This window comes from Oratosquilla oratoria, chromosome 5 (genome assembly GCF_046742065.1).
Source record: "Oratosquilla oratoria isolate Oo_2021 chromosome 5, ASM4674206v1, whole genome shotgun sequence".
Taxonomy (NCBI): Eukaryota; Metazoa; Arthropoda; class Malacostraca; order Stomatopoda; family Squillidae; genus Oratosquilla; species Oratosquilla oratoria.
In genome coordinates, this window is record NC_134781.1 from 55,892,617 (window position 1) to 56,036,795 (window position 144,179).

The 144,179-nt window shown below is 41.1% G+C and overlaps 3 protein-coding genes across 6 annotated transcripts in view; all 3 read left to right on the top strand.

Moving 5' to 3' along the window:
* The window catches only part of LOC143025503 (ubiquitin-conjugating enzyme E2 L3), a 39,124-nt gene extending 38,249 nt beyond the window's left edge, over window positions 1-875 (top strand). For both annotated transcript variants that reach the window (XM_076185268.1, XM_076185269.1), the window contains exon 5: window positions 1-875. This exon is cut by the window's left edge and continues 1,796 nt beyond it. The gene's annotated coding sequence lies outside the window, so the exon portion shown is untranslated.
* A 29,221-nt stretch (window positions 876-30,096) lies between these two features.
* LOC143025504 (uncharacterized) lies at window positions 30,097-97,912 on the top strand. 3 transcript variants are annotated; one of them, XM_076185270.1, is made up of 19 exons: window positions 30,097-30,361; window positions 37,236-37,361; window positions 39,641-39,814; window positions 54,191-54,346; window positions 54,725-54,790; window positions 55,129-55,302; window positions 57,557-58,613; window positions 59,874-60,012; window positions 74,344-74,699; window positions 75,166-75,312; window positions 77,738-77,995; window positions 81,732-83,355; window positions 83,772-83,998; window positions 84,528-84,763; window positions 85,474-85,630; window positions 90,487-90,596; window positions 92,624-92,749; window positions 93,048-93,249; window positions 96,593-97,912. In XM_076185270.1, exons 1-19 carry the CDS (start codon window positions 30,206-30,208, stop codon window positions 96,766-96,768), a joined length of 5,667 nt encoding a protein of 1,888 aa, XP_076041385.1. In that variant the 5' UTR covers window positions 30,097-30,205; the 3' UTR covers window positions 96,769-97,912. The 3 variants fall into 3 exon arrangements, with proteins under 3 accessions (XP_076041385.1, XP_076041386.1, XP_076041387.1); XM_076185271.1 differs by having other exon boundaries at window positions 90,538-90,596; XM_076185272.1 differs by lacking the exon at window positions 55,129-55,302.
* A 38,104-nt stretch (window positions 97,913-136,016) lies between these two features.
* LOC143025808 (uncharacterized) lies at window positions 136,017-137,584 on the top strand. Its single transcript, XM_076185818.1, has 3 exons — window positions 136,017-136,189; window positions 136,343-136,510; window positions 137,383-137,584. Exons 1-3 carry the CDS (start codon window positions 136,017-136,019, stop codon window positions 137,561-137,563), a joined length of 522 nt encoding a protein of 173 aa, XP_076041933.1. The 3' UTR covers window positions 137,564-137,584.
* The last annotated feature ends 6,595 nt before the right edge of the window (window positions 137,585-144,179 follow it).

A 144,179-nucleotide genomic window follows, 5' to 3' on the forward strand; every position in this document is an offset into this window, starting at 1 on the left:
AAAGCATACATTTTGGAGCTTTATTGCATCTGTATTTGTTCTTTACTTTTTTCATGTACGATGCTTTTCCCTCTGGCCCTTGGTATACTGTTTAGGTTTTTATTTTTGTGGAATTTGTATGAGTCCTATGGAAGACTATCTTTGCAGCAACTGAACAAGTTCTAATTGTTCACTCCCAGTAATGGTTATAATAATGTGATGCAGAGGAAGTTTGGACCTGCAATTTTTGCAAGTAGACATGCTATCATGTATAGGCTTGTATTCCCCCATATTGCTTTGCAATTGGTTAATACAAAAGCAAAAAAATTAACGAATAAAAAAAATAAATACACACAGACCATTCATTAGGTGCCAAGGTATTAACTTCATGCGATGCAAGATCTACTCATCCGTGAAGGAACTTCTTTGTTAGGTTTGTCTTTCAGAGTTACTGTTCTTCACATTTAACTGAAGTAGGCACCCTTATCATAGTACTTATTTTGATGGCAGAGGGCTCACACACATACTCCAGCACAAGATCATGCCCATCATTCACCATCTCGTAGGGGATGTAAGCAACTTCTGTGAACAGAACAGTGACAAATTTTACTACCATAAATTCATGGTTTATGTACATGCCTTAGTATGTCATGTAATTCTCAGGTTTTTGGCACCTAGGATTTGCGGAAGCTGGTTATACCAGCAATAATTTCAGATAATATGAAATGTATAGGAAATCAAGAATTTTAAGTGTCTAGCCTCCAGAAATTGGTGGCAGGAGACTTCATCTTAGCCAGAATACATAGATAAAATGAAGTAATGGTCCATGACCAATTTACACCTTGGTATTAACAAGTCTTGTTTGCTTTATAGGAAATACATCAGGTACAAGCCCATGTATAGTTTTATTCACACCTGTATAAGGAAGCAAGTAGATGTCTTGTAGGGGGTGAGGATGAAAAGTATCATTAGAAATATGTAACTAGGGGTGAAATCAAAGAGAAGACTATGAAGAGGTGATTGTGCTCATCACACTGTATTGAGCAAAAAATGGAATGTAGGGAAAGCAGAAAGGAGCCTAATTGTGTTAGTGATATGAATGCTTAAGAAATATGGTGGCTTGATAGTTAAAAATGGGAAGGTGAAGCAGAGAATGGGGTGTAAAAATAGGTGATGAGTAGGGTTGATGAATACTGGGATGCACAATGACAAACAAAAGTATGGAAAGGATGCAGAATGACAAGCAAAAAGAGTGGAAAACAGAGGTGGATGGAGTGAATATAAAGGGAAGGCTGGATGGGGTGAAGGAGGCCTTGGATACAAGGGGAATGTCTGCCAAGCAAGGAAAGGAGAGGGCACAAGATGGATGTGAGTGGATAGTGGATGAGAAACTTTAGTAGTCCTAAGGGATTCCTTGTCTACTCTGATAGAGTGGATGAGGGGGAAAGGTCACCATTAAATGAACCAATGAGGTAAATCAGCTTTGGCAACTGTAGAGGTGCTGTGTCTTCCTGCATTACCTCTGACCTGAGATAGGATGGCCAACAAGTGGGTGTGGAATAGCTGAAGGGTAAGTATATGTCCTGATTAGGCCACACCCACCCCACTTATAAGGAAGAAAGGTATATGTATGTACTCTGATTCTTAATATTTAAGTCATTTTCATTTCCACCCAAAATTTACCAGGCCCCCCCCCCCCCAACTTAAACAGGAGAGTTTTGAACACGACTTCAGGGGTGAGGTTTTTCCTACTTGTTATGTAACCCATTTTGAAGTCTTGTAGTCCTCTGTCTCATCCCCGGCCTATAAAGAAGCAAGCAGGATTTTGAAATGGAATTTGAAAAAAAATCAGTTGCTACTTGTGGTACCCCTGAGCTAAAATTCCTATCCTGGAGTTTATGCTGAGAGTGAGGTAGTGACTAAGACTAGCATTTATTATAAGTCACAGACAAACTTTTCTCCTAACAGTAACTTCATTCTTTCAAAAGTCTCCCACAGATGTTCATGATGGCATGAGCAAGGAGATGGTGATCTCTGGAAGCGTGTAGTCATAATCCATAGAGCAAATGGTGTAAGCCCAGTGGTCACCCTGTGGTAGAATTAGAGTATCACATCTTGGGAGTTCTATCCACTGCCCATCCCATATGGGGAGGAGGCTAGAAAAGGTGCCTTAAATTATAGCCTTTCTAAGCCCAACTTGGCTAGGGGTTCTCCAGCAAAATCACCCAAGTGCCTCATGAATAATGATAATAGCCAAACAACAACATCAGGAAAGAAGCAACACAGCCTTCCCAAAACCAAAGTCCCTCGGCCAAATTCCTGCCCTGCCCCACAACACTCCCCTGTGAACAGAAGCAAAGTGACACCCCCCCCCCCATTCAAGAACAATCTACAACGTTAATGCTGAAGCAATGACCTACCCTTCCTACAGAGGGTAATAATTGTTATCAAATCCATGAACTACAGTCAATGCCAGCAACCCCAATCTCATTAAGTATCATTAAAAAAACTCAACCACCAATTTGACCCATGCCAGGATAAAGTGGACTTTGACTTGGACTGTCTAAGAGTTTTGGTCCTAAAATCCACTAACAACAATCAAGTATTCCAATGAACCCCTCACTACACTGCCCAGTAAAACCTACACCAGACCCCATTGACACACATCCCAAACTGACCACTATATCGTACCAGCCCAAATAACAATGCACTCTGTCATACAGAGGAACTACCTTGGTTTTAACCCAAATTGGGAAAATGTGTATCCTTCTAACCAAACTATATACACTCTTGACAAATTAAACCAATACATAAAATATGTCTGACAGCAGTGCAAGTGTCCACAAGGATAGAACCAACACTAAACCACAGTCAATAGCAACCAACCAACCCACCCGAAAATTGTTAACAATCCATCTTTCCTCCAAAGAAACAAAACTAATCACCTCCATCACCTCCAGTAAATCTTCAGTAAATACTAATAACAAGAAGTAAGTGTTGTGTGATAAGTATAGTGATGTGTGTATATGAATGTAAGTGTATGTTGGACTGAGGGTGGTAGAAAGTGCTTGTTCTCAAGGGGGGATGGATGTTGCATGGTTGACTCCAGAACAAAGTACCAGATGGACTTCCCTCTCAAAGCCTGCATTCTAGTATAAAGGCAACTGCAAGTCACTGCCTGCTCTGTCATTCAACATCTATGTTCTGCAGAGTGGGAAAGGTTTTAGTCCTATATAATTATCTCATACTCAAAAGGTACCCTAGAAGTACTTTCCACCCATTGGTCTACAAAATTCATGCATTATCCAAATCATTATCCACTTGTGCATTTCAAATCCACATCCTTCTGCTGGGTATCACCTGGTGTATACAACTCTACGAAACAACTAAACCACTAACGAGTACAATAGTTAAAATTTGTGAGTCATCAAATATAGATGGACAAAAATCTGGAGAACAATATACTGAACCTGAGGCAATTTGGATTCAGACAGGGAAGATCATGTACCACTAATTTGATTTGTTTCTATTCAAAATTGATAGATATATTGTAAGAAAGGGATGGCTGGGCAGACTGTACCTTCCTGGACTTACAAAAGCCATTTGATAATATACCACACAGAAATTTGCTATATAAATTGGAAACAATAGGAGGCATACATGGAAAACTATTGAATTGGATGGAGTACTGCTCAGAGACAAATTCAAAATGGGAAGAAGTGAGTAGTGGCGTCCCACAGGGGTCAGTACTAGCTCCGATATGTTTGTTATATATGTGAATGACATGGACAAAAGTATTGAATATCACATGAACTTCTTTGCAGGTGATACAAAGTTATTAAAGAGAATAAGCTCCAAAATAGACTGCGAGTCATTACAGAGTGATCTGAACAAAGTCTCAGAGTGGAGCAAGAAATACAGTACATCGAACTTGGGAAAAGCAAGAATAGAATATCAGGATAGTATAAAAATGATGAAAAAGAAATAAAGTAAATTCTGAAAGGGTCCTAGGAGTAATCACCAAAGACATTCACCAGATAAACATATAAATAAGATAGTCAGAAACATACAATTTGTCGAGATCAATAAAGATGGCTTTTAAATACCTGGATAAGGAAAAAAAAAATATTACAAACACTGATAAGGCCAAAACTGGAATATGTAGTGATATGGTCACCCAGTACAAAAAGAATACAAGAAAATTGGAAAGAATGTAAAGAGCAACGACAAAGATGGCCCCAACACTTTCAAACTTGACATATGGACAAAGACGGGCCAAACTGAAATTGCTGATTGTAGAACAAAGAAGAGAACAAGGGGACCTACTAACAATCTACAGGATTATGAAAGGATAGAGAGGAGTTATTAAAGTAAGACAAAGGAAAAACAAGGGTAACATGCAATAAAACTCAAAAAAGGGCAGCTACAGAAGAAACCTGAAAAAGCACAGTTTTCCACACAGTGTGATAGATATAGGGAACAAATTGGACAAAAACATAGTGTGCGCAAACACCATACAAGAATTTAAGACCAAACTTGACCTTGCGAGAAACAAAAACAGGTCGCCACAAGCATAGCTCCCCTTCCCATAAAATACAACTAGGTAAATACACTGTACCAAATTTTGGATGATAAAATGCCAAAATATCAAATTCCTTTACAATATGATGCAAATAGTCTCAACCAAACCATAAGCATCCTCTACATATAAAAACTCTGACACAATAACCCTACTTTTAACAAACTACGTATCTCAAAACCAAGGGCTTTCCCCCTTATAAGGAGGGTAGCCAAAATCAAATGACATAGACCCACTCTCATCCACCACCCTTTCTTCCTTTTCATCTTAGCTCCTCATGGATGACAGGTCATCCCTGCATCCCACCCACTGCTTTGGGTGAGAAGTAATGTAGCAAGACACAGCATATCCACAGCAAGGCCACTTCACTTAATCTGAGACCCACCTTCTCTGTCCCCTCATGCAGAAAAAGAGATGGGGAGAAACCCCTTTGGACTGCATCAAAATATCATTCACACACAACCATTCCCTAACCCCCCATCCCCTTTCTTGCATGACAGTATCATTCATACACAGCCACTCTCCACTTACCCCTATCTCCTGCCTTCTCCCTTCCTTGTTCAACAGACATCCTCTTGCTCAATGCCCCTTTCACCCCATTTCATCCTTGGTCATCCCCTTAAGTACACTTTATCCATGTCTGTCTTCCACACCTCTTTTATTAATCTTTCTTCACTCATTCTTTCTATGTGTCCAAACCATCCCAATACTCTATCACCAACCATATCTGCCATTTCCTTTTCCATACCCACTCACTTCCTCACCTCGTTTCTCACTCTATCCAACCTTGTAACCCCTACCAAACTTCTCAGACATTTCATCTCAAACACATTTAAATTTTTCCTCTCTTAAATTCCATGTCTCTGTCCCATGCAGTGCTGTTGACACAATCATCCCTTCATATAATCTCATCTTTGCATCCATTTCCAGATGCCTATTTCTCATTACACTTAAACCCCCAAGGCAATTACTTGCTTCTCTCAATTTACAATTTAACTCCACCTCTACTCCTCCCTTTCCTGCCACATACAACCCTAAGTACCTAAAGCTATCCACTTCCTCCAACCTCTCTCCTTTAAGACTTACTTCTAATTTGCTGCTATCCTCTCCCCTTGTACATCTCATCATCTTACTTTTACCCAGATTTACCTTCAACTTTCTCCTATCACATACTTTTCTTCTGAATTCTGCTATTGACTTTCTTAATCCCCTCTCTGATTCTGCCACAAGTGCAGTATCATCAGCAAACAAAAACTCGCTCACCTCTCAGTTTTCTCCATTTCCTTGAACCACCTCCAGTCCTCTGCCCATTATCCCCACATTTTCCTCCCACACTACCCTTTTCATCCACACATTGAACAGCCATGGTGACATAACACATCCCTTACACAGTCCCACCTTTACCTCAAACCATTCACTCTCTCCATTTCAAGGGATTACAAAGGCAGAGCATGCCAACAGGAGACCTTTTGGTCCATATCTAGGTTGGATGTGAAAAAAATCATACATACATACATATACCAAGGCTTTTTTCCCCTTCCAAGGGAGGTAGCCAAAAAGGGAAAGGCATAAAAACACTCCCACCCATTTCATCCCTAAATACACTCCACACCCCTCCCACCCTTCCTCTCATCTGAGCACCTCCTGGATGACGGGTCATCCCTGCACCCTGCCCACCGCCCTGGGTCAGAAGCAGTGTCGCAAGACACAGTACATCCACAGCGAGGCCGCTTCATTTAATCGGCGACCCCCCCCTCCGTCCCCCTTTGCATATAAGGCGAGGACGGGGAGAAATCCCTTCGGGCTGCGTCAAAATTTACTCACACATACTACCCCACCCCCCACTTCCCCGCCCATTCCTCCTCATGCAGTCACAACATCATCCATATACAACCATTCTCCACTCACCTCTGTCTTCCGTCCTCTCCCTTCCTTCCTCAACAGACATTCCCCTCTTCCCCAAAGCCCCCTTCACCCCATCCATCCACCTCATCCTAGGACATCCCCTCATGTTCACTCCCTCCACATCTGCCTTCCATACCTCTTTTACTAGTCTTTCTTCACTCATTCTTTCCATGTGTCCAAACCATCCTAATATTCTTTCATCAACCCTATCTCCCAAATCATAATAATGATAAATAAATAAATGAATAAATAAACAATATAATAATGTAAATAATAAAGAAAATACATATATAAATGCATAGGTATAGTTAAATAATAAACAGGTAAATAGTAAATAATAATTCAAATATAACTAATGATAAATGAGAATCAAGCAAATAATAATAGACAAATGAAAACAAAACAATTAATATAAGATAAATGATAGTCATTACAGCATCTTGCTTAGGTGTTTATCTAAATGATTCTTAAAGCTTTGAACTGAACTACATTGCACTGCCTCTACATGGTTGGTGAAGTTGTTTCTACCCACTTCCAAATTAAATATATTTCTGGACAGTTTGAGACCAGTTTCTTGTCTGATTCTCATGCAGTGTGAAAATTTTGTCACTTGATGTTGTCAATTTTCTTTAGAATTTTAAAGACCTGTATCAAGTCACCTCTGAGTCTACAATTTTTTAAGGAAAACAGATTCATATGTTGTAGTCAATTTTTGTATGATTCATTTTTTATATTTGGAATCAGTTTTGTGGCTCGCCTTTGTACTTTTTCCAATCTGTCAATGTCTTTAATGAGATTCAGTGACCATACAGAAACAGCATATTCCAAATGTGGACAAACTAACTATATAGCTTATTAATGAGTGATGAGCTTTTGAAGTCAAAAGATTGTGCAATCAGTCCTAGAATCTTATTTGCTTTCTCAGAGGCTGAAATACACTGCTTTGATGATTTCAGATTGTTACTGATAATTATGTTGAGATCCTTTTCACTATGCACTTTTGTTAACAAATTTCCAAATAACTTGTAATCATACTGTTATTTTTACCTATGTGCATTACCTTGCATTTACTTGTGTTAAATTTCATTAGCCACTTTTCAGACTTGCTGTAGTTTATCTAAATCTTCTTGAATATCTAATTGGTTTAAGTGATCATTTGCCATTCTACACAGTTTTGTATCATCAACAAATTTAACACAGGCTCCACTTCTCTTGTAAACACTCTTGACTGCCCTTAGCAGCTTTACCCCGATCCCATATAACTGCTAAACCTCCCACAGTGCCTTCCTGTCTACCCTGTGGGTTTAGGAAAGGTGTGGGTTGCATGAATCAGATTTTTCTTGTAAGCCATATGTGAGAAATCTTTAGCAAAAGGTAAGGATGTTTTCTCTGCTTTTATGGATTTGGAAAATGCTTACAACAGGGTAGACAGGAATGCACCTTTAACCATTTTGGTACTATGACACCTACAAAAGCATCATGAGGTGCAAGTGGGTACACAAAGATACCGGCATTGGCTTCTTGATTATATGTTTTTTGTAGTTGTACATGAGTTACCTCTGCATCCTGTGAACTGGTTTGATAAAATTTTCTGTTTATTATTACTCAGAATAAAAGAGTGAATAATACAGCAGTTACTATATTTTGCAATCCAAGTAGTGTGATGAATTGTACATAAAGCAGCCGATGCTGTGCATGAAAATTTGACTCATACTGAAGTGGTTAACAAACAAAAACAATATATAAACTACAAAACAATGCATGGTGACAGAGCATCAAGATAAAAGCTCAAAAATTATTGGCCACAATGATAAATCATTTGTTTCTCTTAATATTTTTTTGGTGACAAATCATGTTACTGAGGAAGGATATAAATGCTTTGGAAAACATATGAAGATGAGCCACCAAAACTGTTCCAGAATTGAGAGATTTATCCTACAAAGAAGGATCACAAAAAATAAACTTAACTTTAGATGGCCCGGAAGGAGAAACAAAGGCTATCAAATAGACTTTTAAAACCATAAAGGGGTAGGAAAATGTAGATACTACAATCTTTTCCCAAGAACACACCATTAAAGTAAAAGTAAATGAGCATAAGATTAAAATTTCAAACAAAAATTAAAATGATAGGGAGCTTTTCCTTCCTCAAAGAGTGGTCAACTCTTGGAATGAATTACCAAATTCTGTAGTAGACTCAACCACAGTAAATTAACTTAAAAATAAATATAAGTTAGAATTAAATATACCAAGATGAAATATTAAAGCTGAGACCAGACTTAGAGGGCACATAAGCACCCATACGTGCAATCTTGCAAAATTATATAGGCAAGTTAATATTATCCCTGTGAATTGTCTTTCAATTTTTTCAAAAGATTAATTTACCAATTAGCAGTTTATTGTCATCTTTTCTAATTTTGACTCATTTCCAATGGTTTGCATATTTCTACATTTATGGTTCCATTCATATATCCTCTTATGTCTTACTGAAAATTCATACAATTAATTTCGTTGTTCACTCTTCATATGTGCACCTGTGATTCACCATGGTCTTGGATTATGTGTTGGACTCATGATGAGAACTCAAAGCTCTTAAATAACCAATCTATGGGTAATGCTGTGACCTTGTACACACACACACACACACACTTTCAGCGAATGGACGGCTTGGACGAACGCTCTGAAGAAAACTGAAGTCTGTGGATACCACCGCACAGCGAAGTGCCTTCTTGTATTTGCCGGGGGCGGGGAAATTGCTCGTGAGGCAGTAGGTAAGTAGGAAAAGAGGAGAAGGGGAGGGATTACTGAGGGAAATGGAAGGAAATGAGGAGGGAGTAGACTTTGACCAGCCAGACGGGCGTAAGGTAAACATGAAACGACCACCGGATGACGAAATGTCAAATAAAAATGTAAAGATTAGAAGTATAGAGAGGAGAAATACAGTAGAAAGTGACGAGAATATGTTCCAGGGATTTAAAGAGGGTGGGGGGGACACAACCCCCCCCCCGACTGATAAGACGAGAGGAGAGAGTTGATAAGGTGATCGGGGCCTTGGAGCGTAAGTTTGGTAAGGTCGACTCCATCTTCCAGCGAATGGAAAGATGGGAACAACTAGAGAAGGCTAACAGAAACTTAACTGAAGAAATAGAGGACCTAAACAGACAGTTAGGAAATGTAAAGGAGGAGAATGAGAAATTGAAGAAGAATAGTAATGAAAACAGTGAGAAAATAGCTACAGAAGCTAAAAATTGGAGAATAACTCAAGAAGGGAATAAGGTTTCATTCACTGACATAGTCAAACAGCAATTGAAAGAACATAATGAAGACTCAGTTATTAAAGTGATGAGACAGAAGGAGAATATAGTAAGAGAATTAGCTGACAAAAAGAAATGTATAATTATATTAGGAATGGAAGAGAAACATAACCCAGATAGAACCGCAAGAATCAAGGAGGAAAATGAAAGGGTAAGCAGTTTATTAAAATTAGTCCAGGAAGATGAACCAGAAATTATAAAGGAAATTGAGGAAAAATTCAGACTCGGAAAATATAGTACAGATAAGACCAGACCAATTAAGATTAAATTCAGGTCACAAACAACGGCAGAGAAAATTCTATCCAAGACAGGGAAACTAGCAACAAATGATCAATATAAAAAGGTATGGATAAAAAGAGAAATGAATAAGGAGGAAAGAGAGGCAGAAAAGCAGAAAAGAATTGAAGCTAAGGCAAAAAACGAGGAAAGAACGGAGTCAGAGAAAGAGAGATTCTATTGGAGAGTAGTGAACATGAAAATAAAGCAGTTCGACATACTAAAGAAAAACATAAGGGAAACAGAGAACACAATGGAAGTGGCAGAAAACTAAGAGTGTCTTACACAAATATAGATGGATTGATAACAGGATTGAATGAACTGAATGATTATTTGAAAGAAAAAGAACCGGACATAATGGGAATTGTAGAAACAAAATTAAAAGGCCCACTACCACCCAACAGTGTAGGACATGATACATACAATTATTGGATTAGAAACAGAGAGAAAAAACAAGGGGGTGGAGTTATGTTCCTGACAAAGAAGGATATAAACGTGAAAGGTGTCATATATGGAAAGAATACAGTAGAGATGATTATGATAGAAGTGGAAGACCGAGATAAGAAGAGCAGAAAATTTGTGATCAATTATGTGCCTCCGAAAACAGCCTCATGGGAGGAGAGTGAACATAAAAGTATGTTAGAGGACACAAAGATAGCATTAACTAAAATAATGGAAGACGGAGGAAGAATAGTTATGATGGGCGACTTTAATTGCAAAGAAATCTGCTGGGAAGAAATGACAGTAAAGAGTGGTGATGACTCATGGGGAAATGCTCTACTTGAGATGATTACTGACCATTCAATGACACAATGGATACAAGAGAACACTAGGTATAGAAATGAAGAAGAACCATCGAGGCTAGACTTAATAATTACATCTGAACCTAGAATAGTGGACAAGATTGAATATAAAACACCAATAGGTAAAAGTGACCACATATTGATTGAACTGGAACTTAATGAAGAAAAATATATGAAAAGAAATGAACAATATAGAAAAGGAAGAATGATGTATGAAAAAACAAACTTTGATAAAATAAGAGAATTCTTCCAACAAGAAAACTGGGAAGAAATATACAAAGAAGAAACAACAGTGGAAGAGAAATGGAATATTTTGACAAAAATTTACAAAAAAGGAGTGGAAAAGTATGTCCCAAGACAAAAACAAGAAAAAGAATATGTAAAATGCTGGTACAACAAAAGTTGTAGGTAGTTAAAAGACAAAAGAGACAAAGCCTGGACCAGATGGAAAAAAGACAGAAGACCTGAAAAATGGAAAATATATACTGGTTATAGAAATGAATATGTACAAAAGTGCAGAGAGGAAAAAAGAAAATATGAAAAAGATGTTATAGAAAAGTGTAAAGATCAACCAAAACTATTCTACAGATTTGTAAACAATAAACTGAAAAACAAACAAGACTTAGAGAAATTAAGACAAGGAGGAGTTGAATACACTGAGGAAATGGAAATGGCAGAAATTATGAACAAACATTTTAAATCAGTGTTTACAAGGGAAAATATACAACCTGAAGAGATTGAGTGGAAGGAAAAAGTCCCCCCTATGGAAGAAATAGAAGTAACAAAAAATGAAATATTGACACACTTGGGTAATTTTGATGTCAGAAAATCGCATGGGCCAGATGAAATAGCAAACTGGATTCTGAAAGAATGCAGGAATGAACTGGCAGACAAAATACATAGCATAATAAGCAGTTCCTTAAAAGAAGGAAAAGTTCCAGAAGATTGGAAAAAAGCAAATATAGTACCTATATATAAAGGAGGAAATAAAGAAGAACCTACCAACTATAGACCAGTCTCTCTAACAAGTACAATAGCAAAAATATGTGAAAGAATTATCAAAAGTAGATGGGTAAAATACTTGGAAAAAAACAACGTACTAAATCCAAGGCAATTTGGATTCAGACAAGGACGATCATGCGTCACCAATTTAATATGTTTCTATTCAAGGCTAATAGATATAATACAAGAAAGAGATGGATGGGCTGATTGTGCATTTCTAGACCTAAAAAAAGCTTTTGACAAAGTACCACATAAGAAGTTGCTTAAGAAATTAGAATATGAAGGAGGAATACAAGGTAAATTGCTAAATTGGATGGAAGACTTTTTGCAAGAAAGAAAAATGAGAGTAGTGATAAGAGATCAGCACTCAAAATGGAATGAAGTAATAAGCGGTGTCCCGCAGGGAACAGTTCTGGCCCCAATAATGTTTGCTATATATATTAATGATATGGATGAAGGAATTGAAAGCTATATGAGCTTCTTTGCAGATGATGCAAAATTACTGAAAAGAGTGAAAACTGAAGAAGATTGTGAATCACTACAGAGAGATCTAAATAAAGTACAAGAATGGAGTAGGAAGTGGGAGATGGAGTTCAATACAAAAAAGTGTAGTATAATGGAATTTGGAAAAAGCAAAAACAGAATAACAGGATCATATAATTTGGGAGAAGAAGGAATAAAAAAAGTAGAAAATGAGAAGGACCTGGGAGTCATTGTTATGAATAATATGTCACCTGAGAAACATATAAATAAGATTTTTGGAGAAACTTATAATTTAATAAGAACAATCAAAGTGGCATTTACATACCTGGATGAAGAAATGGTGAGGAAAATCCTAATCACCCTGATAAGACCAAGATTGGAATATGCAGCAACGATATGGTCACCAAGTACAAAAAAATGTATAAAAAAACTTGAAAGAATACAAAGAGCAATTACAAAACTGGCACCAACACTCTCAAAACTATCATATGAAGAGAGACTACAAAAACTTAAACTACAGACACTAGAGCAAAGAAGAGAGAGAGGAGATTTGATAGCTATTTACAGAATCATGAAAGGCATAGAAATTACTGATAGAGAGAATCTGATAAAATGGGATGACAGAAATACAAGAGGACACGGAAAGAAAATAAAAAAAGACAGCTATAGAAGAGATTTTAAAAAGAACAGCTTTCCTCACAGAGCAATAGACAGTTGGAACAAGTTAGATGAGAAAGTGGTGTGTGCAAAAACAATACATGAATTTAAAAATAGTTTAGATAAAATGAGATATGAAGACGGGACCCCACGAGCATAGCTCCCCTTCCCGTAAAATACAATTAGGTAAATACACATCGGTCGGGGTGGCAGCAAAGTCTGAACTCCGCTGATATCTTCAAATTTTGAGGATCACAATGACCAGGAAGTACCTGTGTTGTATTAATAGGAAGGGAAAAGCTCGTGGTGTAGTGGGAAGGTGAAGAATAGGAGAAGGGGAGGGATTACTGAGGAAAATGGAAAGAAATGAGGAAGAGGAAGATAAGCCCCAGGAAGTCAGACGGCATGTCAGCAAAAGACAGCCTGACGATAGTGGTGAAGTTGATGTGATTAGTAAAAATGTAAAAATTAGAAATATAGATAAGAGCAGCACAATGGAAGGTAAAGAATACTATTTCCATGGATTTAATGAGGGAGGAAATGACAACCTCCCCCGACTAGTAAATCTAGAGGAGAAATTAAAAGAAATGAATGAAAATTAGGAAGGTAAGTTTAACCAAATAAAGTTGATTACTCAAAGAGTTGATAAACTGGAAGAACTAAAGAAGGAGAATCAAAACCTAACTAAAGAAATAGTAGAATTAAAAAGACAGTTAAGAGAAGTAAAGGATGAGAATGAGGAATTGAAGAGGAGTAATAAAGAGAATAAAGAGTCCATAGCAAAAGAGGTAAGTACATACATACATATACCAAGGCTTTTTCCCCCTTACAAGGGAGGTAGCCAAAAAGGAAAGGCATAAAATCATTCCCACCCATTCCATCCCTGAATACACTCCACACCCCTCCACCCTCCCTCTTATCTTAGCACCTCCCGGATAACGGGTCATCCCTGCACCCTGTCCACTGCCCTGGGTCAGAAGCAGTGTCGCAAGACACAGCACATCCACAGCAAGGCCGCTTCATTAAATCGGCGACCCCCTTCTCTCCGTCCCCCCATGCATAAAAGGAGAAGACGGGGAGAAATCCCTTAGGGCTGCATCAAATTTTGCTCACACATACTACCTCACCCCCCATCCACCCGCCCATTCCACCTCATGCATCACAACATCATCCATATACAACCATTCGCCATTCACCCCTGTCTTCTGTCCTGTCCCGTCCTTCCTCAACAGACATTCCCCTCTTCACCAAAGCCCCCTTCACCCCATCCATCCACCTCATCCTAGGACGTCCCCTCATGTTCACTCCTTCCACATCTGCCTTCCATACCTCTTTTACTAGTCTTCCTTCACTCATCTTTTCCATGTGTCCAAACCATCCTAATACTCTTTCATCAACCCTATCTCCCAACTCCCTTTCCACCCCCGTTCTCCTCCTCACCTCCTCATTTCTCAAGCTATCTAGCCTAGTAACCCCCATCATACTTCAGACACCTCATCTCAAACACATTCAAACTCCTTCTCTTCCTCTCTTATGTTCCATATTTCTGCCCCATACAGTGCTGTTGGCACAATCACTCCTTCATACAGTCTCCTCTTAGCATCCAATCCCAAATGTATTCCTCATTACACTCTTCAATCCACCAAGGCATTTACTCGCTTCTCTCAACCTACATTCTACCTCCACCTTCACTCCACCTTTTCCTGCCACATTTACACCCAAGTACCTAAAACTATCCACTTCCTCTAGTTGCTCTCCCTTAATGCTCACTTCCAGTCTGCTGCCACTTTCACCCTTGTACATCTCATCACCTTACTTTTACCCACATTTATCTTTAGCTTTCTTCTATCACATACTCTCCCAAACTCTGTCACCAACTTCCTCAATCCCTCCTCCGATCCTGCCACAAGCGCAGTGTCGTCCGCAAACAACAGCTGGCTCACCTCCCACTTTTCTCCATTTTCTTTAACCATCTCCAATCCCTGACCCGCTATCCTTGCATTTACCTCTCGCACTACCCCATCCATGTATAAGTTGAACAGCCAGGGCGACATAACCCATCCTTGACGAAGTCCCACCTTTACCTCGAACCACTCACTCTCTCCATTTCTAATCCTGACACAAGCTCTACTACTCTCATAAAAACTCTTGGCAGCTCCTAGAAGCTTTCCTCCTATCCCATATATCTGCATAACCTCCCACAGTGCCTTTCTGTCTATCCTAAGGGAGAGGGTGGGGGAATATCAGATCATTTTTTGGTGGAAGGTAAGTTGAGAGTGGAGGATAGATGGAGAAAGAGAAAAGGGACAAAAGGTAGGGAGGTGCTTAGAGTGAACTCTTTAAATGAAAAGGAGGAGTAGTACAAGAAGAAGCTGAAGGAGGAGTGGGAGGGAGTGAAGGATCTTAGTGTGGAGGAAGAATGGGGATGGTTCAAGGAGAGAGTCACAAAGTGTGCAAGAATGGTCTGTGGAACAAGAAGGACAGGAGGAAATAGAAGGAAGGGTAGTGAATGGTGGGATGAGGAAACAAAGAAGGTTATAGAAGAGAAGAAGCAAGCTTTCACAGATTGGTTACAAAATAGGACGAGGGAGAAGTAAAGCAAAAGGTAAAGGAGGCAAAGAGGAGAGCAGATGTGAAGTGGGGTAAGAGTATGACAGAAAATTTTGAAAGTAATAAAAAGATGTTTTGGAAAGAAATTAAGAGAGGAAGAGGAGGCGAATCAAGTAGAGAAGAAAAGGTAAAAGGTGCAGATGGAGAGATGATAATGGAAGAGAAGGCAGTAAGGGGAAGATGGGCAGAATATTTTAGGGAGTTGCTAAATGTGAAGAAGGATAGGGAGGGAAAGATAGTTGCAGTGGGAAATGCTAAGAAAATGACCGTAAGGAGTGAGGAAAATGGAGGTGAAATAAGGAAGGATGAAGTGAAGGCAGTTGTTAAGATGATGAAAGCAGGTAAGGCACCTGGTCTGGATGGATGCCATGCAGAATGTCTAAAAAAAGGAGGGACAGTGATGGTGGACTGGCTGATGAGGTTATTTAATGTTTGCTGGAGAGAGGGTAGAGTGCCGGAGGACTGGAGGAGTGCCTGTATAGTTCCACTTTACAAGGGAAAAGGGGACAAGTGTGAATGTAGTAGTTTCAGAGAGATTAGCTTGTTAAGTGTGGTTGGGAAGGCTTATAGGAGGATCTTGATTGAGAGGATTAGGAGAGGAACAGAGGGAGTAATTGGTGAGGAACAGTGTGGATTTAGGACAGGTAGAGGTTGTGTAGATCAGATCTTTGTGGTAAGACAAATATGTGAGAAAGCTATAGGAAAGGGGAAGGATGTTTTTGGGGCTTTTATGGATCTGGAAAAGAGGTAAGTGATTGGAGAAAGTACAAGAGAACAATAAAATGGAATTTAGAGGCATAATGGAACAGCAGATGAAAGAACAAACTAAGGACACAGTTATTAAAGTGATGAGGGGTAAGGAGAATATAGTAAGAGACTTAGCGGATAAAAAGAAATGTATAATTATATTAGGGATGGAAGAGAAATACATTACTAAATAGGACTACAAGAATAAAGGAAGAAAAGTAAAAAGTAAAGAAGATATTAGAAGTAGTTCAAGAAGATGAACCAGAAACAGGGAAAGAAATAGAAGAAATTTATAGATTAGAGAAATACAATAGAGATAAGACCAGACCAGTTAAGGATAAATTCAGGTCACAAACAACAGCAGAGAATATCTTAGCAAACACAGGGAAACTAGCAGACAGTGATCGATACAAACAGGTATGGATAAAAAGAGAAATGAATAAAGAGGAAAAAACAAAAAGACTAGAAGCTAAGGAAAAAACGAGAAAAGAACAGAGTCAGAAAAAGATCAATTCTATTGGAGAGTAGTGAATATGAAAATGAAGAAATGGTTCATAGCAGAGAAAAACAGAGAGGAAACAGAAAACACAATGGAAGTAGCAGAAAATTGTCTTACACAAATATAAATGGCTTAATAACAGGCTTGAACGAACTGAATGATTACCTGAAGGAAAAAGAACCGGACATAATGGGAATTGTAGAGACAAAACTGAAAGGTCCACTACCACCCAACAGTATAGGACATGGTGCATATAATTATTGGATTAGAAACAGAGAGGGGTGGAGTTATGTTCCTGACTAAGGATATAAATGTGAGGAATGTCACATATGGAAAGAATAGAGATGATTACGATGGAAGTGGAGGGCAAGGATGGGAAGAGCAGGAAGTTTGTAGTAAATTATGTGCCTCCTAAAACGGCTTTGTGGGAGGAGAAAGAACACAAAAATATGTTAGAAGATACAAGGATAACACTAAATAAGATAATGGAAGACGGAGGAAGAATAGTTATAATGGGTGACTTTAATTGTAAAGAAATATGCTGGGAAGAGATGACAGTGAAGGGTGGAGATGACCTATGGGAAAATGTACTACTTGATATGATTATAGAATATACAATGTCGCAATGGATACAAGATTGGACCTAATAATCACATCAGAACCTGAAAGTGTGGACAAGATTGAATATAAGACACCAATAAGTAAAAGTGACCACATACTGGTTGAATTAGAACTAAATGAGGAAAAATACATGAGAAAAACGAACAATATAGAAAGGAAAGATTGTTGTATGAAAAAACAAATTTTGATAAAATAAGAGAATTCTTTCAAAAAGCTGACTGGGAAAAAAATACACAAAGAGGAAACAACAGAAGAGAAATGGAATATTTTGACAAAAATTTATAAAGGAGTGGAAAAGTATGTTCCAAGATAAAAGCAAGAAAAAGAGTATGTACAACAAAAGATGTAGGCTAAGGAGTTAAAAGACAAAAGGGATAAAGCTTGGATAAAATGGAAAAAAGACAAAATACCTGAAAAATGGAAAATATATACTAGTTATTGTAGGATATGTACGATATGTTGAGCCGACATATCGGCAACGCGCAAGCCGTACTCGGCGCTGCCGCGCATGATCGCTAATCTTAGTACCGGAATTACCGGTAAACAACAATGCCGTTACCGGAATTACCGGTATTTTACCGGTTAAAGACTCGTGAGGTAGTAGTCGCCTTTATGACTTAAATCTCTAAACAAATTTCATCCTACTATGGTGTGTAGTCACAACCCCATTGCATAGTCTGTATATTTAAATAACGTCAAAATTTCGATAGCCAGTTCTATTTTGTTTACGATATTGTGTTTATGGAGATATCTGGCAACTCTTCCCACCAATCGGAAGCAAGCTATGATTCTAAACAGTAAACACATGATATTGAATTTTATAGATATCAGTGCGTTATCAAAGTTAGAGGTAGAAGCATGCCGCCTATCCACAGTATCCAGCCTCCCAGTTCAACTGTCTCTCCTGAAAAATCAATGTTTTTGTCCTTTAATAAGCTATATGTCTGGTTCTATTTTACATATTATTTTGATTGTTATGTCATTGTAAAGGGAAAAAGTCATACTTTAATTGGTGCTACTATAGTATGCTATCTACCGCGCAAGTGAGTGAATGGAGGGCGTCTGAGGGTGGGTGTGGTGTATAAACTTTTGTCCGCCTCTGCATGCATGGGTTCATGTTTGGAGGGTGCATGTGGGAGTGGGAGTTTTGTTAATACACACACATACACATAATGAGCTTTGACTAATTTGTAATAAATGTTTTCTTAAAAACTAACCTAAACTGACTAATTTGTAATAGATGTTTTCCTAAAAACTGTTTTAATGCTCCCTTGTTTTAATACTTATTTCATACAAATTAGCCCAGCATGTGATCCAAAGACCAAGGTGAATACTCGAGGATATATTAAATTTCATTGTCAGCAAAAAAAAATTTTTTCCTCAATTATCTTTTCATACAAATTAGTTCATATTCTTATTTAGAAACAGAAGCATATTGGCATTTTCATCACTTAAGCATATATATATATATATATATATATATATATATATATATATATATATATATATATACATATATATACATATGTGTATATACATACATATATATATATATATACATATATATATATACATATATATATATATATATACATATATGAGTCTTCGTTTGGCGACACGCGGAATTTTTCGATGAAACTTTCACAATTAATATAATTTTGTATGCTGATCACAGAAATAACATTAATTCTATTGAGAAATTAACAAAAATGCCGAAAAAAACGGTTTTAATGGTAAAAAAATTACCGAGACCTTAGCGGTACATACTTGCTTAATGGTAAAAGTTTAACCGGTAAAATTAGCGGTACAGTACCGTCACTCAGTACCACCAAGCCGAGACGTGCTTACCGCTCTCTGAGTGTTATGGTATAGCTTATCGGTTAACGGAGCCTTAACGGTAGTAGAATTTTTGCCGGTAAGCTACCGTCAAGGTTGTTACCGATAAAACCCGTAACTACCGGTAGCTGCCCACCACTACCGTCAGTACCGTCACTCAGTACCACCAAGCCGAGACGTGCTTACCGCTCTCCGAGTGTTATGGTATAGCTTATCGGTTAACGGAGCCTTAACGGTAGCAGAATTTTTGCCGGTAAGCTACCGTTAAGGTTGTTACTGATAAAACCGGTAACTTTACCGGTAGCTGCCCACCACTACCCAGTACACCGTAGACCATGTTATAATAAAGTCTATTATACATGGCGCAGTGATAGATCAAACCTACGCTACCCACCATGGCTGGACGTGCACGACTACCCACCCATACCCCCATATCTACCCACAGGAGAATGTTGGGTAGATCACAGACGCCGACAGCACTCGAGCAGGCTCACCGGCTGCTCCTGGTGCAAACCGACGCCATCGTCTCCCTACAGCAGCAGCTGGCAGCGCGCCCTGCTCAAACCACACCAGCCTCACGGCCGGCAGCCCCTGAGAAGTGCGACATGAACATGTCCACAGCAGCGTTCCAGTCGTGGAGACGTTCGATGCAGTGCTGGCTGGACCTGAATGGGTGGGCACCGACGGAGGCCGTCCTGTACATCCGCCTCCATTGCACACCTCCTCTGCAACGCTCCTTGGATGCCAGGTTCACCGCAGCCGAGTGGCAGGCACTGACCGTTAAGGAAGCCTTGGACTCGATCAGTGGCATCACCCTCCAGGCGAACAACCAGGCAGCCGACTGGTGCAGGTTCTTCACCGCTCGCCAGGAACTCAACTAGTCCATAAGTGACTACTTTACTCGGTCTGCTCAGTGTGCGGCGGATTGCGAATTTAAGTGCCCCCATTGTGACAGTAGCTTGTCTGAGTACATGCTGCTCCGTAAGCTAGTGAGTGGTTTGTAGAGTGTTGGGTTAAAGGAGGAGGTGTTTCGCAAGTGTGATTCGTTTAAGGATACAGATTCCTTGCGTAAGTTTTGTGTGGCGTTCGAGGCGGCTCACAAGGACGCCGCTCCCCCAGGTCAGGACGGTAATTTTGGACGGGAGACGCTAACGCCAACGGCGGCGATGACTCAGCTGCCAGGATCTCCAGCCTCAGGTCGCTGGGACCCGCCCGCCACCACACAAGCCCCGCTGTGGCAACTGTGGGGGCAAACACAAGCCAGGGAAAGGCATGTGTCCTGCGGAGACGCTGACATGGTACGGGTGCGGCAAGACCGGTCATCTACGTCGCCTGTGTAGGAAGAGTAAAAAAGCAGCTGCGACGGAGGAGGGGGAAGCCTCCGGTATAGTAATTGCAGCCGAAGGGAAAGCCCAGAGCCAGCCGTGTATCTGGGTGACCGTCAGCGAGACACAGAAGGAGAAGACATCGGCCAGGATCCGAGTGGTACCGGACACAGGAGCCCAGGTGTGCGTTGCGGGACCAGGCCTGCTAGCCGCCCTGGGCGTTGATACGACATCGCTAGTGAGCCGGGGCAGCCTGCGTGACGTGGCGAATGTGAGCCTGAAACCCATGGGCGCAGTCACCTGTCGCATGCAACATGGCAGCAGGTTCACGACGCAAGAGGTCTTCGTCGTGAAGACAGCCTCCCGGTGCTACATTTCCTTACAGGCCTATAAGGATCTGGGTTTGGTACACCCTGACTTCCCGCACCAGCCCGCAGTTGCAGCATCGGCTGCCACCGAGTCAACTGACGGCGCGCTGCCGCCGCCGCGGCCTACCTCAGTCCCGTTCACCTCACTAGAAGAAAACGTGCCACAGCTAGAGAACTGGCTTCTCCGCCATTTTTCTGGGTCAACGTTCAACACTGACAGGAGCCCTCTGCCAGTAATGGAAGGTGAGCCACATGTCATCCACCTACTCCCGGACGTCAAGCCCTACGCCTGCCATACACCGGCTTCGGTGCTGAAACACTGGGAGGCGGTGGTGAAGAAGCAGCTGGACGAGGACGTGAGGAAGGGGATCTTGGAGCCGGTACCAGTTGAAGAGGCAACAGAATGGTGCGGAAGGATGGTGGTGGTCGCAAAGAAGTCGGGCCAACCGAGACGCACCATCGACTACCAGAAACTCAATGCTGCCTGCAGGAGAGAGACCCACCACACTCCTACACCGTTTGACATGGTATCTGGCATCCCACGCCACACCTACAAGACTACAGCAGATGCTCACTGGGTCTTCCATCAGGTAGAGCTGCAGGAAGCCAGCAGAAGGCTCACTACCTTCATCACACCTTGGGGCAGGTATAGGTACTGTCGAACCCCCATGGGCCACTGTGCTGCTCCGGATGCCTATACCAGAAGGTACGACGACGCCATCGCTGGGATCCCAAGAAAATTCAAGTGTGTGGACGATACCCTGCTGTACGACGCCAGCGTGGAAGACGCCTTCTGGCACACGTATGATTTTCTGGAGACGTGTGCCATGAAAGGTGTGACCCTGAAACCAGAAAAATTCAGGTTTTGTAGGAGACAGGTGGACTTTGTGGGCTTTCATGTAGGCTGGGACGCCTACAAGCCCACAGAAGAAAGACTGGCCGCCATCAGGAACTTTGACATGCCTGCCGAACCATCTATAACAGACATACGCTCCTGGCATGGGTTCGTCAACCAGCTGGCACCTTCCCTAGCCACCGCACCAGTCATGGAGCCATTCCGGGAGTTACTATGGAGACCACAGGGGAGGAAAGTCTACTGGGACGTAAACCTACAGGAAAAGTTCCGGCAAGCCAAAGAAGTAGTCTGCAAGCTCGCCAAAGAGGGCCTAACATATTACAAGGACAGACCTACGGTGGTAGTGACGGACTGGAGCAAGGTGGGCATTGGCTTTGTTATTCTAAAGCAATACTGTCCCTGCCCCCTGAGAGAGGCTCCCTTCTGCTGCAAGAGCGGGTGGCGCTTGCCGCTGTGTGGCAGCCGTCACCTAACACCCGCGGAGGCAGGTTACGCACCGGTGGAGGGCGAAGCTCTGGCTGTCGCATGGTGCCTCCGTAAAGCTCGCCTTTTCCTGCTTGGATGACCCGATCTCCTCATAATCACCGACCACCGTCCGCTAGTGAAGCTCCTGGGTGACAGAGAGCTGAAAGACGTGGTGAACCCGAGACTGTTTGCCCTGACGGAGAAAACGCTGCAGTATAGGTTCCAGATCGAGTACCTCCTAGGTAAGCGCAACTCTGCAGCCGATTTCTTGTCTCGTTACCCGGCGCTCTGTGCACCACCGGACGTCATAGATGAAGAGCTGGCCAACGACATGGAAGCTGCTGTGGCGGCCGCAACAGTGGCGGTGCTCGACAGCGATGACCAAATAGCACTGGATAACTCAGCAGTGGTGCAGGCCGCCGCCGATGACCCAGACTATCAGCTACTCATCGCTAAAGTGACAGCAGGAGATTGGCACCCACAACGGGCTCAAGAGCTGACCTGCCTGCGCCAGTTCTATGGAGTCAGGGACAGGCTGGCGGTATCGCAAGGGCTGGTGACATACACCTACCAACAAGGAGCGGTCCGTTTAGTGGTACCTGCAGCATTGAGACACCGTGTGGCAGCAAACCTCCACGCAAGCCATCAAGGTTTAGACGGGATGCTACGAAGGGCGAGACAGGCTGTGTACTGGCCTGGCATGGAGGGTGACCTACAGCACCACAGAGAAACCTGTGCCAGCTGTAATACGCACTCACCCTCGCAAGCTGCCGAACTCCTCACCCTGACACCCCCACCCCAGTACCCATTCCAACACACCGTGGCAGACCTGTTCGAGCTCGACGGACGAGTATATTTAGCGTACGCAGACAAGCTCACGGGCTGGCTGGAAAGCGCACTTGACCAGCGGAGCTACATCAAGCAAGCTCTCGTCAATACTTCGACAGTACTTCCATCGGTGGGGCGCACCAGAGTCAATCTCGACAGACGGTAGAACCAACCTAACCAGCGAGGAGATGCGCAACTTCTTTGGGAAATGGGGAGTGAAGGGAAGAGTCGCCTCTGCCCACTTCCCACAGTCGAACGGGCGTGCAGAGGCGGCAGTCAAGTCTGCCAAGAGGCTACTTCGCGACAACACAGGCGTCGGAGGGAGCCTCGACACCGACAGAGCAGCGATGGCGTTACTGCAGTATTTAAACACACCTCTACGCGGGGTGAACAAGTCACCAGCGCAGCTGGCCATGGGCAGGCAGCTGCGGGACGGTGTTCCAGTCCACAGGCAACACTACAAATTGGACATCCACTGGCGACACGCCCTCCGGACAAGGGAGCGTGAGGCAGTACGGCAACAGGAAGCATGGGCTGAGAATCAAGGCACACCCAGATTGCTGCCCCCATTAACGCTTGGTTTACCTACCCTTCCCGTATCTTCTTGGAATTACAGATACGATCTTGAGTTTCCTTCACTTTATTGGTTAATCTTAAGGAGAGTTCACTACACTTTTCTACACACCTTTGCACAGAGTTTCCAGTATAGCATTATATATCGTCTTACACAGAGTTTGCAGTACACTATTATACAGACCGACCCTCTTGGAGCTGGGCGCCGGGTTTTTGTTGCCGGAAGTGCCTAACTCAGCAAATTTTTGAGGTGCGTTTTATCTTTTTGTTTAATAATTCCACCTTGAAAGTCCGTCGCCCCACATGGCTGGGGCAACCCACTAGTTACCTACTATATTTTTTGTACAAGTCGTAATATATACATATCCAGGGGGGTGGCTCGTTAATATGTAATGTTTCCGTGTGTTATGTGGGTCGTGTCTAATGGCATCCATTATGTGTGTGTGTTCGTGAGTCCGTGTGTGGGCGCCCGGGGAGGTGCGCTCGGCTGCTAAAATGCAGACTCAGCGATTTGAGCGGATATGGTAGGCGCCAGAGAGTCTGGTTGGTGATTGTGACATCGTTCACAATGCGTGGGAAATGGTGGTGATGTAGGTGGTGTATACATCAGTACCCGTGTGTTTGTGCAAGACCAGTTCACGAAGCTGTGGGACAGACGAGGCGTGGTCAGTGAAATACTGCCGCATCGTAAATATACAGTCAAACTCGAGGGAAGTGGACGACTGACGCTGCGCAACCGCAGGCATCTGCGAGCCGTAAGAGGCTCATCTCAACTCACAACACGGACAAATCCAAGCTCTCTTTCTCCACCAACACCTCGACTCGACACACAACAAGAGACGTTGGATCGCCCACGGCTTCGTGTCAAACAACCGGCATGGATGGCAGATTTTATTACCACACCCTCACATTAGATATATGCGTGTATACATGTGTTTGTATACACATATGTGGGTATTCGTGTGTGTAAGCGTACATGTGTTGGTATTTACGTATGCATTTTGTACAACTACAGTGTTTTTCCCCTTGGTTCATCTTATATTGTTTGGTCAATAATAAGGTGGAGTAAAACACTGCACTAAACTTCCATTGTAATTGTACGTGGAAAGTACAATCTACGTCTTCACTCACTCTCACCAAAGTCAAGCAATGACCTCATACGCACCCTAAGAAAGCTCAACTCACTCTGCGTGCGTGACTAAGCGCTGGGTAGCCTGTTCCAAAACAGTTGCTAAATCTAATTTATACAATTATAATTATTCACTCGCACACAGAAATTTACATTCATACCCTTTCAGTTACATGACAACTTAAATTTGATAGTAATAATGATCTATATCCCATTTATTCAACTTTTGCATTACAGATAAATTGATAATTACTTAAGATGTACCAATGGCAATTTGTAAGTTCTCGAACATTCACGCTGACACGCATGTACATACACACATACAGAATTCTAACTACGCATTTAACTGAATCTACTTGTAGCATAATGCTAGCAACTTAGAGTACAATACTTATACCCTGTAAGATACCGTGATTAAATTTACGTTCCTTTATGTTTATATTCATGAGTTTGTTCCTGCAGTCAGATACTACACTGTCCATATATTATGAATACCATGTACATGTATTATCTTGGGGGGAGATGTAGGATATGTACGATATGTTGGGCCGACATATCGGCAACGCGTAAGCCGTACTCGGCGCTGCCGCACATGATCGAGCCCAGTACACTGTAAACCATGTTATAAAAAAGTCTATTATACAGTTATAGAAATGAATATGTACAAGTATGCAGCGAAGAAAAGAGAAAATACGAAAAAGATGTCATAGAAAAATGTAAAGATCAACCAAAACTATTTTACAGACTTGTAAACAACAAACTGAAAAACAAACAAGAATTAGAGAAACTACAAGGAGGAGTTGAATACACAGAGGAAATAGAAATGGCAGAAATTATGAACAAGCATTTTAAATCGGTGTTTACAAGGGAGAACATACAACTTAGAGATATCGAATGGGAGGAGAAAGTCCCCCTATGAAAAAGATAGAATTATCAAGGAATGAAATAATGAAACACTTGAGTAATCTTGATGTCAGAAAATTGCATGGTCCAGATGAAATGGCAAACTGGATTTTGAGAGAACAGGTATGAACTAACGGACAAAATACATAGTCTAATAAATAGTTCATTGAAAGAAGGAAAAGTTCCAGAAGATTGGAAAAGAGCAAATATAGTACCAATATATAAAAGGGGAAACAAGGAAGACCCTACTAACTATAGACTGGTCTCTCTTACAAGTATGGATAGCTAAAATTTGTGAAAGAATGATCAAAAGTAGATGGGTAAGACACAAGGCATTTTGAAATTTAGACAAAGACGATCATGCGTCACAAACTTAATGTGTTTCTATTCAAGGCTAATAGATGTAATACAAGAGATGGATGGGCTGATTGTGCATTTCTAGACCTGAAAAAATCATTTGATAGGTGCCACATATGAAGTTGCTTTAGAAATTAGAAACTGCAGGAGGAATACAGGCCAAACTACTGAAGTGGATGGAAGACTTCTTGCATGAAAGAAAAATGAGAGTGGTGATAAGAGACAAATGCTCTAATTGGGATGAAGTGATAAGTGGTGTTCCACAAGGAACAGTTCTGGCCTCAATAATGTTTGCTATATATATTAATGATATGCATGAAGGAATTGAAAGTTATATGAGCTTCTTCACAGATGATGCAAAATTTTGAAAAAAATGAATACTGTAGAAGATTGTGGGTCACTCCAGAGTGATCTCAATAAAGCATGGGAATGGAGTAGGAAGTGGTAGATGGAATTCAACATTAAGAAGTGTAGTATAATGGAATTTGGAAGAAGCAAAATAAGAATAGTGGGATCATATAAATTGGAAGAAGAAATAAAAAAAGTAGAAAATGAGAAGGACCTGGGAGTCATTATTATGAATAATATGTCCCCTGAGAAACGTATAAACAAAATTTTTGGAGAAACTTTAATTTAATAAGAACAATCAAAGTGGCATTTACATACCTAGACAAAGAAATGGTGAAGAAAATACTAGTCACTTTGATAAGACCAAGATTGGAATATGCAGTGACGACATGGTCACCAAGTACAAAAAAATGTATAGAAAAAATTGAAAGAATACAAAGAGCAATTACAAAATTGGCACCAACACTCTCAGAATTATCATATGAAGAGAGACTAGCAAAACTTGAGCTACAGACATCAGAGCAAAGAAGAGAGAGAGAGGAGACTCGATAACTATTTATAGAATCATGAAAGGCATAGAGACTATTGATAGAGAGGATCTAATAAAATGGGATGATAGAAATACAAGAGGACACGGAAAGAAAATCAAGACATTTATAGAAGAGACCTGAAAAAGAACAGCTTTCCCCACAGAGTAATAGACATTTGGAACAAGTTAGATGAGAAAGTGGCAAGTGCAAAAACAATACATGAATTTAAAAACAGTCTAGATAAAATGAGATATGAAGACGGGACACCACGAGCATAGCTCCCCTTCCCGTAAAATACAACTAGGTAAATGCACCTGTGTCTGTCGATGATTCACCATGGTCTTAGATTATGTGTTGGACTCATGAATGACAGCTATTTCCCTTCTTGAAGAGAGCTCAGAGCTCATATATGACCGATCTATGGGTAATGATATGACCTTACATGCACACACACACCCAATTCTCCATCCACAACAGTTGGAGTAACAATTCACAGCACAGAGATACTGAAATTATTTCAGCCCTGGGCGGGATTCAAACCGGGACTGCCGTAGTGGTAGCCAGGAACTCTAACCACTACGCCACGAGGTGTGTGTTTGTGTGTATTTATCTAACTGTTCAGTTTTTAGTAACCATCTATACTATAAACATGTAAAGTTGGAGTTTTGATCAATCTCCCTCCTACAGTTGCAGTTTTGGGAGTCATCTGAAACTTGGTATGCTTGTGCTCATAGTAAATGTTGGTCTTGATTCCATTGTATTACAATTACAGTGTAACTTAACTTTATACACTAGTAACCTATTAGACTCTGATGATGCTAGTGACCCTGGGGTTAGCCACATTTTCTCTCTTTTTTTTTTTCAAGATAAGTCTACTGGATTTGGGGTGCATCTTGGATGCTCATGGCCTATGTATGCCAAAAAGATGGTACTTCAGAAATGAGGTGTGGAAGGCAGAGGTGAAGGAAAACTTGAGGGAACGACCAAGGATGAGATGGATGGATGAGATGAAAGGGGCATTGAGCAAGAAGGGAATGTCTGTTGAGCAAGGAATGGAGCAGGCAGATAGGGGTGAGTGGAGAATGGCTCCTTCCCCAAGGAAGAGAGTGGATGGGAGTGGTTATGTATGGATGATATTTTACTGCAGCCTGAAGGTATATCGTCCATCTTCTGTTTTTCTGCATGAAGGAAAGGAGAGTGGCTTTGTTGCATTGCTTCTGACCCAGGATAGTGGGCAGGATACAGGGATGACCCATTATCCACGAGGAGCTAAGATGAAGGAGAAGAAAGGGTGGTGGATGGGAGTGGGTATATGCCTTTTGACTTAGCTACCTCCATTGCAAGAGAGGTAGCAAGCCCTTGGTACTATATAGATAGACAGACTTTCGAAAAAAAAAATCCTTACATGTGGGAAGGAGATTTGTTAATCAACATAAAGAACATCATATCAACTTAATAACAACTCCTTTGTAGAAAACCCACGAATGCTGTAGCCTCGCTGATTATGTATCTAGTCGATCTTCTCAGTATCACCACTGAAACGCAGCATGCAAATGAACTTGCGTCTCGGGAAGGTTATTTTGTTCCATTTATGACGGCATTGTTTACTTGGTGATAAACAAAACCCGTCTCCCATTACTATAATGCACTGACCATCCATCCAGCCCTAGGGATCTAGGGCCTGCGAGACAAGCCTGATTTTCCAGTGCTGCTATGTGTCATGACGATAGCGGAATATTATGATACCCAGCAAGTTATGCATGTCAACAGCTATTGAGTAGGCGTAGTGAACTTAGTTGTATTTTTGGATGGTCATTTTACTGTAATATGTTAAAACAGATTCTTGTTATGAAGTTATTATTCAGGTTATTTTATCGATGATTTGTTAATTATATAGTTTTATACGTACTTTTTAGGATTGCCTAGCCATGGTTCACTTTGACGATTGTGCCATTAAAACAATTTTGATTTACATAGCATGTCCTTTGAATGCCTATATTTTGTAATAGCCTTATGCTAATTTATTTTTTTAGTAAATTATAATTTGTTTAATGTAAATCGATAATTTATATTCTAATCGCTGTCATCCCTTTGCACATCTGGAAAGGATATACACTAATCATTTACATTCTCTTCACAATTTTATGGATATCGACTTATGTAATAATATTTATGATGTTTTTTTAATTGTTTTACTTTTCTTTTAAGCACATTTTCTGGCAATATAGGAAAAGTGTATGTTAAATAATCTAACCTAGCGAATTTCTGCTCGACCATTTCAACCCATACAAGATGCTAAGGGGTCTCACTAAACGCCGACCAAAGTCGACCAACGCCGACCAAAGCCGACCAAAACCACACAATTATGGTTTTTTATCAAATGCATAATTTATATATAAAAATAGCATATGGTTGCATTATTTGACCTATTTTCTTTAAAATGTGTGATTTCAATTTAAAATGATCAAAGAGAAGTTACGTTTTTATCCTCTGCAAAATTACCAACCGGCAACAAACGCCGACCAAACCAAAACAATGACGGCTTTTGCTCAAATGACAAAAACGTAACTTCTCATTGATGATTTTACATGGAAGTCACACATTTTAAAGAAAATAGGTCAAATAATGCAACCATATGCTATTTTTTATATATAAATTATGCATTTAGGCAAAAACCGTCATTGTGTGGTTTTGGTTGACGTTGCCGTTAGTCGGCGGTTGGTAATTTTGCAGAGGATAAAAACGTAACTTCTCTTTGATGATTTTACATGGAAATCACACATTTTAAAGAAAATAGGTCAAATAATGCAACCATATGCTAATTTTCATTTAAAATTATACATTTGAGCAAAAGCCGTCATTGTTTGGGTTTGGTCGGCGTTGGTTGCCGGTTGGTAATTTTGCAGAGGATAAAAACGTAACTTCTCTTTGATCATTTTATTAAATGGAAATCACACATTTTAAAGAAAATAGGTCAAATAATGCAACCATATGCTATTTTTTTATATATAAGTTATGCATTGGAGCAAAAACCGTCATTGTGTGGTTTTGGTCGGCTTTGGTCGACTTTGGTCGGCGTTTAGTCAGACCGGATGCTAAGCAAGCTTCGCTGTTTCGGGCTTTCGTTCAGTTTGTGAGGTGGTAAGCGAAAGGGTAGAAAGATGGACAGGTAGCAAAGAAGATTGTATCTCGGTTGTAATTATTATTTTGCAAGGATGTCGGCTGAAGAAGCTGCCGAGGAGTATAGGTCCTCCTTGGCAGACCTAACAACAAATCTCAAGCCTTTAATAACGATGTTAACAATTTTGGCAGACGAAAATAAGGTTCATGCGCCTGTCATAGTGAGAGTGATCGAGCAACATTTAGAGCAAGTAAGTGTGGAAGGTTACCATATTGATGTTTTCTTGTTTCTTTGTAACTGGATATAGTAAGAAGAAATTAGATTAACATTTGAAGTTATTATTTATTGACTTAAGTGGTAGTATTGTGGATTTTGATAGTTCAGCGTTGCTTTCGTGCCGTGGCGTAACGTAACCAATGGAACGTAGAGGAAGGTATAAGTAATATTTACGTTGTTGATTGTAAACATACGTGTATATTATATTTTCGGTTTGCTTGTACTTTATTTGCTTTGCCAAAAGTGCAATAGGTGCAGTCTTCGATGTGCAAGGGCATTGCGTAGACAAATCTGATTTTCGTAATACAGCAGTTATTAACAAGGATGCTAATGTTGGTACATGTATATCGAAATGATAAGCTAGACGGTTTTTTTTTCTCTAAATCTAAATCTGTAAATGGTAGACCGCGTTAAAATTATCTGTACCAACCCTTATGGTAATCAATTGACAAATGGAAAAAACAACAACAAAAAAGGAAGAATTTGATGGCTTAGTTTTCGTATATCTTAGACTAATAGAAATTATTTTTTGAGGAAACTAGATGTTTTGATAAATATCTTGTTAACTTAGTCTGTCTAAAACTTACACCATACTGGATTTTTTTATGAATACCTAAATTTAATAAAAAAAAGTTCGCCTATTTGTATTGCAAAAAAAATACCAATAATAGTTTTATCATGAACCACTTCAGTACGACTCAAATTCTCGTGTGCATACTACTCTCGTAAAATATAAAGTCGCTGCTGTTTTCTTGCTTGGTGAAATTACGAGGTCATTCCTCACAGCCATAGTGATCTACCGCTGCTGCCAGTCCTGTTGTCCCTCCTCACAAGGGCTGGTTGTCTGGTATTACTCTGAGCAATAATAAACATAGAAAACTTGATCAGACCAGTTCACTGAATCCGTAGGTAACTCGTGTACAGCTGCACAGAAAACTATCGTTAGTAAATCACGCTAATCATTTTGACACAAAACAACGAAACAATTTGAGACAAGTTGAAGTCTCCATCGGAAATAAGATTATCATGTCATAGTGAATCCATATGAACTCTGGAACTATTATTCGATTCATATTCATTCAGAAGGAATTCGAACAATTCGAACCCCAGAAATACCAACCCTTCGGTGTCATAAGGTTATGTTCATTCGCGAATGTTTCGACACCCTTACTAACGATAGTTTTCTGTGTAGCTGTACAAGAAAACTTGATCAAACCAAAACTAATTAAAATAGTAAGTGATCCCATACAACACTTATTTCACCAGTATGTTGTGCAAATTTCAAATTACTTTTCCACAGTTTTTTTCAGAATTGTCAAAGATTTGATTATTAGCATAACCAATGTCGGTAATACAGTAGTAGTAGTAATATGAGGCCCCAGTACCCCGTCTAGGAGACTTTTGGTCGGTGTTTATTTTTGCCCATGATTCATAATGATATTGTTTCTTTGGTGTAAGTTTGATTTCATCCACTTCCAAGATTTTTCACTTGCAAATGAGCTATTTTTAGTTTACTTACTTAATTTACTTGATCCAGTTGGGTGGATTTATCATCCCACCAGTCCAACATGTAGTGTATGCCTACAGTTTTCCTCAGTCTTTACTAAGGAGTTTTGCCTGTCTGGATGACCATGAACGTCTTCCAATTTGGCTTGGGATTGATCCAGCTGGTGTATGAATGAGTCCACTGAGCAACCCATTTTACCTCTGAACTCTCTGGGGTTGCTGTTGAAATATCTGGCAGCTCTATCTGAAGCTGTTATGTTGTAGTGTTCCAGCTCTGCCACACTGTACAATGTTAACAATGCAGCTTCTGCCAATGCATTCAGACACCTGTGACATGACAGGCTTTGTCAGATTTGGCAATTTTTCTTCCATTATTTTTCATAAGTATAGTATGATCATGATGTACCTATCCAGTGTTCTCTCCAAAGAGTAAAGATTTGGGAATTTAGCAACCTACTTCATCATACAGTCTTGGGAATCATGAAAATTGATTGAGGCTTGAATGGTGCATCAATATGAATTGTTCATACTTTGAACATGCACAATACTGGTCCTGTCTGTCCAGTGTCTCAAAATAGAATCCATGCTGTACCATGTTTTTGGGCACATGTACTTGTTCAAAACCAATGTTGTGAGGTACAGAGGCTGCATCATCCTTCAAGGGACCTCAGTGGAGATCCACATCAATAATGGACAGAATAACTTTACACATTCAAAAGAGTGTACAACAGAATCAACATCTTGTATGCCCAAGGTGCTTTGAGTAGGTGTGGGTTATTGTCAAATGGTGATTTTAGTGTTGCCGTGGGCTTGTCAGTGCATCTTTAAGAAGTTTACCAAATTACTTTAGAATGATTAGCAATTTAGTATAAATTACAAATATAGATATAATCGTAATTTGTATTTAACCCAAACTTGTGTTTACAGTGGTTGTGGCTGTACACAATTGTTTGTTTACATTAGTCCAGCATCAACTGACAGACCTTTATTTCAACAGCCTGTGCCTTCGATTTGTTGATTAATATGTATAGTTTGATTTACCTCATAATGCTATTTTAGTATTATATTTTATATAATTAAAATTAATTGCTATAGATGAAATTTAGGTTCAATGTATGAATGCTGTGTTGTGCTTATGGGTTTTAAGGGACTGTAGGGCGCGAAAACACGAAAAATTCTGGAAAATTAACGAATTTTAGATAAACATTTCAAAAGATTCTCTATGATGGTGGTAACACTTTGGCCAAATATTACAGCTCAATTCCGTTTCTTTTCTTATATATAAAATAAAATAGATAAATTTTTGGCAACCTCTGGCAACCCCATTGCATGAAAAAACATTCTGTATATTGAAATAAAGTCAAAATTTTGATACCCAGTTCTGTTTTGTTTACTATAATTAATATATATGGAGATATCTGGCAACTTGCCCAACACTAATCGTCAATCACCACAAGGATCTCAGTATCTCTTCAAAGCTAAAGGAGAAAGGATGTCGCCCTGTCGCATATCTGTTAGCCTACCAGTCATGCATGCGATCATATTATCTTTTATTCTACCAACAGGTATTCAAAAGATTCTCTATGATGGTTGTAACACTTCGTCCAAATATTACAGCTCAATTCCGTTTCTGTTCTTATATATAAAATAAAATAGATAAATTATTGGCGACATCTGGCAACCCCATTGCATGAAAAAACATTCTGTATATTGAAATAAAGTCAAACTTTCGATAGCCAGTTCAATTTTGTTTAAAGTTGTAAACGGAAACGTAAGAAAATAGACAATGTCACGAGTGAGTACGCGGCCGGAGGATTTTAAATGCTGGTGCACTCCTTTAAACTTTTTTGTCCGATTTCATTCATTCTTTCGAATTTGTAAAGAGAAAGAGTAATTCTTTAATTGGATTAGTAAAAAATAAAGGAAACTGTAACTTAATTTTTTTTCTAATTTATCATAGCAGATTTTCACTGAAGTTTCTACTATTCAAAATAAATAAATAATAAAAAAATAAAAGAGTAGGAAAAAATCTAATTTAATGAAGTTCCCAAGACTAATCTTTCATTTCCTACATAGTAGGCTGATTACTTATGCCTATGGATACTTCAATGATTACAGATACTATCATAAAAAAAATTAACCACGTAATATATACATGTTACTAAAACAATTTAGTATGCAATAATACTCTTTCCGATAGAGTAAATATACATAAGTTCACCAAAGAAATTGAACAACTTTTATGACACGTTCACCTATAAGCACTTCCCACAGTCCCTTAAAGGTACAGTCAGGTCATGATAACGTTTATTATTATTGCATATAATATTAGTTTAACTACAAATGTTCAGAATTTTTATATACACAATTTTACACACTTGGAAGCTACTAATGTATAACTGATGATGCTAGTGAGTCTTTTCAAAATAGCTCTGCTGGATTTAGTGCATCTTGGATGCTCATGGCCCATGTATATGTGAAAATATGCATGTGGGAAGTTGGGTCAGTTTTGGCAGTTATGTATACAGGGAATTTAGAAATAAAACAAACATTATGTTGTAGGTTTTGATATGATGTTAATGACTGATACTTCTTTTCCGTTGCATAACAATGGTCTCACCACCAAACCCACCCCTTTCCAGACTGATAAGGTAGAGGGACATGGATGGCATGCATAAGACGATACACATTAGGGGTGCCTATACTATGCACAAAATTATAATAAAATCTATAATACATGCCACACATAGACAAACATTTGTACTTGCTATACATTCACTGGTGTCTGCTTCCACCTACTGTCTTTACCAGTGATTTCTGCCCCTTATGCACAGAAGCTGTTACAATGTTCTTGCTCTTTTTGACATTGAATCCATTTTTCAACCATGATTTTCATAGTCTAATAAAGTTGTACCTAGTGGGTTTGCAAGGTCTAGAACATTTTTCTCTGGTTGCATCACGGTTCATCTCTGCTTTGACTTAACATCTATCCTTCTGTTATCTTGCTATTCAGTCTCCTTTACAGCATTATGATAACTCTTGTGCAAAATTGTCCCCTTTGACCTTGTCCATTATCCTGGGAAAGGGAGAGGAGTGTAGTCCCTGTGTGGAGTACTTTGATTATTTGTTCATGGTTGACCTTCCAAGTGGCCAACATACCTTTGCTGGTGTTTTGGTGGCAATTGCCAATCCATTGATAGGTGAATATCTGCCCTCCTTGACAAGTCAGAAAGGCTGTATATTCAATGGTGGAAAGGCAGTTGACATCTGCAATATCATTACATGGTTGCTGGAGGTGAGTCCATGATCTGTGGGTTGTATGCAGTGCTATCTGCTGTTTGAAAAAATGTCTCATTGTCCCTGTTTGGAAGGGGAAAAGGAACCAACAGAACTGCAACAACTGCAGTATTACATTGCTCAGTGTGCTAGGCAAGGTGCTTGCCTGTCTGTGACCAGGCCAGTTCTGGGTTGGTACCATGTTAATGACAGATGATGTCCAAAGTACAGGCATGCTAGTGTGGTTCATGTCTGGTGTGGGAAGGTATTCTCTGTGGGACTTTCATCTGGGGATTGTTGGGGTATTGAGTTTGGTGGTCTTTCTTGAAGGCCCTGTTTAGTTATCATGATGTGAATGCATTTCTTTGGATGTTAGGTTGCAGTAGATGTTTGAATAGGATGGTACTGGTTTTTGTTGTGTTTTGTTGATGGTGCTTGTAAGATGTGTGAAGGGTGTGTTTAAAGGTTTTAGTGTAGTATTGTGTTCCTGTCATTTTCATGTGATGTTCTATTAGGATGATTGGTATTACTTCAGAAGTGCACATGGTTCCTCTCTGAATTAGATATTAATTTTGTAAATTAAAATGCATCAAGTTAATATCTGATTTTCTTGGTGAAAATCAATAACAAGTGTTGTAAAAGCATACACTAGCTATAACTTAGACATCAGCAAGGTTTGAGATGCCATGGTTGTTTTTGTTTGTTGACAACAGGATGCCATGATTGCTTTTGTAACAACAAAAGAGTTGCTAAAAGTGTACACCAGCTAGGACTTGGACATCAGTGAGGTTTGAAATGCCATGATTATTTTTGTTTGTCTACAATAGGATGGATGGGAGAGGACAGAAGATAGGGGTGAATGGAGAAGGTGTTGTGTATGGATGATGCTGTGATGCATGATGGGGTGGTGGATAAAGAAGTATGTATGAAAAATGAATTGATGCAGCCCAAAGGGATGTCTCCCCGTCTTCTCCTTTTCTGCATGAGGGAATGGAGAGGGGGGGGGTTGCTGAATTAATGAAGCAGCCTTGCTGTGGATGTGCTGTGTCTTGTGACACTACTTCTGACCCAGGGCAATGGACAGGATGCAGGGATGACTCATCATCCAGGAGATGCCAAGATAATGGGTGGGAGTGGTTTCTATGCCTTTTTCTTTTTGGCTACCTCCTGTGTAAGGGGGAAAAAGAGCCTTTGGTAAATGCATGTACAACAGACATGGTGTATTGACACTTGCTGACATCTAGGTGTATTGCTTTAAGCATTTTTTTCTTCCATTCACTAAAATGTATATTACGTTGTGCAGGTGCCCTATAGGGGTGGTTTTGGTGAATGTTATAACTCTTAGTGGACCATTCTGCAGTGTTCCAGTTGTTTGTTCAATTGGTTGATTGTTGGGAACTGTGTTGTGAAGGAATATTATTCTAGGGTGGTTCTTATGGACTTTACATAAGGTTATTAGCTTCTTTCCAAAATTGTCAATAAGTTTGTTTTCTTGTTGATTTCTGCTGTCAGGGCCTTGATATGTGGGCTGAATGTTGTACGAGTATCAAATGTTTGACCCAGAATTTTTGTGTTTCTTTCAAGTGGGATGGTTTGGCAATCTTAATTTATCTTGGGTTAGTTTTGATGTATGGTTGTCCAGATTGAGCAGTGCTACTGTTGATTTCAGGGGTAATGCTTTCATTCTGTTGTTTCTGAGCCATTGTTCCAGTGTCAAACCAAAGATTGTCCTGCAAGGTTCAGACTAGGCATGTTACCACCATAATTCTTGAATATCATGTGGTATGTTCTCATGATACTTCACACAAAGTTTTCTGATTGTATAGTATAGGTTGACTTTGTGTGATGGTTGGTTATACATGCAATGCTAGGATTTTAATTTGTGGGTAATCCACACCAGAAATTTGAAAATTTTGTGGGGATTTTTCTGAGAAAATGTCTTGGAAGCCAAAGAAATAGAACATTTTGGATCTTCACTGGATGATGCTACCATATAGAGGAGACATTTGTGCATCTAGCAGAGATGTACATTATATAAATAATTGATTTTTTTCTTTTTCTTTCAGGCACCTACTAACCATAAACTTCCTGTGTTGTACCTGATTGACTCCATTGTTAAGAATGTTGGAGGAGACTATGTTAGGCTGTTTGGCCAAAACTTGGTGCACACATTTAAAGGAGTGTTTGAGAAGGTATGTAAAAATAGCATTAGTACTTTGTTCATGGGCAGAACAGTATCAATTGACATGTGTTGCAGAGAAAATAGATATTTTTTTATTATTAGACATTATAGTAAGTAGTTACTATCATGGATTATGTGTCATCCTTGTATCTTCCCCACTGCCCTGGGTCAGAAGAAGGATGACCTATCATCCATGAGGAGCTAAGCTGATAGCCCCCTGGAGGAAAGGATGGCGGGTGGGAGTGGGTATATGCCCTTTGACTTGGCTACCTCCTATGTAAGGGGGGAAAAAATTTTTTTTTTTTTTTTTTTTTTTTTTTTTGAGAAACTGTCTTGCTCTCAAAGAGGTATTCATTGGCATATTGTCATGCTGAAACCACCATTCCACTTTGCCACAGGTCGGTATGTTTCTATCTCACTGCGTCTCGCAAATGTTTCAGAACTGCCAAGTAAACAGTCTGGTTAACAGTTTGAACAGGAGAAAAGGTTAACAGTTTGAACAGGAGAAAAGGTTAACAGTTTGAACAGGAGAAACAAATTCTTTGTAGACGATTCCTCTCGCATTGAAGAAACCAATCCGCATTGTCTTGACATTGGAATTCACTTGATGCACTTTTTTTGGGTCATGGTGTCGTTGGATGCTTCTATTGACAGCTGCTTAGTTTCTTGGTTGTAGCTGTAGCGCTAGTTTTCATCACCAATGATGACCCCTGAAAAAAGTTACGAATCAACTGCTAACTCTTGTTTCAGTTCTTGGTACACATTCATTTGTGACTGTTTTTGATGATCCGTGAGCAAGTGAGGCACCATTTTTGCTGCAACTCTTTTCATCCCCAATTCCTTTGTCAGAATTCATTGGCAGTAGTTCCAGGACACCAGTTAAATCAACAAGTTTGTCAGTTGTTGGGTGACAGTCCTCCAACATCACTTCATGATCTTTTCATCGTACTGGAAGGTTGACGGTTGTCCTGAATGAGATTGGTCTTCCAGCAACACTTGACCATTCCTAAAGCATGCACTTGTAAGCTTGTGTTTTGCTCATGGCAACATCTTTGTAAGCTGTTTGAAGCAAAGCTATTTTGGCTGCCATTTTTCCAGCAAAAACCAGAATTTCACAGTAGCATGCTACTCCTTCCTTTCATCCATTGTAAAAATAGATGAAATGGCACGAAACATTTCAAAACAATGGCAAACCAATGGCTATACATCTTCCCATGATGAACCCAGTGAACAGACTGATGCCTAACAGTTGTCTCATGCAGCATCAAGTGGCAGAAGCCTGAACTATTACGGGTTTGTCCCCTATGGACCAGAACCTTGCATCATTTTGCCTATGGTAGAGAAAATCTCTAATCATGGAGAAATTATGCTACTTTAATATATTACAAGTGTCCCTACATTATGCTGTTACACCCCTTCTCAGTGCTGTCCTGTATCATTTATTTGAGACTATATCTACATATTCACCTTCCCCTGTAGTACTTTGGGGGGGAAAAAGAATACTGCCAGTCTTTCCATTGAGGCCATAAAAGTTACTAAAATGGGGTGAAGTGTGGGCCTAGGCATCCTATTCTCTGTACCCCCAAAGAGACCGTTCCTGCGATAAGTCAAGATAGATAGTAATTAAATAGTACTTATTGCTTCAATTTTTACCATGGTTGGCAGTGGTCCTTAGGGCCCTCCCAAAAATCTTTATTGGAAGATGTATTGGACTATCTCTTGTATTAGTGTGGGACTGTTTCTGTTACCAGCTTATGTTAGTTGTAGTTGTACAGTTGCTGGTTGTCAGCTCTCCATATATGAAGAAATGGAAGAAATACAAAATTGATAGACTGGGTCCTATTTAAGTGCCTACATTATTATATGGAGGTTAGGGTGACATGTAGGATCATTTGTCCCTAAAAGATATAGTTTGTTGGTTCTTTTGCAAAAGAATTGGGTGGCATTACCATTGGTACCAGCCACTGGTGATTGTGCAAGATAGACATTGGAGAGGTAAGGAAGTTGATGAGGTAAAAAAATTTAGCAGTAGAGAGATGGCTCTATTTGTCATTCTCTCAGGACTATGTGCAGATATCCTTTGTTGGTCTCTCCTTTCCACACTTACACAACACAGGTTTCAGCTCAGTTTCTTCCTAGAGGAATGTGTGGGGAGGCCCAAGGCAGCAGTTGCTATTAGAACTTTTATACCTGCATATAGTGTTTGTTTACAAAAGAAACAGTGTGGTAGGAAATGTTTTCATGGCATAGTTTTTATAGTCAATTACGATATATTCCTTTTTTCCACAGGTGGATGAAAGAACGCGAAAAAAGTTGTATGAATTGCGACTAACGTGGTCTGAAGTTTTCCCCAAATCACGGTTATATTATTTGGATGTGAAGACCCAGGTCTTGGATCCAGCATGGCCCATTACAGCACCACAACCAACATCTAACATTCACATAAATCCCACCAAAATAAGGGTAAGTGTAATCTTTGTTAGTGTTGAGGTCTTAACTTTCCAAAATCTTAAGTAGCAGGTGGTGGATAGAGAGTAAATGGAGCTAAGATAAGAGGGAAAGCAAATGGATAAAGGGTGGGTGCGTGCATTGGCTGGCCACCTCCCTTTTAATGGAGAACGGGCCTTTTGGCATATGTATGTATGTTGTCAACTTACATACATAAGTTGGATAAGGTCACAACATGCATTGGCTGTCCACATCCCTCATAATGGGGAAAGGGCCTTTTTGGCATATGTATGCCTCTCCCTTTGAGAATGTTTTAAAGGATGTGAAGTAGTAGATTTTTCTGCTTGCAAAATAATTAAACATGTTTTAAAAATTGTATTTAATGTCCCTATTGCACAATGTTCTAAGGGGAGAGAGTGGGGAAATGTCAGATCAATTTTTGGTGGAAGGTAAGTTGAGAGTGGAGGATAGATGGAGAAAAGAAAAGGACAAAAGGTGGGGAGGTGCTTAGAATGAACTGCTTAAATGAGAAAGAAAAGGAGTACAAGAAGCTGAGAGGAGTGGGAAGGAGTGAAGGATATAGTAGAACTAAGAGTGGAGGAGGAATGGGAATGGTTCTAGGAGGGAGTCACAAGGCGTGCAAAGATGGTGTGTGGAACAAGGAGGAAATAGGAGGAAGGGTAGTGGGTGGTGGGATGAGGAAGCAAAGAAAGTTGTAGAAGAGAAGAAGGATGAGGGAATCATATGAGAGATACAAAGAAAAGTAAAGCATAAGATAAAGGAGGCAAAGAGGAAAGAAGATGTGAAATAGAGTAATAGTATGACAAAATAAGTAATTAAAAGATGTTTTGGAAAGAAATTGAGAGGAAGAGGGGTGTGCGGGATGGCAAATGATCACTTAAATCAATTAGATATTCAAGAAGATTTAGAAAAATTACAGCAATGGTCTGAAAAGTGGCTAATGAAATTTAACACAAGTGAATTCAAGGTTATGCACATAAGTAAAAATAACAGTAAGCACGATTACGAGTTATTTGGAAATTCGTTGACAAAAGTGGATAGTGAGAAGGATCTAGGGGTAATTATCAGTAACGATCTCAAATCATCTAAGTAGTGTATTTCAGCCTCTCAGAAAGTAAATAATATTCTAGATTCACACAATCTTTTGACTTCAAAAGCTCGTCTCTCATTAACAAGCTATATAAATCGTTAGTGTGTCCACATTTGGAATATGCTGTTTCTGTATGGCCACCAAATCTCATTAATGACATTGACAGATTGGAAAAAGTACAAAGGAGAGCCACAAAACTGATCCCATCATACATACATACATATACCAAGGCTTTTCCCCCTTACAAGGGAGGTAGCCAAAAAGGAAAAGGCATAAAACCATTCCCACCCATTCCATCCCTGAATACATTCCACACCCCTCCACCCTCCCTCATATCTTAGCACCTCCTGGATGACGGGTTATCCCTGCACCTTGTCCACTGCCCTGGGTCAGAAGCAGTGTCGCAAGACACAGCACATCCACAGCACGGCTGCTTCATTAAATCGGCGACCCCCCTCACCGTCCCCCCATGCATAAAAGGAGAAGACGGGGGAGAAATCCCTTCGGGCTGCGTCAAATTTTGCTCACACATACTACCTCACCCCCCATCCCCTTTACCATTCCACCTCATGCATCACAACATCCTCCATATTCAACCATTCTCCATTCACCCCTGTCATCTGTCCTCTCCCGTCCTTCCTCAAAAGACATTCCCCTCTTCCCCAAAGCCCCCTTCACTCAATCCATCCACCTCATCCTAGGACGTCCCCTCATGTTCACTCCCTCCACATCTGCCTTCCATACCTCTTTTACTAGTCTTTCTTCACTCATTCTTTCCATGTGTCTAGGACAACCATCCTAATACTCTTTCATCAACCCTATCTCCCAACTCCCTTTCCACCCGTTCTCCTCCTCATCTCCTCATTTCTCAAGCTATCTAGCCTAGTAACCCCCATCATACTTCTCAGACACCTCATTTCAAACACATTTAAACTCCTGCTCTCTTCCTCCCTTATGTTCTATGTTTCTGCCCCATCATACTTCTCAGACACCTCATTTCAAACACATTTAAACTCCTTCTCTCTTCCTCCCTTATGTTCCATGTTTCTGCCCCATACAGTGCTGTTGGCACAATCACTCCTTCATACAGTCTCCTTTTAGCATCCATTCCCAAATGTATATTCCTCATTACAATTATTAATCCACGCTTCTCTCAATCTACATTCTACCTCCACCTTCACTCCACCTTTTCCTGACACATTTGCACCCAAGTATCTAAAACTATCCACTTCCTCCAGTCACTCTCCCTTAACCACTTCACTACGGGACTTAAATCTCGCGGGCAGCAGCCAATGCCAGCCGTACGATGTGTCGTAATAATACTCGCATCATAAAATATAGTCACCGCTTATATCGATCGTTCTCTCTTTCACCCGCGAATTTTGAAAACCACAGAGAATGGGATTCGGGGCACATTTGGGAGAATGTAAAAACACAGGGGCGACTACAATAAATATAATCAAGACGCTGATATGGCAGCGTCGCGAATCCACTTGCTCCTCACGACGCCTACGTGTGCGGCACCGTATAGAAGGGGTTAATGCTCACTTCCAGTCTACTGCCACTTTCACCCCTTGTACATCTCATCACCTTACTTTTACCCACATTTATCTTTAGCTTTCTTCTATCACATACTCTCCCAAACTCTGTCAACAACTTCCTCAATCCCTCCTCCAATCCTGCCACAAGCACAGTGTTGTCCGCAAACAATAGCTGGCTCACCTCCCATTTTTCTCCATTTTCTTTAACCATCTCCAATCCCTGACCCACTACCCTTGCATTTACCTCTCTTACTACCCCATCCATGTATAAGTTGAACAGCCAGGGCGACATAACGCATCCTTGACGAAGTTCCACCTTTACCATGAACCACTCACTCTCTCCATTTCAAATCCTGACACAAGCTCTACTACTCTCATAAAAACTCTTGACAGCTCCCAGAAGCTTTCCTACTATCCCGTATATCTGCATAACCTCCCACAGTGCCTTTCTGTCTACCCTATCGTAAGCCTTTTCCAGATCCATAAAAGCCCAAAAAAACATCCTTCCCCTTTCCTATAGCTTTCTCACATATCTGTCTTACCACAAAGATCTGATCTACACAACCTCTACCTGTCCTAAATCCACACTGTTCCTCACCAATTACTCCCTCTGTTCCTCTCCTAATCTTCTCAATCAAGATCCTCCCATAAGCCTTCCCAACTACACTTAACAAGCTAATCCCTCTGAAACTACTACATTCACACTTGTCCCCTTTTCCCTTGTAAAGAGGAACTATACAGGCAGTCCTTCGGCACTCTACCCTCTCTCCAGCAAACATTAAATAACCTCACCAGCCAATCCACCATCACTGTACCTCCCTTTTTCAGACATTCTGCATGGCATCCATCCAGACCAGGTGCCTTACCTGCTTTCATCATCTTAACAACTGCCTTCACTTCATCCTTCCTTATTTCTCCTCCGTTTTCCTCACACATCACACTCATTTTCTTAGCATTTCCCATTGCAGCTATCTTTCCCTCCCTATCCTTCTTCACATTTAGCAACTCCCTAAAATATTCTGCCCATCTTCCCCTTACTGCCTTCTCTTCCATTATCATCTCTCCATCTGCACCTTTTACCTTTTCTTCTCTACTTGATTCACCTCCTCTTCCTCTCTTAATTTCTTTCCAAAACATCTTTTTATTACTTTCAAAATTTTCTGTCATACTCATACCCCATTTCACATCTGCTCTCCTCTTTGCCTCCTTTACCTTTTGCTTTACTTCTCTTTTCTTTTCTTTGTACCTCTCGTATGACTCCCTCGTCCTATTTTGTAACCAATCTGAAAGCTCGCTTCTTCTCTTCTACAACCTTCTTTGTTTCCCCATCCCACCATTCACTACCCTTCCTTCTATTTCCTCCTGTCCTTCTTGTTCCACACACCATCCTTGCACACTTTATGACTCCCTCCTTGAACCATCCCCATTCCTCCTCCACACCTAGCACTACTCTATCCTTCACTCCCTCCCACTCCTCCTTCAGCTTCTTTTCGTACTTTCTCCTTTTCCTTTTCATTCAAAGAGTTCACTCTAAGAACCTCCCTACCTTTTGTCCCTTTCCTCTTTCTCCATCTATCCTGTACTCTCAACTTACCTTCCACCAAAAAATGAACTGATATTCCCCCACCCTCTCCCCTTAGCACATGTACATCCTTAACTCTTTCTATCATAATCCTATTTACCACTACATAATCCATTAATGCTTTATCTACCACCCTTCCCTCCACCACCCTCTCCCACGTGTATTTATGCTTTTTGATTCCAAATATCAAAACTAAATCATACGAAAATTGACTAAAACATATGAATCTGTTTTCCCTAAAAGAGGGTAGACTCGGAGGTGACTTGATACAGGGATTTAAGATTCTAAAGGGGATTGACATCAAAAGTGACAAAATTCTTACACTGAATGAGAATCCGACGAGAAATAATGGTCTCAAAATGTCAGGAAATAGATTTAATTTGGAAGTGGGTAGAAACAACTTTGCCAACCATGTAGTTAATGAATGGAATAAATGTCCTGCAGAGGCAGTGCAGTGTAATTCAGTTCGAAGCTTTAAGATATGTTTAGATAAACATTTAAGCAAGATGCTGTAATGACTGCCATTTATTATGTATTATTGGATTATTTGTTTATTGAATATTTGCTTGATTTCCATTTATTATTTATTTGTCAGTTGATTATTATTTACTATTTACCTGTTTGTTTATCATTTAACTATACCTATGTATTATTTATTTTATTTATTATTATTATTACAATTTTTATTTTATTTTATCAATTTTTTTATCATTTATGTATTTTTTTCGCATCTGACCTAGTTATGGACCAAAAGGTCTCCTGTCAGCATGCTCCGCCTTTGTAATCCTTTGTAATCAAGTAGAGAAGAAAAGGTGCAGATGGAGATATGATCATGGAAGAGAAAGCAGTAAGAGGAAGATGGGCAGAATATTTTAGGGAGTTGCTAAATGTGAAAGATGATAGGGAGGGAAAGATAGTTGCAGTGGGAAGCGCTAAGAAAATGACAGTGATGAGTGAGGAAATGGAGGAGAAACAAGGAAAGATGAAGTGAAGGTATTTGTTAAGATGATGAGAGCAGGTAAGGCAACTGGGTTGGACGGATGTCATGCAGAATGTCTGAAAAAATGCTCTCTCTCTCTCTCTCTCTCTCTCTCTCTCTCTCTCTCTCTCTCTCTCTCTCTCTCTCTCTCTCTCTCTCTCTCTCTCTCTCTCTCTCTCTCTCTCTCTCTCTCTCTCTCTCTCTCTCTCTCTCTCTCTCTCTCTCTCTCTCTCTCTCTCTCTCTCTCTCTCTCTCTCTCTCTCTCTCTCTCTCTCTCTCTCTCTCTCTCTCTCTCTCTCTCTCTCTCTCTCTCTCTCTCTCTCTCTCTCTCTCTCTCTCTCTCTCTCTCTCTCTCTCTCTCCTCTCTCTCTCTCTCTCTCTCTCTCTCTCTCTCTCTCTCTCTCTCTCTCTCTCTCTCTCTCTCTCTCTTCTCTCTCTCTCTCTCTCTCTCTCTCTCTCTCTCATCAACTCAAAATTATGTAAAACCAACAAATCTTGCTTATTTTGATTCAAAAACGTTTTGTAGAACATCTGTAGACTTTCTTTCGCACCTCACAGGTTGAACAAGGTCATATTTTACAGGGAAGGTTCATTAGAATTTCAGAGAGTGAAGGGATTTTACATTTATGATGTTTCAAATCAATGTACAGTCATCCATAATAGTCTGACACTTTCGGAAAATGTGTTTATAAATAGTTTGTGGATTTTTTTGGCAAATATCTCTGCTATGTGGTAAATTTATTTTTTAGGTATCTTTTTTTATAATTTCATGGGGAATATGTGATTGTGGTATTTATTGTTGTTTTGGTGCATGTTTTAGTAAGCATCCATCACACCATTATTGCTAGGCCACATTTTGTATCGTGCATTTATTACGAAAATTGACAGTGTGAAGTTGCCAATTCTATACATCTCAGTATGTACTAAATAGTACCTGCCTAACTGAAGGATTTGGTTGTTAAGTGTAGTTGGGAAGGTTTGTGGCAAAGTGTGCAAAGATGGCATCTTATTGGAACAAAGGGGATAGGAGGGAATAGAAGGAAGGGTAGTGAGTGGTGGGGTGATGCAAAGTAGGATGAGAGAAACATATGAGAGGCACAAAGGAAAAACGGGAGAGGCAAAACAAGATAAGTAGGTAAAGATGAGAGTTGATGTAAGGCAGGGGAGTAGTATGACAATTTTGAAAGTAATAAAAAGATATTTTAGAAGGAAGTTAAGAGGAAGGGTGAGGTGAATCAAGTAGAGAAAAAAGGTAAAAGGTGCAGATGGAGAGATACAAGAGGTGGTGGTAAGGGGAGGTTGGGCAATGTATTTAAGGAAGCTGCTAAATGGAGGGGGATAGAGAGGGAGGGTTGGTAATAGGGATGTGCTAAGAAAATGACTGGATGAAGAAAATGGAGGATGATTAAGAAAAGATGGGGTGCAAGTATTTATTGAAATGTGGGAGCAGTTAAGTTAGATGGGTGTCATGTGGAGTGTGAAGATCAGTAATAGTGATCTGGCTAGTAAGGTTGTTTAATGTGTCAAAGGGGGGTGTAGAGGGCTGGAGAAGTGCCTGTATAGTTCCATTTTACAAGGAAAAAGGGGTAAATGTGAGTAGTTTCAGAGGGCAGTTTGTTGAGTGTAGTTGAGAAAGCTTATGGAAGGGTTTTGATTGAGAGGATTAGGAGAGGAAGAGAGTAAATGGTGAGGAGCAGTGTGGGTTTAGGAAAGGTAGGGGTTATGTGAACCAGATTTATATATATATACATACATACATATACCAAGGCTTTTTCCCCCTTACAAGAGGGGTAGCCAAAAAGAAAAAGGCATAAAAACATTCCCACCCATTCCATCCCTGAATACACTCCACACCCCTTCACCCTGCACCTTGTCCACTGCCCTGGGTCAGAAGCAGTGTCGCAAGACACAGCACATCCACAGCAATGCTGCTTCATTAGATCGGCGACCCCCCCTCTCCGTCCCCCCATTGCATAAAATGAGAGGACGGGGAGAAATCCCTTCGGGCTGCGTCAAATTTTGCTCACACATACTACCTCACCCTCCATCCCTCTGCCCATTCCACCTCATGCAATCACATCATCATCCATATACTACCATTCTCCATTCACCCCTGTCTTCTGTCCTCTCCCATCCTTCCTCAACAGACATTCCCCTCTTCCCCAAAGCCCCCTTCACCCCATCCATCCACCTCATCCTAGGATGTCCCCTCATGTTCACTCCTTCCACATCTGCCTTCCACACCTCTTTTACTAGTCTTTCTTCACTCATTCTTTCCATGTGTCCAAACCATCCTAATATTTTTTCATCAACCCTATCTCCCAACTCCTTTTCCACCCCTGTTCTCCTTACCTCCCCATTTCTCAAGCTATCTAGCCTAGTAACCCGCATCATACTTCTCAAACACCTCATCTCAAACACATTCAAACTCCTCCTCTCTTCTTCTCTTATGTTCCATGTTTCTGCCCCATACAGTGCTGTTGGCACAATCACTCCTTCACACAGTCTCCTCTTAGAATTCATTCCCAAATGTATATTCCTCATTACGCTCTTTAATCCACCTTGGCATTTACTCGCTTCTCTCAATCTACATTCTACCTCCACTTTCACTCCACCTGTCCCTGCCACATTTGCACCCAAGTATCTAAAACTATCCACTTCCTCCAGTCGCTCTCCCTTAATCACTTCCAGTCTACTGCCACTTTCACCCCTTGTACATCTCATCACCTTACTTTTACCCACATTTATCTTTAGCTTTCTTCTATCACATACTCTCCCAAACTCTGCCACCAACTTCCTCAATCCCTCCTCTGATCCTGCCACAAGCGCAGTATCATCCGCAAACAATAGCTGGCTCACCTCCCACTTTTCTCCATTTTCTTTAACCATCTCCAATCCCTTGCCCACTACCCTTGCATTTACCTCTCGCACCACCCCATCCATATAAGTTAAACAGCCAGGGCGACATAACGCATCCTTGACGAAGTCCCACCTTTACATCGAATATATATATATATATATATTTATATATGTGTGTGTGAGGTTTTGCAAATATATGGGATTGGGGGAGAGCTGTTGAGGACAGTTAAGAGTAGTAGTCTGTGAGTGGTTTGAGGTGAAGGTGGGAGTGTATCAGAGATATGTCATGTCTCCCTGGCTCTTCAGTGTGTACAGGGATGGGATGGTGTGGGGCATAAAGGCGAGGATAATGGGCAGAAAAGTGGAGGGTGAGCAAATTGTTTGTTGACAACACTGCGCTTATGGCAAGGTCAGGGGGATTGAAGGAGTTAGTGGTAGAGTTTGGGAAGGTATGCAATAGAAGAAAGCTGAAGAATGTGGGTAAAACCAAGTTGATCAAATGTACAAAGGGAGAGGATAACAGTAATTTGAAAGTAAGCTTAAAGGAGAGGGGCTGGAGGAAGTGGATGGATTTAGGTATTTGGGGTTGCATGTGGCAGGAAAGGGAGGAGTGGAGGTAGAGGTAAATTGTAGATTAAGAGAAGCATTAAATGCCTTTGGGGTGGATTTAAAAGTGTTAAGAAAAATAGGCTTCTTGTATTGGATGCAAAGAGGACATAGTATGAAGGGGTGATTGTGTTGTTGGCTATATATTGGGTAGACATCTTTTTGTTACTTTCAAAATTTTCTGTCATACTCTTACCCCATTTCACATGTGGTCTCCTATTTGCCTCCTTTATCTTATGCTTTACTTCTCTTCTCTTTTATTTGTACCTCTCATTACCAATATTTTACTTGAAATTTTATTTTGAAGATACTATATCTGGCAAAAGTGAGATAACTCATCTTCCCTTTTTTATTTGACTTTCCCAACTGTGGAGTCAAAAGTAAAAGTAGATTACACATTTATTTTATGTTATTTTATTTTACAATTGGTAATTTGGAATTCCCAGTACAGTATATGGGAAACATGGTGGTCGAGGAAGCATGTTTTGTTCCAACATATGTCAACATCAGCATTGTAAATCCTCCTCCTCACTTGAGAGAGAATAGCCATCGTCAGTGAGCTTGCACTCTCATCTGATATATCAAAGTTCTAATATCTAATTGAAGCTTCATATTCACTCTTATCTTCTGAGTTCGACATCTGGGCATAATTTATATATACAGTAAAAGCTCTTGTATCCGGCACCAATGGGGCCGAAGACGTACCGGATACGGGAAAGGATATTAAAAAAATAATTTATTTACATTGTTCTTTTACTTATTAAAAGATCTTAATTCGCTTTAATAATAAACACATCCACATATGTATATATTGTAAATTCTATCAGTATAGAGTAAATCCAATCAATATACATCAGTTATAATCATCACAGCATTACCAGTTATCTAATTCATCATCTGATAATTTTACGACGGAGTTGTGAATGGCCGCGTTCAGTGTTGGTGACTGAGAGGGTGCATTCACCTCTACACTCGAGTTTTCTTTCACTAAACTTTTTATACCAACTTTCATAGAACATATGATGTCTCTGCTTAGAAGTTTTTCCTATTTGTTTGTGCACTGTTCTGCAAATTTCACAAACACTGCTAGACCCTTCGCTGCATCCTTCCACGACACTTTCATCTCAGGGTCGTCTTCTTCACTATCTGCCTCTGTCGTTTTCGCGTGTTCATCGGGAAGTGATTGTAAAATTTCATCATCACTAAGTGAGAATGTTGCTGCTCGGTCACTGTCCATATCTACACACACTTGTATCGCTTCGTCACTAATGCAAAGTTAAACGCAACAACCCATCTTTCAATTCTTTCACCACCGATTCTTTCTTGCCGATGGAAAACCCTCAAATTTCTTATTCCCTTCCTGATCTTCAAACATTATTTGCGGATATGATTTTCTCTAACATCGCATTAGAGTTTGTTGTTTTTCATCCTCCCAAGCTAGCGATTCCATAAAAATAGCATCTTTAACATTAAGCCCACGTTGGAATTCAGAAATGCTACCGTCCTCAAAATAAACTAGTTTGCGCATAGAACTTTTCCGATAATTATTTTTAAAGTTTTGAATCACTCCTTCATCCATGGGCTGGATCACACTTGTTACGTTCGGCGGTAAATACACAATAAAAATGTTTCCATTGCTCAGTTCCTCAGCTTTACTGTTGTCGAGTAGGAGAATAAATTTGCTGTCCTCTAGAAGTCTTTTCTTTTTTTGATTTTCTTTCACTGATGGGACAAACACATGCTTGAGCCAGTTCATGGGTTATTTTGTGCGTGATAATCCACTGGCAAGTATATTAGATTTTTAAAACAACGTGTCTTCCGGTATTTTCCAACGACACACAATTTGACTTTATGGGTCCCTGCCATGTTCGTACACAGTAACACCGTCAGTCTATCCTTTTTTGTTTGAATCTTTTGGTGGTTTCCTCTGCTTCACTGGCTAGTGTAGATGTCGGTAGACAGCAGTAGAACAGGCCGGTCTTGTCAACGTTGTAGATCTGTTCCGATTGCAGATCGTCCTCGGCAACCAATTTTGCAAACCTATGACGGAAAGGAGGAAAAAAAAAATGGATATATATATATATACAGGTAAACGTCGACTTACGATGGCATTAGGTTTCGATAGAGCCATCGTAAGACGATTTCATCGTAAGTCGATCCCCAATTTGTGTATCACTGTTCCGTGGTCACTGTACCTAGCCTACCTGTATATTAACCACCAGAGATACTGAATATAGCCTATTAAACATGTACAGTAGTTTATTTAATTATTTTTATCCTTTTTACCATATTCAAACACTATAATATGTATTTTCAGTACGGAACTTAAATCTCGCGGGCAGCAGCAAATGCCAGCCATACGACGTGACGTATTAATACTCGCATCATAAAATATAGTCACCGCTTATATCGATCGTTCTCTCTTTCACCCGCGAATTTTGAAAACCACAGAGAATGGGATTCAATGCACATTTGAGAGAATGTAAAAACACAGGGGCGACTACAATAAATATAATCAAGACGCCGATATGGCAGCGTCGCGAATCCACTTGCTCCTCATGACGCCTACGTGTGCGGCACCATATGGAAGGGGTTAAATTATCATATCGTCGTCGTCATCGTAAAGTCGAACAATCGTAAGTCGCGACCATCGTAAGTCGACGTTTACCTGTATATATATATATATATATATATATATATATATATATATATATGGACTATGCATCCGTGTATGCGAGAAATAAATTGAGATATGAGATGCGAATCTTTACCATGTAGGCACAGGTTAATTAACGTACCTGTCTATAAACTCCTCTGCAAAAGGTGAATCAGCAGATTTTGCTTCCCCAAACACATCAAGACGACGTATTCTATGGCGATTCTTGAATCTTTTAAGTCATCCATCTGAGAACTGGCACGATTCTCCAATTGACATCTTTTCAGCAAAATCTTTGGCTTTTTCTTGCAGCGTTGGGCCTAATATAGCTACACCTTCAGACTTTTTAAGACAAAACCACTCGTACAACACTTTGTCCAGCATTTCCACACGTTTATGTTGTAGCGTGTGGCGATTTTCTGCAGCTTCAGGCGTGTCACTCAACTTCGCAAACTCTTAGTTTTTTGGATTGGGCCTTGATATCGTAAATGGTAGACGACCCAATGCCGTATTCTTCCTTTAGTATTTTTCTATTTTCGCCTTTCTTCAATCTTCTACATATATCCACCTTCTGCTTAAGTGAAAGCACCACACTTTCCTCTTCTCAACTTTGGGTATGATAAAATAGAGTTGGCTAACATGTGCACGGAGGTGGCTAACACGTGGCGGGAGAAGTGAATGGGACTGAGAAGCCCTGGTGGCGGCGAGAGCAACTACAACCACGCGCAGGGATTTTAATCACAATTTTTCGATTTTCGTGAAAAATATGCCGGTTATTTGAAGTGCCGGATACAAGAAGCCCGGATACCAGGGCTTTTACTGTATATATATATGCAAAATCACCACAGGAGAAGGGAAACCTGTAGACAGTAAGTACTTTCAGAAGATGTAATACACGAAAGTACTTACTCTACAAGTTTCCCTTCTCCTGTGGTTATTTTGCATTTTGTATCACAGTGATGTGGAAAGGGAGCTGGGAGATAGGCTTGATGAAAGGGTATTGGGATGGTTTGGACACATGGAAAGAATGAATGAAGAAAGATCAGTAAAAGAAGTGTGGAATGCAGAGGTGGAAGGAGTGAACATGAGGGGATGTCCTAGGATGAGATGGATGGATGGGGTGAAAGGGGCATTACAAAAGAGGAATGTCTGTGGAGGAAGGATGGGAGAGGACAAGATAGGGGTGAATGGAGAAGGGTTGTGTATGGATGATGCTGTGATGCATGAGGGGGAGTGGGTAAGGGATGGGGGAGGAGGAAGTATGTATGAGAAAAAAATTGATGCAGCCCAAAGGGATTTCTCACCATCTTCTCTTTTTCTGCATGATGGGGACAGGGAGAGGGGGTTGCCGAATTTATGAAGCAGCCTTGCTGTGGCTGTGTCTTGTGACACTGCATCTGACCCAGGGCAGTGGACAGGATGCAGGGATGACCCGTCATCCAGGAGTTGCCAAGTTAAGAGGGAGGGAGGAAGGTGGAGGGGAGTGGAATATATAGGAAATGGAATGGGTGGGAGTGGTTTCTATGCCTTTTTGGCTACCCCCCGTGTAAGGGGGGAAAGGCTTTGGTATATGTATGTATATATATATATAAAATGAGTGAGTGTGTGTGCTCAAAAGTAACAAGTCTGCATCATTTGACTGATACCTTATCACTAACAAATGTATCCTGAGGCAGAAGATACACAGCTACCAGATGCACAATTCATCGAGTACTCATTGGTGGCTGGGAAGGGCCCTAATTCAATGATTATACTTGTGTGAGCCTGTCCTTAAAACATTATGTTTGGACGAAAAATTGGGTGAAGATGAGTTTACTTGTCTGCCAAGTAAGGGATTAAGTGAAGCAGCCTTGCTGTGGATGTACTCTCTTGCTACATTGCTTCTGACCCAGAGTAGTTAGTGGGATACGGGGATGACCCATGATCCATGAGGTGCTAATATGAGAGGGAGGAAAGGGTGGTGGAGGGGAGTGGCTATATGCCCTTTTGACTGAACCTCACTTATGAGGGGGGCAAAGCTCTTGGTGTGTGTGTGTGTATATATATATATATATATATATATATATATATATATATATATATACATACATATACCAAAGGCTTTTCCCCCCTTACATGGGGGGGTAGCCAAAAAGAAAAAGGCATAGAAATCACTCCCACCCATTTCATTTCCCATATATTCCACTCCCCTCCACCCTCCCCTCCCTCCTATCTTGGCGCCTCCTGGATGACGGGTTGTCCCTGCATCCTGTCCACTGCCCTGGGTCAGAATATGTATATATTAACTGCTCATAATGCCCTCCTGTAGCCCCCTACTACCCCGAAGGGATGGTACTGCCCACTGGTCTAAAGCAATGCAGCAAGATATAACAGTGCCCAAGAGACTAGGCTGGTTTACCCCCACTGCTTCATTTACATGTTTAATAGATAAGATGAGGAGAAAGTGCCTTTAGGCAAATTTATTTTCCTTTCACAGCCATCCAGATTTGGCATCTATGTCATGCCCTTACTTTTTCTTACCCAACAGCCATTCTCCTTTTACCTGGGGCCACCTTCACCCCTTCCTTTCATCTCATTCTCAGTCTTCCCCTCCAGTTCACTTCATTCACCTCTGATTTCCATGCTCTTTTTGCTAGTCTTCCTTCACTCATCCTTTCCACATGCCCCCCAAACCCTCCTGGTATGTTCTTCAATCCTTCATGGACCTATCATATGCTTTCATTGTTCTACCATGCAACTAGCCCTCATATACACTTTTCTTCCACTGCTCTTGCCTCTTCATCCTGCCATTTGCTGCCCTTTTCCATCGCCACCCCCTACACTTCTCGCAGCTTCTGGTGTTCTTTATCATTTTCCTTTTCATTCACTTTAGTTGATTTATGTAGTAGACAAAAGAACAACCCTTTGAACCAGAATCAAGAACTAATCTGTAAATGAAGTATACAAACTAAAATGAATTATATGAAAAAATCTAAATAAATAAACAAGTCCCACTCAAAAAAAAGATAGCAACAAATCTTCAAGTAAGAGTAAACGTGTTCATTTTTTCCTTTTTAGACAAAGAAAAGTGCCCCTCCAACACCCAGTACATCAGCATCAAGCTCTACTGCCGTACCCCCTAACTTGGATGAGATGGAATTCCTACGCCGTCACCAACAGTTGCTTGAGTTAGAAAAGAAAAAAGTGGCCTTACAACTCCTACAGCTGGAAAAGGTACTATTTATTTAATGAATATGGTTCCTAGCTTGGCCTGAGTAACCTTGAGACAATGACTGTAATAAAGTCCAATTTTGTGTGAAAATATTTAGGGTGCATGGTGTCAGTTAGGGGACTGGATCAGGAGTTTTACCTCCCAAATCATTCTGGAATTTGCATATTATCAGGATATGTAATACTTTGACGTGAAATATGAACGGGTTTGAAATGTATTTAGATGGGTTCCTTCTCAGGTCTTTTCATGAATGAAATTTTGTGTACAAGTCAAGGTCTTCTTCATCAAGGGAGTAAATCAGAATTAGTCTATAATTATATATATTGTGATTTATTTTTACATTATTTTAACACATCCTTTCCATTTCATAACAACCCAAGCTTGATACCAAATCGGAAATTAAACCTGAGGTCAAGCCTGATGTAAAGCAAGAAACAAAGGCAAGGGTAAGTGTAGAGAGCTTTTAGTCTGCTTGATAATTTTGTTTTCAGAGTCTCAAATGTAGAATTGAAAAGAGTATAGACATGTGATAGTTCTTTTACTATGTTACAATTGTTCTATGCCATTTTATTCAGGATTAAGTCATTCGATAAATGAGGTTCTTCCCTCTTAATAGCCAGATTCTGTGATTTGAAAGTTGTACTTGTCAGTAGTGGTAAAGTAAATAGGTAGTCCTTCAGAGTCAAGTATAAAGGAGGAAATTGGGGTATAAATGTGAAGGGGGATCTGCCAATGATTCCTTGTTGCAACTAATCCCATTTCCCCGTTCTGCTGCTGCCAATAGCCTACTGCCACCACTACCACCACCACCACTACCACTGCCACCACCATCTCTACTCCAACCTCATCAACATCCTCCCCCTCTTCCTTTTTGGACCCCAGTGTTTCAAGTGAGCGGAGGGCGGCTTTCCTCAGTTCCTACAAGATTGAGAAAAAGAAGAAGCCCAAACCCTCTCAGGTTAAGCTTTTGCCCTTTGTGTTCCACTGCACTAATGTTGCTTTGCTCAGTGGTCCACCTGCTGTATTAGTTGATTTATTTATACTAATTTTTTTTTTATATTTATTTATTTTTTTTTTTTTATATATATTTCTGACTTCTTGCTCAAGGCTTTTACAAGTAGATATGACAAACACTAAGATGTGCTAGAATGCTGTAGACTTAGCAAGGGAACATGGTCTCCAAATACTTTTCAAATGACGAGGGAACATGGTCTCCAAATGCTTTTCAATTGGGCAAAACTTTCTTCACTTGTAACTCAAATAACTTTGTGGTGGCAGATATTCATGAATTGCTTGCAGTGAGGGTTCTATCTCTGTAGTTCATTAGATGAGCCTAGTGCACATGTGTGGGATATGGTGGATATCAAGAAAGGTTAGCACAGTTAACCCGCTTACTACCGAGGATGTGCTGCAGATATGAATAGAGTAGCCTGGCACCAGCCAAAGTGAAATAGTGACCACCTAACAGAAGGGATCACTCAAGATAGGCTGGAAATTTGACCATGAAGGTGGTGCCATGGAAATGAATGGAAATCGCCTAATGGCAGGTAGAAAAGGAAAAAGTGTCATCCGGTATGTAAGGGGTTAACAGAATTGAAAGCAAGAAGGATGCCATGCAGAGTGCAAATGGCATGCTCCCAGTGGTCCTCTGTAGGTCCTTGGCCCGACCTGCTGGACCTTTGTTAACTAATTGTATGGGTTCTATAGAATGGTGGTGGTGGATGTTCCTAATTGCATACCCTGCGTGGTTTTTTAGCAAAAGATATACCTCATAGAATGTATTACGAGTAGATTGTGACAATCTATGCCATTAAAAAGACAGGATAGTTTTACTTCAACCCTTGAATTGTTACCTAACCTGCTGTTGGCATTGAACAGTGTCAATGTGTGCCTGCATGCATTCTGGAGTAAAGTAGTGCTGTTGTGGGTGGTGGATAGTTATAAAAAAAATGTACTATCATAGTATTGTACATGTACCTCAGTGCACTTCACAAATTATTACTGTTTGTGCACACACACACACACACACATATATATATATATATATATTCACGAAGAACCCACAGTCGGAATAAAAGGAAACTTTGAAGAAAGTATAACTTCTATATTTTGGCTAATAGCTATAGCCCTCTTCAGGAAAGTACAGCTTAACTATAACCTGTACTTTCCTGAAGAGGGCTGTAGCTATTAGCCGAAATATAGAAGTTATACTTTCTTCTAAGTTTCCTTTTATTCCAACTGTGGGTTCTTCGTGATTATTATTTACAAATGTTCTACTACATTTTGTCTAAGTGTGTGTGTGTGTGTGTGTATGTGCGTATATATATATATATATATTTTTTTTTATGTCGGTTGAAGAACTAACGAGATCATTGTAATAGATATTAGTTATCATTGGATTTCTACATAATAGAGGTTATGCCTTTGTCCTCTGAAATTTTGCTATCAATATAGGTTGAAAATCAAATTCATGAATACTAAGAATGTAGAAACACTGAGGTGGGGAGGGTTTAAGAGTGGGATGGGATGGGTGTGGGGTGAGTGCTTGCTTTTGACTATTAACTGTCCCAAATTTTGTTTAAAAAAGTCATAACCCCATGTGAAGTATTCCAAGCTGGCCACCCTACTTAATAAGTAAGTTAATAATAATGCACAAATCATTGAAGCCTTGAAAGGTATATTTCTTAAAAGTGATGGGAGGTCAGTGTTTTCCATTTGTGATGCTTAAAAATTTTCCATCAGGAATTCTTCATTTTATGAATAACGCTGGGTACAACTTTCTGTGGTGGGGTAGAACGACAAAATTTTGGGTCTTCCTAAGATGGGGCTTTACTTCCTCTATAGTAGGACTTTGCTAGTGAAATTGTCAGGCAAGTCATGCTTCTTTCAGTGTTCATAAGAGTAGGTTAACTATTTTAGATTTCTGTTTACACATTGTTAAATGAAGAGTTGTCACAAATTATGAGTGCCATTATTAAGTAGGAATCAGATGATACCCTTTCATTAAGACCTTGGATCTTATATATATATATATATATATATATATATATATATATATATATATATATATATAATTGTATACTCACTTGTATTATGACTTGCTTGTTTAATATTTGTAACCCTGCTCTTCATCTTCTTACTCATATTTTTCTTTATCATAAAATGAAGATAATTTTTTATCTAAAAATTAATGTAATTTACACCATTTACAGGGAAATATACATGTAGATCCTCGTCGTGTTCCACAAGTTCTTCCCAAAGTGATTGGGAACACTTCCTCCAGGGACCCTAGAATAGCTGGTGCAGTTAGCTCTGCCCCCTCACTTCTGCCTCCTCCACCTTCTACTCTTCCACCACACCATGTTGCACCGGTGCCATCTTCCCCCAAAGTTGTTCTTGAAGGAACACCTGCCAGTGTCAAATCCCAAGATGTCATCAAAGAGGAAGAAGATGAAGAGAGTCTTGCAGCAGCAGTGCGCAGCAGCTCACGGGAAAGGGCAAAGGCTGATTCCAAGGAAGTTAGTGAAAAGGAAAAGAATGAAAAAGAAAAGGTTAAGGACATGAAAAGAATCAAGAAAGAAAGTAAAGAGAAAGAAATTTTGTCTCTTTCAAAGGCAAAGGACGCAAAGAAGGATATCGGTAGCAATATTAGTGGAAGTCACATTAGTAGCTTGAGGTCGTCAAAGTCAAGTCATAGAGAAAAGGAGAAAAATAAGATTAAAGAAAAGGAGAAGGCAAGGAGAGAGAAAGAGAAGAAGGAGAGGGAGGAAAAGAAGAAGGAGAAGTATTCAAGCTCTAGTTCGAGTTTACTGAAGAAGCCTTCACCTAATAGCAAAATGTATGATCCACTGCTGACACCACTTCTGGCGGCAGCAGCATCAACATTTAGAAACAAGGAAAAGAAAAACAGGGAACATATACGTCCGAGGGACAGTACCCTGGATGATGAGAAGCAGCAGCAACAACAGCAGCAGCAGCAACCTCAGCAGCCTCCACCACATCAGCCACCGTTGCAGCCACCACCACATCAGCCACCGTTGCAGCCACCACCACATCAGCCACCATTGCAGCCACCACCACCTCAACAGCCACAGGGAACTGGAATTCTCCCGTTGCCTACAGCACCAGTAGTGGTAACAACAGCAGTATTGGCTACAACCAGCACTGTTACATCAGGATCTTCCCAAGGCAAGGATGAAACAGATTCTGATGACAGTGATCACTATATGGGTAATCTGCCCCAACCATCTGTGATACCAAATAAGAGGGGTGAGTACAGAGCCCAGTCTGGCTCCAGTGGTCATTGTTTCAGTGTCCATTTTAGTGTTTATTGTGATGCAAGAACTACAGGGGTGTATTGTCAGCTGGCGTATCTTGTGCTGAGTGGAGTTCAAAGGAAAAGCATTGTAAATTTCCTAGATTGTGGACTTTGGACTGTGCTTAGAATGCATTTCATTTTGTTTTTCATTCAGAATCTCATCTTTTACATTACATTGTTTATATTGTCATGTTTTTTTCAAAGTTATTGTAAGACCATGATTAAGGTTAACAATTTCAAGCAATATATTTGTTCTGTAAACTTTTTAATAAATCGTTTATTGAATAAACTTTGCAGATCATTGGTTTTATAAACAAAATTTGTATGGATTTATGCACAGGAGTTGCCAAAGTTGTAAGAGAACTTTAGGCATAGGGTGTGTTCTTATTTATTTATCCTTTCATATGTTGCCTATTGTAAAATGGATGTATGGGTGTGGCCATAACCATTTTACCATCAGAATGCAATGAGGTTGAACTTTTAGTAGGAGCAAAATAAGAATATTCAAAGATGAGAAAAGGAATCACTTGATTATATAAGCAGCACAGAAACCTGGAGGGATGTTGAATCTTTTTTTTTTTTTTTTTTTTTTTCTGGACCAGATATGATTCATCAACAATGAATAGATAAGAAATATCTGTGAGCAGCAGTCTTCTCAGTGGGAAAAAAAATAAATGTGCTGATAACAATAAAGAATGCTTTAAAGTGAAGATAGAAATACCATGTCATTAGAAAAGATGATAGGTAATTATTATGATTGCAAGTTGGCATACGAATTGATACCCTCTCATTTATCTTTATCTAAAGGTTTCTCAAATGTTGACATAGTGATGCTACATTGCATGAAAATGACATTCTTCATACCTAACCCAAGAAGGTTATAGGGTACCAAAAATGCTGATACCTGTAATACTTTGTTGATATCCCAAGTGCATACAGCATATTGTTTTGTGTTGACATGGAATTGTTTATTATTAAATGAGCCTTTTTGATGTTTATATTGTGCAATATATATATACATTGTATATATATATGTAATATACATATCTTGTACAATTTTGTTATAACCTTTGTTATAAGAGGCAAGGATCTGATATGGTTGTGGGAACTAGAAACTACATTATATTCATTGGTTTCATAATGTGACAGTCAATACTTCATATATCATATCCTTGCCTCTTCTTTGGTCTAATAAATTGATTCATTTACAGCAACACCACCTTCAGACAACTCTCGCATACTAACTGCAGATGTAGACCTACGACAGCTTGGGGCAGCAGCTACCAAGAGGCCTGCAGAGGCTAATGACAATGTGGCCCCAGTTCCCAAGAAGGAGCGCCGAGTTGATGAGTAAGTAACAATATCTTAAGGAGGTGTGTGTGTGGGCAAGTTGGTGTAATAGCATTATAATTATACATGTACAGTAGTGCATAGTGCAACAGTGTCCTATTCTTGAATTACAAGAATTTGTATCACTAATGTCCTCTCTTCAATAATCCTACCCAGTGATATTTGTCAGGACTGTAATCTTAGAGAATAGAGGGCACATTTTTTCACTAAATTGTACAACAAACCATAACAGAAAAACCCTTGCTCTTCATTTCCTTCTTATATGTTCATTTCACTCTTTCATGGTTAAATTATAACATAACTGCACCACGAAACTTCCCCACTCTGTCTATCTTTACTTTTCTGCCTTTCTAGTTGTTTCATGTAACCATAAATAGTTAGGGTGGATGTTGAATATAGAATAAATGTCTGAGGGTAATAGGCAATGTCATGGAAGATTGTCTGAGGCTGAAGACTGTACAAGTGAGTGATTGTGCTCATGGCACTGTGAGGAGCAGGGTCTTGGAGTTTAAGGTGGGGAGAGAGGAAGAGCTTATATGTGTTTAGGAAGTGTGGCAAGGCCTGCAAACATGAGTGGAGAAAGATGGTAGTCTTTCTTCTCTTGTTCTTTCCATATGTCCAAAAATCCTGAGCCTCACTTTTGATACTCGCATGACTTTCAACCCACACATCAAAAACTCGACAGTGAAAATCAACAGTCGGAAACTTGAGTCAGTCTTCAAATGTTTAAGAACCACACTTGATTACATTTTCACAATATGGTTCTCATCAATCAGGAAAACATTTACCTATTTACCAAGACCTTTTACCCCCATATAAGTAAGGTAGCCAAGTCAAGGACATGTACCTACTTCTGCCCATTCCACTCCCGTCCACCACCCTTTCCCTCCTCTCATCTTAGCTCCTCGTGGATGAGGGATCCTCCATGTATCCTGCCCACTAAGAAAATGACAGGGTGCACCAAATCCACCCCAGGAAAATATCTGCCCTCATGGAAGGTAGCATGATAGGTACATTCAGGAGCCTCATTACATTACACAGGCACAACCAACTAAAAAAAAACCACACACACATGTAGTATACTATTCAATCATCTGTAACAAAATTTCACCTTCACCACATGACGTCCATACAGCAATACAACTTGGATCATGAGATGAGCAAAACCCTTTCCTACATTAGTCCCAAAGAAAACTCTTTCAAGAGAAACAAGAACCACACTGTCATGACCAAGGTCATTGTCCAGCATCAGGACATTAGTAGAGAATAGGTCTGGCCAGACATAAATACCCCAGATACAGTCATCACACACAAGACACTGAGTACCTGGTTTTACACAGCCTTGCTCTAGCCATACTCAAACAACAGCACATTATTTCTTGAGTGACTCATCAGGCTTTTCCCCCTTTGTAATAGAGGTCAGTCAAGGCATGCACCCACCCCAACCCCTCCTGTCTTTCACCTGTTAACTTCTGCACAAGATTCCATTCCATTCAGGAGGACCAATAACTGACCACAGTGTGCTGGAAAAAAGACTGACATTGGTATATGACTGTTTCCTGCTTAGTGTTTCCATTGCTACATATTGAGCATCATTCAGTATGCCTTCTTGAATTATTCTTCCTGGACTCTCTTCAACCAAGAAATATCGTGACTTAATAGACTACTCATTGTCAAAGGTTAATCTAACTCCGTCACAGAAAAAGACAAAAGAAATTACTTGTACTGTAACATAATATGAACAAATTCTTTGACAGTATATTACAAAAATCAAATGACATCAGCTTACCAAATAGATGGACACATCCTCAAGGATAGGCATGCAAAATACTACCTGAATTAACTCGCAAAACAAGTTATTGCAAATTTAAAAAAGAAAAAAATATTATCTTGGAAAATAACATAAGGAAATCTGACACAAACCAATGTGATTTATTAGTGTTCATACCCAGGAGAAGGTTGCAAACTTTTGACTATCTTAATTTTGTGTAGCAGGGTAGCATGTATAAGCACGTGATACATGCACAACAAAGCTTGTACAAAACAAGACTTGGTGGGAAACATAGATTTAAACTTTGTACATACATACAAGGGAAAAGGGACAAGTGTGTGTGTAGTAGTAGTTTCAGAGGGATCAGTTTATAGAGTCTAGTTGGGAAGGTTTATGTGAGGGCTTTGTCTGAGAGGATTAGGAAGGGTAATTGGTGAGGAACAGTGGGTTTAGGACAGGTAAGGGTTGTGTAGGTAAGGCACATGTGACAAAGCTTTAGGAAAATATAAGGATGTATTTTCGGCCTTTGTATCTGGAAAAGGCTTATGACAGGGTAGATGGGAAGGCACTGTGGGATGTATTGCAGATATATGGGATAGGAGGAAAGCTGTTAAGAGCAGTCAAGAGTTTTTAAGAGAGTAGTAGAGCTTGTGTTGGATTTACAAATGGAGAGAGCGAGTGGTTTGAGGTAATGGTGGGACTTTACCAGGGATGTGTTATGTCGCCTTGGCTGTTCAATTTATACAATGATGGAGCAGTGCAAGGGTAATGGGCCAGGGATTGGAGATGGATAAAGAACATGGAGAAAAATGGGAGACAGGCCTGTTGTTGTTTGCAGAATCCGAAGAAGAATTAAGGAAGTTAATGACAAAGTTTGGGAAGTTGTGCGAAAGAAGGAAGTTGAGGATGAATATGAGTTAAAATGATCAGATGTACAAGGGGAGAGGATGGCAGCAGATTGGAAGTGAGTATAGGAAGAGAGGCTGGGGGAAGTGCATTGCTTTAGATACTTGGCAGATTAAAAAGTGTAATGAGAAATGGACATTTGGGAATGTATGCTAAGAGGAGATTGTATGAAGGAGTGATTGTGCCAACAGCACTGCATGTGGCAGAACCATGGAACATAAGAGAGGAAGAGTTTAAATGTAAATGCCTGAGAAGTATGATAGGGGTTACTAGTCTGGATAGAGTGAGAAACAAGGTGAGGAGAAGGGCAGGAATGGAAAGAGATTTGGGGGATAAGTTTGATTATTGGGATGGTTTGGACACATGGAAAGAATGAGTGAAGAAAGATTAATAAAAGATATGAGGAAGGCAGAGGTGGAGAGAGTGAACATGAAGAAGCGACCAAGGATGAGATGGATGGATGGGGGTAAAAGGGGCATTGGGAAAGAGGGAAATGTCTGTTGAGAATGGAATTGAGAAGACAGAATATAGTGGTGAGTGGAGAATGGTTATGTATGGATGATGCTGCGATGCATGGAAGGGAGTGGGTGGTGGATGGGGGGGTGAGGAAGTATGTGTGAATGATGTTTTGGCACAGCCTGAAGGGATGTCTCCATCTTCTCTTTCTGCACGAGGGTACAGATGGTGGGGGGGGGGAGGGTTCCTGTATTAATTGAAGTGGGCTTGCTGTGTTTTGCTACATTGCTTCTGACCCAAGGCAGGAACAAGATGGGATGACCTGTCATCCAGGAGGAGTCCAGAAAAGAGGAAGGGAGTGAAGTGTAAGGGGGGGGGGGGGGAGCCGTTGGTATATGTATGTACGTACGAAAATGTATTCGTGCCAAGGGCATGTTCCCCCTTACATGGGAAGTAGCCAAACACATAAGACATATTCCACTCCCACCCATTTCATCCCCACCCACTCCACTCCCACTCACCACCCTACCTCCCTCTATCCCTCTTTTCTTGGCTCCTCTTGGATGATGGGTCATCCCTGCATCTTGCCCATTGCCCTGGGTTGTAACAGTCATAAACTGCACATCTTTGAGAAGATCAGCTTCTCATTACAAGCCCCCACTCGTATATAGGCCAACACATTATTCACACTTGCGATATAAGGCATCGCCTGCAAGTACCACTCCACGGAGCCCCATTCACACATGCCCAGGATATCTGACCCATCCCACAGTATGCCAGCATATATGCAGTCTAGTGTCCTAACCTACTAAACAGTGAAACTAGTTGCAGCACTAGCCTTTGTTCTGTATGAGCATTTATACTAACCTGATGATGGTTGTAATCTTCAACCAAAAGCATGTTTTATATCATCAATAGTATTTTCTCAGCAATATATGATGATCTTCAGCAGCCTTGCGTGTTCCTCCTGTCCATCCATGAATTAGTCGAAGCAGAACCAGCACTGCTTCAGAGGAAACTTACTGCCTGTTTAATAATGTATATCTTCCTTTCTGTGTAATGAAGTGGAAATGTGCAAGATAGGACTAGACACAGTTGTCTCCCTTCTGTTTTCCAATGAAGATGTAGAAAATGGATTAAAGAAACTGACAAATCTTATGTAGAATGCCCAGACAAGATATCAATCATCCATGTAAAACGTCTAGACCCCAAAAGTACTAAAAGCCATGACAGGTCCAATTTAGCACTCGCTGAAGCAAGTAAGATTCCAACAATGTGGAAAATAGCATATATAATCCCAATCTAAAAGCCATACAACCAACTTGAAAAATACGCTATAGGTCAATCTCGCTACTATCAACCATATTCAAACTGGTAGTTCATAATCTGATTTTCAATTTATCTTGAGGTGGGAGCTTTTGGACCCAGCTGTGGAGGTGAGATAAAGTGGACAAGGAACAGTGGGGATGAGAAAGTGGGTGCGTTTTGATTTAGCTACTTCCTTTTTAAGGATGAGGACTTGGTATATATGTACTAGAATTCCTTTTTCCCTTATAAGGGAGGTAGCCTAATCAAAGTATTCCCCCAAAGCACCCATTCAACACCCATCCAAACCAGGTCTGCCTCTCCCATTTTGTTACCTCATGGATGAAAGTTACTTGTCCCTCACTGCATTGTCAGATCTACCACTGTTTATCACTGTGGTAACTTTGAACTGAGCGATGTGGCATGGGACAGGGTGCTGAGATGAAAGGTGGTGACAAATAAGTATTGGGTGGGTGTGCAGTTTATCTTGGTCATTTCCCTTGTAAAGGGGGAAAAGCTTTTTGGTATGTATTTCTTACTATATACCAAGGGATTTTACCTCCTTACAAGGAAGGTAGCCAGATCAAAAGGTATATACCTACTCCCATCCATCACCCTTTCCTCCCTCTCATCTTAGCTCCTCATGGATGATGGGTCATCCCTGTATACCACCCACTGCCTTGGGTCAGAACCATTGCAGCAAGACGCAGCTCCCCCGGGCTGTGTCAAATTTTTTTTCGTACCTAACCATTCCCTATCCCCCCTTCCTAGCACCACAGTATCTATACACAGCCATTCTCCACTTGCCCCTGTCTCCTGCCTTTTCCTTTCCCTGCACAACGGATATTCTCCTCTTGCTGAATGCCCCTTTCACCTCGTCCATCAATCTCATCCTCAGTCATCCCTTCAGGTTCACCCAATCCACCTTTGCCCTCTGCACCTCTTTTGTTAATCTTTCTTCACTCATTCTATGCATCCAAACTATTCCAATACTTTTTCATGTGCCCTATCTGGCATCTTTTCCACCCCTGCTTTCCTCCTCACCTTGTTTCTCACTCTGTCCAACCTTGTAACTTCTACCGTACTTCTCACACATTTCATCTCAAATACATTTAAACTTGTCCTCTCTGCCTCTCTTAAATTCCAAGTCCCCCCCCATAGAGTGCTGTCAACACAATCAATCCTTCATGTAATCTTTGAATCCATTCCCAAATGCCTACTCTCATATCTTTAATCCCCCAAGGCATTTACAGTACAATTTACTTCCACTTGTACTCCTCCCCTTCCTGCCATACATATACCAAAGACTTTTTTCCCTCTTACAAGGGAGGTAGCCAAAAAATAAATGCATAAAAACCACTCCCACCCATTTCATCCCCAACATACTCCACTTCCCTCCACCCTCCCTCCCTCTTATCTTGGCACCTCCTGGATGACAGGTCATCCCTGCATCATGCCCACTGCCCTGAGTCAGAAGCAATGTCGCAAGAAACAGAACTTCCACAGCAAGGCCACTTCATTAAATCGGCGACCTCCCCTCTCCATCCCCTCATGCAGAAATGGAGAAGATGGGGAGATCCTTCAGGCTGCATTAATATATTCCTCACACATACTCTCTCACTCCCCATACCCCACCCACTCCACCTCATGCATCACAGCATCATCCATACACAACTATTCTCCATTTACCCCTATCTTCTGTCCTCTCCTGTCCTTCCTCAATGGATGTTCCCCTCTTTCCCAAAGCCCCTTTCACCCCATCCATCCATATCATCCTAGGTCGCCCCCTCATGTTCACTCCTTCCATCTCTGCCTTCCACACCTCTTTTACTAGTCACTCATTCTTTCCATGTGTCCAAACCATCCTAATACTCTTTCATCCACCCTATCTCCCAACTTTCCACCCCCATTCTCCTCACCACCTCTATCAAGTCGAGTAACCCTTATCATACTTCTCAGGCACCTCATCTCAAACACATTCAAACTCCACTCTTCTTCTTTTATGTTCCATGTTTCTGCCCCATACAGTGCTGTTGGCACAATCACTCCTTCACTATGTATTTACCCACATGAAAATACCAAAACTCTTAGTCCTGTCTTGTACTCTCCAGTTATCATACCTAGCTTCAAATTCGTGTATGTATTGTGGAGTGTGGTCACCGATTAAGTGAAGCAGCCTTGCTGTGTCTTGCTGCATTGCTTCTGACCCAGGCAGTGGGCAGGAGTCAGGGAGGGGTAGTGAATGGAAGTGTAGTATGTGTGGATGAAATGGGTGGGAGTGGATTTATGCCTTTGACCTGGCTACCTTCCTTATAAGGAGAAAAAACCTTGGTATATAGATGTAATGTGAGTTGTTTGAATGTGTTCCTTTGGCTGTAGGATATGTAAAAAAAAAATTATTTATTTACTTATGTTTATTTGCCAAATTTGCAGTTACTTTAGCAAAGTAATATGAAACCTGCTTATTTATTAGGAAGAGACCAGGCACCCATCACTGGAAATCTTGCCATGCCAGCTATAAAAGAGAAAAATATATTAATCAAAGGTAACTTTGAGTCTTCTCAAGAAATTTATAGAAAGGTGTTATATAAATTTTATATCTTGTCAGATACAGAACTTTAATGAAAAAAGAGTGTTTTTTAAATTTGTGAGATTTTCGATTGGAAAATTTGACTGCAATGTTTAAGGTTACTTAATAACACTGCTGGATGACCAGGTCTCATGTGCTATAATTTGTTTCAGTAGGAGGAAGTCCCCAAACCATGAGATCAAGTTTGGGTAAGGCTTATTAAGAACATAGAGGATTGTAATGACTTAGCTCATAATGAAGTTGTCTAACATTTCATTAGTGTCTATATATTAATTACATTTCTCTCGTACATTTAACTGATTTTATGTAGTCACTCATTCAAAAACATGTTTATTCTCTTCCTTTCTCTTGCTCTTCACCACCCTGACTGTTTTAGGCATTCTCCCCTTTTTAATTGCTGTTTTGGTGACCTGAATGGATAATAAATCAGAATAGTTTACATACTTATACCAAAGGCTTTTTCACCCTTTATAAGGGAGGTAGCCAAAAAACAAAGGTGTAAAAACCATTCCTACCCATTCCATCCCTAACATACTCCAGTCCTCTCCACCCCCTTCCCTCCCTCTTATCTTGGCAACTCGTGGATGACGGGTCATCCCTGCTTCTCGCCCACTGCCCTGGTTAAGAAACAGTGTTGCAAGGCCACTTAATAAAATTTGTGACCCCCTCTCTCCATCCCCTCATGGAGAAAAGGAGAAGACAAGCAGAGATCCCTTTGGGCTGCGTCAATTTATTTTTCACACATACTCTATCACCCCTCATCTCCTACCCACTCCACCTCATGCATCACAGCATCATCCATACACAACCATTCTCCATTCACCCCTATCTTCTCTCCTCTCCCATCCTTCCTCAACAGACATTCCCCACTTTCCCAATGCCCCTTTTACCCCATCCATCCATCTCATCCCAGATCACCCTCACATGTCCACTCCTTCCACCTCTGCCTACCACGCCTCTTTTACTAGTCTTTCTTCTCGCATTCTTTCCATGTGTCCAAACCATCCCAATATTCTTTCATCGACCTTATCTCCCAACTCCCTTTCCACCCCCCTTCTCCTCTGTAAGTGTGCAACAGAAATGCAGGGGGATGTTTTGAGTCTTTATTAATCAGTGGGTTATGCGTACAGAGGTGAGTCACAATAGGAGAGCTACATGCTCACAGGAAGACGGACAGTTCTAGACTAAAATGGGGGTGACATCGTACTCCCTGCATAGAAGGAAAACGATGTCACGTTGTATTACGCATGTATCAATCAACAAGGGCCTTGTGCCCGTAACAGAGAGTCCTTCTACTGGAAAGCATCTGGGGATCGAGCACGCCACAACACTGGTGCAAACTTACGGTGCCCTGCTCATGTCGAATGCCAAGGCATCTTGTAGCATTATACCACATCCTCCACCCCTCATCTCAAACGCATTCAATCTCTTCCTCTCTTATGTTCCATGTTTCTGCCCCGTACTGTGCTGTTGGCACAATCATTCCTTCATACAATCTCCTCTTAGCATCCATTCCCAAATGTCTATTTCTCATTAACTTTTTAATCCCCCAAGTCATTTACTTGCCTCTCTTAGTCTACATTGTACCTCCACCACCAATTTCTCCCCTTGTACATCTCATCACATTACTTTTACCCACATTTATCTTCAACTTCCTTCTTTTGCACACCTTCCCAAATTCTGTTACTAACTTCCTCAGTCCCTTCTCTAATCCTGATACAAGCACAGTGTCATCAGCAAACAACAACTGGCTTATCTTCCACTTTTCTCCATTTTCTTTAACCATCTCCAATCCATGACCCACTACCCTTGCATTTGCCATTCCCACCACCCCATCCATGTATAAATTGAACAGCCAGGGTGACATAAGACATCCCTGATGAAGTCCCACATTTACCTCAAACCTCTTGCTCTCTTCATTTCTAATCCAAACTCATGCTACTACTCTCGTAAAAACGCTTGACTGCTCTTAACAGCTTTCCTCCTATCCCATATATTTGCAATACCTCCCACAGTGCCCTCATTTCTACCCTGTCATAAGCCTTTTCTAGATCCATAAAAGCCCAAAAAACATCCTTACCTTTTCCTATAGCTTTCTCACATATCTGTCTTACCACAAAAATCTGATCCACACAACCCCTACCTGTCCTGAACCCACACTGTTCCTCACCAATTACTCTCCTTTGTTCCTCTCCAAATTCTCTCAATCAAAACCCTTCCATAAGCCTTCCCAACTACACTTAACACTACACTTTCTTCTCTACTTGATTCACCGCCTCTTCTGCTATTAATTTCTTTCCAAAACATTTTTTTATTACTTTCAAAATTTTCTTTCATACTCATACCCCATTTCACATCTGCTCTCCTCTTTGGCTCCTTTATCTTATGCTTTACTTCTCTTTTGTTTTTGTACCTCTCATATGATTCCCTCATTCTATTTTGTAACCAATCTGTGAAAGCTCTTCTTCTCTTCTATGACCTTGTTTGCTTCCTCATCCCACCACTCACTACCCTTCCTTCTATTTCCTCCTGTCCTCCTTGTTCCACACATCATCTTTGCACACCTTGTGACTACCTCCTTGAACCATCCCCATTCCTCCTCCACTCCTAGTTTTACTCTATCCTTCACTCCTTCCCACTCTTCTCACAGCTTCTTCTTGTACTCCTTCTCCTTTTCTTTCTCATTTAAAGAGTTTACTATAACCACTTCCCTACCTTTTGTCCTTTTCCTCTTTCTCCATCTATCCTCCACTCTCAACTTACCTTCCAAAATATTATCTGATATTCTCCCAGTCTTTCCCCTTAGAACATGTACATCCTTAACTCTTCCTACTATACTTCTGGTTACCACTATACATGTACCAAAGAAAAAGGCATAGAAACCACTCCCACCCATTCCATTTCTTATATATTCCACTCCCCTCCACCCTCCTCCCTCCCTCTTATATTGGCACCTCCTAGATGACGGGTCATCCCTGCATCCTGTCCTCTGCCCTGGGTCAGAAGCAGTGTTGCAAGACACAGCACGGCCGCTTCATAAATTCGGTGACCCCCCCAACCCTCTCTGTCCCCCCGTTCAGAAAAGGAGAAGACGAGGAGAAATCCCTTCAGGCTGCGTCAATTTTTTTTCTCGTACATGTTTCCTCACCCCTCATGCATCACAGCATCATCTATACACAATCCCTCTCCATTCACCCCTATCTTCTGTCCTCTCCTGTCCTTCCTCAACAGACATTCCTCTCTTTTGTAATGCCCCTTTCACCCCATCCATCCATCTCCTCCTAGGACACCCCCTCTTCCTTCCACACTTTTTACTTATCTTTCTTCTGGAAATTGGTATGTTATAACGCATTTGTAAAAGTTCACTATAAACCCACTATCGGAGAAATAATAACGGAAAGTACAGGGAAACTGTATATTTCGACTACTATCTGTAGTCCTCTTCAGCAGAATGCTTACATGAAGTTAAGGTACAAGTATATATGAGGAAATGAGGGGTACATAGAAGTGCCCATTTTCCTCATCCCCTTCTATGTACCCCTCATTTCCTCATATATACTTGTACCTTAACTTCATGTAAGCATTCTGCTGAAGAGGACTACAGATAGTAGTCGAAATATACAGTTTCCCTGTACTTTCCGTTATTATTTCTCCGATAGTGGGTTTATAGTGAACTTATCTTTCTTCGTTCATTCTTTCCATGTGTTCAAACCATCCTAATACTCTTTCATCAACCCTATCTTCCAGTTCCCTTTCCACCCCTGTTCTCCTCCTCACCTCCTCATTTCTCACTCTATCCAGCCTAGTAACCCTATCATACTTCTCAGACATTTCATCTCAAACACATTCAAACTCCTTCTCTCTTCCTTTCTCATGTTCCATGTTTCTGGCGCAATCACTCCTTCATATAACCTCCTTAGCATCCATTCCCAGATGTCTATTTCTCATTACACTTTTCAATCCACCAAGGCATTTACTCACTTCTCTCAATCTACATTCTACCTTTATCCCCATTCCTCCCTTTCCTGACACATTTGCACCCAAGTATCTAAAACTATCCACTTCCTCCAGTCTTTCACCCTTAATGCTAACTTCCAGTCTGCTGTCACTCTCTCCCCTTGTCCATCTCATCACCTTACATTTGCCCACATTTATCTACAGCTTTCTTCTTTCACACACCTTCTCAAACTGTCACTAACTTTCTCTGATCCTGCTACAAGCACAGTGTCATCAGCAAACAACAACTGGCTCACCTCCCACTTTTCTCTATTTTCTTTAATCATCTCCAACCCTTGACCCACTACCCTTGCATTCACCTCTCGCACCACCCCATCCATTTAAAGATTGAACAGCCAGGGTGACATAACCATATTATATTGTTACTGAAATTACACACATACCAGAGCATACACAATAGATATTGCCACACCACAACATGTTTTCGGCCCAGACGATGTTACAAGTTCTCCTGTCTACAAGGCAACCCCTACCCGTTACTCCATTTCTCAACCCTATAATAAAGTATTCCACAGCTCCTTAGCAGCTAACAGGTTGTTTCTTCCAAGTACTATAACATTTGTGTAATATATAAACTTAGATATCATTTAATATTTTAAATGTCTTTACTGAATGCTGCTATAATGAAGACATACATTGATAAACTACAAAGCTGAAAAACACTGGCACGTTGGTACACAGGCATACCAACATTTTCTGAGTCATTTGAACAATGTGTCAGAGTTTGGCATTTACTTAAATCCATTTCCCTCCGATTTCTTACCAATACTTTTTTGAGTGACTGTACATGCAATTACATCACATGTAAGTTACATCAATTAAATCTGCAACTGAAATAAAGATCAATGGAAGATTACTTGGGATTATGTAGAGATTAAACTTGGTATTATCAGATGAAATTAAACATACATACAGGGCCCTCACATTGGGGGGGCGGGGGGCATATCTCCCTGAGGCGGCACATTTAGGGGGCCAGCAATTCTAGTCTGGACATCCTGCCCACAAGGCTGACAAGTAATTATAATGAAAAAAGGTCAGAGGAGCCCTAAATATTTTAACATAATATACGAATTTTGCATTAGAGCAACAGAATGTGAAATACAGGGTGCTTACGGTAATTGTTTCACACAAAAACGTTACAATTTGATTGAAAATGCATTTATTGCAAAAAAGAAAACAGACTGTATCAGCGCACTTTTGGTGCCCCACTACTCAATGAATCGACCCTTCGCATCAGTGATGTCCTCAACACTCAAAACCTGGCACAGTCCTTCATGACCTCCTTGGAGAGATCGGTGAAGACGACCTTGATCCAACTGATCAGATCATCCTTACTTTTGCATAGGGTGTGGTTAGTATCTCATTCAACTGAGCCCCATACAAAATAGTCCATAGGGTTGAGGTCAGGTGAGTTAGGGGCCACAGCTCAGGGGCAATGAAATCAAAGAAATTGTCAGGGAGCCATTTCTGAGATTTTCTAGAGGTGTGACATGGTGCAGAGTCCTGTTGTCGCGTGTAGGGTCTACCAGCAGCTTCCTCCACAAATCATGGCTTCATCCAGGAGGTGCTAAGATAAGAGGGAGGGTGGAGGGGTGTGGAGTGTATTCAGGGATGGAATGGGTGGGAATGATTTTATACCTTTTCCTTTTTGGCTACCTCCCTTGTAAGGGGGAAAAAGCCTTGGTATATGTATGTATAAGGGTCTGTAGGACATTGATGTAGACTTCAGTGCTCACCCTGAGTCCTTGGGGGTAAGAAGAATGGGGGCATAACTTGGCCCTCGCTGAAGAGGTAGCTAAAGTCAAAAGGCATAATTCCACTACTACCCATTTTGTCCCCAGCCATTCCATTCCCATGCACCACCCCTCCCTCCATCTCATCTAAACATAAAAATATATTTAATTTTTTTAACTTGGCACACAGCACTATACCTAGTACACCATGAAATAGACCTGATGAATTCCACTTGTTAATATAGTTATTTAATATTGATTGCCTTTTTGAGTTTCCTGTGATATGGTTTTAATTCATGGAGTATGTTTACAAGTTGAACAAATACAAGTTGTGTCATCCTGGACAGGCATGATATTCTTCCGATTTTTTTCTTTTCCTGACAATGATCTCGATTTTTTTGTCATTAATTCCCAATTGTAATAAATGATCCTGTTAAAAAAAAAAAAAAAAAAATGGTCGAATAATTTTTGGTTGATGTGAAATTTTGGGGGATTTTTATGTCGGCTGTACCTGTGTGTAAGCTGTTTATTTTGTGCTGACCTGCAAGTGATTTGTTTTATGTAGCATTGCGTGGTGTGGTGCGCACATCTATGTATAGCAAGGTGATGACTGGGGTAGATTTTATTTTGGCCAAGTTATATCGATAGCAATATCAACGGAACCGCTTGCATGCGTTTGTTTACTAGCGATTCGGCCCAGGGACTCAGCCTAGGCCCGCAGCACCATGACCCCCACTAGGGGCTCTGCCCCTGGACCCCCGACCAATGTAGATTATTTTTTGGTTACCCACTATCATGCCTGCCTGGAGGAAGTTTTCAATGGATATACGAGTAGTTCATATGTTAATCTTTTTGCAGTGGTAACAACCTTTCAGAGGAGGAAAATACAAAAGGGAGATTGTTCCTTTTGGTTTAGGTATTTGTATATATACTATGGTGATGCCTTTACAGATCTGGTTCAGGGAGGTGATTTTATTCAGGACAGGACCTTATGGTCAACTGGTTAAGGTTTCTTTATTGCATTTAGTAGATTTTGTACAATTATTGAGCTAGCACCAAAAATTAATTTCTCTAAGGTAGTTTAGTAAACTTTGTATGAACCCTGTCTAGATTTGCATTTGTAGAAGATGTAGCCTATCATTGCATGGAATAAATGTTGTATGAAGGATTAGTTGTACCCAAAGCATTCTGTGGAGCACTTGTATTTTGAGTGAAACTGAAAAGAAAAGTGAATGTGATTGAGAAATATATCAGGTGTTGCACGAATGGATAGATTGAGAAATTTGGAGGGGAGGCTGAGAATGGAGGTGAAGCATTGTCAAATAAGATAAGACAAAAAGTTCTGAAGTGGTTTGGAAAAGGAGTAAAGGAAGACTAACAAAAAGAGAGTGGAAAGCAAAAGCAGATTGAATAAACTTGAGAAAGACCAAGAATGAGGTGTATGGATAGGGTGAAGGATGATTTGGATGCATGCAAAATGTCGGAGCATGTCAAAGATTGTAGTCAGTACTGGGGTAGTAAGTCACTGATGTGATTTTTCATTTCCCTTTCAGTCTCTTTGGAACTGAAGATGTGGATCTCAGACAAATGGCACCTCCTCCAGGAGCCCTCCCAGCAGCCTTCCAGGGACCAGACCAAGACCTTCGTAATGCAACCAGAAACCAACTGCCTTCAAGAGACCCAAGAAATAATAGCCAAGGTGGTGCCCCAGAGGCACCCCCCACTGATCCTCGCTTGGAAACTGTTGCCAACAATGGAGACATACCAGCAGGTATTGGTAGTCCCATGGTTCTCATGGAAGTCAGAGGTAACAAGGGCAACTACAACAGTCCTAATGCAGCATCTTGGGCAAACTTTAGGAAGATGAATCCAGAATTTGAGGCTTACCAACGACAAGCAAGCACTTCAGGTAAGAGGAAATGGTTTCCTCCCAAGAGTTTATAATTTTTTCTTTCTTTTTTTCATTATTCTTCCAGGAGACCTGTGAACCTTAAGAAGCTGGCTACAGCCACTTGTTCAGCCCGTGAGTCACTTAACAGTGATAGCCCACTTACTCATTTAAATATTTTCATAATACTTAGAATTAGGCTGCCAACCAACTTCAATTACCTCAAATGCATTCACCCCACAGAGCACATCATGTTACAGTGCCCTGCATTCACTTTTACCAGAAAGCAACACAAAATCATTTCATTAACTAATTTGTGGGCTGAACTGGTAGGCATGTCTGGTTTCCTGGGGAGTTGCATGTCTCCAAGAGTGAACCAGGGCAACAAACTGGTTATATTTCTCAAATTATTCATTGTCTTCATTGCATATATTTTATTTAAAGAAAAATTTCTTCAATCATCATTAACTGGATTTGTGATTTGTAGATAATGAAAGAAACATGGAAATGGAAGAGGAAGAAAACCGTTCTATGTATGAAGGTGTTCCTCGAAACTACAGAGGACGAGGTCAGGAATTTTATGGGCGTGGAAGAGGAAGAGGTTTCTTCCCATTTGGGACCAGACACTATGGGGGTAAGTAACTATAGTGTCATCATATTCATTTATAGTTAGACATGAACTTGGTTTGTTTATATATATATACTTTGATATTGCATTCAAGGGCACATCCAGCAGGTTTTCTGGTTGCCCAGAACTCCTCTCCTACCCAGATCTAGTTCATTCAATAACACTCAAACCTTAGAGCAGAGTTAGAATTTGAAGGAGGCATATATGTATAGTTGTGATTATGGGGATGGATAGAAATGTGCTTGTGAGGCAGAATGGTAGTGTAAAGAGCTGGCAGAAAAGGTTAATCAAAGAGTACTGGGAGAGTTTGGGCATATAGAAAGAATGAGTGAAGAAAGATTAGCAAAAGGTTGTAGAAGGCAGGAGTGGATGAAGTGAACTTGAGGGAAAGACCAAGAATGAGATGAGGTGAAATGGGCCTTGAGTAAAGGGGAGTGTATGTTGAACAGGGAAGGGAAAGAGCTAGAGTTGGAGTTAGTTTGCCCACAGTGGTTGGAGAGTGGTTGTGAATGGATGAGAAATTAACATAGCATGAAGTGTTTTCCTCTTGTCTGCTATGTAAATTTGGGAGTGGATGAGGGGGGAGGATCACTGTGTAATGAAGCACAGTAGTGCTTCTGTCCTGAGCACTGGGCAGGGGACAGGAATAGCCTTTATTGATGAGGATTAGAGATGAGGAGGACAACAAATGGTGGGGGATGGGTGAATGGTGGGTACATGCTTTGGCTGGCCAGTCCCCTTACCAGTGGAAAAGGTCTTTTACATACATACATACACCAATGCTTTTTCCCCTGTACAAGGGAAGTAGCCGAAAAACTAAAGCGTAAAAACTACTCCCACCCATTCCATCCCCAACATACTCCACTCCTCTCCATCCTTTTCCCTCCCTCTTATCATGGCAACTCCTGGATAACTGGTCATCCCTGCATCTTGCCCACTGCCCTGGGTCAGAAGCAGTGACACAAGACACAGCAGATCCACAGAAAGCCCGCTTCATTAAATTGGCAGAAAGGGAGAAGACTCGGGAAAATCCCTTTGGGCTGTCAATTTCTCGCACATACTCCCTCACCCTCCACCCCCCACCAACTCCCCTCATGCACCACAGCATTATTCAATCACCCCTATCCTCTGTCCTCTCTTGTCCTTCCTCAACAGACATTCCCCTCTTTTCCAATGCCCCTTTTAACCCATCCATCCATCTCATCCTTGGTTGCCCCCCTCGTGTTCACTCCTTCCACCTCTGCCTTCCACACCTCATTTACTAGTCTTTCTTCACACATTCTTTCCATGTGTCCAAACCATCCCAATACTCCTTCATCAACCCTCTCTTTCAACTCTTTCCATTCACTCCAACCTAGTAACCCCTATCATACTTCTCAGGTTATCATCTCAAACACATTCAAACTCCTCTCTTCCTCTCTTATGTTCCATGTTTCTGCCCCATACAGTGCTGTCAGCACAGTCACTCCTTTATACGATCTCCTCTTAGTATCCATTCCCAAATGTCTATTTCTCATTACACTTTTCAATCCCCCAAGTCATTTACTCGCTTCTCTCAATCTACATTCTTCCTCCACCATACCCCCCTTTCCTGCCACATTTGCACCCAAGTATCTAAAACTATCCACTTCCTCCAGTCTCTCTGAATTAATACTTACTTCCAGTCTACTGCCACTTTCTCCCCTTGTACATCTCATCACATTACTTTTACCCACATTTATCTTCAACTTCCTTCTGTAGCACACATTCCCAAGCTGTCACTAACTTCCTCAATCCCTCCTCTGATCTTGCTACAAGCGCAGTGTTGTCAGCAAACAACAGCTGGCTTATCTCCAACTTTTCTCCATTTTCTTTAACCTTCTCCAATTCCTGACCCATTACCCTTGTATTTACCTCTTGCACCATCCCATCCATGTATAAATTGAATAGCCAGGGTTACATAAGACATCCCAGATGAAATCCCACCTTTAACCTCAAACCACTCACTCTCTCCATTTCTAATGTTAACACAAGCTCTACTACTCACGTAAAAACTCTTGACTGTTCTTAAAAGATTTTCTCCTATCCCATATATCTGCAACACCTCCCACAGTGCCTTCTTGTCAACCCTGTCATAAGCCTTTTCCAGATCCATAAAAGCCCACCACAGGGTTAGGTGAAAAAAGGAGATGAATATTCAGAGAAATGGTACAGGACAGTAACAAGGGGTGGAGGGAAAGCCACAGTATAATAAAGTATCATAATTTCTCTATGAACAGAGATTTCCTCTATCACAGACAAAATCATGTGTGGCTCTAGTCTGTAGGGGTGTTCCATATAGACCCTAAAGTATCAGCTGCATGCTACTTAGCCACAATAACATCCAGCCAATACCCCAGATGGGGAAGGGAATATATAATTATGTATTTATCTTATCACCCCCATATCACAGATGGAAGACGGCGACTGTATGATGATGATGAAGGAAGTGGTTCCCCTATCCATACTGAAGGAAGCAAGAAATATCAAGTGATTTTGGAGCAGGCAGAGGACCAGATGAAGCGAGGAGAAATCAGCAGCTCTCAATACAAGGATATGCTGGAGAAAATGATGCACAAGGCAGAGCAGGAGAAGATTAAGGAAGTCAGAGCCAAGGAAAGACATGCACTCCACCCAGATGCTCGATCTGTACCCAAAGAAGGCCTCATGGGTAAGTAATCCTACCTCTAACGACAGTTCAAAGAAGAATATGATATAATGGAAGATCCCACTTTTTTTTTTTTTTTTTTTTTTTTTTTTTTTTTTTTTTTTTTTTTTTTTTTTTTTTTTTTTTTTTTTTTTTTTTTTTTTTTTTTTTTTGTTGTTGTTGTTGTTGTTGTTGTAACAAGCCGCGGGCTTCGCCGGGGACTTGCTGCGCAAACAGCGGCCTTCGGCCGCAGTGCTCCATGCTCTGATCCCACGATAGGGATCCCGTGTTGGGGTTCCGCCCCGAGGCCGAGGCCGAACCCAAGGGACATTTTTTCCTGGTCAGTCCAAGAGAACATGGCGACCACTGAGGACTTGCGACCACTAAGGACTTGCGACCACTGAGGATTTGCAACCACTGAGGATTTGCAACCACTGAGGACTTGCGACCACTAAGGACTTGCGACCACTGAGGATTTGCAACCACTGAGGATTTGCAACCACTGAGGACTTGCGACCACTAAGGACTTGCGACCACTAAGGACTTGCGACCTTGGAGGACTTGTTACCTTGGAGGACTTGTTACCTTGGAGGACTTGTTACCTTGGAGGACTTGTTACCTTGGAGGACTTGTTACCTTGGAGGACTTGTTACCTTGGAGGATTTGTTTCCTTGGAGGACTTGTTACCTTGGAGGACTTGTTACCTTGGAGGACTTGTTACCTTGGAGGACTTGTTACCTTGGAGGACTTGTTACCTTGGAGGACTTGTTACCTTGGAGGACTTGTTACCTTGGAGGACTTGTTACCTTGGAGGACTTGTTACCTTGGAGGACTTGTTACCTTGGAGGACTTGTTACCTTGGAGGACTTGTTACCTTGGAGGACTTGTTACCTTGGAGGACTTGTTACCTTGGAGGACTTGTTACCTTGGAGGACTTGTTACCTTGGAGGACTTGTTACCTTGGAGGACTTGTTACCTTGGAGGACTTATTATCTTGGAGGATGTATTACCTGGGAGGATTGACAACCTCGTAGGACTTGCAACTTCAGAGGACTTGCACCCTCATAGGACTTACAACCTCGGAGGACTTGCAGCCTCGAAGGGCTTACAACTTCGGAGGACTTGCACCCTCGGAGGACTTGTACCCTCGGAGAACTTACAGCCTCGAAAGGCTTACTGCCTCGGAGGACTTACAGACCCCCCTCTCCAAGACATGTAACATTTTTAAAATGTGTCGCCTTTGAAATGGTTTAATTTAATTTATTATTAGTAACGATGATCGCCCATGGCTCAACGATGATCGTCCACTGCTCAATGATGATCGTCCACTGCTTAACGATGATCGTCCATGGCTCAACGATGATCGTTCTTGACTCAACGATGATCGTCCATGGCTCAACGATGATCGTCCATGGCTCAACGATGATCGTCCATTGCTCAACGATGATCGTTCACGGCTCAACGATCATCATCCACGGCTCAACGATGATCGTCCACAGCCCAACGATGATCGTCCACGGCCCAACAATGATCGTCCACGGCCCAACGATGATCGTCCACGGCCCAACGATGATCGTCCACGGCTCAACGATGATGGTCCATGGCCTAACGATGATGGTCCATGGCCTAACGATGATGGTCCATGGCCTAACGATGATGGTCCATGGCCTAACGATGATGGTCCATGGCCTAACGATGATCATCCACGGCTCAACGATGATCGTCCACAGCTCAACTATGATTGTCCACGGCTCAACGATGATCATTCTTGACTCAACAACGCCCATGGCCTAACGATGATCATCCACGGCTCAACAATGATGGTCCATGGCCTAACGATGATCATCCACGGCTCAACGATGATCATCCACGGCTCATCGATGATCGTCCATTGCTCAACGATGATCGTTCACGGCTCAACGATAATCAACCACGGCTCAATGATGATCATCCACGGCCCAACGATGATCGTCCACGGCTCAACGATGATCATTCTTGACTCAACGATGATCGTCCACGGCTCAACAATGATCGTTCTTGACCTTGACTGAACCAAGATCATCCACGGCTCAACGATGATCATCCACGGCTCAACGATGATCGTACACGGCTCAACAATGATCGTCCATGGCATGTAACATTTTTTAAATGTGTCACTTTTGAAATGGTTTAATTTTGTATATATATATACGCCGTGGGTGCCTTGGCCTTCTTTAATTCTTGAGTTATTTCTTCTTTCTCCTTCTTCAATTCTTCTTTTTCTTGGAAAGTCCTTTCCCAAACCTTAAGGGGGACCGACACATCTGATTCCGATTCGTCGACGACATAGTCGTAATCAGGCAGGATCATTGCCGTTGCGGCTTCTTCACTTATATTGTAAGCTGAAGCAGGAATCTCAACGGATCCCAATTCAGGTTCCTCTTCTGGAATTACCTGCTTGCTGTCGATACCTTCCAATAAAGACTCTCCCTCCCTAATGGATGGCATGTCCGAAAAAAAAATTCTTTATATACCACGTTTGTTGGATTTTTCACCACACATTCACCATTGACCTTATGGTAACCTCGGAAGATAATTAATGAGTCCCAATTTGTAACCCTTGAACATGCCACATAGGGCTGTCCATGCGCAAAACAATCGGACGAATCCAACAATAACACACATTTGTCGAAAGTTTGACCTTGCGACTTATTAATTGTCATAGCAAAACTTAATTTGAAGGGAAATTGTCTCATTTTCCAAGTGCAAGTTGAGCGAAGTAATCGGTGGGAAGCTCCTATGGCTTGGGAACTTGAAGATCTTCCAAGAGTACACATAATTTTTGTTATTTCGTAACATATTGTTGAACCCCAATATTTTCCTATGGAATCTCTTAATTGTGGCTATTACTGAGTTTTTGAGTGAGGCGTAAAGTTGTTAAAAAACTGTTTTTCCTTGAGTTTGCAGTTTTTTATATAATCATTGTATTTCTGATCGATGTAATACTTTTGGTATTCCTCGTGACAGCTTTTACCAACACTCTTAGTAAAATTCTTGTATCCAGTAAAATCTTGTTTCATAAACTTTTCCGATTCTTCCTCTTTAATTTCTTCGTCATGACCACCTCTCTTAGTAAAATTCTTGTATCCTGCAAAATAATGTTTCATAAACTTTTCCGATTCTTCCTCTTTAATTTCTTCGTCGAAATCTATTATGAGATCGTACTCATGAATATTGTTGAACCCCATTATTTTCCTATGGAATCTCTTAATTGTGGATGTTACTGAGGTTTTTTGAGTGAGGCGCAAAGTTGGGGAAACTTATTTTTGTGCTTCCTGCCCTTCGCTCGCGGCCAATCAATCGTCTCCGTTGCCGTGACGTCAGTGTTCTCGTCCAATCAGTCGTCTCCATTGCCGTGACGTCACCACTCTCGACCAATCAGTTATCTCCGTTGCCATGACGTCACCAGTCTCTCAGCCAATCAGCATCCTTACACAATGAGACATTTTTGCCGGATTTTGGAAGGTGGTCATAAAAACGCCAGGAAATTTTCAAAACTGAAAAACTTTATTTTTTTATGTATATAGATGTTGATGTTCATGTCTCCCCCAACCCCTTCCCTTTTACACTTTAGTAGATATTCATACTGACTCTAACATATGATGCTTATACTCAGATGGAAGAACAAATCAGCAGGAGACTTCTTTCTATAATGATCATTTCCATGGGTGGGATTTCTTAGATTTCACATGAATAATGAATAACTTCTTTGCTTTTCCAGGACCTAGTGTTGATCCCAGACAGGGACGGGATCCAAGAGGAATGATGAAACGAAGAGGAAGAGGAATGCCCCTTCAGGGACCACCTCCTGATATAGGAAGCGGTAGGGGAGGTCCTGGTGCTATGCCTCCTGGTGGTCCCACCCCTGCTAATGCCGAAATGGAATCCTGGAATGAAAACGCAAAGTGGAATCGAAGCAGAGGAAAGTTCTCGGGACGGCCACCTCCCATGCGTGGGGGAAGGGGTCGGTTAAGAGGTAGTCTTATGATGGGTTCAGACCAGGGAATGGGAAGAAATTGGGAAGAGCGTTGGGAGGATGAATGGACAGGAGAACCTGATTTGCCTTTTGTAACAGAAGAAAAGCTCCGCAGTGTCAGTAGGGAGTCTGAAACCAAGACAATAGACATAGATGGTGTACCAAGAGAAATCCGAACATATGGAGAGAAAGCAATTATTTTAATGGATTGGGATGATCCTAGAATATTGACTTTTAAAGAAGGTAGTTGCAATATTGTATTTGATGATGGTGAATTTGTGTTACCAATTTGTGTTGGTGATGATTACAAAGAGTTTACATTTAATGGGGAGACTCATAGAGTCAAGCTTGGTGTGCCAACCAAAGAGCTGTTCCTCAATGGACAAGGTTACCAGGTTTTCTTTAACGGCAAACCCATCTCAGTATATTTGTCTGGAAAAATGTGTAGAGTTAGACTTGATGGAAAGCCACCCACGGTTAACATTGGTGAAGTTAAAAATACTGAATACCTAGCTGGTAGAATTACTTTGTGTGTTCATGCCCAGAAATTTGTTTCATTATATTTAGATGCAAAATCTCAGAGGTTTAATGTAGATGGTAAACCATTTATCATCAAATTTGTAGATGCCCTTAAAGCTGTAACCATCAATGGGGTCAGATTTCGTGTGGAATATGACGGTTTGCCAATCAGTATAAGCGTTCGAGGACACAGAAGATTCTTGCGCTTCACTGCTCTCCCTCAGGGGATTATACCTGGCCAGGTTCTAATCAGGGGTATGGATGGAGAGCCTCCTACCTCTCTGAGTCATCCTTCTCAGGAGCCTCAGGACAGGCAGTCAATACCACTGCCCCAGGTTGGAGGGCTGGAACCTGCTGGTGGACTGGGTAATGGCCAACACCAAGGCATCCCCTTCACTCTCTTGCCTGTTCCCGAAACCCACAGCCTTTTACCCAGTCAGCCACAACCTCAGCCTCAGTCCCTTCCATCAGATCCCCAGCTTTCATGTGTACCTGTATTTGACCCTACCAAGGCTCCACCTCCTGTAATAGGAAATGTGGGTGTAAGTGCCATGGTCACACAGGATGGTTCCTATTCCACGTCTGGCACTGGGGCCATGCCTGGCATCAGTAGTGAAGGAGGGGCTCAGCCAGTGCCTCCTTCAGTAACCCCGTCCATTCCTGCAAGTTTTGATGTCAACTCATTGCTCAAAAAACTGGAGCAGCATGGCTTCATTGGGAAGAAGCAGCCAACCAAAAAAGAGAAGGAAGAGGAAGAGAGGAAAAAGAAGGAAGAAGAGGAAGAAAAGAGGAAAGAGGAAGAGGATAAGATTCCTATAGAGCTCATGTTTACATCTGAGAACCTGAAAAGGTTTGTAGTCATTGTGTCTATTTTTGCCATAACTCGTAAGGAAAAGTGACCCTTTCACACACACAAAGTCCCTTACTCCCAATAAAGATGTTGACCTAGCTGCACCCATCCCACATCTGTCAGGCCTCTGTGCCTCGCTGCATTGCTCTTGACATGAACAGTGTGGTGGGGGACAGGGATGACCCTCCATCATAGAGGTACTAAGATGGGAGGGACATTCAGTGGACTTTTGTGTTTGAAGGGGGCTTTGTAATTTGACTGCTAAACATGCTTATAAGGAGAAAGGACCTTTTGTGTGTGTGTGTGTGATTTTAGTTGAATACATACATATACAAAGGAGGTAGAATATGCTTATGTAATTTATAACTAGCATCACATGTATTTGTAACTATCACAATTTTCTGATTTTTCCTCAGACGTCGTCAATACCTAATAGATGGGCTATACAGAGGTATGCAGTGTTCATCTTGTGGTCTTCGGTATCCTCCAGAGCAGACTCTTCAATATTCAGATCATCTGGATTGGCACTTCCGGCAGAACCACAAACAAAGAGAATCTACCAAGAAGGCCAACACTCGCAAATTTTACCTCACTATTGCTGACTGGCTGCAGTATGAGGAGATTGAAGACATTGAAGAGAGAGGTAATAATGATCGTTTGGTTTAATGTTGCAAACTCCCCCTATCAATAGGCTAGGAGAGTGCCCCTTACAGGATTATGATAATAATTGTTGTTATTGCAGTGATTTTTGTTGAGTATAAATAGTGACCGTGACCCTCAATGGGTGACAAACAGTCTTTAACTCCTCCCATGTATTTCACTGGGAAAGAATTTTGGGTGATTATGTCATAGGACAAAACATTAAAACTCTTCAAAATGTTTTCTGAAATTAGGCACCATCCCAGCCCCTTCTGAGAGGGGGAGTTCATGATGTTAAATCAAATCATTACTATTGATATTATGATTGTCTTTATATACCAAAGTTATTATTGTAAAAACAATATTGTTGTCATTAGTGTTGGTAAAATCAGTAACAACTGCTTCATACTAGGAAAGGATTCTCTCTTTTTCCATTTTCCCATATCATCTTCCAATTTTTTACATGGAATATAATAGTTCCAACAGTTTCCTGAAGTGAAACAAAATATGAATAATATTTGCATCTCCAACAGTTCCAAGCATGTTTGAGTCTGAGGCTGCAGAGGACCTCATGGATACGTCAGTTCTGCATGACGAAGAACCACCAAGTGAACCAGACAAGGGAGAGCCTGAACTTAGTTGTTGTCCAGTATGTCGGGAGAGCTTTACCCGCTTCTTCCATCAGGAGACAGAGGAGTGGCACCTCAGGAATGCTGTTAGGAAGGAAGGGTACAATTACCATCCTAGTTGTCATCAAGACCTTGTGAAGGTAACCTGTTGTCTCATGTTATTTGTTCATGTTGTAGCTCAGAATGATGAGAAAGAATGTAGGCAGAGGATATTTTCCTTAAAAAAAAAAAAAAAAAAAAAAAAAAAAAAAAATGGTGGCCTAGGCAGTGCATGTACCCATCCACACCCACCACCCATTTTGAGTGAAGAAATACTAGTAAAAAGTGTGGAAGGCAGAAATGGATGAAGTGAATTTGTTTGGGAGATGGTGTGTGTTTGTGTGTGTGTGTTAGAGAAAGAGATTTTATATGATTACTTTTTGTTGCTATATTGGACTGACCAATGAGAGCTACCTGCTTGTGATGGTCCTACTTGTTTTTTGAAACCCATCAACCCACTCCAGATTGGGCCCAAGATTTCTATCAAATTCAACTGTATTTCTTACACTTTCCACACATGGAGAGCTGACAACTGTCAACTGCTCCACTCCTATTACTCTCAGCCAGGGACACACACAATTCCACACCAAAACATCACAGTCCAAAGTTTTCTCCCAGAGAGATCTGTGGGATGGCTTGGTGACTGTTGCTAGCCACTGTGGGGCTGAATCCTTTGCATTCAGTGAAACTTGAGGCTACTTCCCTCATACAGGAGACGAATCCTGTTGGTATATAAATAGAAACCATATGCAACAGTTGTTATTGATGCTATATGGTTCAACTTTTTTTTTTTCTCTCTCTTGTTTGGTAGGGACAGAAAGAAGCAAAGAATGCAGAGAAAGAAGACACTACAGAAAAGGAAGAAGATGACGAAGTTATTGTGGAGGAAGCACCAGAGACGCAACCTATTGAAGAAATTGTTGTTACTCTTCCAGATGATGACTCCCCAATGGATTCTCAGCCCTCAGGTGATCAAATCTTTCAGTTTTACCTGGGGACTTCAGGTGTATGAAGGGGTCACAGGAGGTGCTTTCTTATGCATGGTTCAGTTGGAGTCGTTTTGTTATTTTCACTAAAGCAGAACACGTATTATTTGCATTATATTTCCTATGAATTTGCCAATTCCCATACAAATTAGTGCATGCACAATTTTATTGATGACTTGTCTTTCTTGTCTTAATTTTGCTGCACATTTGTCTTTTTTATCTGCAAATTCTTGTAATTCTACAAACCCCCCCCCCCACCACCACCACCACCAAAAAAAAAAAAAAAATCCACTTTAAAATCTGCTACATACAAATTCTGGGCAAGATAAGGTTAACACTGTCGACCTAGCTGAAACTGCAACTTACCTGATGGTAAAGAGGTGTTGATCATTTAGAATTAGGCTTTGTCTCAACCCCTGCCCATAATTGTGTGCCCTTATCTGCTTTTCATTCCCTACTTAAACCATATGAAAATTGCATCTTGTTTCTCTCCCAACAATGCTCATCCCCAATGTATTCCTTTCATGGAAAAAGTCCTATTGATTTAAACATTCATTCCCAACTCATTCTGTCACCCTTGCATATTCATACATACATATACCAAAGGCTTTTTCCCCCTACACAGGGGGCCAAAAAGAAAAAGGCATAGAAACCACTCTCACCCATCACATTTCCTATATATTCCACATATTCATACTTATTTAATATCCCAATCATGAGCTCTTGGTTTACCCTTTGCTCTCATTCCTGGTCTGTCTATCTATCTATTACAGTATCATCTATACACAGCCATTCTCCATTCATTCCTGTTACAAACAGTGAATGAATTCTCAAAGAGCATTTCTGTTGAGAGAGAAAATGGGGCCCCACTGAAAATAATTATAAATTTTATTTATTTGTTTAATTAATAATTATTTTAATATGTCTATATTGAAATAATTAATTATGAATTAAATAAACTTTAATTGTTTTCATACATATACCAGTAAGGGGCTCATTTTCTATCTCACAACAGAAATACCCTTCAAGGATTCATTCATTGCCCCATCACTGCATGAGGGGAGGGAGAGGGGGGATTACCAATTTAATGAAGCAACCTTGCTATGGATGTGCTGTGTCTTGCAACACTGCTTCTGACCCAGGGCAGTGAACGAGATGCAGGAGGTTCCAAGATAAGATAAAAGGGATGGAGGGGGATGAATGGGAGTGGAGTATGTGGGGATGGAATGGGCGAGATTGGATCTTATGCCTTTGTTTTTTGGCTACATATACCAAAGGGGATAGCCAAAAAGAAAAAGGCATAGAAACCACTCCCACCCATTCCATTCCCTACATATTCCACTCCCCTCCACCCTCCTCCCTCCCTCTCATCTTGGCACCTCCTGGATGACAGGTCATTCCTGTCCATTGCCTTGGGTCAGAGGCAGTGTCACAAGACAAAGCACATCCACAGCAAGGCCGCTTCATAAATTCAGCGACCCTCCCTCTCCATCCCCTCATGCAGAAAAGGAGAAGACAGGGAGAAATCCCTTTGGGCTGCATCAATTTTTTTTCTCATACATACTTCCTCACCCCCCATCCCCCACCCACTTCCCCTCATGCATCACAGCATCATCTATACACAACCATTCTCCATTCACCCCTATCCTCTGTCCTCTCCCATCCTTCCTCAACAGACATTCCTCTCTTTTGTAATGCCCCTTTCACCCCATCCATCCATCTCATCCTAGGACACCCCCTCATATTCACTCCTTCCACCTCCTCCTTCCACATCTCTTTTATTAATTTTTCTTCATTCATTCTTTCCATGTGTCCAAACCATCCCAATACTCTTTCATCAACCCTATCTCTGAGCTCCCTTTCCACCCCAGTTCTCCTCACCTCCTCATTTCTCACTCTATCTAGCCTAGTAACCCCTTTCACACTTCTCAGACATTTCATCTCTTTCTCTCTTCCTCTCTTATGTTCCATGTTTCTGCCCCATACAGTGCTGTTGGCACAATCACTCCTTCATATAACCTCTTAGCATCCATTCCCAGATGTCTATTTCTCATTACACTTTTTAATCCACTAAGGCATTTACTTGCTTCCCTCAATCTACATTCTACCTCCACCCCCACTCCTCCCTTTCCTGCCACATTTGCACCCAAGTATCTAAAACTATCCACTTCCTCCAGTCTTTCAACCTAATGCTCACTTCCAGCCTGCTGTCACTCTCTCACAGGTCTTGTACATCTCATCACCTTACTCTTGCCCACATCTTCAGCTTCCCTCTTTCACACACCTTCTCAAACTCTGTCACTAACTTCCTCAATCCCTCCTCTGATCCTGCTAAAAGCGCATTGTCGTCAGCAAACAACAACTAGCTTATTTCCCACTTTTCTCCATTTTTTTTAACCATCTCCAACCCCTGACCCAACCTTTGCATTCACCTCTTGCACCACCCCCTCCATGTATAGATTGAACAGCCAGGGCTACATAAAACATCCTAGACGAAGTCCCACCTTTACCTCAAACCATTCACTCTCTCCATTTCTAATCCTAACACAAGCTCTACTACTCTCGTAAAAACTCCTCCTATCCCATATATCTGCAGTACTTCCCACAGTGCCTTCCTGTCTACCCTGTTGTAAGCCTTTTCCAGATCCATAAAAGCCCAAAAAACATCCTTACCTTTTCCTATAGCTTTCTCACATATCTGTCTTACCACAAAAATCTGATCTACATAACCCCTACCTGTCCTAAAACCACTGTTCCTCACCAATTACTCCCTCTGTTCCTCTCCTAATCCTCTCAATCAAGACCCTCCCATAAGCCTTCCCAACTACACTCAACAAGCTGATCCCTCTGTAACTACTACACTCACACTTGTCCCCCTTTCCCTTGTAAAGCGGAACTATACAGGCACTCCTCCAGTCCTCTGGCACTCTACCCTCTCTTAAACAAACATTAAATAACCTCACCAGCCAGTCCACCATAACTGCCTCCTTTCTTCAGACATTCTGCATGGCATCCATCCAACCCAGGTGCCTTACCTGCTCTCATCATCTTAACAGCTGCTTTCACTTCATCTTTCCCAAGGGCAATGGGAATGGTTAAAGAAAATGGGAGATGGTTAAAGAAAATGGGAGATAAGCCACTTGTTGTTTGCTGACAACACTGCACTTGTAGCAGAATCAGAGGAGGGATTAAGGAAGGTAGTGATGGAGTTTGGGAAGGTGTGCAAAAGAAGGAAGTTGAAGATAAATGTAGGTTTAAAGTAAGGTGAGGAGATGTACAAGGGGAGAATTTGGCAGTGAATTGGAAGTGAGTATTAAGGGAGAGAGACTGGAGGAAGCAAATAGCTGAGATACTTGGGGAGAATGTGGCAGGAAAGGGAAAAGTGGAGGTGGAGATAGAATGTACATTGAGAGAAGTGAGTAAATTCCTTAGGGGATTAAAAAGTGTAACGAGTAATAGACATTTGGGATTGATGCTAAGAGGAGCTTGTATGAAGGGATGATTGTGCTGACAGCACTGTATGGAGCAGAAACATGGAACATAAGAGAAGAAGAGTTTAAATATGCTTAAGAAGTATGATAGGGATTACTAGGCTGGATATAGTGAGAAATGAGTGGGAATGGTAAGAGAGAGGGGTTGATGAAAGAGTGAGTGAAGAAAGATTAGTAAAAGAGGTGTGGAAGGCAGAGGTAAGGGGAATGAACATGAGGTGCCAGCCAAGGATGAGATGGTTGGAGGAGGTAAAAGGGCATTGAGAAAGAGGGGGATGTCTGTTGATCTGTTGAACAAGGAATGGAGAAGACAAGATAGGGGTGAGTGGAGAATGTTTGTGTATGGATGATGCTGTGATGCATGGAAGGGAGTGGGTGGGGGATGGAGGGGGGTGAGGGAGTATGTGTGAATGATACAGTATTTTGATGCAGCCCAAAATTATTTCTCCCCATCTTCTTTTCTGCATGAGGGGGATGGTGAGGGTGGTTGCCAATTAAATGTAGTGGCCTTGCTGTGTCTTGCTGCATTGCTTCTGACCCAGGGCAGTGGGCAAGATGCAGGTATGACCTGTCATCCAAGAGAAGCCAAGAAAAAAAGGAGGGAGGGGTAGTAAATGGGATTGGGGTATGTGGGTGTGAAATGGGTGGGACTGGATTTATGCCTCAAACTTTCGATATCTCCCTTGTGAGGGAGAGAGCCCTTGGTATATTTATGTATTTATTTAATTTATTTTATTTTATTATTTTTATAAACATCAACATTTATTGATAAGTATTGTTTATGTATGTTTATTTAATTAATTAATTTTATTTTATTATTTTTATAAACATAACATATCAACATTTATTAATAAGTATTGTTTATGTATGTTTATTAAAATACCTAACCTAACCTAATGTCAATGAGTTGCATATTTTAGTGAGGGGTCCATTTTCTACAAGGAGGGTTCCATTTCCCAGTATAGCAAATGGACCCTGGGTCCAGTGTCAGGGGTATCTATATTCCATTTTACACCGTCCCTTTCATAATTTGACCAAACCACACTTCGTTAACATTGATGGTTTCTAGATATAAATGATATGAGTTACGATAGTGACTGACTTCCATACCAAGCTTAAATGGGATGGAAGCATCCATCTTTCCAGTTTTCTCACTTCTGTACCTTTCCTAATTATTTGTATTTCTTTTAATTGTCCATTTACTTTGTAGACTTTTTTGTTATCACACTTGCACTATTATGTTTAATTCACTGTAGAAGTCGGCAAGTAATATTAAGGAAAAGAGGAAGAGTTAAGATATACTTGATTCATGAAGAGCAGCTGTTGTAATATATTGTTGTATTTCAGTTACTGAAAAACTAGCTGATATTAATCTGGATTCCTTTGACCCATCCAAAGTGCACATCAAGGAAGAACCAATGGATGTGGATGAAAGTAGTGTGGATGTCCTATCAACGGTAAGTCATGACTGAGTTTGAGAATACCTAGTAGTTTTTCATTTATTTCTATATATGCCTTGTCTTGTTGCATTTCTTCTGATTCATGAAATGGGTGGAGGGCAGGGATGTCCCAACAAATGGGTGTGGGGTGGGTGGAGGATGGGTTTGTGACTTTGGCTGGGTACCTTCCTTACATTTATATTTGGGTGAAAAAATTATCCATTACCAGGTACAAGTTAATGAAACAGTAAATAAGAGAGCCTTAAAATCCTTAAAAGTCTTAAACTCAAGAAAATCATCATTTGTAAGGGCAAAACTAGTGACAAAAAAAAAGGTAAATCCACATTGGCAAGTAAAGAGTTAAGGTTGACTTGTTTCTTTAGAAGTGCAACTTGTTGTTGTTTTCTTTTCTTTGTAGGATTTATAACTATTTGCATGGAAAAAGTACAACGGCAAGCCACAAAACTGATTCCAAATATAAAAAATAAATCGTACAAAAATTGACTGAAACATATGAATCTGTTTTCCCTAAAAAAGCATAGACTCAGAGGTGACTTGATATAGGCTTTTAAGATTCTAAAGGGAATTGACAACATCAAAAGTGACCAAATTTTCACACTGAATGAGAATCAGACAAGAAACAATAGTCTCAAAGTGTCAGGAAATAGATATAATTTGAAGTGGGTAGAAATAACTTTGCCAGCCATGTAGTTAATGAATGGAATAAACTTCCTGCAGAGGCAGTGCAATGCAGTTTAGTTTGAAGCTTTAAGAATCATTTAGACAAACACCTAAGCAAGATGCTGTAATGACTGTCATTTATTTTATATTATTTGTTTTGTTATCATTTGTCTGTTTGTATATTATTATTTGCTTGATTCACATTTATTATTAGTTATATGTCAATTTGTTATTATTTACTATTGTTTGTTTATTATGTAACTATACCTATGCATTTATTTATGTTATTATTATTTATGTTATTATATATATATATATATTTATATATATATATATTTTTTATAATCTTTTTTGATCTGACCTAGTTATGGACCAAAAGGTCTCCCGTTGGCATGCTCCACCTTTGTAATCCTTTTATAATAATGCTAGGCATGATTTTGAAGTTGGTGGGTAAAAGTGGAGAGAAGTGGGAGGTGAGCCAGGTATTGTTTACAGATGACACTGCTCGTGATTAAGTCTGAGGATAGACTGAAGCAGTTGGTGGTGGAATTTGTGAGGTTGTGTGAATGGAGGAACCTGAAGGTAAATTTAAGTGAAAGTAAGGTGATGGTGGCAAGTTGGAGACAAGTTTGAAGGGTGAGAGTTTCAAGTATTTGGGGTCACCTATGGTATTAAATGAGGAGTTATAGAATAAAGAAAGTAAATGCCTAGGGTGAAGGAAAAATGTCATGAGGTGAACTGTATATACCAATTGATATAGATTTCATTTATCATGACACTTTTCATTCCCCATAGCCATTCACTGGGGATAAACCCAACGTGAAGATAGGAATTGTGCCTCAGCACTGTATGGAGTGGATACATGGAATTGGAAGGAGGCAGAAGGGAAGAATCTAAAAGTATCTGAGATGTATATTATGTTACATGGATGGATAGTGAGAGTGCTCCTCCCATACTCATCTTATTCATCCTTCCTCTCACCCCTCTACCTCTTCCTCTCTCTCTCTTTCATCTCTTGTGAACTGGTGGTGTAATTCGAACCATGTTGGTCTTGTATTTGGTTAATTGGGAGTTCAAATACCACAAGCCTCTCCAGTTACTAGCAGCAACTGTAATTACCTGCTCCAACAGTCCAAGCACATAGGACAAAGGTGATAGCTTTGGCAGCAGTTACTCTATGTTTCCTGACGTAAGCTCCTCAACTTTTTCTCTGCCCCATATCCTTCCTCCTCCCTTTTCCTTCATCCTTTTGCTGCTCCCCTCCCCATCAGAGAAGGTAGAGGCTCACAGGGTTTCAAGTATACTGCCACAGATTAACCCCCAAAACATAACTGATACTATATTGTGTATTTGAACTTGTTCAGGAAACAAAGGTGAAGGTGAAGGTGGAAGTGAAAAAGGAACCTGAGGAGGATGACGAGGATGACCTCATCATCAAGGAACCTGTGGAAGATGACGTCAACTGCCTCACACTTGAGGATGACAGTCGGGTGAGTTTGATGATTTCTTCTTTTAAAACTTTCTTCTGAAAAACAGTGGTTGCAATGTACAGTTTGTAGAGCAGAGGATAATCATTTGATTTTATGTCATTGATGTGAAGGAAATATCTCTTGTAGGTTTTTATTGATTAGTGAAATACAGTGATAAATGTGAAGTGTTCAGTTATGCATAATGAGAGTAAATCTTATTTTACTGAAGAGTCTGAATGATTTAATTTGATTTGGGCTAACTGCCATCCCCTAGTCCTTCGGCTGAATATCAATAACCAGAATATATTTGATCCCATAGGAAGAGGAAGAAGAGAATGTGTGGGTTCCACCTGCAGTGAATGTGTCCACGACAGTCATCTCCAGCTCCATAGATGGCAACACTGAGCTGGCAACTCCAGAGACCACACGATCTGTTTCATTGGTGCCTAAAATCAAGATCACTGTTGCAAAACCTCTCTTGAACAATACTAGCGATGGTAAAGCAACAGAAGGAGAAGATGGTAAGTTACATCATTATTCTCTAGGTCAGAGGGGGGATTAAGGGAGGTAGTGATGGAGTTTGGGAAGGTATGTGATAGGAGAAAATTTAAGGTAAATATGGGTAAAAGCAAGGTACAAGGGGAGAGGATGGCAGTGATTTGGAAGTAAGTCTTAAAAGAGAGAGGCTGGAGGAAGTGGATATCTTTAGGTATTTGGGGTTGCATGTGGCAGGAAAGGGAGGAGTGGAGGTAGAGGTAAATTGTAGATTGAGAGAAGCAGATAAATGTCTTGGGGAGGGGTTAAAAAATGCCATGAGAAATAGGCATCTAGGAATGGATCCAAAGAGGAGATTGTATGAATGGGTGATTTTGCCGACAGCTTTGTATGGGGCAGAGACTTGGAATTTAAAAGAGACACAGAGGGAAAGTTTTAAGATGTTTGAGATGAAATGTCTGAGAAGTATGATAGGGGATACAAGATTGGATAGTGAGAAACAAGAAGGTGAGGAGTAGAGTGGAAGTGGAAAAGGAAATGGCAGATGGGGCTGATGAAAGAGTATTGGGATGGTTTGGACACACGGGAAGAATGAGTGAAGAAAAATTAGTAAAAGTCTGGAAGGCAAAGGTGGAGGAAGTGAACTTGAGGGGATGACCAAGGATGAGATGGATGGATGGGGTGAAGGGGGCATTGAGAAAGAGGGATGTGTTTGTTGAGAAAGGATGGGAGAAGGCAGGAGATAGGGATGAGTGGAGAGTGGCTGTGTATAAGTAATACTGTTGTACAAGGTAGGAAAGAGAGGGAGAGAGGAGGAGTTTGAATGTGTTTGAGATGAAATGTCTGAGAAGTATGATAGGGGTTACTAGACAAGAAAGAGTGAGAAATGAGGATGTGAGGAGGAGAACAGGGGTGGAAAGGGAGTTGGGAGATAGGGTTGATAAAAGAGTATTAGGATGGTTTGGACACGGAAAGAATGAGTGAAGAAAGATTAGTAAAAGAGGTGGAAGGAGTGAATTTGAGGGGGTGTCCTAAGATGAGGTGGATGGATGGGGTAAAAGGGGCATTACAAAAGAGAGGAATGTCTGTTGAGGAAGGAGGGGAGAGGACAGAAGATAGGAGTGAATGGAGAAGGGTTGTGTATTGATGATGCTGTGATGCATGAGTGGGGAGTGGGTGGGGGATGGGGGTGAGGAAGTATGTAAGAAATAATTTGACACAGCCCGAAGGGATTTCTCCCCATCTTCTCCTTTTCTGCATGAGGGGACAGAGAGGGGAGGTCGCCGAATTAATGAAGTGGCCTTGCTGTGGATGTGCTGTCTTGCAACACTGCTTCTGACCCAGGGCAGTGGACAGGATGCAGGGATGACCTATGGTCCAGGAGGTGCCGAGATGAGAGGGAGGGTGAAGGGGAGTGGAATATGTAGGGGATGGAATGGGTGGTAGTGGTTTCTGTGCCTTTTTCTTTTTGGCTACCCCCCTGTAAGGGGGAGAAAAGCCTTTGGTATATGTATGTATGTATGTATGTACAAAAAAAAAAATGTATGTATGTATGTACAAGGAAGGAAAGGACGGGATGCGGGTGTACTTACATGTGAATGATATTTTGACTTAGCCTGAAGGGATTTTCTCTCTGTCTTCTCTTGTTCTGCATGAGGGAATGGAGAGAGGGGGTTGCCAATTAAGTGAAGCTGTGGATGTACTGTGTCTTGCTACACTGCCTCTGACCAAGGACAGTGGGCAGGATACAGGGATGACCCATCATCCATGAGGAGCTAAGATGAAAGGGAGGAAAGGGTAGTGGAATGGGTGGAAGTAGGTATGTGCCTTTGACTTGGCTCCCTCCCATATAAGGGGGAAAAAGCTTTTGGTATATTAAAGAAAAAAAAAATATATACAATCAGTTGATCAATTGTTGTCTCATGGAAAACTTGTAGCCCCACAGTGGCTGGCATTGGTCCTCAGAACCTCCCACAGATCTCTCTGGAAAGAAACTTTATACAGTTGTTGTCATTCCTTAGGAGTACCATGGCTGGAATGAGATTTTACCACAAATACCTTTTAGAGTATATGCTGTGTTGTTAGCATGCATAATTGTGCAGAGTGCAGTCTTCCATAATGTGTTATATAGTATAGGGTGACATGTTGCATCCTGGACAGTTATCTGCAATGTGGTGATCCAACCGCCTCTGGTAACCTAGGGGCTGGATGGTGGCTGCCCTGCACATTGGACTGTTTTCTGTGTTGTATCAGTGTGGGACTGTTTGTGTGTCACTGGCTCAAAATGGTAGAGAGGAGAGTAGTTGCTAGTTGTCCACTCTCCATGTGTGAAGAAATGTAAGACTACAGTTAAAGTAGGTAAAGAGAGATGTTTGATCCAATCCAGAGACTGAGTGATCAGAGGTGAATTGACAGGTTTTGAAAATGGACAGCTTTGCTGTCCATCTAGCAGGACCACCACATCAAGTAGAAGTCATTGGTTCCATGTTAAAGTTATACATACATACATACATGCATAACACACACCAGTGATGCTGGGTTATGTACATGATCTTATAATATACACAAGCAAACTCCACCCCACCCCCTATACTGTTAACTTCAAACCAACATTGTTATTTATAGCTCATCACATTTATCACATTTATCCCTTTAATTTCATCCAGCTTGAAACTTGCACTACTTGTTCATCCCTAGTGCACTCCTCTCATGGAAAATGTCATGACCTCAGTACATTTTCCTCCAACTCTGTGCCCCTCACTTGTGATCACAAGCTCTTACAACTACATTTATCCCATCCACCCACTTCCTTGGTCTACCATGTGCTCTCACTCCCCTGTATAAAGAAGGTAGCCAAGTCACAGGCATACACCCACTCCTACCCATTCTACTTCCCACCACCCTTGCTTCTTGTTAATGAAGGATCATCCCTGTCTCCTGGCCACTGCCTGGGTCAGAAGCAATGCAGCAAGACACAGAATGCCTACAGTAGTTTCTTTATTGCTCTCACTCCCAGTACCTTGAATTCCCCAAGTCCTACAAAGATATCTTTCCCCATTTATTCTCATAAGATAACCAGACCACCTCTGGTTGGTCCATCTTGTCCTTTCTCCCAACCCCGTCTGTAACTTGGTCTGTTCATAAACACTGTTGCTTTTGTCATTCATCATAATGTAGAGCAGCTTGTATTCATAGCCTACACTAAACTCTCTTTAAGTACGTTGCCCAGGATGATTCCAGGTCTTCAAAAGAGATCAGAGGCAATGGATTGATTGACTGGTTATGTGTAATGTTTATTTCCTTTGTCATCATTTATTATTATTTTCCTTGTTACAATTGTCTCAGACTAATAATGTCTTTCTTACTTAGGGAACAACAATTTGGAAACGAGTCGCTTGAGCTTAGATGGAGAATTCGAAGAGTTTGATCCTCCACCTTTCACAGTTGACTATGAGGTTAAGCCAGGATTTAAAGGTGTGGAACTAACGGAAACTCCCATGGAAAGAAGAGGTTGCGAGTTGTCTGGTTTGTGCTCAATCATGTAAGGCAATGGAGTAATGGTAGTGGGTACAAGCTCTGACATGGTGCCATAGAGGGCTATAGTAAGCCATGATATAGAATGTGAAATGGTAGTTGGGGAACATGGATTTTGGGGTTTTTAATATACTGGACAATGTCTTACCTTGTATTAGTCATATTGATTATATGATTTCCCATGCCTCCAATTTAAAGATTGGAATGGACATACATATGACCTCATTTTCTATATATATGTATATATATGTATATGTGTATATATGTATATATGTGTGTACATATGTATATGTATATATGTATTTGTATATATATATGTGTGTATGTATATATATACAGTACATTTTTTTTTCTTTTTCACAAGTTGTTAGCAATGTAAATCAACTTTGTATGTGCATAGAATGCAGCTATGATTGTCATGGTTTACTACTTGAAGCTTGCAGGACAGATCACAAGCTTGTGGCTCAAGTTTGTTTCTTATGCAAAATAGATGATTATAAAAAGCAGTTGCAATGTGGAAAAGCATCCAGATGCATGAATTCTACAAAGTGTGTGAGTGATACTTTTTGAGTGATTTATACTGAAAGCAGAGTCATTTGTATCCCTTAACTTGGATATATTTTTATGTTGGGTCGTTTAGTTTCAAATAGACATAATATTTAAATGGCATAGAGGGCTATTTACATTTCATTTCATTTTATTTACAAAACCACCTAGATTACAGAGTCAGGTAAACGGTGATGTACATAGTTGAATGCTAGGAAGAAGAGAATGTGCTTCAGTGAAGGTATACATATTTTAACATTGGAATAGATTCCTTCGTAGCACATATGATTGATTATGCAATAGAAATATAATTGCAGAAATGAAAGCATAACATGTTGCTGTAGGTCATGTTAGGTACAGCAAGCAGTTGCTCATCCTTAAGACTGGAAGAGCCTGATGTAAATAAACTGGTAATAACATTAGGATTTTATAAACAAGTCTTACCCACAAAGAGCCTACTGATTGACCAGTTTAGTAAGACAGACTGTCAAAGAAATCCAAAGGTGGTATTACAGTTGGAAAAAAGCTTTGGTGTCGAAGAAGTCATGGCAATTAATGGCGTGTATATTTGTATTTAAAAGACAAGAGAATAAAGAACTATTTTCCTAGTTTGACTGTGTTTTTACCCTTGTGTAGAGCTCACTTTTGTATTAGTTTTGATTTAGTATCTCCAAGGGATATATGTGATTTTGTATCTGCTTTGCACTTATAAAATGTGTGAACTTATAATTGTCAGTTTAGATCATCTGCTTCAATAAAACAAGAAATGGCATTTGAGTTTTATTTACTCCAAATCATCAATGCACAGCTGCTATGGAATGAAATATTAACACATGACAGCAACACAAGGTTGTCTAAAACAATAGAAGTACAGGTAAAGTCTACAACAAACACCTGTAGGAGAGGCAGACCATAGTATTAAGCAATATGCAATAAGAATGCTGTTCTTTGGAAACATGCAATGACTGCGAGTTACCCTGACTGCATATGGCAAAGGTGGTACCTTCAGCCACAGCTACACGCCACCTGGCATAGACTTGTAACATATGTGTGTTACTTGGGCAAAGTGATATAGAGTGATGTGCGGCTTCATTGTCTACTTTATTCTAGTGCAGATATGAGTGTCGGAGGCAGATGTGGTGTGGTCCCCAAGTGGGGGACCAGCTGCGAAGGCCTAGTGACCTGTAACAAGGTAAGTATAGTGAAGAACTAACCGACTGACTGGTCTGCCTGCTCGGGGCAGGCAGTATATATATATATAAATACAAGGGACTGACCAGACACGACCTAATTGCGGTGACACTTTCTGGCCTTTCTGACCATTGAGTCAGAACCACTACTGCACAACTACAATGCATAAACTTTGCACTTTACACACAAGCATGCTTGTGGGGTACATGTACACCACATTACCTTCCTTTCCATGCCTTAAGGAGGCGTCCCCAAAGGCATTGTTGGCGGAGGCGCAGAGTAGCAGGAGACAGGGTGGGGTGGAGTAGCATTGGGAGGCAACACTGGTACTTGCGGCGACTATATCAAAAGCTGGGTGGCCGTGAGCAATGTCAATGGAGGCAAGAACCCCCTGAAAGTGGCGCAGACAGCAATGTTGGAAGTGGTGACATTGGCGGAGGCAGCATCAGAAACAGGGTGGCCGTCAGCGATGACAATGAAAGTGAGAACCCCCTGGAGGCCGGGCAGAGGGCAATGTCTGAAGTGGTGACATCCCTGGTGCAGCGACGACAATCTGCGTTGATTGTGACGTTGATCTACTGTGCTCTTGATGTCGGTCTATTGTGCTTGTGACGTCGAGTGGGGATGCGGTCGTGAGTAATGTACCGCAGCAGCTGTGGTGGTGCTGATGAACGTCTAATTAGTGCCAGAGTCACAAAGAACCCACATCAGGAACAGCGTCTGTCAAAGCTTGTCAATGATCCTGGGTCAGCTGGGTGTGCTCGCATCAAAACTCCCAGGGTCACCAATGTAACGTGTGTGTTACTTGAGCAAGGTGACATAGGGAGAGTGATGCATGGTTTTGTTGTGTACTTTATTCTAGTGCAGATATGAGTGTCAGAGGTAGACATGGTGTGCTCCGCAAGTGGGGGACCAACTGTGAAGGCCTAGTGATGCGTAACAAGTTAAGAACAGTGAAGAACTGACTGGCCTGGCCTGCCCACTTGGGGCAGGCAGTATAAGTACAAGGGACTGATCCGACGCAGTGACCAGATGTGAGCCTTGCTGGCCTTTCCGACCATTGAGTCAGATCAACTACCACACAAATCTACAATGTATAAACTGCACTTTACACACAAGCATACTTGTGGAGTACATGTACACCACAATATCACTACCCTGTGGTAGGGGAGAAAGAATACTGCCACTGAGTGTTTCCACTTGAGTTGTAAAAGGTTACAAAAACAGGACAGTGATAGAACTAGGCATCCTACTTTCTGTAGTCCCAAAGGAGACATTCACAAAAAAAAGCAAAGGCATAAGATGGTCTGGGAGGAGTTTTCCAACCAGAACCCTAATGCCGCGTCCATACGGTCGAGCTGTGCCTGGCAGACTTTGCCCTTACTGGGCAAAGTCCGCAGACTCTGCCCGCAAAGTGTCTACACGACTAACGATGGTGGTTGGAGGTTAGTTGGCTACAAGCAGAGGTTGGGAGGGAGTGATTCAGTGTGGTACGATAACCATGGTTCCCGCCATACTTGGAAAGAAGGTAGCACTTTACAGCATTATAATTGCTGCCTGCATTAAAAAGAAAAACAAGAAATCACGGAGACATGCCTGATGCCAGGAGTGGTTACAAAGACGTGATTTAATGGGAAGCTAAGTGACAGTCCTATGTGTTTTGCAGGATGAAAATGAACAATTGTTTTGCAGTTACATGAGAATGAACATAAGCAGCTTTTCTTTTCTCCTTTCGAAAGTGGAGCCATATATACAAAGGCAAGAGACAAATATGAGGAAAAGCATAGCACCAATAGCAAGTCTTGTCGAGACCAGTACACACTAGTACTAGGTGCGGACATGGTAGTAAGGTAACTTCGGTCTGTACTGAGCGGGCTTGCTAACTTTGCTCGCACCTCACCTCATGCGTTTGGCAGTGATGTCAGCCCTCCATCCACTGCCCGCAAATGGCGCCGGGAACAGACAGTTTGATGGTTTGCCCGATGAAATTGCCCGTTGTCGAGCAAAGCCCTCGTGCCCGGCGGACAGTGCTCGACCGTGTGGACGTGGCTTAAGGTTTGGGTATTTTAATGTGCGTGAATGTGGTGTTGAGAGTAAAAGGGAAGAGATAGGGAGTATGTGAGAAGAGTGATGGATATATTGGCATTGAGTAAATAAGTTGAAAGGGAGGGAAGAATTTTGAGTTTGGGAGGGTGTCAGGAGTGAAGAGAGGACAAGGGAGATAAGGGGTGGCTATACTAGTAAGAGAAGAGATAGGTAAGTGCGTAGAGTGGGAGGTTTCTCCACGGTTCATGTGGATAGTGAAACTGGAGAGATGTGGGTCTTTGCAAGTACACATGGGCCTGGTAGTGAGAAGAGTGTAGAGGAGAGGGAGGTTTTTTGGATAGATTTAAATGTGTATTGCGGGTTTAGGGAGAAATGTCAACGTAGTGGTGTTGGATGATCTCAATTCTAGGTTAGGAGACAAACCAATAGAGGGAGTGGTTGGGAAGTGTGGAGTGGCAAGAAAAAATTGTAGAGTTGATGGTGAATATGTATCTTGAGATTTGATGATAGAAAACACAGTGTTTAAGAAGAAAGTCAAGCATAAGTACACATGGAAGAGAGTGGGAGATAGGGCTTTAATGGACTATAGTGGTAACCAGGAGACGAGTAGGAAGAGTTTTGGATGTACATGTTCTTGGGGGAGAGAGTGGGAGAATATAAGATAATTTTTTGGTGAAAGGTAAGTTGAGGGTAGAGGAAAGATGGAGAAAGAGGAAAAGGACAAGGTAATGAGGTGCTTTGAGTAAAATGTTTAAATGAGAAAGAAAAGGAGTACAAGAAGAAGCTGAGACAAGAGTGGGAGGGAGTGAAGGATAGAACATATTTAGGGGTGGAGGAGGAATGAGGATGATTCAAGGAGGGAGTCACAAGGTGTGCAAAGTTGGTGTGTGGAACAAGCAAATAGAAGGAAAGGTAGTAAGTGGTGGGATGAGGAAGCAAAGAAGGTTGTAGAAGAGAAGAAACAAGCATTCACAGATTGGCTGCAAAACAGAACAAGAGAATCATAAAGAGGTAAAAAGAGAAGTAAAGCACAAGATAAAGGAGAGCAGATGTGAAATGAGGTTAGAGTATGACAAAATTCTTAAAGTAATAAAAAGATGTTTTGGAAGAAAATCAAGAGGAAGTGGAGGCGAATCAAGTAGAGAAGAAAAAATATAAGGTGCTGATGGAGAGATGATAATAGAAGAGAAGGCATTAAGGTGGAAGATGGGCAGAGTATTTTAGGGAGTTGTTAAATGTGAAGGAGGATTGGGAGGGAAAGGTAGTTGCAGTGGGATGTGCTAAGAAAATGACTGCGATGAGTGAGAAAAATGGAGGAGAAATAAGAAAAGATGAGGTGAAAGCAGTTATTAAAATGATGAGAGCAGGTAAGACATCTAGTTAGATGTGTCATGCAGTGTCTAAAAAAGGTACAGTGATGGTGGACTGGCAAGTGAGGGTCGTCCGTTTTGACAAATGCTGCTTCGGGAAAAAGTCCGTCCCATTTTTGGGACACCTCATCTCTCCTGACGGCGTTCGTCCCCTGCAGGATAAAGTCGCCGCGGTCGACAAATTTCCCAAACCCACTACCATCAAAGCCCTGCAGGGATTTATTGGGATGGTCAACTTCTTCCACCGTTTCCTCCCTAACATCGCTCAAACGCTGCAACCACTTTATAACGCTCTTCATGGAAAACCGATGGACCTCCTGCGGAACCCCGCCATACAAGCTGCCTTCGTCAACGCTAAAAAAGCGTTTGCCTGTGCCACCACCCTCTCCTTCCCTGGTGCCCAGCTACAACTGTCAACGGACGCCAGCAATGTCGCCATAGGGGGTGTGCTCGAACAAATCCTCCGTGGCAGACCTACACCCCTCGGTTTCTTCAGCAGGAAACTCTCTAAGGCTGAGATCAACTACAGCACCTTAGACAGAGAGCTCCTCGCCATCTACCACGCCGTCCTCCACTTTCGCCAATTCTTCGAAGGCTCCTCATTTATCATCAACGCCTTCACGAAACAACAGGACGCTTGGTCTGCCAGAGAGCGCCGCCACCTCTCCGCCATCGCAGAGTTCAATTGCATGATCAGGCACGTCCCCGGTACAAAGAACCCCGTCGCAGACGCCTTCTCCCGAATAGCCATCGACGTAGTTCAACTCGGCCTCGACTACGAAGCTATCGCCAGAGAGCCACGGGAGGATCCCGAAACACTTGCCTATAGGACATCCATCACATCCCTTAAGTGGCAAGACGCTCCTTTCCACGACAACCACACCATCCTCTGCGACATCAGTACCGGCCGCCCACGACCTCTCATCCCAGCTGCCTTTCGACGTCAAGTGTTCAGTTTAATACACGGCCTCCCTCACCCTTCAGGGTGCGTCACTGCGAAGCTCCTGAGGCAGAAATTCATCTGACACAGCATCTCCAAGGACGCAAAAGAGTGGTCCAGATCCTGCATCGCCTGCCAGCAAAGCATAATTAATCGTCACATTGAATCAGACATCGGATCATTCCATCAGCCCCGACGACGCTTCGCACATATTCACGTCGACGTCGTCGAAGGCAATTTTGAAAGGGTAATATTAAACACACCACAATAACCACGTGACATGGAACGCGTGTCATGTCGTCCACAAGGGACCTGACTGACAGTGCAACCCTGCTTGACCCGACTTGACCTAATCCAGTGCAATTATGTAATTACGCACCACGGACCACTACCCGCGCCGTATATATATATATATATATTATATATATATATATATATATATATATATATATATATATATATATATATATAGACACGCCGCACCCGATTGGGCCGGAACGGTTCGTCCATACGCACCCGGACATCGCTACTGTTGTTACGATACGGAGGTGTTGAGCACCTCGTATTAGATGTTCCCATTCTACAACCTTGTATTGTACAAGTTGATGGTTTATTGTATTCGTTAACTCTTTTAAATCCATTGATTCCTTTTGATGTTTAATTAAAGCCCCAGCAGATCCAGTAGCACCCGAACTGGTATTACTTTCCAGGGCCGAGAGAACATAGTTCCTCGTTCGCCCTCACAATATATATATATATATATATATTGAAGCAATCTATATAGCAGAATTAAAACCAACCATGAACATACATAGTATAGACCTCCAGATTCTCCCATCCCACAAGCGGACCTGACCTCACCTCTCCCAGTGATTCCTGATGACTACGCAGCAGCCAATCAGGATGATCGCTTCACACATCAGAAATAAAATAGTATATAAACATCACACACACACACACACAAACAATTAGCCTGAAGATGGTCTACAGAGAAGACCGAAACGTTGCAACCTCATATGGACAGCTACTCAGCAAACTATCAGTCCAACACCGTAAATTAGCAAGAGAAATTGAAGTTCTTAACAAAAAGATAAATAATGCAGAAACAGCAATATCATTTAATCTCGTCTGTCAACAAGAAAATATTCTTCCTGGATACACTAATATTAAACTTCATGACGAGAGAACCAGGAACTCGGAGCTAACCTACAAGTCTCTCTTCAATTGAAAGAACAATTAGATAAGGTCCTAGCCACTTGGAAAGAAGCAGATGTTCCCGTACACTTACGAGAACTCGTCGAAAATGAACTACATCGTCTACAACAACAACACCTTCAAGGCACAGAAGCTAGGAATGTGTCCAAACTCTCCCGATGTTATGGAGGCAACATAAAACTTCCAAAACCTACCCAAGGATTCTACAACCTTGTCACCAACTTACAACTCACCAAAGATCAAGAAGAATTACTCAACATGGGACTCAACTGCCACTACACTACCAAACCAGGAAAACACCGGAAAAGACTGGAAATTGAAGTACTCCTAGATGATATTCAAAAATTGGAAAAACAAAAGAAAGTTACCGTTTCCACGGACCCCCAAGCAACACTCATTGCAGAAGCATCCAAAACCAGAGGCAATTTCCAAAGCAATTTAGTACATAAAAGACATATTCAAGCAGTAATCTCCAAACAAGAATACCTCACAAAAATGGACAACATTCTAACTGACACCTCCAAGTTCACAAAAATCACTCGTAATCCCACGGAACAGATCAAAAAGAAAATCAACAATGTAATAGATACCATCAACACCTCATCGTCCAGCAGCCCAAGAAGTTTATTCACAAACATCGACGTCGACAGAACAATACATTTCATCCTAGATAGAGTCTATCGATGCGACAACACACCGACACTGAACATTCCAGAAGCTTCCTTACGCACCCTTTTAGAGATCTGTACTAAAGAAGCCCCCTTCACATGTCCACGCGGTAATATGTACAAAGAAATAGATGGAGTCGCCATACCATAGAGAAGCTCACACTCTCCACTAACCGACCCATTTATTGCCGCTATATAGATGAAACTTTCGTTAGAGTCGAAGATATTCAAGAACTCCAAATACTCAGAGAACAACTTATAGAAGCTTCCGGCCTTAATTTTACGTTCGAAGAATCGAACAACGGACGTTTGCCCTTCCTCGATGTCTTAGTAACCAGTCATAACAACAAGTACACCACATCAGTATACGTAAAACCTAGCAACAAAAACCTATGTCTTAATGGTAAAAGTGAATGCCCTCAACGATATTTAAACTCCACTATCAACGCATACATACGACGCGCCATATCACACTGCGACCAAGTCCTTATTAACAATGGGTATAGTAACAAGTTAATTAACATCAACAACTGGTATTCTAACAAACCTACCACACAAAAACAAGAAAACATAAACATATATTACAGAAATTACATGTCATCAGAATATAAGACAGATGAAAAAGTCATTAAGGACATAATTACAAAACACGTCAAGCCCACTGACCCAGAAGACAAAATATCACTGACCATATACTACAAGACCCGAAAAACGTCACAACTTTTACTGAGAAACCGCCCTCCCAAATCGACATCGTATTTACAAGATAATCACGTCATTTACCAACATAACTGTACCATTGAGAACTGTGGGTCTCAAACATACATTGGAATGACGAGGACTAAACTTACAAGACGTTTGACCTGCCACCTACAACAGGGATCCATAAAGAATCACTATAACACCAAACATAATACTTCCCTCCCCCGTCAAAACTTAGAAGAAGGAACAGTAAGAATAGACAGAGAAAGAGACTCCCGCAGATTAGCATTTATTGAAGCAATCTATATAGCAGAATTAAAACCAACCATGAACATACATAGTATAGACCTCCAGGTTCTCCCATCCCACAAGCGGACCTCATCACACACACACACACCCAAACAATTAGCCTGAAGATGGTCTACAGAGAAGACCGAAACGTTGCAACCTCATACGGACAGCTACTCAGCAAACTATCAGTCCAACACCGTAAATTAGCAAGAGAAATTGAAGTTCTTAACAAAAAGATAAATAATGCAGAAACAGCAATATCATTTAATCTCGTCTGTCAACAAGAAAATATTCTTCCTGGATACACTAATATATATATATATATATATATATATATATATATATATATATATATATATATATATATATATATATATATATATATATATGTATATATATATATATATATATATATATATATATCAAATCAGCCATCCTGAGTCCACTGCTGAACAAAGGCCTCCTTCATAGCATTCCATGATTCACACGACCGTGCCACCCTCTGCCACGTCACTCCCGCAAACCTCTCGATCTCGTCTCTCCACCTTCTGTCTGGTCTCCCTCTTCCACGCTTCCTATCTCGCGGCGTCCACTCAGTAACACACTTGCTCCATCGCTCATCAGTCGTTCGTACCAACTTACCTGCCCAATTCCACTTCCTCTCTTTTACTGCCTCCACAATATCTTTCACTCTAGTCTGCTCTCTCACCCAACTTGCTCTCTTTTGGTCTCTCAGTGTTATTCCCATCATTGATCTCTCCATTCTCCTCTGTGCAGTCCTTAGCTTTGTTTCCATTGCCCTCGTCAGCTTCCAAGTCTCACATCCGTAGATTATTGCTGGTAGAATGCATTGATTGTAAACTTTACGTTTCAAACATAAAGGTAGAGAGCCTCTCAGGATTTTACTATACTTACCAAACACTTTCCAACCAATTGTAATGCGTCTTTTTATTTCATTATCGTGATCTTTCGTCACCATATATATATATATATATATATATAATATATAATATGTATATATACATACATATAAATATACATAGTTATATATACATATATATATGGATATATACATATATATATACATATCTATATATATATACATATATACACATATACATATATATACATATATACATATATATGTACATATATACATATATATATGTACATATATATATATGTACATATGTATATGTACATATATATACATATATATATATATATATATATATATATATATATATATGTACATATATATATATATATACATATATATGTACATATGTATATATATATATATACATATATTTGTACATATATATATATATATACAATATATATATACATACATATATATATATATATATATATATATATATGTATATATATATATATATATATATATATATATATATATATATCGGCTCCTGCCGCATGTAAAATCAGTTCAACCTTACCTTACAAATGTTACGCCCTCCCACTAAAACACAATCTTAATTGGAGGAGCGATCCTACCTCCAATCATTGGCACAAGATTGAAACTAAATGGCAGGGTAACAATTTACTGCATATCAAATGTGGACTAAGCTAAGATACACAGTAACTTTGAGTCGATGTCTCATAAGTGTATGTGACCGGTGGATAACTCGGAATGGCGTGAGGTATATATCAAACTAGAGTATAAGAGAATTAAAAATATAATTAAATAATCATCTCTTACACACCTATACCTAATAGGACCACCAACACTCCTAGGGTCCACCTAGCATACTTAACCTAGTGATTACAAGAGCAGACAAAGCGTCCAGATGAGACTGAGGTGGCTTACCTCATGGCAGTGGTTACCATGGCGACCGCAGTTGCCAACTCGTTTTACTATTATTATTTATTCTATTACAATCAGGGCAAGTAAATGCATGGGTAATGGACCGGGAATTGGATATGGTTAAAGAAAATGGAGAAAAATGGAAGGTAAGCCAGTTGTTTGCTGATGACACTGTTTGTAGCAGGATCAGAGGAGGGATTAAGGAAGCTTGTGAAGGTGTACGAAAGAAGGAAGTTGAAGATAAATATGGGTAAGAGTAAGGTGATGAGATGTGCAAAGGGAGAGGATGGTAGCAAATTGGGCGTGAGTATTAACGGAGAAAGACTGGAGGTAGTGGGTAAATTTAAATACTTGGGGACGAATGTGGTGGGAAAGGGAGGAGTGGAGGTAGAATGTAGATTAAGAGAAGCAAGTAAAGGCCTTGGGGGATTAAATTGTGTGATGAAAAATAGACATTTGGGAATGGATGCTAAGAGGAGATTGTATGAAAGAGTGATTATGCTGACAATACTGTATGCGGTAGAAACATGGAACATAAAACGAGAGTTTAAATGCGTTTGAGATGAAATGCCTGAAAAGTATGGTAGGGGTTATTAGGCTGGATAGATTGAGAAACGAGGAGAGCAGGGGTGGGAAAAGAATTGGAAGGTAGGGTTTATGAAAGAGTATTGGGATGGTCTGGACACATGGAAAAAATGAGAGAAAAATATCAATAAAAGAGGTGTGGAGGAAGTGAACATGAGTGGGCGACCAAGGATGAGATGGATGGATGGGGTAAAAAGGGCATTGGGAAAGGTAGAATATCTGTTGAGGAAGGAAGGGAGAAGAAAATTGATAGGGGTGAACGGAGAATGGTAGTGTATGGATAAATCAGTGATGCATAGAAGGGAGTGGGTGGGGAATGAGGGGTGAGGGAGTATGTGTGAATGATATTTTGATGCAGCCTGAAGGGATTTCTCCTCGTCTTCTCTTATTCTGCATGAGAGGATGGAGAGGGAGGTCGCCGATTAAATGAAGCTGCCTTGCTGTGGATGTACTGTGTCTTGCTGCATTGCTTGGGACCCAGGGTAGTGGGCGAGATGCAGGGATGATCCGTCACCCAGGAGGAGCCAAGAAAAGAGAGAGGGAGAGATGGTGAATGGGATTGGGGAGTATGTGGGGATGAAATGGTTAGGAGAGGATTTCAGCCTTTGACTTTGGCTACTTCCCTTATAAAGGGGAAAAAGCCTTTGGTGTATGTATGTATGTATGTATGCATGCATATCTTACACAGTTAAGTAGGCCCTGATAACTGCCTACTTCTTTCACCCCCGTCTCTCCGTAATTACTGGTTTAATTCTGTTTACTGTTCCCTTATTTTGCTTTGTTCCGAAGAATACAAACTCTTCGGTACTCCTTACAATAGGATACTTTCGCGTAGCGCGAATATTTCTACTGCGAAATTAAAATCCTCACTCTGTGGGTCTGGGCAACACTTATCCTCAGTAAGGGGCCACATTGGGGCAAGGGGGGGGGCCTTGCCCTTCACCACAAGTCTCGCACACTATAACCATTCTCTTCGCAGTAGTGACCGCGTCACCATCTCTCTACTATACATGTTTAGTTTTTATCGGTTTCCCCCTTAATGGGCCGATTCTCAGTCAAACTCCATTATTAGCGCGGCAGCGAACCGTTAATTACTCAACGGTTCTATGTTTACGTATGGGCCGAAAATCAAGCAACCCGCTTCGATTGTCGCCAGCTCACTCCCAGGACGCTAAGGAGTTCGTCGTCCTTCAATTTCATCGGGGTTTTCCCTACGCCATCCTGTGTCCTGGAATTTCTTAAGTGCTTCTCCCTTTCCTGTATTATTCCCTTAACCGTCACCGGGTATCCTACCCTTCACTGTAAGTATGGAATCTGGTTCCAGTATTGTTGTTGTTCAAGAGGGGTTGGGTGCCTTCGCCGAAGGGAGATACCTTTGTCTCACCCCCCTTACCGCCAGCCCAAGTGGATCCTCACATTTGGTGTTTCAAGTGTATAGCTCTTAAGTGTTCACCTTCATCCCCGTGTGAGACGTGCATTCAGTGAGATGATAGTCAGTGTTCCGTGTACTTTCATGTTCACAGGAAAGCACATGCAGGGGAAAAGGTGCGCAAGCATAGAAAATGGCTTCCCTCTTCACCCCCCACAAACAAGAGAAGGCAGACTACGGCTTCAGAGGAGACGAGCAATTCTCTCCCTCCTCCACGGCGTAGTAGACAGGAAGCCAAGTTGTCCTTTATTCCTTTAACCAGGACGGTTAGCGTAGACGGACATGCGCCTCAGGCCACCTCTAGCTACCGTTCCTGTACGAGATTTTTCCCGGATGAGGTCGCTTGCGGCTTGCCCTCGACCCATCCCGGAACCTCGACGGTCCCTCCTCCAAAGCGTAGTAGCCAGGAAAGTGGTACAACGTCCACCTCGAGTCATTCTCAGGCTAAGTTGTCCTTCCTTCAACCAGGACGGTTAGCGTAGACGGACATGCGCCTCAGGCCACCTCTAGCTACCGTTCCTGTACGAGATTTTTCCCGGATGAGGTCGCTTGCGGCTTGCCCTCGACCCATCCCGGATACTCAACGGTCCCTCCTCCGAAGCGTAGTAGCCAGGAAGGTGGTACAACGTCCACTTCGAGTCATTCTCAGGCCAAGCTGTCCTCTTCCTTCAACCAGGACGGTTAGCGTAGACGGACATGCGCCTCAGGCCACCTCTAGCTACCGCTCCTGTATGTCATTTTTCCCGGATGTGGTCGCTTGCGGCTTTCCCCCGACGCATCCCGGAAACTCGACGCCGGCTCCGACAAAGAACCCGGGTTCAAAGACAAAGAGCCCCTTAGTCTCTTCTACTCAGGAATCCCGCAGTACGCACAACACCCACCGTAGGAAGAGCCGGGTGATCAACGGTGACCTTTCCATGCCCTTTGCTCACGAGGAGAGATATGGGACGAGGTTGCAGACGCGGTGTTTCTCGCTGACCGGACAGGCGCCAGCTACGACGGCGACGACGTCCACAGCGCCGAGGATGAGAGGGCAAGTTACCAAACTTCGCAGGATTCCCAGTCGGAATCCCCGATGGTTGTTACACCCTCCTGCTCAGAGATCCTCTCTAAAGTTAGGAGAGCTAATCAACTGAGCCTTCCACAAGAAGTGGAAGTCACGTTCGAGTCTGAAATCTTCAGGACGGGCAATTCTCAAACAACAAAACCAACTCCCATGGAGTACACAGCGGTACGAGCCATGAACCAGGCCTCCGACGCACTCACAAAGCGGGCAACCGAAAAACCGCGCTGGCGCTCTGTTCCAGTGGAACAGCAAAAACGCTTCTACTTCCCATCAGGGACAAACCTTAAGCAGCCTTGATCCCGGCTCGGTTACCAGAGCTTGTCAAAGCGGACGTGGATTCACTGCTCAGAAGAAACGTCATCCTTTCCGGCAGAGAATCCAGGGACCTCGTTCAGGGCCTGGCTCTCTCTCTCGCGGTGCACTCCTGGCTGGAACGCGTCTTGGCTTCAGTAAGGGAGTTTTTACCCGGGCTGCAACCCCAAGGGGAATGCAACATCCAGGCTCTATGGGAAAGCTCGAGCAGAGCTCTGAAGCATCAAGCGGCCTGCCTCTTAACGTCTTGGGCCAACATTGAGTCCCGCAGGAGAGACACCGTCCTAGGAGACCCCAGGGATCCCCTCCTCAGAGAAATTTATGCTCCATTGAAGAGGGCCCCCCTTCTAACCCGCATGCTGATTCCCTACCCCTCCACTCCAAGTCGAAAAGGCAGACAGGAAAGCCCCGTCCCTTTACGACTAGAGATCCTAGACGCAAACATTATAGAGGCTCCGGACTCCCCCACAGGAATCCTAGGAATTCGCCAGCCCCTCCGCACAAGATAGGGGGTTGCCTCTACCTCTACTGGAGAGCATGGGAAGAGGCCGGGGCGGAAGACTGGACCTACTAAGTCATTAAGACAGGCTATTGTCTTCCCTTTCCCACTGTCCCAAAGCTCTCCCCCTATCCCATCCAAGTCAGCAGCTTCCACCCGGACTCGGCTCGCGGGCGGGCCCTAGCGGAGGAATCCTCCGTTCTGCTCCAGAAAGGAGCTTTAGAGGAAGTCTCGACTCCGGACCCAGGGTTCTACTCAAGGCTATTCCTAGTAGAAAAGACAACAGGGGTGTGGAGACCAGTCATCTATTTGTCTCCACTCAACAAGTTCCTTTCCCTGACGAAGTTCCGAATGGACACCCCAGAGTCCGTAAGGGCGTCTATCAGGGAAGGGGACTTCATGGTGTCGCTGGACCTCCAAGATGCCTATTTCCACATACCAGTGCATCCCTCCTCCAGGAAATTCCTCAGAATCATCCACAGGGGCAACACCTTCCACTTCCCCTGCCTCTGCTTCGGACTTTCCACAGCGCCCCAAGTCTTCTCCAGTGTGTTCAACCTCGTTTCAGCGTGGTCCCACTCCAGGGGAATTCAACTACTCCGTTACTTGGATACCTGGCTGATCCTTGCACATTCCGCCCAGCTATGCCAAGAACACCTGAGAATGGTCCTAACCTTTGTCCTGAAATTGGGCACAGTAGTCAACCCGGAAAAGTCAGATTTCTTACCAAGACAGAGAGTCACGTACCTGGGTATGGTCCTGGACTCCTCCCTAATGGAGTCCTTCCCAGTACAAAAGGGGATCCAGAATCTCTCTTCTCTAGTTGCACAGGCACTATCGACCAGGTTCCTGACGGCGACACAATGCCAATCCTCCTGGGCCATATGGCCTCCATAGAGAAATTAATCCCCAGGAGTAGACAAAGAATGCGACCGCTACAGTGGCTCCTCAAGTCTCAGTGGGCCCCGCAAGAGGGAGAACCCCTACAACACATCTCCCTCACCGAAGAAGTCAAGGATTCTCTTCTCTGGTGGAAGGCCCATGCAACCTTCTCATGGGGATGCCCCTCGGCCCATCTCCCCCCGAAGTCCTCCTGTTCTCCGATGCCTCCAAGGAGGGCTGGGGAGCCCACCTCAACGACGATCACATCAGCGGTTCCTGGTCCACAGTCGAGCGGACAGCCCATATCAATTGGCTTGAGTTGAAAGCAGTACTCCTGGCTCTCCGTCACTTCAAGGATCAAGTCTCAGGATAAGTAGTGGGCATAATGTCGGACAATTCCTCGGTAGTACCCTACCTGAACGAGCAAGGGGGGCACAGTCTCCCAGGAACTATGCCTTCTGATGATGGACATCCTCAACCTAGCCAAGAATCTCCAGGTGTCACTCAACGCCCGCTACATCCCGGGGAAGAGGAATGTCTGGGCGGACCACCTCGGCAGGAAGAATCAGATAATCAACACAGAATGGTCCCTCTATCGAGAGGTAGCGAACTTCATCCTCAGCAAATGGGGCTCCCCTCTAGTGGACCTTTTTGCAATGAGATGGAATCACCAACTCCCAATATATTTCAGCCCTTTCCCGGATCCTCTGGCAGCAGGAGAAGACGCTCTTCTGCAAAGTTGGGACAACCTGGACTCCTACGCTTTCCCATCATTTCCCTTGCTCCAGAAAGTACTCCTGAGAGCAAGACACGCATCCTACCTTCGGATGACTTTGATCGCTCCTTGGTGGCCCGAAGCCCCATGGTTTTCAGACGCCCTCGAGCTAGCAGTAGAAGAGCCTCTGGCCCTTCAGGGAAGACCAGATCTTCTGTATCCACCCATCAACGGGCCTTGGCACAAGAACCCTTCAGCACTCAATCTTCACGCATTCAGACTATGGTCCGGATCCTCCTAAAGAAGGGTTTTCACAGAGAAGTGGCAGAGGACATGTCCGCTCCTATTCGCTCTTCCTCAGCTAACCTTTATCAAGGGAAATGCAATGCCTTTGCAAAATGGTGCTACTCCAGGAAGTTAGTCCCAGATCGAGCCACCATTCCTGAGATCGCCTCCTTCCACTTCCTCAGGAAGTCCAAGAAGATCTCCCTTTCGGCAGTACAAGGCTATAGGGCAGCTCTAAATCAGGTGTTTTCTCTGAAGGGCATGGTCCTAGCCCTTTCACCGGAAATTTCCATGCTCTTCAGGCACTTCAAAGATCATGCCCCCCCAGGGAAATCAGTTCTCCTCCGCGGGATGTGGCATTAGTCCTGAACTCTCTGAGGGTCCCCCTTACGAACCTCTCCTAGAGGCACATCTGAAGGACCTCACCTAGAGGACAGTTTTTTCTGCTAGCCCTGGCATCTTCCAAGAGAGTAGGGGAGTTACATGCCATCTCTTATAGAGTCGCCCATTCCAAAGGATGGAAAGAGGTCTCCTTCACTTTCATGCCTCAATTCATTGCCAAAAACCAAGATCCTGCCAAATCCGACCAAGATTCTGGTCCTTTAGTGTTCCGTCCTTAGACGAATTTGCAGGGGGAGAATAGACTGAAACAGTTCTATGCCCGGTACGAGCCATCCGGACCTACCTCAAGAGAACCGAACATCTTCGACCAGAATTAAAGAGGTTGTTCATCTCTACTAAAGGTAGCCCATCACTAAGAATTCCATTTCTTACTGGACAATGGAAGTCATCCGCAGAGCCTGCGACATGAACCACACAGATTGTCCATGACCTGAGGGCAGTAGGGACCTCCCTAGTCATCAGAAAGAATCTGTCAGTCAACCAGGTTCTTCAAGCAGGTATATGGAAGAGCCAGAATACGTTCACTTCCTTTTACCTCAAAGAAGTTATGCGGGAATCTTTAGGGAAATTATCTTTGGGCCCCATAGTGGCCGCCCAAGAAGTCCTGAAAATGATATACTCCTCCTCAAGAGCACACAGCCGACCCTGACAACTCATCCAGGTTCTGGCTCGGCAACTGCAGGGATAACTTTCCAAAGTCCTTCTCATACTCTTACATTCCCTTACCTCACCCGCGGGCTCTCAAGCATTCCAAGGGAATCAATTCAAGCTCTTCAGTGGTACAAAAGTGATTATAACCTGTCTGTCTCCACTCCAGGGAACAGAAAGGGGTGCACTTCAAAGTGAGGGGAATGTATAGGGGTCTGGTCAACATAGTCTTAGCACACTAGATTTTCCTTACAGCGGTTTCCCAGGCTAGATAACAACTTCCTTCCCTCCTAAGTCCGAGTCTCCTGTTGTAAGGAGTACCGAAGAGTTTGTATTCTTCGGAACAAATGTAATTTTCGCAGGAAAATTAATTTTTCCCTGATACAAACCTGAGGTACTCCTTACCTTTAATGGCCCTCCTCAACCACCCCTCTAAACAGTTCCTTCTCCTTGCCTGACAAACCTTGTGCTTAATTCATACCTGGCTCAGAGAATGGTTATAGTGTGCGAGACTTGTGGTGGAGGGCAAGGCCCCCCCCCCCTTGCCCCAATGGGGCCCCTTACTGAGGATAAGCGTTGCCCAGACCCACAGAGTGAGGATTTTAATTTCGCAGTAGAAATATTCGCGCTACGCGAAAGTATCCTATTGTAAGGAGTACCTCAGGTTTGTATCAGGGAAAAAATAATTTTCCTGCGAAAATTACATTTTTATTTCTTCTTTCACTCTCAACATCTTTCCATCACTTTTCTTAAGTTAGAATGTCTTTCACAACATTTTTCTGTAGAAAGTAAGTAATGTTTCTCGATGGGGTGAATTAAACGGAGTTAAAAGATTTCTTATTTTCTTCCCGAATGATATTACACTTGGCTTGTCAATTTACACTAAGGGATCCTCAATCCACTCACTAAGCCACCTCTGAACCGACGTCACGACTTTATTCACCCAATGATCTTTACTGTTACAAATAAGTGCCTCCCCCAAAAGCGTGATTTTTCTCCCGTGTACCAATATTTTTTTCTCCTCCTCTACCCTTCCCTAATCAGAAAGACTGTTACAACGTCTTAAGAAATACTGCTTATACAATCTCGATATCGATGCAGGAATGGCTTAGTCTACATATTGTCACATCAGCACTAAAATCTGTTCCCTAGCGGTTGTTTATAAACTTTAGATGGGGAGCGAGATTATACAACTCCTTCGTGGCTCATGTTTACCAAATATCTAACTCATAAAAATGAAATTCTCGCCACTTACCCCTCTATCTACCTTACTTGTCTACCTTTATCTACCAGCCTCTTACAACTTCAATACTTGCAATAATACTATCATATTAACTCCGGTACTTTTAAACTACTGGTACAATAGACCTGTTAAAAAAATAATATTTTCATACGTTACTGTACTTTTCCCCATGTTTTTTTACCTGAAGTAGTAAAAAATTACATCCATTTTTATCTAGGATCTATGAAAGCATTGCTGCATGGAGGCTGAAGTTTTTTGCCATCTTACTAAAAGGGTAAATTTTGAGGCATTTCTAAGCATATTTTGTGGTATAATTTTATATATATTCAAAATAGAACAACAAATTAGGTACCAAGTGAATTATCAGGATCTACTATACATATATCAATTGTTAGAATTAATTAATTTTCCCCGTGACATTTAATACATACGAGATTTTTGAAAATCTTGACTTTTTTACCAACCTGGAGACATGGTTTTTGTATGGATCAAGATAGAGCAACAAAATAGTTTTCAAATTAAAGCATTTTAATGCTCTTTTGAACATGTACAATCTGATTAACATTGCACATAAAGTTGCATGTTATTTATAATACTTACAGAAAAATAACAAAATTCCATACATTTGACATATATACAAAGTGGAAAGAGTAATTTTACAAGTCAAACCATCAACTAAAACTACCAAAATAATTATGATTATATGTATTAAATTATGTTACACAGTCATTTGTTAAGTGTTTGCTTCTTGAAACTTTCAAAGTGCCACATGTTGTATTCCACAACATGGAGATATTCCCTCTGCTTGGGATCTGTGGTGATGACATTTGCAAAATCACTCATCATCTTAACTCCATGCTCAGCGATGTCATTTACTACACTGAGATTTCTCACATATTCCAAGGCTTTCTTGTAATCCTCCTCTGGCCATGATTCAACCCGATCCAGGAGACAGTCAGGTCCAATACAGAGGATGTCTAACAGAAGGTGGGATTAAAGACCAATGAGATCTACTAGTGTGGTCTTGGCTGTCACCTTCTGAAACACAGGTTTTCCCCTTCTGAAGCTGTTTGTCTTCTGAGTGGCATGCAGATGAGCAGCAATGTCCTGTTTCTGCTTATCACTCAGGCTGCTGCTGAAGAGTGTGAATGGCATGGCCTCCTGTGCCAAGTACCACTTTTGATTTTCTCTCTTCTGAAGAACTGCTTCAGCAACCTCTGGGTCTGATCTCTTGTACCTCAACATGTCATGGATGAGCTGAAGATCATTCACAGAAGCATCTGCAGCAGATGTTGACATCATCCACATTGGTGTGTAGAACAGCGCCAGGAAGATGTTGATTCATTCCAGCTTTGCAACAGTTTCTCCATCATACTTAAGCTGGTAACAAAACATCAGCATCTTCATGAAATACAAGTTCCTGGCCATCCATCTGGCCTGGTGAATGGCCCCTGGTCAACTCCAGTAAATCCCACGGGGAGATGTGCCTCCAAGAACAATCACTGTGAGCTCAGCCATTTCTTTATAGTCAGCTCTCGATGTCTTCTCAGATGTGATGATGTCATGAAATTTCCTCACAACCCCTCTTCTTTTCCCTGAGCTATTTGCTACTGATCATCAAGGTTTTAGGATATATGTTGTCAGTTTCCCCCACACACCCTTGAAGTGTCTGAACCAAAGATTCTCTAGGCTCCTCACCTTGCCAAACAGCTTTTCCCAGACTGTTCCAAATACCACTTCCGGGATGTGGTGCCAACACACCAGGTAAAACACCTTAGTGCTCAGCTTTTCCTCAAGCAATTTGGCAGCTCCCCTGTGTACTCCACTATTACTGGATGTAGTGTCAAAACAAGGGTAGTTATGACACCTGCAAGTCCCCATGTCTCCAACAAGTCCATTGATGCCTCAGCTTGAGCTGTGCCTGTTGAGCTGTCGATGACAGGTACTCCCAGTAACTTCCCAGCAGGATAAACAGGTGGTTCAGACACGAACACAGCTAAAGTCTCTGAGGTGGTCTTAGGTTCACTATCCAGGACGTCTCTGAGCATCTTCCCATCCCAGTGGAAAGCAGCAAGCTGGGAAGGGTCCTCACTGAACTCCGCCATGTAGTTCTGGCTGATGTTGTACCTAGACAGCATTCTGTTACATGTTGTTGATCTAGAAATTATCAACTTGTCCAAATCAGCCCCACCAGCTTTCAAGGTGGCAGAAACTAGGGCAGTAACTTCATTGGCAGACAAGCCAAGACGATCAACTGTATTGCAGATGGCATCACATTCCATGATTCTCCTGGGGAATGTCAAAGTAACGGTGTCTTCATGGTAAGAACATCCAGGGCGAGGCTGCTAGTGTTAGCATTATTGTCAGTGGAATCACCCCAGATAATGTCATCCACGTGAGTAACTGCCTCTTGTTCTGCTGCAGCTGCAAAATAATACAATGTGGTAAACATGTAAAACTGCAAAATAATACAATGTGGTAAGCATGTAAAACTTCCAATTTGTTGTGATATTCAAAAGTATAAGTAAAAGTATGAAACTATGATAACCTTGTTCTTGCCTCTGCAGTTGCTTCTCAGTGCGGCTTACTTGTTGCTGGGATCTTGTCTCAAAGATCTTGTTATGACCCGGCATGCAACCTTTCCTCTCAGTCCTCTGGTCCTGGTAGAACCTGATGTCCTCATCTTTCTTCTCCCTGGATAACAGTCTGTTGCTCTTTATATCTTGGACGGTATCTGGAACTCCTATGTCGAACAGGCTGTCCAATTCCAAGACAAATGCACTCCTCTTTCTTCTAGGGTCACTTGCTCTTCCTTTGCTCTTCATCAGTGCTCTGTGTTTGTCATGGAGTTTCACAAAGAGCTTCATTCAGTTCTGTCTAGTCATTGAATTGATCCTTGCCATTTGCCAGAATGGGATGATAGCTTCAACCGTTTCATAAGCGAGGTCTTGAATCATGGTTTTCCATATATTTTCTGGTAAACTTTGGAGATAAAGGAAGTACTGGAATGCACGTATGTTGGCGGGAAGCTGGGAACCACTGATGCAAGCTGAAGGGTATCCAACCAGGAAGGTTTCAGTGAGAGATCTGGTGGACAGCTGACATGATGCTGTTTGTGGACTGCAGGTGGAGGTACTGAGACATCAACTGTGCGTCCTTGTAGCTCCTTACTTAATGCCATTGTAAAGTATCTTTTGGATAGTTTTCTGGATTTGGATCGAGTTTCTGTACTGGCCTTGCTTTTGTACTGTTCACTATTGCCCAACATCATTAACAGGTTTCTGTAAATATGAAATTAAATGCTGAAATTACATATGGGTTTTGGTCTAAATTCACTTAAAATTTAAACACTTGTACAAAAACCATGTCTCCAGGTTAGCAAAGAAGTCATGATTTTCAACAATTTCATATCTTTTAAAATTCAAGGGGAAAATATATAAAATCTAACAGTTGCTATATGTAGAGTAAATTCTGTTCTTTCATTTGGTACCTAATTTGTTGCTTTATCTTGGATAGATAAAAAATTTGACCACAAAATAGGCTTTGAAATGCCTCATAATTGGCCCACTTGGTAAGACAGATAGCAAAAATGTTCAGCCTTCATGGGGCAATGCTTCCAAACATCCTAGATAAAAATTGATGTAATTTTTTGAAAAGGTCTACTGGTACGACTACTACTACTACTGCACCAGGATTAGTACTGGTATTAGTGCTAGTACTACTCTGTAACTATCTATCTAGTACTAGTACTATCTGGTTCTATCTTTAGATTACTGGTACTGGTGCTAGTGCTACTGGTTCTAATGATACAATTTTCTCTATACGTTTGTCCTCTTAGACTACAAATGCTTTTGTATATACTGTATAATAATGCAAGAATCATAGAAGCAATTAATACATACCACACCATCAGTAAAAGGAAAAAATAATTTTATTGTGGTCACCCCTAAATCTTTGAACTCCGTATTCAAATTTGATTTCATTTGTGAACTTTAAAGACACTCGTTAATGTCAATACTCATCACGGAAATACCCAGACCTCTCAAAGTAAGTTTGACTTTGCAAATTTTTTCTTTTATTCAAACAAACACATAACCTACTGTCAAAAGGACATTTATATCTTACGTTATCAAAGACATTTTTCTTTCTTATTTTTTAGTTGTAGAGTCCAGCAGTAAGTTAATCGAGGACAAGGGTCAAGGACAGGCCTGAGGAAGATAGAAATTAAGAAAGCAATGTTGAACATCATGACACTAAGTGGAAAAAGTAATTTGAAGGTTCTTTTCTATGAATATGGAAAATGAAGCCCTGATATGTAATTTACCATCCTGATACACGTCACGATATATCTATGTGTAAGTTAAAGAATTTGACGGTCATAAGACAAACTAGATAAAACCCAAGAAATAAATAACAATGCACCATGAAATATCTGCCAACGGGTTTATTTACTTGTACATTCTAGATGTAGATTCTAGAATAGACATTTGGGAATGGATGCTAAGAGGAGACTGTATGAAGGAGTGATTGTGCCAACAGCACTGTATGGGGCAGAAACATGGAACATAAGAGAGGAAGAGAGGAGTTTGAATGTGTTTGAGATGAGGTGTCTGAGAAGTATGATGGGGGTTACTAGGCTAGATAGAGTGAGAAATGAGGAGGTGAGGAGAAGAACGGAGGTGGAAAGGGAGTTGGGAGATAGGATGGTTTGGATGCATGGAATGAATGAGTGAAGAAAGACTAGTAAAAGAGGTATGGAAGGCAGATGTGGAGGGAGGAACATGAGGGGACGTCCTAGGATGAGGTGGATGGATGGGGTGAAGGGGGCTTTGGGGAAGAGAGGAATGTCTGTTGAGGAAGGACGGAAGAGGACAGAAGACAGAGGTGAATGGAGAATGGTTGTATATGGATGATGTTGTGATGCATGAGGTGGAATGGGCAGGGGGATGGGGGTGAGGTAGTATGTGTGAGCAAAATTTGACGCAGCCCGAAGGGATTTCTCCCCGTCTTCTCCTTTTATGCATGGGGGGACGGAGAGGGGGGGGTCGCCGATTTAATGAAGCGGCCTTGCTGTGGATGTGCTGTGTCTTGCGACACTGCTTCTGACCCAGGGCAGTGGACAAGGTGCAGGGATGACCCGTCATCCAGGAGGTGCTAAGATAAGAGGGAGGGTGGAGGGGTGTGAAGTGTATTCAGGGATGGAATGGGTGGGAATGATTTTATGCCTTTTCCTTTTTGGCTACCTCCCTTGTAAGGGGGAAAAGCCTAGGTATATGTATGTACATTCTAGATGTCATTTTAAGTCAAAAACTTTCATCTTTAAGTATACAAAATGACTGATATGGTCGTGGACTTGGGTTTCACAAGGCTAATATGCCGCAGAATCAGAAGAAAATGTATAAAGGGAACTAGCAGAAAACCAACACTTACTACAACTGCACGACCACGTAGATTTCACCCGATTGACTACCAGCCACTACCCCACAAAACACACCACAGGCTACGAGATGAAAGCAGTTATCAAAGGATTCATGAACAAACCCTTGGAGGAAAAAAATCGTACACTTTCCGAACAACATGGTCAATAAGATTAGCCCACATTTTCCCGGCTAGTCTAGCCATAGGACACTTCCCAACACCGTTCAAAAATGCCACAATTACCCTGATTCCAAAGCCGGGGAAAACACCAAATAGGGAAGAACATTTCAGGCCGATTTCTCTTCTCAAAGTACCAGCAAAGATACTGGAAAAATAATTAATATAAGGTTGAGGCAGCATCTCGAGAAGGAGGAATTGCATAACCCCAGGCAATATGGATTTAGACTACTCCGTGGAACAACCACCGCCATTGAAGAAACGTATGAACAGATAGCAATCGCAATGTCATCACGTCACCAATGTATCTTGTACCAAGATCTAAGAATATAAGGTCTAACCACTTCCGACCGAATTTCGAGGGAGTTGGCGCAGCGGGCCCGTGAACGTCACCTGGCTGTTCAAAGTGGGGTTCGCGGGCCCTATAGCTGTCAGTTGAAGCTGGCGCGTCGTTCGGGAATGGCGTTACCTTCGCTCGCACCGCTCCACGCAATTAGTTATATTCTGACAAATATTATATAATATATATATAAATATATATAAAATATTATAGTTCCTGTCTATATATATGAATATATAATATATATAATATATTTATATATATATAAAATATTATAGTTCCTGTCTTCCTTGGCGTTTCACAGTTTTCTTCAGTGTTTCACAAAGAGAAAACGGACCCAGCCTAATGACGTCAGAAGCTGCGCACAAAAATTCAAACGGTCTGACCTGTATATTTAGACCTTGCCTTGTACACTAGCACTTCGAGACTTTAGCAAAGCGTTCGACAACGTGTGGCATGATTGACTGAAGCTCAAAGTTATTCGAATACAGCTTCCAGAAGAACCAACTAGACACCTGTGCGGATTCCTAACAGGGCGCACAGCGAGAATAAGTTTAAAAAAACACAAAACAAACTAATCCCCTGAAGAATGGTGTACCTCAAGTATCTTGTCTTTCACCAACACTGTACTCGTACACACTATACACAGCAGATATTCCCCCTCACACGGCAAACAGCGACTACATAATGTACGCGGACAACATAACACAAATCATCACCTATCAAGGAAAATCAATCAAAATGATGGCACAACAAGTTGATAGAGCTATCAGCCGGATCACGGAGCTTGAAAGCAATGGATAATAAAAACAAATAAATCCAAATTCGAGATGCGAAGTTCAGCCCGACACCAATAACAGTAGGAGATGAGACCATTGAATATTCCAAATCTGGCAAACTACTGGGACTCAAAGTAACCCAGCGGGTCATACTGACCCATATAAACGACAGATTAAAACAGGCTACAGCCATCGCAACAAAACTACGGAAATTCAAAGCAATGTCAGAGGAAGTACGTATACTATACAGAACCCCAGTGAAACCAATATAATCATTGGTCTCACAAAAGAACCAACTCAGAACCTCTCATCATCAGACTCCACCTTCTGGCGAATCAAAGTTAGGACAAACTACTTGAAGACCCCCCAGTACCCAAGAGCACCTGAAAGGAAACGAACGACAAGAACGAACACAGCCCCATGCATGGTGGCCAAAGAGTCTACCAAGAACCCAGACAAAATCACCATAACCAGTATACATTGCATCAGACCAACCTAGTAGCTAAGTAAACCACATAGGAACTACACAAGAAAAGAAGAAAAATAAAACTGGCTAGCTAGCTTAGCTACTCACAATGAATACACAAGGGGTGTCGTCCCCCTCTTTCTATTGTACACTGTCCTTCCCTTCCAATTTTACACACGACCATCAGGCCGTGACCCTCTTCCTGACCTACTAAACTCTTACGTATAATATATATGTATATATATATATATATATATATATATATATATATATATATATATATATATATATATATATATATACAGGGTGTCCATAAAGTCCGTGTGCACTTAAAAAAAATATAACTTTGTAAGTACTGGTGGTAGAAAAAAAACCCTGTAAAAAGTTTCATAAAGTCTCATGTACCTAGTTTTAACTATAGTTATTGAATAATTCTTCACCACAAAATTTGTAACAATTTTTAGATAGCTTTTTTTTCAGAATCCCTTTGACTATGGCTTCAACTGAGGAAAAAGTAAGTGTTTCATTTGGTTAGCTGAACTGAAATCTACTATTGCTGTACAAAGAAAGTTCAGAATTGAATACAATAAAGAACCACCTCATAGGAACATCATTGCCAAATGGATGAAACACTGGGTAGTTATAACGGACTGTTGCCCTTTCCCTCCAAGGCTAAAGCATATAACACTCTCCGCGCGCAAAGAAATGTTAGATAATGTTAGGAAACTTATTTTAGAGGGGAGGAGGACAAACAAATAAAAAAATCGAACCTGTTTGGTCAATGACAGTCATTGGCGTGTCTGGGGCCAACGAACTGTGTGTAGGAATGAGACTGCTTCCACCACACTGCTCCATATGGGTGGAGGTCGTTTAATAGGTTAGCTTGGGTTAGGTTGGGTTGGTTAAGTTATGTTAGCTTAGGCTGGGTTAGTTTATTCTAGGTAAAATTAGGTTTTTGTTGGAATGGGTCAGATTAAGTTAGATTAGGCAACGTTAGGCTGAGTTGGGTTAGGTTAGGTTAGGCTATGTTAGGCTGGGTTTGGTTAGGTAAGGTTAGGTTAGGTTGGGCAACGCTAGATTTGGTTAGGCTGGGTAGGTATGGTAGGTTAGATTTGGTTAGGGTTTTGTTAGGTTAGGTTAAGTTCTCCGTCTGCCTGTCTGTTTCACTCTCCCTCTCTCTCCTTCTTCATTCTCTCTACTTCTCTCCTTCACTCTCTATTTTACCACCCTTTCTCCCCTTTTTACCATTATCTCGGTTTCTCTGTATCTCTCTGCCCCTTTCTCTTTCACTTCCTCGCTCTCTTCTCTCTTTGTGTCTGTCTGTCCCCCACTCTCTGTCTCTCATTCTATTCTTTTTCTCCCTCTCTCTTTCTCTCTGTCTGTCTCTCTCCCTCTTTGCTTGGTTCTCTCTGTCTCTGGCTGTGTGTCCATATATTCTTTCTATCTTTCTTTGCCTGTTTCTCTCTTTCTGTCTCTACCCCCACTTCTTTGTCTATTTTCAGGCCTCTAACTCCTTTATGTGTCCCCTGTACAGTCCACGTCTCGCATCCGTACAAGCAGTGTCGAGACACATCCCTAGGTAGTCACAGATCTTGGTAGATATTCTGAGGTCCTTGTTCAAAAGCACTCCTCCTCTTAGGCGCTCGAAAGCAGCATTTGTTAAGTGCACTCTGGTAGTAATCGCGCAGTCAACTGTGCTATCGTTATAGAAATTATGCTGCCTAAGTACTTGAAGTGTTAGCTGTCTTTCAGGGCTCATTCATGAAAACTGAGTAATCGTCAACCCTCTCTGCAGCAGCAAAGCACCTCGTAACCTGAATTCTACCAACTCGGCCGAATGCTGCTTCATTTGTATTCAGTGATCGCTGCAGGGTTGCAGATGTACGCGACACTACCACACTTTATTAATGCTACTGTTACTGTTAATAGTACTGCTGGCACAAATAAGAACAACATGGATATCTGTTACCTGTCATAAATGACAAGTAATATTACCAACTGCCTGTATATCACAGCGTATTCGCATAATGTGGTCGGAAACCTCTGCAGTACTGTTTATCAATTACATAACAAAATGTGTATAGGGGTTATCACACTAGGCTATATTTCCTGCCACATCCTGCCTCCGGCCTCTTTTTGAATAACTAGAGAATAACTTTGCTTGCAGAAATCTAGACCTCATTAAGAACATTTCAACAGTATGTTTAACATTCGTATAGGCCGGGGGTCGGCAACCCGCGGCTCTAGAGCCGTATGCGGCTCTTTAGCGCTGCCCTAGTGGCTCCCTGGAGCTTTTTCAAAAATGTTTGAAAATGGAAAAAGATGGGGGAGGGAAATATATTTTTTGTTTTAATATGGTTTCTGTAGGAGGACAAACATGACACAAACATTCTTAACGTTTTCCAATGCTGTAAAAATGTGTAGAATAAATATTAAATTTCAACATTTCTGTCAACGAAGATTTGCGTCATAGCCTTATATAAGGCTTATATAAGGCTTTTAATTTTTTGCGGCTCCAGACATATTTGTTTTTTGTTTTTTTGGTCCAATATGGCCTATACTATAGGCTTACAACATCTTAATTCATCATTCAGCTTTGCCATATATGATGGAAAGGTAGTTTGATATTTGGAGATTTGAAAAATAAAGTATTGTAACCGAAGTCGTTTTTACTCAAACGAATTCTCAACTGTCGGCGCTGGTGTGAAGCCCGTGGAAGTCCAATGTGATAAGCAAACAATATTAAGTATCCTGAATATACCGAAGAAATAACAAGAAACAGAAAAAAATGCTAGATAAAACAATTACCGCTTCGAAAAAGAAATAAAATCTATTGAGACATAAGACACTGTAGAAAATATATAATTGGATACAACCCAGTAAACTCCATTAGGAGGTGCAACCCTGAGGTGCTGACACTCGGTCTCCGGAATGGGCCCAACTGCATTTCTTACACTTTTTCACACATGGTGAGTTGACAACCGGTGACTGCTCTCCTCCATCTTCCACTTTGAACCGGTGACAAAAACAGCTACCACGCTTACGCAACACAGACCACAATCCAAAATTTCTACCCATAGAGATGTGTGGGAGGTTCCAAGGATCATTGTCATCCACTAAGAGGCTGCGGGCTTTCCAGAAAATAAATAAATAAATAAATAAATAAATGAATAAATAAATAGATAAATAGATAAATACAAAATAAAATTTAAATAAACTGGAGAGAGAACTAACCCTACGAGCACAATTTCAATCCTATACACTACACCTAAGAAGAATACACACACACACACATACACACACACACACATACACACACACACACACACAGGTCCCCCTTGAGCAAGAATCAATTCCTAATTTAATCAAATTAGCAGAAACTATCATAAACGGTCTGAATAAAATTTCCATCTTCCATACACAGTAATACACAAAATCGAGAAAATATCTGCAACTAAAATCACTTGTCCGTCTCCCATGAGGAAATAACTGTAACTAATGAAAATTCAGTACTGTACCACTGATATTTGGAGGATATGAACCGAGACCCACGAGACCTTCCGACAAGACGTATTCCTTCCTGTGAACTACATTTAGTAATGCGTCCTGCAAGGGAATGTGTATTTACCTAGTTGTATTTTACGGAAAGGGGAGCTATGCTCGTGGGGTCCCGTCTTCATATCTCATTTTATCTAAACTATTTTTAAATTCATGTATTGTTTTTGCACACACCACTTTCTCATCTAACTTGTTCCAACTGTCTATTACTCTGTGGGGAAAGCTGTTCTTTTTCACATCTCTTCTATAGCTGTCTTTTTTTATTTTCTTTCCGTGTCCTCTTGTATTTCTGTCATCCCAATTTATCAGATTCTCTCTATCAGTAATTTCTATGCCTTTCATGATTCTGTAAATAGCTATCAAATCTCCTCTCTCTCTTCTTTGCTCTAGTGTCTGTAGTTCAAGTTTTGCTAGTCTCTCTTCATATGATAGTTTTGAGAGTGTTGGTGCCACTTTTGTAATTGCTCTTTGTATTCTTTCAAGTTTTTTTATGCATTTTTTTGCACTTGGTGACCATATCGTTGCTGCATATTCCAATCTTGGTCTTATCAGAGTGATTAGAATTTTCTTCACCATTTCTTCATCCAGGTATGTAAATGCAACTTTGATTGTTTTTATTAAATTATAGGTTTCTCCAAAAATCTTATTTATATGTTTTTCAGGTGACATATTGTTCATAATAATGACTCCCAAGTCCTTTTCATTTTCTACTTTTTTTATTCCTTCTTCTCCCAATTTATATGATCCTGTTATTCTGTTTTTACTTTTTCCAAATTCCATTATACTACACTTTTTTGTATTGAACTCCATCTCCCACTTCCTACTCCATTCCTGTACTATATTTAGATCTCTTTGTAGTGATTCACAATCTTCTTCCGTGTTCACTTTTTTCAATAGTTTTGCATCATCTGCAAAGAAGCTCATATAGCTTTCAATTCCTTCATCCATATCATTAATATATATAGCAAACATTATTGGGGCCAGAACTGTTCCTTGTGGAACACTGCTTATTACTTCATCCCATTTTGAGTGTTGATCTCTTATCACTACTCTCATTTTTCTTTCTTGCAAAAAGTCTTCCATCTAATTTAGCAGTTTGCCCTGTATTCCTCCTTCAGTTTCTAATTTCTTAAGCAACTTCTTATGTGGTACTTTGTCAAAATCTTTTTTTTAGGTCTAGAAATGCACAATCAGCCCATCCATCTCTTTCTTGTATTATATCTATTATTCTTGAATAGAAACATATTAAATTGGTGACACATGATCGTCCTTGTCTGAATCCAAATTGCCTTGGATTGAGCACATTGTTTTTTCTAAATATTTTACCCATCTATTTTTGAAAATTCTTTCACAAATGTTTGCTATTGTACTTGTTAGAGAGACTGGCCTATAGTTGTTAGGGTCTTCTTTATTTCCTCCTTTATATATAGGTACTATATTTGCTTTTTTCCAATCTTCTGGAACTTTACCTTCTTTCAAGGAACTGTTTATTATGCTATGTATTATGTCTGCTAGTTCATTCCTGCATTCTTTCAAAATCCAGTTTGCTATTTCATCTGGTCCATGTGATTTTCTGACATCAAGATTACTCAAGTGGTTCAATATTTCATTCTTTGTTACTTCTATTTCTTTCATAGGGGGGACTTTCTCTTTCCATTCGATCTCTTCAGGTTGTATGTTCTCCCTTGTAAACACTGATTTAAAATGTTTGTTCATAATTTCCGCCATTTCAATTTCCTCTGTGTATTCAACTCCTTGTCTTAATTTCTCCAAATCTTGTTTGTTTTTTAGTTTGTTGTTTACAAATCTGTAGAATAGTTTTGGTTGATCTTTACATTTTTCTATGACATCTTTTTCATAATATCTCTTTTCCTCTCTGCACGCTTGTACATATTCATTTCTATAACAAGTATATATTTTCCATTTTTCTAGTCTTCAGTTTTTCTTCAATTTGGTCCAAGCTTTGTCTCTTTTGTCTTTTATCTCCCTACAACTTTTGTTGTACCAGCATTTTACATATTCTTTTTCTTGTTTTTGTCTTGGGACATACTTTTCTACTCCTTTTTTATAGATTTTTGTCAAAATATTCCATTTCTCTTCTACTGTTGTATCTTTGTGTATTCTTTCCCAGTTTTCATTTTGGAAGAATTCTCTTATTTGATCAAAATTTGTTTTTTCATACATCAATCTTCCTTTTCTATATTGTTCATTTCTTTTCATGTATTTTTTCTCATTTAGTTCTAGTTCTATCAATATGTGGTCACTTTTGCTTATTGGTGCCTGGTATTCTATCTTTTCCACTATTTTAGGTTCTGATGTGATTATTAGGTCTAGTCTCGATGGTTCTTCTTCATTTCTATACCTAGTGTTCTCTTGGATCCATTGTGTCATTGTGTGGTCAATAATCATCTCAAGTAGAACACTTCCCCATGAGTCTTCTCCACCCTTTACGGTCATCTCTTCCCAGCATATTTCTTTGCAATTATAGTCGCCCATCATAACTATTCTTCCTCCATCTTCCATTATCTCGTTTAGTGTTACTCTTGTGTCTTCTAACATGCTTTTATGTTCATTCTCTTCCCATGAGGCTGTTTTTGGGGGCACGTAGTTTATTACAAACTTTCTGCTCTTCTTACCTCTATCTTCTACTTCTATCATTATCATCTCTACTTTATTGTTCCCATATTTGACTCTCTTCACGTTTATATCCTTCTTAGTCAGGAACATAACTCCACCCCCTTGTTTTATCTTTCTGTTTCTAATCCAATAATTATATGCATTGTGTCCTATGCTGTTGGGTGGTAGTGGGCCTTTTAATTTTGTCTCAACAATTTCTATTATGTCCGGATCTTTTTCTTTCAGATATTTGTTCAGTTCATTCAGTCCTGTTATTAATCCATCTATATTTGTGTAGGATACTCTTAACTTTCTGTTATTTCCATTGTATTCTCTGTTTCTTTTGTGTTTCTCTCTTTTATGTTCCATTTCTTCAATTTCATATTCACTACTCTCCAGTAGAATTCTTGTTTTTCTGTCTCCGTTCTGGTCTCGTTTTTTTTTTCTTAGCTTCATGTCTATTCCTTATTTCCTCCTCTCTTTCCTCTTTATTCATTTCCCTTTTTATCCATACCTTTTTATATTGTTCACTTGTTGCTAGTTTCCCTGTTTTGGATAAGATATTCTCAGCCGTAGTTTGTGACCTGAATTTAATCTTAATTGGTCTGGTCTTGTCTGTACTATATTTCCCGAGCCTGAATTTCTCTTCGATTTGTTTCATTATTTCTGGTTCATCTTCCTGAACTAATTCTAGTAAATTTCTTACTTTTTCATTTTCCTCTTTGATTTTTGTGGTTCTATCTGGGTTATGTTTCTCTTCCATTCCTAATATAATTATACATTTCTTTCTGTCTGCTAAGTCTCTTACTATATTCTCCTTCTGTCTCATCACTTTAATAACTGAGTCTTCAGTTTGTTCATTCATTTGCTGTTTGATTATGTCAGTGAATGCAACTTTGCTATTTTCTTGGATTTTTTTCCAACCCTCCTTGTTCTCCTTATTATTCTCCTTTAAGACTTTATTCTCTTCTTTTACTTCTTTTAACTGTTTTTTTAATTCTTCAATTTCCTTAGTTAAGTTTTTGTTCGCCTTCTCTAGTTCTTCCAATTTTTCAACTCTCTGCACAATGTTGTTAACGTGACCGAACCTAAATTCCCAGTGCTCGATCATCTTATCGAGTTTCTCTTCTAGTCTTGTTAATCGGGGGTGGGGGGGGGGGGTTTGTGTCCCCCCCACCCTCTTTAAATCCCTGGAAAATATTCTCATCATCTTCTACTGTATTGCTCTTATCTATACTTCTAATCTTTACATTTTTGTTAGACATTTCGTCATCGCTAAATTGGTCCGGACCTCGTTTGTTTAGATTTCGTCTGCCTGCCTGGGCCAAGTCCTCACCTTCCTCATTTCCTTCCATTTCCCTCAGTAATCCCTCCCCTTCTCCTTTTTCCTTACTTTCCCTACACCCCGAGCAATTTCCCCCACCCTGTAAATACAATAGGTACTTCCTTTGTTTTGGGATCCACGAAATTTCACTTTTTCTTCAGAACGTCTTCTAAGCCGTCCGTTCGTTGAAGTGTGTGTGTGCGTGTGTGTGTGTGTGATTCACCATGGTCTTAGGTCACGTCTTGGAATCGTGATCAACAGCTATTTCCCTCCCGGAAGAGGTCAGAGCTCATATATGACCGATGTATGGGTATTACTGTGACCTTACACGCACACCCACCCACCCAACTCCCCGCCCCCGGGCATGATTCGAACCCGAACCTCCGTAGAGGCGGCCGGGAACTCTACCACTACGCCATCGAGTCGTGTGTGTGTGTGTGTGTGTGTGTGTATTCACCTCGGATCTGCTGCAGTCTCTGTCGAGACAGCCAGACACCACCCTATGGCAGCGAGCTCAGAGCTCATTATTTGCCGATCTCTGGGTAGGTCTGAGACCACTCACACACCACACACCGGGACAGCAAGGTCACAACTCCTTGACTAACGTCCCGTACCTACTCACTGCTAGGTGAACAGGGGTTACACGTGAAAGGAGACAAACCCGACTTATCTCCGCCCGGCCGGGGAATCGAACCCCGGTTCTCTGGCTTGTGAGGCCAGTGCTTTACCAATCCGCCACCGAGCCGTGTGTGTGTGTGTGTGTGTGTGTATGTATGTGTGTGTGTGTATGTGTGTGTGTGTGTGTTTTTGTTTTGTTATCATTTGTCTGTTTTGATTTTAATTTATTATTAGTTATATGTCAATTCATTATTATTTACTATTTACCTGTTTGTTTATTATCTAACTAAACCTATGCATTTAATTATGTATTTTATTTGTTATTTACATTATTATAGTTTTTATTTATTAATTTATTATTATGATTTTTTTTCGCATCCGACCTGGATATGGACCAAAAGGTCTCCTGTCGGCATACTTCGCCTTTGTAATCCTTTGTGCGTGTGTGTGTGTGTGTGTGTGTGTGTGTGTGTGTGTGTGTGTGTGTGTGTGTGTGTGTGTGTGTGTGTGTGCGTGTGTGTGTGTGTGTGCGCGCGCGCGCAGGTCCCATAGATCGGACTAGGTTTTGAGTTCATCAGAAAGGGTAGACTGTTACGAGAGAGAGAGAGGGGGGGGGGGAGGGAGAGAAGACAAGGAGGACAGGGGAGAGGGAAAGGTGCCTGTAAAGTGTAGACACTTGGTCTGCAGTGTTGAGCAGAGGCATCTGAATGACATCGCCAAATGAGGACAGACAGACAGATAAATATAAGGGTAAATCGGATGTCAACTTTGAGCTCCTAATAAGTTTTATTGTACATCATTTATACCGATTACTTCATGATAAACCCAACTGTCGCCCCATACATACGCCCTTCTCTCATTGAAGCGATGTTTGTATTTGTCCTTGCCAACCGTCCTCAGTGCTGCGTCTGAGCCAATGTGCAATGTTGAGCCGTGCCCACTCTCCCTCACCACCACCACTGCCCTGCAAGGCGACGGCAAACGGCTGTAGAGTCGATACCTTTGGACGTTAATTTCTTTTGTAAATTAAGACGACAATATCTTCGTCGGGATGGCTGTATTCTGTAACTCCCAACTCATATTTGACAAAAATTATCTTATTCTAAAATAAGCTAAGTGAAGGCATCAGAAAATCCAGGGTATAACGATGTTTACCTAACTCAAAATATATTTTTGTTGAGCATTATATACTTTCCAACTGCATCAATCATCTGGTTATCACTCCATTACAGAGAGGATCGAAACACGTGTAACAGAATTATGTACTACTCGATGTTCATTACAGATATTACGTATGAACCACCTAATTTGCTTCAAAATATGTGCGCATAAAAGAAACATTTCATAGAATACGTAAAGAGAAACAATCTTTATCTACCAATCATGAGAGTAAACACATCATTGTACTTTAGAGGATAACTGTAAATAATTTAAACCCGCATACTTTAACGTTACCTGAGTATATGAATCAGTTGCTCCCTAGACTAACGAACCCTCTGACCTGCCCCGTAGCGTGACTTGAAGCTGACTTGAGGTGGATGATTGCCTTAGTCCTGTCTCGTCCTCCCGTGATTCGAATGCTGCATTCTGAGAGCAGAAGTGTTGCCTCAGAACTAACGGTACTGAAGACTTGCCTTCGGGTCAACAACCGCGTGTGGCAGAGGTAGCAAGCATGCACGCCCATACTGCATATATATATATATATATATATATATATATATATATATATATATATATATATATATATATATATATATATATATATATATATACATGCACAGTAAAATGGAATGGGTGGCAGTGGTTCATATGCCTTTGTCTTTAGGCTACCTCCCTTGTAAGGGGGAAAAGAGCCTTTGGTATATGTATATGTATTTACATGTACGTGAGGCTTGGCACGAGATTCTCAAGTATCCTCTGCTTAAAAACGACAGCAAACGAATTGGTATTTACTTTTTTGTAATATTTCTAGCTTTCGGAAAGTAGACTTCCGCTGAAAGGAAATAAGAGAAGGCAAGTTTACAAGATTCATTGGGAAGTTATACTGAAAAGAAAAAGAAAAACACTGAAAAGAAAAACAAGAGCAAAACACAGTAAAGGTTTCTAAGACGTTTTGCAGAATGTCCTGCATCTTCACTTAGAAAATATCTGCATTCGGGTATATTATATATATATATATATATATATATATATATATATATATATATATATATATATATATATATATATATTTGAAATGTTCCAGTTCTTAAGGTCACATTTGAACTTCCCCATCCTAACTGAGCCATTTTCTCGATTCCTCAGCCTAACGGATTGCCTAAGGCAGTGGTTCTTGATTACTTATTTAATTATTTATTTTGCCCCGATATCCCATAGTTCAATTCCAACACCTTTAATATCAGCCTACTGTTCCCGCCTTTTAACTTCATATTACCATAAAAAAACAGGGCAGCTATGAACAAGCAGCCGAATTCTAGGGACTCTTTGTATTAGCCAGTTAATCATACCATTCAATGCTCGAAATTATTCATATTACATTTTCCAGGATGCCTTTCTGGATACATAGGGCTCTCTTCTAGCGGACAATTTCGGTTGTCTCCTAAGTGATGGTTTCATACTTGGCAGGAGGACGAAATCGTTAACCTGAAGGTTGTAATTATGAAAGACTTAAAACCTGCAATTAATGTATAGATTAATGACTTATGTTGGTTTAATTAGACAAAGATATTTGTGCAACAGCCTGGATGAGGATATCATATAAGCGTGTATATATACACGTGTATATATATACGTGTGTATTGTACTGTATGTATTGTTCCATATTCATTACAGATATCATGGATTACCCACCTTTAAAGTTCGCTTCAAAATATATGCGCTTCAAATAAACATTAAGAAGAAAAAAATGTATAAGAGACTGTAACCCACTAGCGGAGAAAATAAGAGCAGAATTATATAGTTTTGTACATTTCGACCACTAACTAAATGTGGTCCTCTTCAGCAGATGGACCACTATCGCGCGCGATTGGTTTTTGTGTGATGGGAAGAGAAGTCTGTAGGAAAATGAAATGATAGTCGTGTATAAAAGCGGACAAATGTCAATGAGCACTTTCAGGAATATTTAACAGGACTTGCATCGTGGCTCAGGAGGCATGGGCAGGAGACTTGGGCATCGAGGCCAACCAAAGACGGGGAAAATGGTCGGAGACATAGTTGTAGAGAAAGGTAGAAACAAGTTGTTTTTTTCAGTTGCAGGTAAACTGAAATGAGAAGATGTAGTATGAGCAAAAGTTAGAAATTAAAAGAATTTAGTTGAAAAAAAAACATGTGTAATTGTTTGTGCATGTCGGCGTGATTTCAGCAGATAGATACAGCGAATGGAAAACAAGTATATAAAATAATGAGGTAAATCAAAGGAACGAAGAGAGACACTTATGTTACGTGCCCCCGTTCCTGTTATTTGGTATATATTCTCGTTCACCACTTTCTGTATATATCTGCTGAAGAAGACCACAGTTAGTGGTCGAAATGTATAGATCTCTGTATACTTCTGCTCTATTTTTTCTGATAGTGGGTTACAGTTTAATTTTACTCATGTGTCAGTGCATTATTCCACTCTGATAGTGGGTTACAGTTTAATTTTACTCAAGTGTCAGTGCATCATTCCACTCTGATAGTGGGTTACAGTTTAATCTTATTCATGTGTCAGTGCATCATTCCACTCTGATAGTGGGTTACAGTTTAATTTTATTCATGTGTCAGTGCATCATTCCACTCTGATAGTGGGTTACAGTTTAATTTTACTCATGTGTCAGTGCATTATTCCACTTTAATATATATGTATATACATACTGAAGCTTGACCAGTGGGGAGACAGAATCGGGACCCTATCTTCGTATCTCTCCTTTACAGTTAGCTGGGACCAATAACAGGTATCTGCTTGCATGTGATCCTTCAAGATGGACAGTGGGGCTGCCCATTTTCAAAACCCATTAACCTCCTCACTTCTTTCAAGAGGTGCAGCTCCGAGGGGCTGACATTCGATCTACGGACTGAGCCCAAGGTCTTGCTCTAACATCTTACTGTATTTCTTGCATATTTTCACAAATGGATAGCTGGCATTCGGCAACTGGTCACCTTCTACTTTGACCCGGTGACAGAAATAGTCCCACACTGATACGACTCACGCATCACTCCAAAGATTCTTCCCAGAGGTGTGTGGATAGAAGCACTGATAAATTGCATTCCATAACCACAACAACATTTACAATCCCGTGGAATGTCAGCCACAGGAGGATGATATGGTTTCTTCAGATAGAGTGATTTGATAGCTCATTCCTACAATTTCGTCTTACCTTCATTGTATTGTAATTCATCCCTTAACAGAAGACTTTAAGACAAGCTGTTTGTCATTCCTGGCGTTTCATTGGTGGATACCAGCAGCAGAATAAAGTACCAGGATAGGGTGGAAGGAGGGGTGATGGGGGAGAGAAAAGGTGTCATAACACGGAGGAGGTGGTAGGGAGGGAGAGAGGGAGATGGGTCGGTCAAGTATTGTAGAGGAATCTCAATGCAGTTTACCCATTGTTCTCATTTAGCTGTGAGCTTAGGAGGGGAGAAGTTTGTCACCTAGTCTGCCCAGTGAAGTGTTATTTATATCTGACAGTTGTCTCATTTCTTGTCTCGCAGATCAAGAAAACAATCAAAATGTCGTGCTGCTGACATAAGCACTCCATGTCATACTGGCGCTTCGAAATACACTTCGGTTAAGTTCCACCCTAATTCGTGCCTCTTCGACTTGTTCATCTGAAATTACTTGGTTTGGGTTGGTGTGGCACCGTTGACCTGGGGTGTCTTCTGGTTCCTTGCATTCTGGTCACGAGAACGTGAGTCATTTTGGCACTTTCACGGTTAATGCAGAAGTTTGGTGGCACTGTAGGGTTTCTGCGAGACGCAAAAGAGTGCCTACGTCTTCTATAATCGAGAACTCCCTTCCCTAACGAAGGGACCCATCTTGCAGACACAAAACCTCAAGACTTCTGCCAAGAGTCCCAATTCCTTCCCTCCTTCTTGTTGCACATTCTCACCAAGACCAGGAGCATGGCGTCCGTCGTGCTGTCTCAGCCTGCGCTGACGCTGTCCGCTATTGTCAACGTGCCCATCTCGACAGACGCTGACAGGGACGGCGAAGAAACACCGCGCAAGCTCATCTTCCTCGCGTTTTATTTCACGTTCTACCTGGACAGCCTCATGGATCAGTATGCCAAGGGAAGGTAAGACTACTTAATCGTTATCGTGGCACCATACAGTGATGCCAAGTCTAGCATTATCCCAGTCTTTGCATATTACAAGTGCGACTTGCATGAGTATTTCTATTTCATACGCCAGGCATCGACTGGCTACATGTATGACATATCTTCTTTCAGATCACTGAGTGACGACCAGCTTTCCTTGTACTCTACGCTCGAGGAACGACTGGCGTCCAATTATGGTATAGATGGTCGCGCATGCGTCCTGCGATTCATATGTGAGCTGCAGAAACATTCTATACGAGACTTCACCGTTATGGGAGAGATCGTGACATCTTTGTTTCAGTGAGTATGACTTGCATTTTTCTTGTGTTGATAAAACCAACAACTCTCCACAGCCATGGATGAATTAGTACATTAAGAAAAACTTACCGTAATGAGTGAGACACTGAAATCCTTGTTTCTGTATGATTTACATTTTCTTTGTGTTGATATAACGAACAACTCTACATAGACATGAATGAATTAGTACCTTAAGAAAAGTTCACTATAATGGGAGAGACCGTGAAATCCTTGTTTCAGTATGACTTTTATATTTCTTGTGTTGATAAAATTAACGACTCTACACAGACATGGATGATTTAGTACCTTAAGTGAAGCTCATATTAAGGATACTACAAAATATTTTTTTTTTTTCTCTTTATCCAAAGAATGTGTTGACTGCAGGCTCCTAGTTATGTCCACATGCATCTAAAATGATTTCGATAGAATCCTAGTTGATCGAAATATGTTTCTGGGCGCCTTTCCTTCCCATGCATTTACATTATCCAACTTTGATATTTATTGTTAAAAATACATTAATGATATAGACTTAAGAAATCAAAATGCCTTCCCTTCCCATGGATTTACATTATCCAATTTGATATTTGTTAAAAATACACTAATTATATAGATTTAAGAAATTAAAAGGCCTTCCCTTCCCATCCATTTACATTATCCAACTTTGATATTTATTGTTTGAAAATACATTAACGATATATATTTATTACATCGGAATGCTTTCAATAAACATGCTGCATGAAATCAACTCATTTTCCTTGTTCTTTACGCTATTTTGTTCAGTTTGAGTCCATCAACTCCAGAGCGTATAAAATCTTAATGACCTCGTCCCCGCTGCTTACTGGATTACTCTTTGATTCTTTGTTCTGACTCCACAGGCCGCGAGAAGGAAGCTTCCTTCAAGAGTATCGGACTGCGAGAAGCATAGGTCTTAGTGTTGATTCCGAGTGCAGCCACCACTACTACTCCTGCCCAATCAGCGTCTTCAACTTGTTCTATTCTTACGTGGAGGAGAACGAGGTGCAAAACGAGTTCTGCCAAGGTGATGTTTGCAGCTAGGCGGTACTGGGTGAAATCAGTCTCCCCTTTCCCCATCGAAGCCCTCAAGGTCTTCATCCTCGAAGTCCTCAAAGTCTTCCCCCGAAATCCTCAATGTTTTTTTTCTCCGAAGTCCTAAGGATATTCCCTTTAACTCCTCACGATCTCCACCCGAAGACCTCAAAGTCTTCTCTCGAGCTCTTCAGGGTCTTCCCCCGTAGTCTTCAGGATCCTCTTCCGAAGTCATCAGGGCCTTCCCTCGAAGTCCTCAGGGTCTTCCCCCAAAGTCCTCAGGATCTTTCCCCGAAGTTCTCTTCTTTTGGGAACGCGATGCGGAGAAACTTGAGCTGACGAGGATAAGAACTTCCTTGAAGTTCGTCTCTGGTTTCTGCACTCTGTGAACTTCTATGAGAATGGGAAAGTGCTTTGCAAGGCTGCACTTCGACCTGAATGTTTATTCGCTCCACGAGGAACTCATTTCAATCAACACGTCTCACGAGTATAGCCAACAACGTTTCTGCTTCATCCCGTGTTTTTCTCACAAATTCTGAAAACGTTCACCTGAGAGGGTGAACAGTGATCAATGAGTACGAAAAAAAAAATGCGATTTTTTTTTATGAAAAACTTATAAAAGATGCTAGACACGGAGAATGTGTTAAGTTGGCCCAAGACTCAAACCGAAGATCTCCTTATGTGTTTTTTATTAATAGATTTTTACACTTTTATAAACCTGTCACTTTAATCTAGCAAAGAGGCATTGACACTAACACTTATCTAATCGTAATGTCAAGTACAAACATGGTTACATAGAACTTGTATTAATATTAGTTATCCTTCTTATGTAACTCTGAGTAACATATTTCTATATCATCTATAAATCTTAAATATATTTTCCGTAACAGGCAGTGCTTATCCTCTTGTCCTGGCTGCCGACAGGCAATATCATTCATCCTCGGGGGCAACCTCTCTATGGAGAAGTGGTTATTAATTTCATGATTACGTAGGTGACACTCGAAGTTTTCAGAAAATGTGAATAGTAGAAAAATATAATGAATAATGAATGATATAATGACCTGAATGAATAACAAGAAACCTCAATAGAATTAAATATAAAAAGTATCTTTGGTGACAAGTCCTGAGAGAACTTTGCAAAGTTGGTCAAAACACAATTTTAACATGAGCTATACCAGTAAGATCAGCCAAAAGTAATAATTAAACTAGGAAAGAGTGCTTACTGAATACTGTGAACATATGTATTTACCATCTAAGAAATATTGCATTTATGAAAAACATCCATTTACATGAAGATCTAGAAAAATGTAATCCCACATTCATATAATCTCCATGTACCAGTGTTCTAACTTAAATGAGATGCTAAATGATACGAGTAGAAAGACTAGAAAATATGCAAAAGCTGCTAGACCCATAGGAAAAATCATATACGAAAAGAATAAAGCCTGAATTAATACCACATTACTATATACATTAATACATACTATATATATATATATATATATATATATATATATATATATATATATATATATATATATATATATATATATATACCAATGTACAAATATTGGCAGACACCAAAAGATAAAGTAAATATAAAAGCATAAAACCTGAATTGATACCACCTTTCTGGTTACCAAAACAATAAAAATGATAAATGAGATAATAATAATACTCTTTTATAGAAGTATAAGATTTGAGAGGAACCTGATGACATCAACCTCGTCATCAAACTAAGGCGGCTTCAATGGGCAAGTCACGTGGCTCGAATGAGCGAGGGACGAATACCAAAAGGAATCCTCCTTGCCGACATGACAGGACAGAAACCACTCGGCAGACCGAAGAGAGACTGGAACCGATGCTTAAGGAAAGACATCCGAGAGTGGGGGACAGAACCAGAGGATGAGTGGCTGGAGATGTGGGCACAGGATAGGAGAGAATAGAGTCATCGTGTAGCTCAAAGACCAACTGTGTGTGTGTGTGTGTGCGTGTGTGTGTGTGTGTGTGTGTGTGTGTGTGTGTGTGTGTGTGAGAGAGAGAGAGAGAGAGAGAGAGAGAGAGAGAGAGAGAGAGGTAAAAGAGAGAGGGGTGTGTGAGAGATAATAGATATGCATTTTTTGTACAGGAATAAGGGAGTAAGTGATAAATGGCGAAATACGTCAAGTCAAGAAGGGTAAATGGTGGAGGAAAGACTGAGTATCATTGATCTAGAGGTGCAGCCCCGAGGGGCTGACACTCGGTCGTTGGACTGGGCCTAAAATTTCTATAACTTTAAACTGTATTTCCTCCACTCTTCACACATGGAAAACTGACAACCGGCGACTACTCCCTATCACTTTGAGCCAGTGACTGTCCCACACTGACACAAGACAAAGACCAATCCTAAGTTTCTTCTAGTTTCTTCTTTCTATGGAAGAATTTGAGGACCGTTGCCAGTCACTATGGGGTTGTGGGTTTCAGTCGGGGTATAGTCCTCCAGGCAAAAATTTGTATCATTCAGATTCGAAAAATCGAAATATTTGACAAATAAACGGACACTATTTGAGCTATCAACAGATATAATGATAAGGAGTGAATCAAATGAATGTGAAATACTCGAAACACGTTCGCATGGATTAGAGGGCAATTAAAAGATGAATTAAACAAACCAATAGATATATGTAAATAAATGACAGGTGTTATGATAAAGCAATCGAGAATATAAGTTATGTATATTTACTATGAAATTTAGACAGTGACAGTATAAAAATGAAATGGATATGACCTTTCTGGAAAAAAAAGTTCAATACTTGAACATAAGAACATAAGAATGAAGGAGACTGCAAGAGACCATAAGGCCTACACTAGGCAGTTCCATGCCCCTTATCACCTGTCATACCCATCCAAAACCGAACAATGTTATTCCAGGTTAGAGCCGTTCGCTACATATTTCACTCAAATTCAAATATCTTGAAATGGTTGTGTTGCAATCATATCTTTTTAAATAAATATATTTCTCGCTCATTTGTCACACTGATTCTTTCAAGCACTTATTATAATTAAACATGTTCTGTTCTTAGTTACCTTAACCTGTGATACCTTGTGAAGATCTCGGTGAACACGTGTCAGCTACAGGAACTGCCGCCGTTTCCTCCGTGGCCATGTTTCCTCCAGTGGAATGGTGTACGATGTATCAGTTTGTTGTAGTGGGGCCACGTGTTACTAGAGATATGTTATCTGTTTCTTGTAGGAAGGCATCAAACCGTTTTTCGAATACTTCCACTGTGCAGGATGTGGTGTTCTTCGGGTGGTTGGGGAGACTATTGAAGAGTTTGGGGTCTGCTCTGGTGAAGGAGTTTGCTCGGAGTGATATGGTACTCCTGGTGTTGTTGGCGATTTCTTCAACACGACAAGATCTACCTCTCCCCCCTTTCCTGGTTGAGGGTCACACCAATATTGGGGATGTGACCCTCCAGCATTTTCCACGAGTAAATGATCTGGTGTAGTTCACTGCGCCTATAGAGTGAAAATTTTGAGGAGTTTAAGTTTGTTTCAGTAGTTCATGTTTTTACTCACTTCGTTTATATTACTTTTTGTTTACATGTATGATGTATCTGGTTTCTTTGTTTTTAAGAGGACCACAATTGAAATAAATGGCATGTGCTTTATTGTGATAACCTCGTATTTTTATACAGTGTGTTTCTATATTTGTGTATACAATTACAAAATAAAAACAAACAAACGAATTAACATACGCTTGAACTCTCACGTTCTTACCATATTTACAGCAGAAAAAGAAAATAAGAAAACGGTCTTTTGACTTTTAAAGAGAATAGCTATTTTAGGGGGTGGCTTTAAGTTCTAGGAACGAAGTGTTCGGTTAATTGTTTACATTCTGTTTACAAAACCAAAACTGGATCTAAGATTTCAAGTAAAATTTGGGGTTTGGTGTGTGTTTGTGTGTGTGTTTTCACCTTGGTCTTTGGATCACGTGCTGGACTTGTAATCGACAGCTATTTACCTCCCGGAAGAGAGCTCAAAGCTCGTATGACCGATCTATGGGTAATGCTGTGACCTTACACGTATCCCCCCCCCCAACTTCCCGCCCATGAGTTGGAGTAACGACTCACAGCGCAGCGATACTGGAATTATTTCAGCCCTGTGTGTGTGTGTGTGTTTTATTTCTGCATTCCGTGATGAGGTCTGAATGAGTGTGCTCCTCAAAATGGAAATATTTGGAGCATATGATATTCATTTATAAAATTTGGAGACACTGCAATGAAGTTCGTTCATAACGAAACAAGATGCAATGGATGGAGAGACAATAAAGGACACTGATATGAATAAAAGTAAGGGTTCACGTGTGTGTATTTACCTAGTTGTATTTTACGGGAAGGGGAGCTATGCTCGTGGTGTCCCGTCTTCATATCTCGTTTTATCTAGACTGTTTTTAAATTCGTGTATTGTTTTTGCACACACCACTTTCTCATCTAACTTGTTCCAAATGTCTATTACTCTGTGGGGAAAGCTGTTCTTTTTCAGGTCTCTTCTATAACTGTCTTTCTTGATTTTCTTTCCCTGTCCTCTCGTATTTCTAATATTCCATTTTATTAGATCCTCTCTATCAATAGTTTCTATGCCTTTCATGATTCTGTAAATAGTTATCAAGTCTCCTCTCTCTCTTCTTTGCTCTAATGTCAAGTTTTACTAGTCTCTCTTCATATGATAGTTCTGAGAGTGCTGGTGCCAATTTCGTAATTGCTCTTTGTATTCTTTCAAATTTTGTTATACGTTTTTTTGTACTTGGTGACCACGTCGTCGCTGCATACTCCAATCTTGGTCTTATCAAAGTGACTATTATTAAATTATAAGTTTCTCCAAAATTTTTGTTTATATGTTTCTCAGGGGACATATTATTCATAATAATGACTCCTAGGTCCTTCTCATTTTCTACTTTTTTAATTTCTTCTTCTCCCAATTCATATCATCCCACTATTCTTTTTTTGCTTCTTCCAAATTCCATTATACTACATTTCTTAATATTGAATTCCATCTCCCACTTCCTACTCCATTCCCATACTTTATTGAGATCACTCTGTAGCAACTCACAATCTTCTTCAGTGTTCACTTGTGTGTGTGTGTGTGTGTGTGTGTGTGTGTGTGTGTGTGTGTGTGTGTGTGTGTGTGTGTGTGTGTGTGTGTGTGTGTGTGTGTGTGTGTGTGTGTGTGATTTACCATGGTTCACCATGGTCTTGGATCACGTCTTGGACTCATGATCGACAGCTATTACCCTCCCGGAAGAGAGTTGAGAGCTCATATATGACCGATCTATGGGTACGCTGTGACCACTGTAGTATAGTTGCGAACGCTACAACTGCGCCGTCGAGTCGTGTCGAATCACCATAGTCTTGGATCACGTGCTGCATTTATGATTGTCAACGGTTTCCCTCTTGCATGAGAGCTCAGAGTTCGTATGTGGACTGATCTAAGGGCAATGCTCTGCTCTTACACACACACACCGTTGATCAAGGGCACGGAAACTGCTTGTAGTGTTAGCGAGCCTAGTGTATTTACCTAACTGCATTTACTTAAGTGTGGTATAAAAGAAAGGAGCAACACTTGGTCCCGTCTGCTACTTTCAATCTTATTATACCTACCCTGTGTGTGTGTGTGTGTGTGTGTGTGTGTGTGTGTGTGTGTGTGTGTGTGTGTGTGTGTGTGTGTGTGTGTGTGTGTATGTGTGTGTGTGTATGTGTGTGCACGCGCGTGCGTGCTCCCCATTAATGATACTGATGTACATACATGTCGCTACTCGTAGAAGGATCCCGAAGTTGACCAACATTTCATACCCAGGGGAACCAACTCTCTCGAGGCGACGAACAGACAGATGACTCCGAATATATCTGTACAGAGAAGTTTTCATCTTCACAGATGGATCCCAAGCCATCTGTCCCGTCGTCTGCACGCTGATGGCGTGAGAACGGCAAAGCCATCTGGAAAGGCTGCCGGTTCTCGGCTGAAAAATATTGGTAGACCTGGGAATTGGTTCGTCACCGTTTGAACGAATCCCAACTTCGTGATGGGAACAGTATACCCCCAAAATCATCTCTTCGTAGCTGTTTATACCAACAACACAGATATATGAAGAAGGGGGGCACAGAGGGGGGGGGGGTTGGCAATCGTTCCTCTCACCCCGTCTCAACACGCTTGGGGGATCTAGACCCTAGGAACTTTGCACAATAAAATATAATTAGATTTATGCGACGTGATAAAAGTATGACTACAATCCGGGCCCCCACTCTAAACACCTCTTGAGAAATGCCTTGCTTTACCCCATGGCCTAATTCAACTTTGTAACACATACTCAGCTGTAATGGCTTTAAAACAGCGGATAAGTTTTGATCTCCGGAAGTAATCTACTCCTTGCCACAAAAAGAAGACGAAGAAGAGGAAGAGGAAGAAGAAGAGAGGAACATGTAAGTTATCTGTTCCAAGCAAGAGGAACAGAAAAAAAAGAAGATGAAGTGGGAGAAGAAACAGAAGAAGAAGAAGAAGAAGAAAAAGAAAAAGAAGAAGAAAATAAAGAGAGAGAAACACGTAGGTAATTTGTTCCATGGAAGGAGGAAACGATGACGAAGAAGAG

Bases quoted from the DNA above. Each gene is read 5' to 3' on its own strand.
- LOC143025504 (XM_076185270.1), top strand. From the start codon at position 30,206: ATGTCGGCTGAAGAAGCTGCCGAGGAGTATAGGTCCTCCTTGGCAGAC. The intron at 54,791-55,128 runs GTAAGTGTAGAG...TGCTGCCAATAG, and splicing joins AGCAAGAAACAAAGGCAAGG to CCTACTGCCACCACTACCAC. The intron at 75,313-77,737 runs GTAAGTAACTAT...CCCATATCACAG, and splicing joins TGGGACCAGACACTATGGGG to ATGGAAGACGGCGACTGTAT.
- LOC143025808 (XM_076185818.1), top strand. From the start codon at position 136,017: ATGGCGTCCGTCGTGCTGTCTCAGCCTGCGCTGACGCTGTCCGCTATT. The intron at 136,190-136,342 runs GTAAGACTACTT...ATCTTCTTTCAG, and splicing joins GATCAGTATGCCAAGGGAAG to ATCACTGAGTGACGACCAGC. The intron at 136,511-137,382 runs GTGAGTATGACT...CTGACTCCACAG, and splicing joins ATCGTGACATCTTTGTTTCA to GCCGCGAGAAGGAAGCTTCC.